Below are 103,527 nucleotides of genomic sequence, written 5' to 3' on the forward strand. Positions count from 1 at the left end.
GGGAACTCCCCGGCAGTCCAGTGGTTAGGACTCCGCTCTCTCACTGCCGAGGGCGCAGGTTCAGTCCCCGGTTGGGGAACTAAAATCCCACAAGCTGCATGGCGAAGTAGGAAGGGAGGCTGAAAAGGTAGTCTGGCGCCATGTTGGGAGGACCTTGAGCACCCAATCCAAAGGCTTTCCTATTAGATCTAGGGCTGCCAGATTTAGCAAATGAAAATACAGAATGACCAATTAAATTTGAATTTTGAATAAATAAGGAATAATTTTTAGTGTATGTCCCATGAAATACTGGGGACTTGTTATACTAAAAAAATTTTTTTTGTTTACCTGAAATTCAGATTCGACCTATTTTTTTTTTTTTAATAAATTTATTTATTTTTACTTATTTATTATTTTTGGCTGTGTTCGGTCTTTGTTGCCGTGCGCAGGCTTTCTCTAGTTGCAGCGAGCGGGGGCTACTCTTCATTGCGGTGCACGTGCTTCTCATTGCGGTGGCTTCTCTTGTTGCGGAGCACGGGCTCTGGAACGCGCAGGCTTCAGTAGATGTGGCGCGTGGGCTCAGTACTTGTGGCTCGTGGGCTCTAGAGCGCAGGCTCAGTAGCTGTGGCTCACGGGCCCAGCTGCTCCGCGGCATGTGGGATCTTCCCGGACCAGGGCTCGAACCCCTGTCCCCTGCACGGGCAGGCGGACTCTCAACCACTGCGCCGCCAGGGAAGGCCTCGACCTATGTTTTATCTGGCACCTTTAGTTAGCACCATCCTTTGGGAGGGTGCTCCTGGAGCCTCATGACTGAACCAGGCCTGGAGTGGGCCTCACCCTCCCCGCAACCCGTATTCCCAGTTAGATCCCATTGGTATGTGGCCCCTAAGGGCACAGGGATGGGGTCACTCTGGCCAACCTGCACCCTTTGCTATGGGTGCTTTGGCCCGAGCACTCAGGCCCCTCTGGGTCTATATGTTCAGTGGTGAAGGAATCCGGCCCATACTCAGCTTCTCTGAGGGGTAGTCAAGATGTTTAGATAAGATATGTGCAGGAAATGGAGCTGTGGAAATCTAGGGTAGTGGTCTTACATACAAGGAAGCTGGAACACAATATTCCCGCTCACGGTTTAAAACAAAAGAGCAGAACCCAAGGGCCTCAATATCCAGAATAGTTTGCCCATGAAAAGATGCCAAACAGATATCAACTATTTGGGTGAACTAAGGAAAGGAGGGAAAGTCAGAATTGGGATTCCTACCCTAACTAGGTTCTTACTTTATCTGTGGAAATCCAAAACATGGGATGAATATGACAGTAAGGAAAGTGGAGAAGAAATAACATTTATTGCGTGACCACTGAGCCACAGGTTCTGTGCCAGGCACTTTACACAGGTTATCTGATGTAATGCTCTGAGCGACCTTGCAAGGTCTATACTATTATTCCCGTTTTACAGCTGGGAAACTGAGACCCTGTCCTAATTTAATCATAATTTTTACAGCTTGGGCCGTACTGTGGATGCAGTTTAGTTTTTTTCTTCATGAAGCTCTACTCTGCTTCTTCTATGGCCCTCCACCATAGTAATTGGAATTCTAGTAAATGAGCAGGAACTCAAGCCCAGGAAACTCTTGCCCAAGACACATTTTCTTTCCACCACACCACGATGCCTTACAGTCCACACTGAGAGTCACATAACAACTGCACTTTGGACTTCCCTGGTGGTCCAGTGGTTAAGACTCCGTGCTGCCAATGCAGGGGGCACAGGTTTGATCCTTGGTCAGGGAAGTTCTGCACACGGCCAGGAAAAAAAAAAAAAAAAAAGGCAACTGCACTTTAAATCAAGTTTTTTTCCCCAGTGACATCTAAGATGGTCTAAAGCACCGTGCCCCCTTCCCTTGATTTACCTGCATTTGCTCCCCTTTCTCACCCATATTTCATTCCCTCGTTACTTGGGTTTCGAGGGTAGAGATTGGAGAGGGTCTCGGGCTAAACAGACCAAAGCAGGTGCTCTAATTTCCACCCCATTCCTAGACCATCAGTGGTGGCCCCCCTGTGGCATCACCTGCCTTCAGAGCCCGGGGGCCTCCTGGGGCTAGTTGGGTCAGGTGGAGGAACGATGCCTTAGAAAAGGTTATTATTCTTTGACCAAACTTGCCCTGGTTACCACAGTCACTCTGAACAATGTCCTTTGTTGCGACAGCTCAAAGGATCCCCTCTGCCATGAGCAAGCACCACAATTCCCACAGTTTCCTTTTGAACTAGAGGCTGAATTGCCCTGAGTTACAGAGAAAGGCAGCTTAGAAGAAAGAGGCAATCTACAGTCATCACATAAAACCCAGGACCCTCACTTGCATCCGAGGTTCCACACCTCCAGGCCTGTCCTTTAGTCCAGGAGTCTGGCTTCCTGACGCTCCAGCCTCCCATGGCCCCCAGGGGATTGACCTTGTCTGCTCAAAAGCCTCTAATCTCCCCATCAGCCACTCAACTGCAGCAGCTCTTACTCTGGGTACCAGCCTTGAGCGGCCAACAGCTTTAAAGGGCCTTTTCCAGAGGGAGGGAAGAGGGAAGAAAGTGATGGCCCTGAGGAATACAGCTTCAGGGGAAAAAATCACGAGACCCAGTGAAGGGCTGAGGGAGCCGAGGGGAGAATGGGCCCCTGAGATTGTCAGGTAGCTGATTAGCTGTGAAGCCTGAAACAGAACTCGGGATTCCTGACTCCAGGCCTGGTGACTTGAACTCCTGGCACTTCTCCCTTAAAGTCGGTACCTTGACCTACTTCTCAGAAGCCGCAGGGAAAGAACAGCCTCTAAAAACGATACCCAAGTATAGGAGCAGGTGGGTATCCAAGGGCTGAAGAAGGCATCTCCACAACACAGAAAACAACTCAGGAGCCAGGTCAGGAGGACGTGCTCTTGGCCAAGTCCCCGAGAGCTGCCTCAGGCTGCCAGGAGGGTCTCAGGGGCACCAAGCTGCCTGCTGCTGTGAGAGCAGGGCCTGAGTGCCTGGGGTGGAGAAGGCTGCTGCAGACAGATTTTACCTCCTCTAAACCAGATTTCACCTGTGAGTGAGTGGAGTTTGAGATACTGATTATTGACAAGTCGAGGTTTAAATGTACTAAGGCAGGTCTCCAGCCACCGTCCTTTTCACTGCCCTTTGTTTACCCTGTGTTCACTCTCCAGAGAAGGGTCAGGCTCCCTTCATTTGCTGCTGCTCCCTAAGGTCCCTGGAAAAGAGGCTCCTCTTCCACTTGAAGCTCAAATCCATGTCCATATGGTTTCCAGTAAAAAACTCAGGCATTATCGTGCCCTTAGCCCTGACTCCTCTGTCCTTTCACTCTCTCCTTGCTCCAGGCTGTCAAGAGGCACCTGCTCCCCACTGATTACCTCCCATCTCCCAGTGTGATACTTGCCCCCACGGGGAGACCCAAGCCCACCCACACTCTGAAGGACTTGAAAGCCCATGTGTCATTTTTATTTGTTGATAGACGTGACTTAGAAAACACAGGAAGTGGAGAGCTGGTCAGGTAGATGATCTCAGAAGGTCAAATCTGGCTTCCCAAACCAAAGCTAAGGAGACCTGCATCAAACAAGGTTTGATGGAACCTTAAAGGAACAGGCTTGCCCAGAGGCTGGCCAACCTGGTTAAAGAATGGTTTAAATGAAATTGGAGGAGAGGAAGAAAAACAGCTCCAGAAAGTTGCAAACCTGCCTACTGGGGAAAAAAACAGAAGGACATATGAGATGCTGAGCTCTAAGAGCTGAAAGTGGAGCCGGTGGAGGAGGAAGAGCCCGAGGACCTCACTGGGGCCAGATGCCAGCTCTCCGACGAAGTTACCCTGGCCTGCCTGAGCCAAACCCAGTCTCCCTGGCCTTGTCTATTCACTGCCTCAGGTTGACTTTGAACCCTGAAATCACCCCTCCTTCTCCCCCAAATGATGCTGACATACACTCACCTGCTCAGCTTTTGGCAGCCCTGCAGTTAGGAATCCCTGGCCCATTTCCCCCTCCCTGGACTCTGCTTGGCTGCAGGACTCCTCTTTGATAATCAGTCCCAATTATCAGCTTCTAAATCTCTAGCCCAGTTTTCTCTTTTCTGGCTCAGGGATGACAGATCACTTCAGTCTCATGAGAGGATGCTCAGCAATTCCCAGGTGAAAATAATGGAGAAGCTCAGACATCTATATGCCAATATGCATATAACCAAGAAGTCAATTTGATCTTGAACCTGTTAATATCTGATGTCTGTTAGGTTAGGACTCATTTGTGTTCTAATTTACAGAACGTGCATTTATTGAGAGCCTGCTACATGCAAGAGACTCTGTTAGACACAGTGAGGAAAGACAACTAAGAATGTCCTTGCCATTCAGAAAACTGACATTCTAGGAGAGAAGGTAAGTCAAGACAGAAATATGACACGTCAGAAAAGAGATAAAAATAGTTCTAAGACTTAGACTCTGAAAGCTGCAAAATGCTGCTTTAAAAAATTAAAGAAAACACAAATAAATAGAAAGACATTCATGTTCATGGATTGGAAGATTTAATATTGTTAAGATGTCCATAGTATTCAAAATGATCTTCAGATTTAATGCAATCCCTACTGAAATTCCAACGGCGTTTTTCTCATAAATAGAAAAAAACAACACTAAAATTCATATTGAACCACAAAAGACTCTGAATAGTCAAAGCAATTTTGAGAAAGAAGAACAAACTGAAAACATCACACTTCCTGATTTCAAGTTATATTACAAAGTGAGAGCAATCAAAACAGTGTGGTACTGGCATAAAGAAAGACATATAGACAAATGGAATAAAATGGAGGGACCAGAAATGAACCCTCGCATGTATGGTCAAATGATTTTCAACAAGCGTGCCGAGACCATTCAATGAAGAAAGAAAAGTCACTTCAACAAATGGTGCTGGGAAAACTACATATCCTCATGCAAAAGAATGAAGTTAGACACTTATTTTACATCATACACAAAAATTAATTCAAAATGGATTAAAGATTTAAACATAAGGCTTGAAACTGTAAAACTCCTAGAAGAAAATATAGCGAAAAAATCTCCTTGACATTGGTCTTGGAGATAATTTTTTGGATATGACACCAAACGTATAGGTAGCAAAAGCAAAAATAAACAAATAGGACTACATCAACCTAAAAAGCTTCTGTATAGCAGGAAACAAACAACAAAATGAAAAGGAAACCTATGGAATGGGAGAAAATATTTGCAAACCATATATCTGATAAGGGGTTAATATCTAAAATATATGAGAAACTCATACAACTTAATAGCAAATAATAATAATGATAATAATAATAATAAATAACCTGATTTTAAAATGGGCAAAGGAATTCCCTGGCAATCCAGCGGTTAGGACTCCACACTGCCACTGCAGGGGGCTCGGGTTCGGTCCCTGGTCGGAGAACTAAGCTCCCGCAAGGTGCGACCAAAAAAAAAAAAAAAAGGGCAAAGGGTCTGAATATACGTTTTTCCAAAGAAGACATACAAATGGTCAACAGGTATCTAAAAATGTACTCAACATCACTAATCATCAGGGAAATGCAAACCAAAACCACAATGAGATATCACTTCATGTCTGTTAGGATGGCTATTATCAAAAAGGCAAGTCGGGCTTCCTTGGTGGCGCAGTGGTTGAGAATCTGCCTGCCAATGCAGGGGACACGGGTTCGAGCCCTGGTCTGGGAAGATCCCACATGCCACGGAGCAACTGGGCCCGTGAGCCACAATTACTGAGCCTGCGCGTCTGGAGCCTGTGCTCCGCAACAAGAGAGGCTGCAATGGTGAGAGGCCCACGCACCGCGATGAAGAGTGGTCCCCACTTGCCGCAACTAGAGAAAGCCCTCGCACAGAAACGAAGACTCAACACAGTCATAAATAAATAAATAAATAAATAAAAAGAACATGAATTTCTTAAAAAAAAAAAAAAAGCAAAACTGGGCTATTCATTTCAGTAACAGTCAAGTGGTCTTAGTTTGCATTCAATTTCCAGTTTCTCAATCTATTTAAAACAAAAAAAAAAGGCAAGTGATAACAGAAGTTGGTCAGAGTGTGGAGAAAAAAAGAACTATTGTACACTGTTGGTGGGAATGTAAATTGGTAGAGCCAATATGGAAAACAGCATGGAAGTTATGTAAAAAATTAAAAAATAGAATTACCATATAACCCAGCAATTCCACTTCTGAGTATATAGCTGAAGGAAATGAAATCAGTATTTTGAAGAGATATCTCCACTCCCATGTTTGTTGCAGCATTATTCACAATAGCCAAGATATGGAAACAACCTAAGTGTTCATCAACGGATGAATGGATAAAGAAAATGTGATATACATATATATATATATATATATATATATATATATAAACTTTGTGGCCCAATATATGATCTATCCTGGAGAATGTTTCATGTACGCTTGAGAGGATTGGATTCTGGGTAGCCAAACATCCACATATATCTTCCTTCCCAAATTTCCAGCATAAAAACATTCCTACTTAATATAATGCAACAATTCCTCCTCCAATTAAAAATATACTCATATCCTTCCCAAGAGGAGAAAGCCCTAGCCTGTCAGTTACTGAATTCAGCTCCAAGTCTAGAATCTCAGAGTGATATCCATTATTCCTCTGTTGCATCATCACTTGTCTCAATATTTGTGTCCTATAAATTAAATGATTATTTTAAATAATACCAACATACCCTATATAAAATAGTAGACAAGACAGGAAGAGGAAATTAGAGAGAATTTACCTGAAGTAGATAAATTAAAGTATTTAGTATACCAAGGAAGGAAGCACAAGTGAAAACGGACTTGGGAGGGGAAATTTCCCTGTAGTCGGGTTAATGCACAGCCTCCATCCCTACCACCTTGGCCACTTTGTTTGATCCCACTGAGCAGGCATTGGGGTAGCTTGGGAAGGAACCTGAATGATATTCTCAGAGTGAGTAATCTGTTCACCTGATTAATTGGGTCCATTCCATTAGGTTATTCCACATTCTTCTTTCCCAAATGACTTCAGTGCTATTTCTGACCAAGATGTCACTCCAAATACTTCTTCCTCAAAATTCTCCTTCAGTCTCGTTCCAAGTTCCTAACCATACAGCCCAAACACCAGACACTGCCCAGGACTCATTGTAAATTCTTACTTCAGGTTATCTCTTCTTTTGGATAGAGATATGCTGTGTGAAGTTCTGCCTACTGGGAGTATATTTCATCTCCACTGTCCTTTGGGACTAATCTGAGTGGGGTTGCTACTAGATTTGGCTGGTAGGGAACTAACTCCATATGAGATCATGGAGTTGAGGAAGGGGCAGCAAGGCAGCAGAAATTAGCATACTGGAAGTGTGAGCAAACTTCTCAAATAATTTATTGTGCCTTCAGGACCTGCTTGGACATTTTCTCATTTACATTGCTTTCTAGTGTGCTGCTATTCACACCCAAACTTATGGCATTGTGGCTCAGATGATACCAAGTTCATGATGGATAGCTCAAGACAGCATTGTCACCAGGTGCTCCACAGTTGACATTCACTGCTTTTTCAGAAGCAGAATGAGAAGTGTCTCTTACAAAGACAACAGTTGCTTGCTGAAGAGGTCATAGATTGATGGAAAACCATAGGGGTCTCCACAGTGATTCTCTTAATTAGGTTTGCCACAAGCTCCATTTAGCAACTCAATCTGCCATTGATAACTCAAGCACCATTTGAATCCACTGGGTCATTAAGGCCACATATGCTGCAGCCTAGAGAAAATTTTCTTTCTTTGGGCCTTACTCAAAACTTGGAAGTCTTTTTTTTTTTTTTTTTTTTAAATTTATTTATTTATTTTTGGCTGTGTTGGGTCTGTTGCTGCACGCAGGCTTTCTCTAGTTGCGGCGAGTGGGGTCTACTCTTCGTTGCAGTGCACGGACTTCTCATTGCGGTGGCTTCTCTTGTTGCGGAGCACGGGCTCTAGGTGCGCGGGCTTCAGTGGTTGTGGCACGCAGGCTCAGTAGTTGTGGCTCGCGGGCTCTAGAGTGCAGGCTCAGTAGTTGTGGCGCACGGGCTTAGTTGCTCCGTGGCATGTGGGATCTTCCCGGACCAGGGCTCGAACCCGTGTCCCCTGCATTGGCAGGCGGATTCTTAACTACTGTGCCACCAGGGAAGTCCTGGAAGTCTTTTAAGTCACTTGGTAAACAGTTTGGAGAAGCACACCAAAATGTGAAATATATTACCTGGAAAGTCCAAGAAGGCCCAGTAAGCACTGGGCCTCTTTCTTTGTGATGAGAGTACTAGGAGTTACAAAGTGTTCTTCATTTTGTATGAACTCTCCTGACATGACTTAGACCACTGAACCTCTAGAAATCCCTGAGGCAACAGACCCCTGTATTTTCTTAGAATTTTCCTCCCTCCCTCTTTCTTGCATGTTTTTTGTTGTTGTTGTTGTTGTTTGTTTGTTTTTACCAAGGTACCTAGGGTACCTGATACTTCTGGGTCTCCATATCTGATCATCATGATGTCATCCATATTTTCCTGGAGCATGATGTCCAATGGGATAGAAAGACAATCAGTGTCTTATGCATTTAAATTGTAGTACAGAAACAGAGAGATGACACAGTGCTGAGGAAAATGGTGTATTTCTCTACCAGGTGAAAGCAACCTTTTTCTCTGGTGTTTTCTAATTACTGGGATAAAAAAACTTTAGAACATTAGAGATAAGCTGCAGTCTTCTGGGTACCAAAGTCCATATTGTTTTGATCTAGTAGGAGACCCCAACTGGAACAGCAGATACAATTGGAGGCATCACCTAGTTAAGTTTATAATAAACCAAGGGTACTGAGGACCCATGTTATTCTCAGGATCCAGCCAGATTCTTCACCAGCTCAACTAAAGAGTTAATGGAAATATGATAGAACTCTGTACCTTGCATCTAACAAGACTATTCTGGTGGCAACTGCATTAATGACTTCCTTGGGGAGGTAGTATTGCTTTTGACTGTTTTTTGGTTTGTTTGTTTAGTAGGAGGGATTGCAGGTACTTCGACATGGCCCTGTTTACCTAATAAGCCTTATTCCACAGGTGAGGAATCCATTTCTATGATTATGCCAATCTCTGAGACTGTTTAGTCCACCTCTAAACTCAAGAACTGAGGAAATAACTGTGGGATTTCTCTGGGATTCTAGGGCCCACTGTGAAGTAGATTCTGGTCAAAATTCCACTTATGAGCTGGCTCCCATAAGCCCCACTCCAACCGGTGGGCAGTAGCAGTATGAAGTGTTCTGAAGAATTAGTGTTAGCTCAAAGTCAATGTCCAGTAACCCATAAATGATCCTTTTACTTCCCCTCAAGTTACCTCGGTAAATGGCCACAATTCCCTTTGGGAAAGGGTAGAGGAAATATAAACAGTTTGTACTTGTGGTTGCTGCAGTGTTGTTCCTCCAAAGTACCCAGGCTTTCCCTCTACTCATGGAATCTTGGATCTAGTAATTGGATGTGGGGCTGTCACTCTATTGTATTGACTTGAATCAAATGTTTTTGATTGGAGTTTGGTTTTGAAATTTTTGAATTATTTATTCAAAATCATAATTTTTGAATTATTTATTTTTAAAAATGTACTTTAAATCAAATGGGATCCCAGTGGCTAATCATTTATTTTGGTACTGAGGACCCATGATAAAAAAAAAAAAAAAGTGAGGGTCTGAAACTTCATGCTGACCTTGCTGCCCCAGATGGAAATCATGTCCCCCATATCACTGGCAATTAAGTGCCAGCATATAGCCTCTGCTGAGCCAGGATCTGTCCACTGTGATTGAAATAAGAGGGGGAGGAGCTTTTCATCTGTAGCATATCACAGGCATTCCTGGCCTACTTAGAATAGCCACTAAAACACTCACAGAGATTTCTTTCATGAGCTTTTTCTGGGCCTCCTTAGAGGCATAGAAAGAAGACATGATAAACGCCCTCCAATATTTCTATCTTCCAATGTCTTTGAATTTCTTCCTCAACATTATACCACATTGTACCTCAGCTTTGTTTAGCATTCTCTATCGTGACTAGGTTTTAGGCAACCCACTAAGAAAATATTTAGAAACACTTCCAACTACTCAAGCCAAGATGTTAAATTCAAATTTCTAGCAAATACACCCTTGTCGATAAGTTCAGCCTGAATCTAAGTTTTGGTTTTTCCTCCTTAGAAAATCCATCCTCATGTGTGTTTCCCCCATTCTCATGTAAATTAGCAAATCTTGGTGTGCGGATCTGTATATGTGTGTGTGCCTTATCCACAGTATGTGCTGATCCCTAATCCCAGTTTATACCTTATAATTGGCCCCTTGGGTGTGCTGGTACCTAATTTTAGTCAAATGTTTGGAGATAATGAGGAGTGAAGGGAGTAGAGCACAGGATAATTGGCTTCCTTCAGTAAGGTAACTCCCTTCGGTGGATCTTCATGTAAAGCAATAATAACCTCATTAGATATGGCAGATTCTGTTTGGGATGGAGGCTCAGTGAGGTTTAGGGGTACAGGGTTCCCCGAGTTCTTCAGATATTCACATATATCCCCACTGTAGTTCTTGAGGTGCAGCACTTTCCTGATCAATGCCCTAACTTTCACATAAGAGACATGGTGAGGCTGTAAATTCAGTGGACTTTGTAATTTGACAACTCGTGGAGTCTGGCTTTCAGTCATCTCGGTCATGCAGCTGTAAGAAATGAGTTTCTTTTTTGCACAGTCTTAGAAAACATTACAATTTGTATTATGATCTGAAAACTTAAGGATTTGAGCTTGTCACTTATTTTTGTTTAAGCAAACTAGATGCAACAAAAGAAGTGACACCATCCTGTAGTCCTTTAATTCTTTTTGACTCTCCTGGTTTGGCAGGAGCCAATAGTTGCTTCTAATGAGCAGCAATCAGAGACTTTATTTATCTTTTAATTTTTCCTACCATTTTATGTCATGGACGTATCATCCCTATAGACTAACAGAATATTTGCTGCTCTTGGTCTTAAGTAACCAGCTAGCAGATTTCCTGTCCCATCCATTTCCCCAAGGTTCTGTTGCCTGCAACCATCTCCCAGCACCAATTTCTCTGTACTACTCAAAGTTCTTGGTCCAGATAACGTAAACTAACTCTGGCTAACTTAGAAAAGAAATTCCTTGGAATGGTATAGGATCACAGAGTCAACGGGAAGGCCAAGATCAAAACCCAGCCAGGAACCAAGAGAGATTGGGCATATAAATACAATCAAGATCATGCCATAAGGCCACCATCATTGGCACCACCACTGCTGGCTGCTGTCACTCTTGGTGTCACAGACAAAGGATGCCCCCTTCCCACATCTGTACCCTAAACTCTTCTACTATCGAAATGACAACAAAAAAAACCTCTCACGGTCTGTGTCTTCACATTCCTCCTTCAATATTAAAAATCCTGTGCAATAGCATCTGGCTCACTGAGCCTAGATCACATGCTAATACCTTTGGTGGAGAACAAGGAGAGCTGTCCCCTTTGGTTTCCACAGTGGGAGGTGGAGCTCTGTCTCCCACATCTTTTGGATTCCCTCAGATGAGAAGGGTGTTTAGATGCTAGGTGGTCCCACTCCATTCCCCCCAGGAAAAGTCTACTGTAGTCCTTAAATGGAAGGGATTTAGAACAAACATTGCAAAGAGAGAATTAAAGCCTAAGGTAGGCAAAGTAATTTAATAAAGTTAATTATTTTAATACGTTTAAAATTTTTTAATTTATTTAAAATTAATTACCAAAACCCCCCATGTCTAGACAAATTTCTTCCTAAGGTGCTAAGAAGACTTGGAAAACGGATTGCAAAGTAGCTATCAATAAACTTTAAAAATTCATGAGAAACTAGAGAGGACTTGAAACTGGGTTGACCTTGTATGAAAGGAAAGAGTAGGTTCTGCTAATTACCAGCTTGGTGGTGAATATTGACAATTAATAGAATCCCCTGATTAAACAGAGTTGCTTGCTGTGAACACCTAAAAAGTAATTAAGTGAACAGCTGGAGCCAGTATGAATTTGTTAAGGACAAATCATAGTACCCATCTTTTTTTCCTTTTTGAATCAATTGGTAGACTTGCAGGCCATTGGTGGACAACATGAGATTGTTATAAAAATTGTTAACTTTAGAGTTAAAAATATCTTTATTTGCTTTTAGTGTAAAAATAAAACATGGTAATTATAGAAAAGTTAGATAGAGTTTTCTAGTTTAATAACCCCCAACTATTATCTCTGCTTCCTTTCCACTGAAAAACACTAAAATTACACTAAGGGAACAAGAAAGATAAAAATTCATAAGGATAAAGAGATTAGGAGAGGAGACAAAAGGATCAGTAATGACAACAAATGTTTGGAAGATGAAAAATAAATTGACTAGTGGTAACTGATTTGGCAGAGAAAAATGAGCTGAAAGCTGGTGCCTACAGAAGAAGATGCCAATGAAAGACAATTTGGGCAGCAGAAGCCCAGAAAGGCTCAGGAATCAAAGGCACTAAGAACCTCAGATGTAAAGAGTAGAGTTAAAAACAGGTACAAACTCTGACCATCTACATTTCTGATAATCATTTTAGTGAGTTGCTTTTAAATATAAACTATCAGCCAATCAAACCTTTAAGAAAAGCATCTGACATGAAAGAGAACAAAACACAAAACAAATAAACAGTGAGAAGGACTTGTAGGATATAGAGACAGAAAAACACTTTACATTTTATATCAACAAAGAGAGAAGATTTTATATCCATGAAAGATGACATTTTACACTTAGAACCTTATCAGTTTGTTGTACAGGCAAGAGGTGGCCAACTGGGTGAACCTCCCATACACAAGAGCGCTCTTGTTTTATTTCGTTTTACGTATTGGGATTTTTAAAATGTCTTTAAATTTTTTTAAGGGTTCTAGAGTTAGAGTTTTGTTTTTTTTTTTCACACACACACACTGTATTTTATTTTTACAAGAGATAAATAGACTGACACCAAGCATTATACATGGATGACCACAACAAAAGCAACAATGATTGCAATTACCAAACATGAAACACACTCATACTATGTCATAATATTGACATTCAGTCCAGTAATCCTCCACTGTAACAGCTCCTTTACTTTGCAGTGAAAATTGATTTGTATATTCTTTGCTTCTGGGTCCTTGTGGGATTTTTTTTTTTTTTTAATTCAGACAGAAAGTCACAAAAATTATACTCATCCTCATCAGTTCACTCAGTCCCATGTAATTAATTTTTTTTTTCATCTTGATCTTTTGTTAGCACTTTTATGAGTTCATCAGTTTTTTATTAGAGTTCTGAAAATGCTTATTCATTCAGTTCAGCAGTACAGTCAGTTACCAGAAACTAGAGTTAGAGTTTTTGATTGTAAGCAACAGCAACTAAAACTGGATAACTTAAGCAAAAATGCAATTCATTAGAAAGTTATGGGTAGTTCACCAAATAAAAAGCATAGGTGAAAAATCAGAATCAGAAAGGGCAGGAGCCAGGGGAGCTCTGGGCTCCTGGCAGCAGGAATTAATAGCCGTTTGAATCAGGGCATGACTGCTGTGATGCATCAGTTCCAACTTTTCTTTGGTCCTTTATGTGCTAGAAGACAGAGCCAGCCCAACTGTCCTAGGTTGGGCCAGGTATACACCCTCTGGCTAGGGAAGCAAAAGATACTTTATTAGATAGTTTCACTAGAAGTACCCAGTGAGAAAGGGAAATTTTCCCCGAAGGAAGTCAGAGTGATATTATTAGAAGAGTGAATAAAAACTAGAGAGAAAAACCCACCAAATTTCTATGGCTAAAAATAAGTTTGGAAACCATGAATCTGCAGAATTCTGTTTTTTTATTTTGCAATGACAAAGAATAGTCCATCGAAAGTTTGTACAAAAATGTATTAGTTAATTAATGACTCATTGGACATTAAGGGTTTTTTTTTTCTATTTTTTGCTTTTACAAACAGTACCTCAGCAAACATCCTTAGAGCCCAATTTTCGTAGACATCTTTTTTTTTTTTTCCTATTTTTTTGGCCATACCGAGTGGCATGCAGGATCTTAGTTCCCCAGCCAGGGGAACCTGCGGCCCCTGCAGTGGAAGCCCGGAGTCTTAACCACTGGACCGCCAGGGAAGTCCTGCAGATATCTTTATTAAGAAGTGATAATTTTTGTCTTCTTTATAGAATGATTATAGACAAGGTGGAAACTTGTAGCCTGAATGGATTACATATGAAGAATCCTGCTGGTCCATTGATGCTGATTTACAGAGATTTTACTAAAGTTATATTGATTTTGCCCTTGGACTTTTTCTGGTCAACAATTTTATGGATGATTCAAATATAACATTAAGGGCTTCCCTGGTGCTGCAGTGGCTGAGAGTCCACCTGCCAACGCAGGGGACACGGGTTCGAGCCCTGGTCCGGGAGGATCCTGCATGCCGCGGAGCAACTGGGCCCGTGCACCACAGCTGCTGAGCCTGCACTCTGAAGCCCAAGGGCCACGACTGCTGAGCCCGCGTGCCACAACTGCTGAAGCCCACGCATCTAGAGCCCCTGCTCCGCAACAAGAGAAGCCACCACAATGAGAAGCTCGTGCACCGCAACGAAGGGTAGCCTCCGCTCTCCGCAACTAGAGAAAAGCCTGCGCGCAGCAACGAAGACCCAACGCAGCCAAAAATTACATAAATAAATGAATAAAAGACTTATTTAACAAACTTACAGATGACGTAGATCTAAGAATGATGACAAATATGATAATAGAATGTCATCAAACTCCAAAATGATCTGTATGAGCTAAAACACTGGGTCCAAACCAACAAAATTAAAACTAATAGGAGGGGTTTCCCTGGTAGCGCAGTGGTTAAGAATCCGCCTGCTAATGCAGGGGAGACGGGTTCGAGCCCTGGTCCGGGAGGATCCCACATGCCACGGAGCCATTAAGCCCGTGCGCCACAACTACTGAGCCTGCGCTCTACAGCCCCCAAGCCACAACTACTGAGCCCATGAGCCACAGCTACTGAAGCCCGTGCACCTAGAGCCAGTGCTCAGTGACGGGAAGCCACCGCAGTGAGAAGCCTGCGCACCGCAACAAAGAGTAGCCCCCGCTTGCCGCAACTAGAGAAAGCCCGCGCGCAGCAACGAAGACCCAACGCAGCCAAAAATAAATAAATAAATAAATTTATTTAAAAAAAAAAAAAAAACTAATAGGAACAATTTAAAAGTTCTGTATTTGTTTAAAAAAAAAAATCAACTGCCTAGAGGCAGGAAGGTTAAGTGCTATTTGGACAGAAATTCACACAAAAAGGTCTGAAGGTTTTATTAAATGCAAGGTCAATATAACTCAACAGTATGATATGGCTTCTAAAAAACAAAAACAGTGTAGTCTTAGAATGTATTAAAATAAGTAAAATGTCTAGATCTTTGGTGGTGTTAGCCCCTTGCACCTTTTGCCTGGTCAGACTAAATAGATTTTGGGGTTTAATTTTGACTGGTTACACTTTAGAAGAGATATTAACAAACTGGAGTGCATGTAGAGAAGGGCATCTGGAAGGTATAATGATAACTTACTGAGTGCTCACTATGTACCAGGCACCATACTGAAAACATTTAGAGAGCTATGAAGTAGGTATAACTTTATACCTATTTTACAGATGGGAAGATTGAGTCATGGGAAATAAAATAACTTGCTCAAGTTTACCCAGCTAGAAAGTAGGACTGAAACCAAGTAGTCCAAGCCCAGAGATAGCTGTCAACCACCCCACTCACTGCTTCTCTATTTTAAAGCAAAACATATGACCCCACCACATACGTGTGATTTGAGGAACTCTGAGCAGATCCTCTGCAGAGAAATATCTCACTGGTTAGCTGGACCGTACAAACAGACCAGTTATGCATTTGACTTTTATAGTTCTTTTATATCTAAATCTAAATATTTTACAAATTGAAAGTCAGCTGAGAAAAGATTTTGATAAAAGGGAGAATTGCCCATGGGTGCTAGACAATAGAATTAATTCATTCAACTATTTATTCAGTGTTACAGTGTACTTGACAATGTGGTAGGCCCTGATAACAGAATGATGAAAAAGGCTATCATGGGAATTCCCTGGCGGTCCAGTGGTTAGGACTTGGTGTTTTCACTGCTGGGGCCTGGGTTCAATCCCTGGTCAGGGAACTAAGATCCTGCAAGCCATGGCGTGGCAAAGAAAAAAAAAAGAAAGAAAAAGAAAAAGAAAGAAAGAAAAAGGCTATTGTTTCTTTGCCCTGGCAGAATTTACCTCCAATGAAGGGTTGAATAATAGAATAAGTGATAGTAGCAAGTATAGTTGCTGAATAAAAAAAGAGGGGGAACTATGGAATCATATGATAGGGAAATCTTCCCCAGTCTAGTGGGGTAGCAGTTGGGGGTGGGGGTGAATTTCCTCGGGAAGTGAAGACCAAGTTGAAACTTGAAGAGTTGGTCAAGACTTTCCCCAGAGAAAGGGATGTAGAAAGAAAGAGTTTACCAGGAAAGGGGAGCTGTTCAAATAATCCCAGTAAGAGATGATGATGGTTAAGTCATGGGCTGTGGGGTGAAGAGAGAATGGATTTTCCAAAGAATGGTGTGCATACCTTCAATCAATACTTATTACTTCAGGTGCTTCACAGATATATACATCTGTTTACTAATTGATTAGTGTTGATTTTAATATGTATTAGAAAAATATATAACTAGCATATCAAACCTGTGATTTCCCAGATAGGATTGTTTAAGATGAAACTAGATGCTTGAGTTTTAAAAAGAAAGTCAATTAAAAATATTAAACAAATAATGATACTGGTGGCACTGTATTTAGAGAGCTCTTGGTGGGGAGCTAGGCTGCAGAATGGCTGGGTGCACCACTTTGTCTAGGGTCAGCCCCGCCAGTAACAGCCATGGCCTGCCCCCCCCCTTTACCCACCCTCCTGAACTCTTTCTCTAGACAGTGTTTGACCCAAGTCTTGTCCTTCTGTGTCTTGTTCTTGAAATTTCTCGCTCTGCTTAAGTGTGAACAGCTTTCTCTCACCATCTCCTCAATACTGGTTTTTGCAGCCCTCTAATTCAGACTGGTAATATGAGTTTCAGAACTCTTAGCATTTTCCATTTTAGTTTTTTAAAAAACACTTATTCTTTTATCTTAAAGCTTTAGAGTATGCCTTTTTTGAAACGCAGTAATTCCCACACTCTTCCTCCCTTCCCTCCCATTCTCGAGCCCACCTGTACCTCCCAGCCTTTTCAGCATCATAATGAGTTCTCATCCCAGGTCGTGTTATTGCCACCTCAGCAGAATTAGAGCTCAGTTCCACTAGCGATAACCTACTTTGTTCAGACTGAGCAGAGCTGAGCAGGATGACTGAGTCTGTGAATGAGGTTCAGCGTTTGAACACCCTCCCTCCCCACTGCTGCTGGGACAAAGCATTTATCCAAACACCATTACTCCATATTCCAACAAGGACTGTGTACAAGGGGCTGCTACACAAGGCACAACACACAACAGAGAATACAGAGAGACAGGCAACACACACACACACACACACAAATGACCATAAAGATAACCTTCTGTTTGGAGCCAGGATCTGTCTCACACCTCTACGCTGAAGCCAGGGAAATGCGTGACGCCTGGTTCAGGCTCAGGATATGGGAAAGGAGACAAATGTGTCATCGCTGTGGCCAGGAGCAAGCACGCCTGAGTCACGGAAACACGTTGTCCTTGCCCCTTTCTCCATGTGACCCACCGGCAGCTCTGGGAATAACCAGTGCTGGTCCCTAACCACATGGTTTAAGGGACAGCCAGAGATTTCGTTCTGAGATATCACGATGACTATTTTGGAACAAAGAGGGAAGTGGGAAAGCAGAGTGCTAGTAGCAATAACACTGGAGACTGACAGTCCAGCTCTCAGCCACGTTCGCCATGGAGGAGGCCATGTTCCTGGGATGTCCCAGGCCCCACTTCAACCTTGACCCAATGCTTTCTTCCTGATATCAGAGGATTCAGTTGTTAGGACTTGCCAGGGTGATATGGAGGTTTCCAAGGGCAATAGAAATCATTGGGAAAGAGTCCATGAGTAAATTCTTCTACAATCCCTTCTTAACATCTAAAAATACATCATATGAAATAATGTAACTGAACAAAGTTTAAAAAAGGAAGACCACGGAATGTGAAAATGATTCATGACAAATATAAATCGTAGAAGTTTACATTCCTAAAAAATCTAGATCTAATAAAAATTTATATGGCTAATCATTAGCTTCTACTTGGCAATTGATCATAGTAGAAAAGGATAAGAATAGACTTTTTTTTTTTTAATTTTTAAAAATTTATCTGTTTATTTATTTATTTAATTTATTTATTTTTTGGCTGTGTCGGGTCTTCGTTTCTGTGCGAGGGCTTTCTCTAGTTGTGGCAAGTGCGGGCCACTCTTCATCACGGTGCGCGGGCCTCTCACTGTCGCGGCCTCCCGTTGCAGAGCACAGGCTCCAGACGCGCAGGCTCAGTAGTTGTGGCTCACGGGCCCAGTTGCTCCGCGGCATGTGGGATCTTCCCAGACCAGGGCTCGAACCCGTGTCTCCTGCATTGGCAGGCAGATTCTCAACCACTGTGCCACCAGGGAAGCCCAAGAATAGACTTTTATACACAGGAAAATAGATAGAAACCATTGATAGAAATTAAACTATCTAATTCTAAATTATTGATAGAAATTAGGTAAATATCAATCAAACAACTTAGAGATTCTATTATGTTTATAGTATAGCAAAAGTGAAATAATAAAAGCCAGCATCAGATTCAAGTAAAGAATCCCAAAGGAAAAAATATTTGCACAATGATGCATTCACAGTATTACTTATGATGCTTAAAATAATTTAGAAACAAATCCTAAAGCTCTCACAATAAAGATACGGTTGAATAAACGATGGCATGTCAATAAGTGGAATATTATATAGTCATTAAAAATAGTGTGATGGTCATCAAAATGTGTATATTTGGAAAAAATGCATGAAGACAAGGAGTATGTAGGCAACAATTTCAAGTGAATGTGCACATTCTAATGAGGGTTAAAAGTGATTTCAGAGAGATGTACTTGGTTTATGGGGTTTCCTTTTCTATAAAGATAAGTGCATAATGGAAAGTGTATATAGACATATATAAAAGAGGGGGTGGAGAGTAATTTCTTTTTTCTCCTTGCTTCCCAGGGGGACCATAAGGATGAATTAAGTTTGAACTTCTTGGATGAAAATATTAGATGCTTGAATTGGTGAATGGTTCCGGTGCTTCCTTGGAGACATTAAAGAATATCCATCTGTCAACTGTTAGGATGTTTTAATTTAATTAACTTATGACATTAGGAAATGCTTGTGATTAATTCTGTTGGTTTTTTCTTTTTTAAGATTCTAGAATGCATCCCTCCTCACATGTCTCCCCCACCCCCGCTGTCATATACACACATACACACATGTACACAGTACATTAAAATTAGACCTTATTATTTGGCATTAGTAAGAAAGGAAGAGATGGAATCTCCATAGTTACCGTGTGTGCCTCCACACCTATCATATTTAATTCATTGCCTTACTCCTCCCACTTGGCTCTCTCCTGCTACCCACTCACCACACACACACACAGACACCCTACAAATTCCACCAACACCACCCAGAACTGGTTCTATGGATCTGTTACTGACCAGGGTTCTTGGAGTCCTTAATCAATAGAAGTTGATAAGAGGCCAGATGAGAAATTCAGGCAAGACTTTACTGGGACTTGTGCTACAGCACAAGGGAATGAAAACAAGTAACAGGTGCCCTTGCTCGCTCTCTGGGCAGGGGGATGGGGGGTGAGCTGGTCCCTTAAATTGACTAAGGGTAGGGGCAGATCCATGGGTCGGGCCAGAGGGGTGACTTAGGTGGCCTGCCTACCCCCTTGGTAATTCTGTGTGCAGGGGTCATGCAGGTTACCCTGCTTTTACTCCCGATACCTCAGAAGTGGCAGTTGGGTTTTTGGTCGTTTTGTATCTTGGTGTCCATAATTTGCCCCAACTGTGTATGTACACAGTTATTTTTAGCCCCTTATAGTTTCTTTGTATTCTGTTGCTTGAGGAGATGTTTGTCCAGGTGCAAGCACTGCAGCAAAGGGTCCCAGGTTCCAGGTCCCAGCCTGTCTCAGATCTGCCATTAATGATATGGTACCATAAACTGAGAAATTCTAAATCTATTTCTTTCTCTTGTCCTTTCCCTATCTTGGTGTTTCCCCAGTACCAGTGATGATGTAACAGGCCAGGCTTACATCAGAACCAGAAGAAATGGGCAGAGTTGCCAAATCATTTGGAAAACACTTTTTATGAAAACAGTGAATCTTTTAATTATATACGGAGATAATTATATCATTATCATATAATGATAAAGAAATATATTTAAACATTGAATTTTAACATTACATTTCTCCAAACATACTGTTTCATTATACTGAGAGCTATGAAAAATGAGGTTCCTAAATGACATCTGACGCTTGTAAAACTGCAAAAAAATTACAGAATGGCGATCTGTTCCATTTCTCCATGAGAGTGCTCAAGATATGTTATTAAGAAATCAGAATACAAAATTATGTATATGATAAGAGATCAGCTATGCAACACACATACACACCCATATGCATTTGGAAAAAATTTTAATAGTGGCTATCTGGGAAATGGTGGAATTGTGAGTAATTTAAATTTTCTTCTATATAATTTCCCAAAGTTTCCACTTTTCTATCATAAGTGTGTGCTAGCTTTAGCACAGAGAGAAAATCAGAAGAGTTGTTAAAAGAAAGCAATATCCAAGAGTCTGGGAAGAAGTCCTGCCATGAGGTCAAGGGGCAGCCGGGTCAGGGGCCGGCAGCTATTAGAGCTCCACTTACCGAGCAGAGTTCAATGAGGACCGTGTCTGGTCAGGGACAGGCTGTCAAAAGAGGATGGCCAAAAAGGGCTGGAGAAATAAATCAGGACTGAATGACATGGCACATGTGACAAAACCTTTAATGCTTAGGTCAGATGGCTCCGAGGAGTGTCAGTAAGGAAGCATAACTGTGACTATGCATTTGGAGAAGGTTAAACAGGACCTCGGAGGACATCTGCTCCAATCTCCTCGTTGTCAGGAAAGAGCCTCAGAAGAGCTAAACTCATTCCCTCAAAGCGACTCCTAAACTCATTCCCTCAAAGCCACTCCCTGGCTCTCTGCTTCCTGGGATGGTGAGTTTAAGTGCTGTTGTTGTGATTGTTGCCGCTGTTCGCATGATGAAAGGACATCACATAATCTTTGACCAGGAGTGGAAATCCTGACGGGCCAGCTTCCCTAACGTCACTCCAGGTGACTGGGACAGATTCCCAATATTTCTGTAATTCTCATGGCTCCAACCTTCCTCCCCAAACCTACTGCTTGGGTCTTGGGTCAAGCTCTCATTAGTTTGTCTCCTTTTCCTGTTTCTCCTCCTTCTTTTCATTCTCATAGTGTTTAAGTCTACAAATAAATGTGAAAGAATAGTGCAAGAACTCTCATGTATCCTTCTCCTAAACAGGAAATTGGTAACGTTTTGGCACATCCCTCTCTTTCCTTTCTCTCTCTTTCTCTCTTACAACACACACACACACACACACACACACACACACACACACACACACACTATACACAGCAAATACCCTCAAAGGTCTTATTTTCTCCCTGAATCATCTCATTTACTTTCATTGGCTCAAAAACTATCAATAGGCATTCATGCCACCAGCTGATGCATATCTGATGCTGTATATCTTAATTATATCTCACTACCTGCTGGACAATTCTATCTGGATGTCCCACAGGTACTTTGTTGTCAAAACCAAACTCATCTTCTTCCCCCAACTCCGATTCTTTACTGTAGTTGGTGGCACCATGATTCTGCCCTGTCACCAAGATACAAACCTGGGAGTCAAACTGACCTTCCACCTGACCACGCATCCCATCAATCCCCAACTCCTGCCAAAGTTCCCTCAGAAACAAGTCTTAACTCAGTTTTGTGACTTTTTCTCCACCTTGGCTTCATATCAGAATCACCTGAGGAGTTCTTAAAAATCCCCACACCCAGGCCCCACCACAGGCCATTTAAATCGGGATGCAGGCATCAATAGCTTGTTAAAGGTCCCCAGGTGATTCCAATGAGCAGCCAAGCTAGGAATCTCTGGTTTAGCCCTTGGTCTGCTCTCATTCAGTGTTGCTGGCTTTCCACTTCCACTCCAGCAATAATGAACTTCTTATAAACGCACCTCTCCTCCTCCGCCTGGCTGCTCCTTGTCTCCATCACACTCTCCACCATCCCACCCTCCAATCTGGCTTACTCCTACTTATGACTCTGGCAGTTGCCTCCTCCAGGAAGTCCTCTCTAATTCACCAATCTACGGTTGAGTTAGGTATTCCTCCTCTGTACTCTCTTGGTACCCAGTAATATCTAATATCAGTGTGCTTAGCAGGCTGTTCTATACTTATCTGCGTACGTGCCTGATCCCCTCACAGAGTTAGGCACTACCTGAGGCCAGGACCACCTGGCACTCATTTTCATATTCTCAGCACCTAGTACTCTGCATTTGCTTATGCAAATACTCAACATATGTTAGTTGAATGACTTTCCAGAGATGAGGAAAGATTTTGGAAAGAGGTTGTTCATGCCAGACATTGATGGATGGGTTGGATTTTTTTTTTTAACATCTTTATTGGAGTATAATTGCTTTACAATGGTGTGTTAGTTTCTGCTTTATAACAAAGTGAATCAGTTATACATATACATATGTTCCCATATCTCTTCCCTCTTGCGTCTCCCTCCCTCCCACCCTCCCTATCCCACCCCTCTAGGTGGTCACAAAGCACCGAGCTGATCTCCCTGTGCTATGTGGCTGCTTCCCACTAGCTACCTATTTTATGTTTGGTAGTGTATATATGTCCGTGCCACTCTCTCACTTTGTCACAGCTTACCCTTCCCCCTCCCCATATCCTCAAGTGATGGGTTGGATTTTGATCAATATTTTTTCACTCCATACATGCCATATATGTATATCATATATATGTAAAAGCATCCATGTATATCATATATGTACACATATATATATTACATATTTTCTGGAACCATTTGAAAGTAGGTTGAAGACAGCAAAACACTTCACTCCTCAATTTTCCAGCATCACTTAAGAATAAGACATTCTCTGACATAGCTATGATATCATTATCACACCTAAAAAACCTAATATCTAATATTTAGTTCATATGCAAATTTCCCCAGTTGTCCCCCAAATATCTTTTAGAGCTGTTTCAAAATTTTGGTCAATGATCTCATCAAGTGTTACATATACATGAGGCTGTTGAGTCTCCTTAATCTCTTTTGATTTAGACCAGTCCCCTCACATTTTATTTTTATTTATGTTTTTCATGACACTGAATTTTTGAAGAGTTCCAGCCAGTTTTCTTAGCTAAGTTCCCACATTCTGGATTTACATGATTGTTTCCTTATTATTAGATTCAGATTAAACATCTTTTTTTTTTTTGGCTGCACCACGCAGCTTGTGAAATCTTAGTTCCCTGACCAGGGATCAAACCTGGGCCCTCGGCAGTGAAAGTGCAGAGTCCGAACCACTGGACCACCAGGGAATTCCCTAAACATCTTTAAAAAGAATACTATATAGGAGATGTTACGTGTTTCTTACTGCATCACATCAGAAGGCACATAACATCGGATTGTCCCACTGTGTTACATTTGACCTCTAGGTTAAGGCGACGGCCACCAGGTCTTTCTATTGCAATGGTACAGTTTCCTCTTTGCAATTAATAATCAGTGGAGAGATTCTCTGAGACCATATGAATATCTTAGCATCTGCTGATAATCATAATCCTTGCCTGAATTGGGGTTGCAAAATGGTGCTTTTGCTAATTGTCCTTTTTTATTAGCTGGCATTCTCTGTCAAGCAGAAGTCTTCACTGCGTCTCATGTGCTCTCCCACAGCCGTCTTCTGACTACTTTTCCTGCCTCCAGTCTGGCTCACAACACTCCGTCTGCTGCCAGAAGCAGCATACTTAATTGCAAATCTGGACACATCCATGCCCTGTTTAAAATCCTTCAGGACTAAGCTCAAATCTGTGATCCGGCTCCTGCCTACCTCTTTGGGTTCACCTGCCTCTGCACTCCCTCATGTACTCCACTCACTTCTCCAACCATAGCACCCTACTTCACACCCCTGGACCTCTGCATCCCCTAGTCCCTCAGCCTGCGAGACCCTTCCCCACCCTCCAACCTCATCGGACCCCCCCCACCCCGCACTTGTTTTTCCGGCTCTGGCTCACGCCTCAGCCCCTCTGAGCCTAAAGTTGAACAGGTGCCCTTGGCGGGGGGGCTCTCGTGACACTTGTGCACACGTCTATCATCACACGTGTGGCCCCGCATTGAAAATGTTTGCTTGTTTGCTTGTCTTTCCCACCTGATTGAAGCTCTTTGAGGGAAGAGGTTTGCCTTTCATCTCTGGATGACAAGAATCTATCATGATGTCTGGCATTAAGTAAGCACTCAGAAACTATTTTCCAATGAAGTAACTCATGTTGCCTCAGATTCTTAAAGAATGTGACCAGCTTCCAGAACAACTAGATCATATGCTCTTTTAAGGACAAAAAGCATGTCTTATAAACCTTTGTTTTGCTCACATCTTTCACCCTATTGCTTGTTAATCTGAATTAGCTTTCAAGCAAGCAGGTTGTTAATTTGAATTAGCTCTCCAGCAGGTATGGCTGTATTACTTTTTATCTGCCCATTTTATGTTTTCCTTTGGAGAATTGCTCCTTCTCTATGTAACAGGAGGGCCAATTCCTTGCCTGGTCTTCCCACACATAGTGGGCTCATAAGGTGAGCTAGACATTAGAGGACTTACTTCATCCTCCTGGCTGCAATGGTTGGTTCAAGTAAGGATGCTTGGCCCAAGACAGGCCTATTAGAGTCATCCTGGGACTTTTGAAGGAGCTAGTGGGAAAGACAAGCAAGGAAAACCATATGGTAGCCATTGCTGTCAAGGTCCACCTTTGTCACAAGGTGAAGAGGCTACATGAGAATGAAGCTGCCACAAGGGCAAACAAGCCAACAATAGGGAGTTAGAACTAGTGACATTATTTAAACTCCTAAACCCAGTCACATCTGAAGTCATGTTTTATGTATTTTTTAATCCATATTTTTGCACATAGTGATTTTTCATTTTCATTGCTGTATAGTATTCCATTGGACACTATTTCTATCGCTATTTTTACCCAACATACCTTTTTAAATTTATTTATTTATTTTTGGCTGCGTTGGGTCTTCATTGCTGTGCACGGGCTTTCTCTAGTTGTGGCGAGCAGGGGCTACTCTTGGTTGCAGTGTGTGGGCTTCTCATTGTGGTGGCTTCTCTTGCTGCGGAGCATGGGCTCTAGGCATGTGGGCTTCGGTAGTTGTGGCACATGGGCTCAGTAGTTGTGGCTCGTGGGCTCCAGAGCACAGGCTCAGTAGTTGTGGTACACGGGCTTAGTTGCTCCGCAGCAGGTGGGATCTTCCCGGACCAGGGATCGAACCCGTGTCCCCTGCATTGGCAGGCGGGTTCTTAACCACTGTGCCACCAGGGAAGCCCCATACCTTTTTTAAAATTCAAATTCGGCAATTTTCAACTCTGCCCTAGCTGTTACTTTTTTAAAATTTATTTTTATTGAAGTATATTTGATTTACAATGTTGTGTTAGTTTCAGGTGTATAGCAAAGTGATTCAGTTATACATAGATATATATCTATTTTTTTTCAGATTCTTTTCCCCTATAGGTTATTACAAAATATTGAGTAAATAGTTCCTGTACTATACAGTAGGTCCTTGTTGGTTATCTATTTTATATATAGTAGTGTGTATATGTTAATTCCAAACTCCTAATTTATCCCTTTCCCTCCCTTTCCCCTTTGGTAACCATAAGTTTGTTTTCTATGTTTGTGGGTCTGTTTCTGTTTTGTATATAAGTTCATTTGTATCATTTTTTTAGATGCCACATATAAGTGATATCATATGATATTTGTCTTTCTCTGTTTGGCTTACTTCACTTAGTATGCTAATCTCTAGGTCCATCCATGTAGCTGCAAATGGCATTATTTCATTCTTTTTTATGGCTGAGTAATATTCCATTGTATAAATATACCACATCTTCTTTATCCATTCATCTGTCAATGGACATTTAAGTGGCTTCCATGTCTTGGCTATTGTAAATAGTGCTGCAGTGAACATTGGGGTGCATGTATCTTTTCGAAGTATGGTTCTCTCCAGATATATTACCAGGAGTGGGATTGCTGGATCATATGACAGTGAAGAGTCATGTTTTAGACTTCCTGGTACATGAGTAAACACTTCCCTTCCCTCTTGCCCTTTAGGTTGACAAAATTCTGACAAATATGCAAGATCTGATACCATGACATTCCATATTTGGTTAGCAGGTAAACTGAGATGGAGAATATGAATTTCACCTCCATTTAGTTCTTTTTATTTTTCTTAATTAATTAATTAATTTGTTTGTTTATGGCTGTGTTGGGTCTTCGTTTCTGTGCGAGGGCTTTCTCCAGTTGCGGCGAACGGGGGCCACTCTTCATCGCGGTGTGCAGGCCTCTCACTGTCGCGGCCTCTCCCGTTGCGGAGCACAGGCTCCAGAAGCGCAGGCTCAGTAGTTGTGGCTCACGGGCCCAGCCGCTCCGCGGCATGTGGGATCTTCCTGGACCGGGGCATGAACCCGTGTCCCCTGCATTGGCAGGCAGACTCCCAACCACTGCGCCACCAGGGAAGCCCCCCATTTAGTTCTTTACTGATGTTTGAGAAATTATGTAGAGATGGAACCTTAAGTAGGTTGGAAACGTGGACTTGCATTTTTCTGACCCTTGATACCAAATTCCCTCCCTAAGGAAGAGGCAGAAACCTGGCTCAGAACAATGAAGAGATATGGGGAAGAGCAGAATTTCTCTCTTCCAACCTGTTTCTATAGTTCCCCCGGTGCCCCAGGAGGTACATCTCTGTCAGGCAGGAAGCCACACCCTTCCAGGCATTCTCAGCGTTTGTGTGCCCCTTCATGCAACCAAAGCAGGGGTCCCAGTTCTGCCCTGAACTCTAAGTTGAAGAAGACACGCATGGGTGCTAACCATAAATTTCAAAAGAGCAGCTTGGTGAGCTTAGGGAAAGGAAGGAAAAAAGACTAAGCTTCCTTGTTGCCTACAGGACTGGATACTGAGAGCACGTTTACTTCCTCTGAGTCCCCTGATTTATGTAATTCAGGTACCTGGGGATTCCAGAGTGTTACCTCATAGCAACTATTAACAAGTACCAGGAGCACTGATCCCCAGAGGGCGTGGGAGGAGGGGTGAGAACTGAGGCATTGAGCGGAGAGAGGGAAGGTTAAAGGCCCAGGCACAGCTGGGGGTGGCCTTTCCCTCCTCCTGGCGCTTGGCGTGGGGCCTGGTGATATCACACGCTTAATAATTAGCTTAATATCTGGGCTGTGGGTCACATTCAGAGGTTTCTCCGGGCTGGCAGGGTGGAGTCTCCAGGCAGCCCAGCCCCGCCTGCGTCCCCTGCACAGCCGCTGTCCACTTCCACCACCAGTTCTCCTGTTGCCACAACTCCCGGGAGGAACTGGGCTGTGCAGAGCCGGCCCTGCAGTCTCCCCAGATGCCCGCAGAGAGCCAGCGCTGCCTGCACACAGCTCTCCGCCGCCAGGGAAAACCAAGGAAGGCTGGGCCTGCATCCCTGACTAATAATCACGCCTTCAAGATGGGGTGCAGCCTGTGACTCAAACGGTGGAGGGACAGCACATGGAAGAAAGAGTGGGAGGGAGGAGAGGGACACGGAGGAAAACACAGACGGGGGAGGTGGGGGAGGAGAAAAAAAGCAAAGGAACAAAGACCTCTGAACTTTGAAGCTATAAAGGTGCTCTCCCCCATGGCCTCTGCAGTTGTTGAAGTACAACATGATGACATGAAATACCTTCACCCAAAGGCCTAGTAGTCCAGTTTGATGTCACTTTGGAGGGAAGAGGAAAGTAAAGTTATTAAAGGATGTTACTGTATTTGCAAGGGCAAGAATCATGCTTCTTTTTAAGTTAGAAAAGTAATAATATATATCAAAACGGTTTTAGTTTGGTCCCATTCCAAGAATACAAGTCTGGCCAGGAAGGATATTTAGAGACAAGTTAGGTTCAGTTTTTCCACAAGAAGTTGTTATGTCCTGGGTTATATCATTTGACGTATATCTGATTGCTTATAACAACAAGCTATAAGAGGGGATTTTCTTTGTATGTGCAGTATATATGGACATATTGATGTCTGTGTGTGTGTGTGTAGACCATAGTTCTACAGCTATATTTAAAAGTTCATTTAATATTCTAAGACAGTTGTTTCAATCCTGTAAGACCTAACATTAGCGTTTTATTAAAAATATTTGAAACATACCGAAATGAAATTCATAAACAACATAACCTACATAATCACATAATTTCCTAAAATTGATGTATACCTGTGATTTTAAAAAGCAATAAAGAAAAGTAATGTATAATAAAACAGACTGTATTTTAATACATAAATACTCAGGCACAGCTAAACTAGAAGATATAGTAAACAGGGAGATGCTTGTGCCTACTTGTAATGAATAAGTTTGCATTTAAGAAAAGTAAGATGATATTCATCTGAATACTGTTGACCTTTCATCTTTGTAGTTAATATTTAGAAAGAAAGATTAAACAAATATATTTCTATGTATCCATAAAATTACCACAAATCAGGCAGACACAAACACAGGCTGATGCAGGTGTATTGACTCAAATACCACAAGCAACGTTGCCATCAATGATATGATTTTCTGAAACTCTGAGCAACTCTTGATAAAGTTCCCAACAAAACAAAATGCAATCTTCTCTCAATCTAACTAGCAGTTGCATTTGTGGAAAATTTGGTATATGGTAAAACCACATAAATGTTTTGTGAGTGTTTATATGTAAAATGGAGTTCACAGCTGGGCTTAGATAAGTATAGAAGGGTTTTTTTCCTGTGTGAATTTCTGGCAGGCATTGGAGAATTGTGTGGGAGACGGGACAGCCCTCTATGCGCGGGCTGTCCACACACTGCGGGGCGTCCAGCATCTCTGGCCATCCAAGCCACTGGGGCTCCTCAATCATCGTGGCAACCAAAATGCACCCACAGGTTTCCAAACACCTCCCAGGGAGACTGTTCTTTTTCAAGGTTGTTTTGGCTGTTCAGGGTTCCTCATGAATTTTAGGATAGATTTTTCTACTCCTGTAAAAAATGTCATATGGATTGCATTGAATCTGTAGCTTGCTTTGGGTAGTATTGACATCTTAACAACATTAAGTCTGCCAATCCATGAGCACGGACGTCCTTCCACTTATTTTCCCTGAGCCCTTTTTGAATTTTTAACTATTGGATCAGATTTTCTTTTCTTTGTATCTTTTCTTTGGATCTGGTTTTCTAAAATCTAGGATAGTGGTCTATTCCCCAGATCCCCACCATTTCCCTCTATTTTCTCACCACTTCTATATTAGAAATCAGTTCTCTCTCAGTGTTTCCTGATAAACTGTTGGCAAGGCAAGTCAAGAGTCAATCAGATGTCCTTTCAGCTGACTAAAACTTCCAGCAGGGATGCTAATAAAGAGATTCCAGAATTAAATGAGATATTAACTTGCTGACATAAACTCCAACTCTAAGACTCTAAGATGTCTTTTATTTTTCCCTTAGACCATGAGTCACAAACTTTTTTGATAGTATTTAATAAACATTAGTAAATATTTTAGACCTTGCTGGCCATATAGACTCTGTTGCAACTATGTAACTCAGCCAATATAGCATAAAAGCTGCCTTAGAGCTATGTAAAGAAGTACAAATATACACTAAGTGAAGAAAAAGCCAGGCACAAAAGCCTGTACAATGTATGATTTCATTTGAAATGTGCAGAATGGGCAAATCAAATAGAGGCAGAAAGTAGATTAGTGGTTTCTAGGCTCTGGGTGAGAGGGGAGAATGGGGAGTGATAATAAGTATGGGGTTTCTTTTGAGTGTAATGAAAATGTTTTAAAATTAGATAATGGTGCTGCTTGCACAACTCTGAATATAAACACCACTGAATTATAAACTTTAAAATGGTGAATCTTATATTATATGAATTATATCTCAATAAAACTATTTTTAAAAAAAAGCCATAGACAATATGTAGACAAATGGGTGTGGCTGTGCTCCAAGGAAACTTCGTTTACAAAAACAGACCGGCTTTGGCCCTTGGGCTATAGTTTGCTGAACCCTGCACTAGAATGTAAGATTCATAGAGTCAGGGCTCTGCCTTGTTTATAATTAATGTCCAGGACCTAGGACAATACCTGTCAAATAAGTATCTAATAAATGTTTGCTGACTGAACGAATTAAAGGCTCTGTTTGTCCAACGTGGAACTATGCCTTCAGCAAGAATCTTGGTAATATTCTCTCTGGCCTCTGAATAAAGCCATGTCCAGTTCCTTACTTCTGGACTTAGCTTTTCTAAGCCACACAACTGCTTCTATTTTCTATTTCAATCCTCTTCTAGTTTCTCATACTCCAAGAATAATGACCCCATTTGCCCATTTACTGCTCTATTGCCATGTAATAACCTCACCTCTCCTTCAGTTCACTGCCTGTTCCTCTTAGATTGCATCTCTCCTCTTTGCTATCTGCAATTTTTCATTAATTCATCTTTGCTATCTGCAATTTTTCATTAATTCATTCATTTATTCATTCCACAACAAATATTTGTAAAGTATAAAATACTGTCTGTTACCTATACTCCCCACTGCTTCTAAGAAGGGTGGAGCCTGGTGTCACCCAAAGGTAAGCCTGAGCTCATGCTCCTCCATCTCTGCAGGTGTCACAGTCAAATCAAGAGTCCAGCAACAAGAAGTATTTAAAAGAAATTGCAATCTCTTTTTGCGTCCTTCAAAGACTATTAATAAAGACCTATTCATAACATATCATATGTCATATAAATCTCCTTCTCCTTCATTCCTCTTGATCTTCATGTCTCTCTCTCCCCACTCTCAACTCTTTTTCTCTCTCCCTAATTAAACATTTGTGACTCTCCAAAAAGAGTGATACATATCAACTTAGACCATCCTTCCTTCTTTTATATTTACACTCCTACCCACTGTTGGGGGAGTGTAATTCTTAATGAAGGCCTCTAAAGCTGCTGCCAGATTCTTAATTATTCACAGCTTCTGCTTGAAATCCTTAGGCTTGAGGAATGGGGAATTTCTCTAGGAGAAGTTGCACTGTAATATGCAAGAGGATATATTCACTGGGTAAAAATTGCAAGACTGCAGGTTCCCACTAGCTGTTCCTCTTTGCCAAAACTCAAACAAATATGGGACCATCCTCCATCTGCCCAAGTCCCAAACATGGTCAATAAATTAGCGTCTAAAAATGCCAAGGGATGGGTGACCAAGTATTCACAGTGATACAGCTTGTGACACATTGTACCACACTGCAAGCAAATCAGGCTGTGAAGTCTTCAATCTGAGCCCAGACGGCTAGCAGAGCTCCTTGACTGGGGCTGGAGGACCACTGACCTCCATGCAGTGAGACTCACTGGCCAGAGATCTGGCTCAAGGGGCAGAGGCCCAGCTATCCCACTTCCTTTGCTGCTCCAGACCTTAATTCCTCCATCTGTTCTCATTTTCTAAGAGCCATCCTGGTTTCTTTTTCTCTTCTCCAGCCCTGAATAATTCACCAATTATGAGAATTCAATACAATCCTTGCGGTTGTGATGTGTTTTTACTACATATTTTTAGTTCACAATCATTCTTACATCATCTTGATTCAAGTGCCCCTGATCCTCCAGAACTTGTTCAGTTGAGCCCTGTGAATAGCCCACTTTAGCATGAACACATCAGTAGATCTATTTCCTTCTCTTGCTGGTTTTGAATTTGACATTTTTAAAAAACAGTTGTCTTCCATGCATTCTTCTTTTTTTTTGATTTATTTTATTTATTTATTTCCCTGCACCGTGCGGCATGTGGGATCTTAGTTCCCCAACAAGGGATCAAACCGATGCCCCCAGCTTGGAAGCAGGGAGTCTTAACCACGGGACCGCCAGGGAAGTCCCCATGCATTCTTTTATTTCATATTTCTCAGTTAAAGTTTGCAAATTTGGATTTTAAGTTTTTCCAACACTTTATAATAAAAAGTTTCAAGTATACAAAAAAAGTTGAAAGAACTTTATAATGAGCACTTGTATAGACTCTACCATTAACACTTTTCTTGCCTTATCACATACCTGTTCATCTACCCATCCATCAGTCCACCTAGATTGTCCTGATGCACTTCAAGTTAAATTGCCTACATCAGTACACATCCCCTTAAGTATTTCAGAATTCATATCATTAACTAAAGTTCAATATTTGTTCACAGGTTTTCTTTTCTTATGAGGTAAAATTTACATAAAGTGAAAGGCACAGATCTTAACTGTACCTTTGCTCAGTTTTGACAAACACAGACATCTATGTACTAAAACTTCTTTCAAGGTATTAACATTACATCATCCCAGAAAATTCCCTCATGCCCCTTCCCTGTCAATGCCCATCCCCTCCCCACAGAGTCAATCACTATTCTAATTTTTTTCCACCATAAATTAGTTTTGTCCTTTTTAGTATGACACACAAATGAAATCATACAGTATTTAGTCATGTGTATGGCTTCTTTCACAGGACAAAATATTTTGATTCATCCACACTGTTGCATGTATGAGTAATTTGTCCCTTTTTATTGTTGAGTAGTATTCAGTTAACTGAATATATCATAATTTGTTCATCTATTCTCCTACTGATGGAACCTGGGCTGTTTCCAATTTTTGACTATTTTTAATGATGTTGCTAGGGACGTTCTTGTACAAACTCTTTGTGGACACATAATCTCAGTTTCCTTGGACAATTTCCTGGGAGTAGAATTGCTGGGTCCCAGGGTATATATGTATTTAGATTTATGAAAAACTGTAAGATTTTCCCAAACTCCCACCAACAATGTATGAGAATTCCAGTTGCTCCACGGTGAATTTGACATTTTAATCCCCCGAATTATCCATCCCTTCTGCTGTACTTTCTTTAGAGAGTAAAGAAGCTTCACACCAAAGTAACAGTGTTTTTCTTTTTTATAAATTTATTTATTTATTTTTGGCTGCCTTGGGTCTTTGTTGCTGTGCGTGGGGCTTTCTCTAGTTGCGGTGAGCGGGGGCTACTCTTCCTTGTGGTGCGCGGGCTTCGCATTGCGGTGGCTTCTCTTGTTGTGGAGCACGGGCTCTAGGCGCGCGGGCTACAGTTGTTGTGGCGCACGGCCTTAGTTGCTCCGTGGCATGTGGGATCATCCTGGACCAGGGCTCGAACCCGTGTCCCCTGCATTGGCAGGTGGATTCTTAACCACTGAGCCACCAGGGAAGTCCCCAACAGTGTTTCTTTTTTGATCTCATGAACACCTTCTCAGGAGGGGACTCTGGAAATTGTCACTTGGTTGGTGGCATTTCTCTGCCTCCAAGGCTTTTCACTCCTATACCAGTGAGTTGGCATGTGTTGACCATGACTCAAGTACTTTTCTCAGATCCTTGACCTTGCCCTTTCTATAAATTTCTTGGATTTCTGGCAGCCATTCGCCTGAAGCAGCATTTCCAAAGCCTGCTTGATAGCAAGTGCCACAGCGGGTGTGGATCCCAGGATCTGGTCTCCACATTGGAGCTGGGCAGAAGCTTTCAACTGTCACAGACCTCCTCTCCCCTTCCAGCAGAAAGCAGTTTAAAAATTAGTGCCTGGTTTGCAATTACACAGAGGGGGGAGGGGGTGTTTGGCTTCCTCAGTTTAGTGTGATTATTAATTTTGTTCTCTTTCTGGAACCAAATAGCCAGTGCTAAGCAATCCATTCTCTTCCTTTTGTAATTCTGATGCCAGTATTTTTTCAGAGGTATTTAATTTTGCAGCTGTATAGCTTGGCTCTGTGCTTCCTCTGCTTCACATTTAGCTGAGAATCTTTTGGGTTGGGTTAGAAGGTCTGCCGTGAAACACATTCATTTTCATCTTAATGAGAAGTGTGCTGTCCCTTGCTAGCATTCCTTTTGGCCTCATAAGATGCAGCCAAAAAAAAAAAAAAATCCAAATTCTGCTCTTTGGCACTCTTTAATTTGCTGTTTGTTTCTAATATTGATGCTCCTTATTATTTTCTCTTAAACACTTACTTTTTGAATAGTTAATAGCTATGCATGGTACAAAATGTATTCAGTGAAAGGTATTCAGTGGAAAGTCCCCCACTCTTATCTCCCAGCCCTCATCCCTCTCCTCAGGGACCGACAATTACCAGTCTCTCTGCATGTTCAAAACCACGAGAATGCACATTCTTTTTTTTTGTTTGTTTAACATCTTTATTGGAGTATAATTGCTTTACAATGGTGTGTTAGTTTCTGCTTTATAACAAAGTGAATCAGCTATACATATACATATATCCCCATATCTCTTAAAGCAAACAAATAAGAAACCCACTCATTATGGGTGGTGACATTGGTCTGCACCTTGCTTTTTCCTTATCTATCTCTTTTCCTTATCTATCACTGATACAGAGCTGCCTCATTCTTTTCACTAGCTGCCTGTGGTCGTACCATAATAGAACCCAAACCCTTCCCGATGGACAAATAGCTTGTTACTGATCTTTTAGTCTTTGTTTTCATGATCAAACCTGTAACCAGATGAAGAGAGGTGAAAACAGCTCTGGTGTACCAGCAACAGTGTCAGGGTTGCCAGTTCATCCTGTAAGGTTTTATCAGGCTGTATGACATTTCCCACACAAATCAGCTGGTGAGAGTTTAATGACGCTTGGCAGGCTTTCTGTCAGATCTTGGATACGTGCTCAAGGAGACCGGCTACCTCCTGATGAGGTATTGCAGGCTGACATATGGCCAATTCTGAATACGCATTTCTAGCTTCCCTTCTCCCTTCTCTCCTCTCTTTTTCAATGCTATGTATGATAAAATAGAGAAGTAAATGACAGAAACAATAAGGACCATGAGCGTTTGGAAGAAAGAAATTTATATGAGCTGGATAAGAACAAAAAAGAAGATTTTGGAGGCACTATTTGAGGACGACTGGCCAGGGTTGGTAGAAAGGTGGAATTTGAGAATTAAAAGCAAGAAAAGCAGAAAGAGCAAAGAGAGGGGAGGCAATAGCCCAAATTTAGAAGATGAGGAGAAGATCAAACAGACTGGAACAAACATTTCATGCTGAGGAGCAGGGGCCAATGAAGTAGGACAGACAAAGTGGAGCATGATTACGGATGATCTGAATATGTAGATGATAAGTTCATATTTCATCTTTTTTTAAAATTTTTATTTATTTTTTTGGCTGCGTTTGGGTCTTCATTGCTTCATGCAGGCTTTCTCTAGTTGTGGCGAGCGGGGGCTACTCTTCATTGCGGTGCATGGGCTTCTCATTGTGTTGGTTTCTCTTGTTGCAGAGCATGGGCTCTAGATTCACGGGCTTCAGTAGTTGTGGTGCGTGGGCTCAGTAGTTGCGGTGCGTAGGTTCAGAAGTTGTGGCTCACGGGCTCTAGAGCTCAGTAGCTGTGGCGCACGGGCCTAGTTGCTCCACGGCATATGGGATCTTCCCGGACCAGGGATCGAACCTGTGTCCCCTACAGTGGCAGGCGTATTCTTAACCACTGTGCCAACAGGGAAGTCCCCCATATTTCATCTTGGAGGGTCTAATATAAGTCTTGCCATTTGATAGGGCAAGTTTCCCCAACTTATTCTTTTTTTTCAGGAATGTCTTAGCAATTATTGGTCCTTTGTTCAGCCACATAAAATTTAGAATCACCTTGTCAGGTTCCTTTTGGGATTGTATTTGTAATGGCATTGATTCTATAGATTAATCTAAGGAGAACTGACATCTTTAAACTTTAATTTTTAAAAAATACTCAGGAGATTTCATTTTAATGAAATCCTACAAATAATTTTTCAACCCAAAGTCAAAGATACCAAGCATGGGAGGAAATAAGACATGAGCAAGGTTCAGCAGAAACAACAGGCAGTAGAAACAGACCAGCAAAGACTTCAGATATAGAACTCTTAGATACAGATTATAATTAAGCTTAGTATATTTAAATAAGTAAGAGAATAGCTTAAAATATCTGCAGGCAGAATTATCAAAGTTGGTAGAAACTTGGTTTTACTCACTGCTCTATGCCCAGCGCCTGGACCATTGACTGGCACATAGTAAGTACTGAGCGAATATTTGTTGAGGGACTGACTGAATAGCTACCCCCTGGGCCTCCTGCCTGGACTCTTGTCACATATTTAACTGCCTGTTGGTCTTTTCTAGGATGTTCTTTTGTCACCCTCAATTTATATCCAACAAATCCAAAATCTTCAGCATGTTCAAAACAGAGCTCACAAATGTTTACACTGTTTACCCTTAGGCGTCCTTATTTCTATCAGTGACTCAGGCTCTAAAACTTGAGGTCACCCATTCCTGCTCTTTCTCTGTTTCCCTGACACCTAGCAATAGCCAAGAGTCTTCTTCTGTACTTCTTTCATCTCTCCTTTACTATCCATTCCCATTGACACTATAGTTTAGGTTTTTTTATTACTACATACCTGGGTAACTACTGGGCTTCTGATTGCTCATCACAGATACTCCTGTCTATTTTTTATACTATTCCTAAATTAATATTTCTAAAATGGTATTCTGTGCATGTTAATCCCTTCTCCAAAATGTCTCTCAGTTGCACAGAACAAAAGTTACATGTGCACAGCTTTATCAGAGTATCTATCTTGCTTTTAGTCATCCAATTCTTCAACAAATACTAATTGAATTTCTATTCTGTACCAAGCTTTAGAGCTAGGAAATAAGTGAACTACAGAGGCGCAGTTCTTGCCTTCAGCAAACTTGCTGTCTAGTGGGGAAGATAGCCACTTAAAACAACAATTACAGTTCAGCGTGACAAACGTTATCATAGAGGAAGTCCACAAGTAGTGTAGAAACCTATGGCAGAGGAAAACTTGGGGTGGGTGGGTAAAAAACAGGTGGTGGAGGAGGCTTCCCAGAGTAAAGGACTTTGTCTCATTTCTCATTATTCCCCTATTGCAACTTTCTGTTGCGTTAGGCATCATTCCTTCTATATCTTATCTTTCCTTCAAGATCTGTGTTAAATTTCTTCCCATTTCTCACACCCATGATGTCATTTCCTTCTTGGCTCTGATAATAATACTAATGTGGTACAGAGGGTATGCTAGGTTGAATTTATGTATGTATACATACACATGTACATGCATACACACATTAGGTTCAATCATACAAAAATCACTGAATATTTAACAATTTTTAATCCACAAAAATGGCAATTCCATATGGTCCAACCATATGACTTGAAAACTTTGCCTGGGACTATCCCTGCATAAATCCATTATACAAATTTACAGTTTAGATCAAAGATAAAAACTTTTATGCAGCCCCACAAATGTTCTCTTATACAGATTCCCATAGGTGTAAATTCTCATTTACATATTTTAAATCTGATCACATGTACGCATATAAACACACGAAATGACAAACTCATGCATGAATGTCCTCACATATCATACACCCGAAACACACACGCCAAACTGACAGATGCACAAGATGCAAATCTACATACACCCTCTCACGCACATTCACAGAACCAACACGTTGGTATACACATAGATTTCCACACATGCACTTGCATGCACACATTTGTATCTAGATGTATCCATAATTAGTCTCAAACTTAGCAAAGCCAGACATATGTGCACCCTTGGGGCAAATTACACCCATCCACTTTTTCACCCATCCCGCAGCATGCAGGATCTTAGTTCCCTGACCAGGGATCTAACCTGTGCCCCCTGCGGTGGAAGTGCAGAGTCTTGACCACTAGACCAACAGGGAAGACCCGCCCAACCACTTTTAATCTGTCTTTTTGTAGACCTAGAAAATCAGATAATGAGGTGATATGATGACGCTTAAAACAAGAATTAATAAGTTCTGAGCAAGAATCTGAAGAACTCTGCTCTAGGTAAAGTGCTTTTGCATTAATGCACAGACTCGGCAACATTCACTCTCACTACTCGAAGGCCTTTTTAGGCTGTGCCCTCAGTAAGGCTCCACTTTAGAGCTGAGGTTACCACATAAAGCTTAAAGCTAGTGAGGTGTTATGTGCCCATCCAGAGAAGGCCTTTTCTAATTCAAGTCCCTGCTAGCCCAACTTTCCTTCTGGGTTGACTAAAACAAACTAGTCATGGGGAAGGTGAGCTGGACCTAGTTATGCGATGGATTCCCAGGAAGTTATGACAAGCAGTGGTCACAGTTGTCAGAAGCGGACAGTGGCCTTAGCAGGGAACGGCTGTGGCTTGAGTGGGATCTGAAAATACAGGGGGGAGAAGACGCCTGCCAAGTGTCTGTTCCTTTGTCTCATGTGCTGTTTCCCCACCACACAGTCTCTGTCTGGTTTCCATAGACACCAAGATCCATCACAGGAACAGCACGAGAAACTCTGAGCAGAGAAAAACATCAGGCCATGTCTGCTTTTTTAGCTCTTAAGCCCTTGTGAAAATTAGGTAGGAATCGTTTTTGTAAACTTTTTGTACTGAAGTATAACATACTACAGAAAAGTGCACAAATCATTAGTGTGCTGCTCAGTGAATTTTCACAACATGAACACACTTTTGTAACCATACCCAGATCAAGATATAGAACGTGACCAGCACCCAGATACCCTCTTTACACCCCTTTTCATTCACTAAGCCCAAAGATAACCAGAATCCTGACTCTTAACACCACTGATTAATTTTATCTGTTTTTGAACTTTGTGTAATTGGAATCATCCAGTGCATACTCTTCTGCATCTCGCTTCTTTAATTCAACATTATATTTATGAAAGTCATGGCAGTTGTGTAGTATTGTATAGCAAAATATAGTATTCCATCGTAAGAATATACCACAACTTATTTATCCATTCTGCCACTGCGGGACAAAAGCGTTGTTTCCAGTTTTTGACTAATAGTACTGCTATATATTCCTATGCAAAGAATATATTCCTGATAAAAGATATATATCTAGAACATATAAAGAATTCTTACAAATCAATAAAAAAAATAAACAACTCAATAAAACATTGTATGAGATAACTGAACAAGTACTTCATGTAAGAGGAAATAAACATATGAACATATGAAACATATAAACATATGAAAAGGCACCGAATCTCATTAGTCATCAGGCATAGGCAAATTAAAACGACCATTAGATACTACGACAAGCCTATAAAGGCAGGCTAGAATGAAAAAGATCGACAAAGTTGAGGGCCAATGAGAATTTGGAACAACTGGAATGCTCATTCCCTGTTGATGGGAGTGTAAATTGATAAAGCCACTTTGGAAAACTGTTTGGTAGCACCTACCAAAGCTGAACACATACGTACCCTTTGACAAAGTGATTCAACCCCATAGAAATGTGAATATAAGTAATTTTGATAGACTTTAATTGCAAAATGTTAAAGTTGCATTAAGCTGCTAATAGGCATGACTAGTAAGTAGCAGACTGATCACTTCAAACCTTCTCTCTGTTGCCCATCTTAATCAGCATAGTTCCTACATTTTAACGGTTATCCACAACTTTTTTCAACATCCCTGTATCTTTACCTGAACTGTTAAAGAGAGCTGGGTAAAAAGCAGAATCCTATGGCATAGCACTAGAGATTGCCTTCTTTCTTTCATTCTCTTTCTTGTCATTCCCTTCCTTTTTCCTTCTTCCCTTCCCTTTTTTCTTTCTTAAACTTGTTATCAGGCTATTGCATGCCATTCACTGCAACTGGCTATGCAAATGGAAACACTTGTTTGTGCCAAAATATCTACTCCCTGGTAACCAGACCAGTATGGCTGGAGCACCTGGAGATCTGGGGAAGAGCATGCTAGGCAGAGGGAAACTAAGTACAAAGTCCATGAGGTTCAGATGAACCTGGCATTCAAAGAATGGGAGGATGATGGCATTTGAGCTCTTTCACTCTAGTAATTCACCTGGTACCCCAGGATGTCTTCCAAGGAATCTGCACTTTGCTCTGAGTTCAAATTCCTTGGTAGGGTAAATGGCAGTTTTCTAGCTGTATCTATATCACTGATTATCACTTGCCACAAACTCCTTATTGCCACATTCCACTTCTTGTTGGCATCCCTGTTTCGTTGGTTTGGCACTTTCAGGATGGCTCAATCCCATGGCTGGCAAATTGGTGCCAGCTGTCATATGGGAGCTCAGCTGTGGCTGTAGATGGGGGTCGGGGGCCTCAGTTCCTCTCTGTGTGGGCCTCTCCACGAACTGCTGGGACTTCTGCATAGTTAGAATTTCAAAAGTGAGCATTCCAAGAGAACTAGAAGGAAATCACACTTTTTATTATCTAGTTTTGAAAGTGTCATAACATCACTTACACACAGTCATAAGGCCACCCAGATTCAAGTGAGAGAAGACATAGACCTCGCCCCGACAACACCTCTCAAGGGGAGGAATGGCGGTCCCATTATAAGAATATCGTATGGCAACCTTGAAGACACTATGCTAAGTGAAATAAGCCACAAAAGGACAAATACTGTGTGATTCCATTCATATTAGGTGCTGAGAGTAATCAAATTCATAGAGACAGAAGTAGAATAGTGGTTGCCAGGAGCTAGGGGGAGGGAAGAGGGGAAATCAATGTTTAATGGGTACAGAATTTCAGTTTGGGAAGATGAAAAGATCTGGAGATGGATGGCAGTAATGGCTGCACAACAATGTGAATGTACTGAATACTACACTTAGAAATGATTAAAATGGTAAATTTAAAAAAAAAAAAACCCATATGAGATGGAAGATATTGTTTCAGCCACACAGTCCTCGGGATGATAGTAGGATGAGTGGGTAGATGGCTATATGGCAGCGTAATATTCACGTCCTTTGACAGGCTGCAGTGCTTGGTCAGAACTAAAATCCTGTACACTAATATGTAAGACAGAAAGGGCTAATCAGAGTCAGTATCTTCCAAGGTCCTTGTATTGCTCAGGAGAAACTCATCCTATGCCAGTTGCTTCTCCAAGTTTTTTACTCCCCTCCATCATCTGCCTGATTATTATTACTCTTCAGAATCCCCAGGTAGTTGTTCTGCATTTTTTTTTCAGTTTATACTTAGCAGTGGAAGACTTCATCTGCAGGGACTTTCACTGCCAAACTGGAAAGAGAGCTTCTCAAGAAACTGAATCTGTAGATAAAAACTATTCAGTGTGTATATTAGTTTTCTGTTGCAGTATAACAACAGCTTCAAACAACAGACACTTAATATCTCACAGTTCTGTAGGTCAGAAGTCCCGGCACAGGGTAGCTTGTTCTCTGGATCAGAAATCTCACAAGGCTGAAATCAAGGTATCAGATAGCTGTGTTCTCATCTGCAGCTCAGGAATTCCTGCCAGTCTTACGCAGGCTTTTGGCAGAATTCATCATTTTCTTGAGGTTGTAGGATTGAGGTGCCCATTGTCTTGCTAGCTGTTGGCTGGGAGTTGCTCTCAGCTCTGAGAGCCCACCAAGGTCCTTGCTATGTGGCCCCTTCCATCTTCAAAGCCAGCAATACAGAACCTCCCTCACGTTGAATCTCTCTCACACTCTGAATAGCTCTTGCCAGAAAAAGTCCTGTCCCATTTAAGAACTTACCTTAGGAATCCTAGGTCTGGCCCAGGGAGGATAATCTTCCTATCTTAAAAACAACTGATTTGGGACCTGGATTATATCTGCAAAATCCCTTTATGGCAACACTCAGATTAGTGTTTAATTAATGAACTGGGAGAAGACGTATGGATACTAGTAGCCATGAATCTTGGAGGCCATCCTGGAATTCTGCTTTTCATGGTGTGCCCTGGTATGGTGGGCATGTTTGTAATTAAGAGCTTTGCTGTCTAAAGATACATACAAAGATAAGTATTGCTATACATGTTTGCCTCAAAATACTCTGGGGAAGGAGGTGGGTATAGATGAAACAAGATTGGCCACATGTTGCTGTTGCTGAAGCTGGGAAATGAGTACAGAGCACTGATTGCATCATTCTCTCTACTACTGCAAAGGCATACATTTTGTCACAAATTATTCCAGAGAATAGAAAATGAAACAAAACTTCCAAATTTTTTTATGAAGAAAGTATAACATTAATATTTAAACCAGGTAAGTTCTCACAAAACTTCTTAATTTATTGTTGTATTAACAAATATTACTTAATTCCAATATTACTTAAGAACACTGATGCAAAAATTCTCAAAATTCTACCTTACAGAATTTGGCAATGTATAACAAAAGTAAACATGCATTTACCTTTGACCCAGTAATTCCACTTTTTAAGAAATTTACCCTGAAGACACACTGACAATATGAAAATACATAAATGCTCATAAATATATTTGATTGAAAAAACCATGGCATATCCACACAATGGAGTACTGTACTATGTAGCTGTAAAAAACAAATGAGTATGACTTTTGTGAGCTAATCTGGGGTGCTTTCCAGGATATATTGTTAAGTGAAAAAAGCAAAGTTCAAAAGAACACACACATACGCACACAGTTACCTTTTGTGCAATAAATAAGGAGAAATAAGAAAATATATATGTAACTGCTTATTTTTTACAAAAAGAAACATAAGAAGGAATAAACTAGAGTCTAATATGATTGGTTGCCCACAGGAGGTAGGTGAGAAGAGGTGAAGAGAATTGGGGTAAAGGGTGAAAGTGACACTTATCCAAGTATAACAATTTGTATCATTCTACTTTTGAAACTATGTTAATGTTTTACATATTCAAAAAACTTAATAAAGTCAAAAGTAATGAAGGGGAAACAACTAAAATAAAGTACAAACATTAACAAATGAACTTAATTGTATTTTTTTTTTTTTTGGGCCATACTGTACAGCATGCAGGATCTTAGTTCCCCCACCAGGGATCAAAACCGTGCCCCCTGCGGTGAAAGCCGGGGAGTCTTAACCACCAGACCACCAGGGAAGTCCCTTAATTGTATTTCAAATGAAAATCATAATGACACCAAAGAGGAGAAAAAAGGATTAACCCAATTAACTTTTGAACATAATACTTATACTATATGAAAGTATATGACAAACTATATTTGTCAGTTTAAGACAAAAGTAGCTATAAGCAAATATTGAACTGTTTCTCAAAGTGTTTTTTTTATTTTATTTTATTTTATTTATTTATTTATTTATGGCTGTGTTGGGTCTTCTTTTCTGTGCGAGGGCTTTCTCTAGTTGTGGCAAGCGGGGGCCACTCTTCATCGTGGCGAGCGGGCCTCTCACTATCAAAGCCTCTCTTGTTGCGGAGCACAGGCTCCAGACGCGCAGGCTCAGTAATTGTGGCTCACGGGCCTAGTTGCTCTGCAGCATGTGGGATCTTCCCAGATCAGGGCTCAGAACCTGTGTGCCCTGCATTGGCAGGCAGATTCTCAACCACTGCGCCACCAGGGAAGCCCAGTGTTTCTGTTTTTTGACATGGTATGGGTTAGCAATTCTGAAACTACTTCCTCTGCATTGTAGGATTGAGTAAATGAGTAAATATATTGAAGATGAGAGCCAGGTTTCCTATTGTTGAAGAAGGGAATAATAAATATTGAAAGGGGGAAGACTAGAACAAATCCTGCTGTGCTAAAATGGATTGGGGATATCAGTATGAACTATATTTTAGTATATGGATTTATTATCCACATATTATGCATAGATTCATGTATGTATGTATATGTTTTTTTTTTTTTTTGGTTCAGTCAACCGAAAGGGCCCAAAGCAAAGACACCCTAGTATCAATGAGCACCTGTAGCACCCAGGTCTTGGTTTCTAAATACCATTCTCCACTAAAAGGACCTAGGAAACCAGAGCTCATTATTGTGCCAGAAAGCAAGGAAGTGCTAAAAATATGGTGGAAACATATCAAAAAAATATGAGCCAACTTGAGCATTAAAATAAATAATAATAATAGCAGAATATTCACGGAGTAAAATAAGAATAAATGAGTCCATCCTGATATACATTAATAAATGAATGAATGAGAAAGGAAAGCTCTCGCTTATGGTAGACTACCAAGTAATAAATATAGGACAAAAGGTGGAGTTAGAAAATGATCATTTTGCACCCATCATAGTAATATCTCTTCAGCCATGAATCATCATAAAAATTTGTGGGTGAAAGTTCAATGAAGAAAGGATAGTTATATAATCTCAAAGTATCCCCTTACAAATTACTTACTGCAAAGGAAAAAAGTCACTTTACTGTGAATTACCTAGTGAACACTACCTTACACCTTAACCAACTAACTAAAGTTTACATCATTAATAAATGGAATATCTTGACATTACCGATCTTCTGATATGATGTCCTTAAAAGGACACAATGTCGTTCTTGTGGTATTTCCACTAAACATAACTGAATCTAATCAGTTATGTTAGATTACATACAAATTGAGGGGTATCCTAAAAATAACTTCAGATAAAAAAAGACAAAAGATGTTTATGACAACTAAATGATGCTGGACTAGGCTCCAGACCAGGGGTAAAGAACATAGCTATAGAGAATACTATTAGAATAAATGGTGAAATTTGAATAAGGATTGTGAGTTAGATCAAAGTTTCCCAAATGTTCTTGGTTCAAGGTGCCCTTAGTGTCTCAATAATTTTTTCATGGGGTTCCTCAGCCAAAAAAAAATCTAGTTCCAAACAACTTATTAAATATTTATGCCCTACCAATTTAGCTGCCATTTGCAAAACTAATACACATAAATTTAAAGAAAAATATTTTTATTTCATTCTTAAATAACCACAATTACTTACTAATGGGATTTATGCAGCTACTGTGCACTGCACAACTTCTCAAACCTTGGAATCAGATTGGACACGACCACACTTATTTCCTGCACTACATTGATTTTTGCGCTGTACTTTTTATCACAAACACCGGAAAACCCAGCTTCCCAAATATATGACATATCCAAGGAATATGGCGCCATCTATTGTTAAAATTGTACATAACCTCGAGTGAGTAGTTTTGCATAGTTTTTCTTGCCTTGAGAATTTAGAATTAAAATATCGCAGATATCCCCTATGAATTCACTGTGGTGCTGTGGGGCACCCAGTGCACAGTTTGAAAACCACAGGATTAGATAATAGTGTTGTATCAATGTTACATTTCCTTACTTTAATAAATACACTGTTGTTATGTAAGAGAATGTCACTGTTCTTAGGAAATGAACATTGGAGTATTTATGAATAAAGAAAGGTGTCTGCAAATTACTCTCAAATGACTTAGAAAAAAATGTGTGTATATTTGTGTATACATAGATAGTGAGCACAATTGATATAGTAAATGAGCAAAATATTAACAATGAATCTGGATAAGTGGTATACAAGGTTTTATTTCCCCCTGCTATTCTTGAAATTTTTGAAATTATTTCAAAATAAAGATTTCTAAAAGATGCAGTACAATACTATATTTCAAAGTGTATATACATATGTAGTAAAACAACTTTTAAATGGGTGGAAATTAAAAGCACCAACTCAAATAGTTGCAATGCTTTGTAGAGTGGGAAGAGGGATGTACATTTGGGGAAAAATACATACAATATTGCTGATGTTTTATTTGTTAAGGTTAAGTGGTGGATACACAGATATTCATCACATTATTCTTAATATCTTTAAGTATGTCCAACATATTTCATAATTTATTTTAAATAATAAATAGGTAGAATCTTTCTTAATACATAAAAATAAAAAAACATGAGTAGATGAAAGCACATGGCTGTTGTTTATTGGGGATTACCATGTATTTCATGTACATTATCTCCTGTAACCCTTTCCACCACTCCATGCCCATGTCATGCCAACTTAATGTATAATAGGGCTGACTCCAGAGCTCACATTCCTAACCCCCATACCATATCTTCCAGCTCCATACATAGCTAATTCATGCTTCTCTTTCTTCTTTTTATCTTAGACTGGGAGAGAAAGCTAACTAACTTTCTAGCTTTTTCAATTTCAAACTAATTTAACACACCTAGTAAACAATATGGCTGTACATATTCAAACCTTGAAAACATCAGTATAAAAAATGGTAATAAATTTTAATCTTCAGCACATTTTACTGCTCTTATGCTCAATAGTATTATACCTAACCGGTCTTTAATAGTTGAAGATTTGACATTTTGCAATTACTCTTCTACAATACCAGTTCTATTACAGGGTCAGAGGTGAACTATCAAAGAAACAGACGTTTATTGATTTATTAAATCATACTGAGAGATTAACGTCTGGAAAATCAGTATAAATCCAGTTCTTTTAAGCTTTAAACTATCAAAATGCTAACCAGGACTTATATTTCATCTTCGTAAAGAATTTTAGAAGCTTCATTGAACTAAGTTATATTACTTGTTGATTATGAAAACAATCCAAAATAAGCTTTTTTCTTAAAAAGCATTTACTGTTTTAAAATTAAAATGCTTGAAAATCTAATTTAAAATAACTGTTACAAAATTTTGAACCTCTAGTCACTATCTTCCTGCAATGTATTAATGATGTTTAAAGCTATGTGAGAACAGAAACAATGCTGCCTTTGCCCTCGTAATTTACTGGGAAATTGGCAGCCATTCTTTTTCAGGGTACTAAATAATCATTTGCCAAGTTCTATTTATCTTCTGTAACTACAGATATTGACTCAAAAAACTACAGTTCCTCTCAGACTGATTTCTACTCTAGAAAATGCTTTTCTTCTCATCGCTTGGAATCAGAATAGAAAAGTGGTTATCTTAGAATTCATTATTATTCTACTGTTATATTATCAACTAAAGGAAAGGTGAGAACAGAAGATGGGGTTAAATTTGCAAGAATAGCAGGGAAAGGAGGTAAACGGAGCACACAGCTACAATCACACACACCTTGATAGAACTAAAAGAGTGTAAGAAACGTCTAGTCTGAGCTTTCCGCCTGCAGATGAGAACTACGTAATATAAAATCAAGGACTAAACTGAAACCTGTCCTGACTCCAAATGGACAACCTTTTTTTTTAAATGATAGGTACAAGATTCAGATCTTGCCTAATGGCCCTCTTCCAGAACCAAAGCCCGACTTCCCCACTTCCCTGGTTCCAGATCTCAGGAGAAAGTCCTCTCAGGAAGCCCGAAGGGAAACATAATATTGGAAGAGGGGTCAGTTGATGGGCCCATGGGTACTGAAACATACACAAAAAGTACCCCAAAACGGACCGTGGTCTACTTCGAATATTTAGCGCCACTGGCCCTTGAACTAACCCATAATTCCAGTTACTTCCAGTCCGAGGATCTGCCCTGAATAGCCAATAAATTTCTACCACTCGGCTGCGAACCTAACAAATGTCTATGTCCTGTCGCCCCCTGAACACAAGGTAGTGCCCTCCCAGCAGAGTAAACTCAGCAACCCGCCGACGCCACCCTCCTGCCGAGGGACGCAGCCCGGACTAAATCCCGCGACCCCAGGGAACAGCCTAGCCTCCGGAGCCCGGCGATGACGTCACGTTGCCCCTTTCTAGCATCGCGAGACTCTCTCCTCCCTCACCCTGTTCCCTACGCTCCCAGTCGCCCGCGCCCGCTGCCAGACAGAGGCAGGGATGGCGAGCCGCGGAGCCGGGGTGGTGACGAGAGCAGCAGTTCCGCCATTGGACGAGGAAGCCTGAGGGACAGGCCAGCGTAGTGAACAAGGAGAGACCAAGGCGGGTGGCCCCGAGAGAGCCAGAGCAATGGAGGCCAACATACCGAAGCGGAAGGAGCCTGGCAAGTCCCTGCGTATCAAAGTCATCTCCATGGGCAACGCCGAAGTGGGAAAAGTGAGTGCCGCGCTGGGAGGGGCGGGACCACAGCGCGGCGGAGCGACGTGGCGATTGGCTGGGAAGGCGGCCACTCAACAGCTTGGGACCCAGCCTCCTCCCCGCCCCTGAGCGGGCCTGGGTCTCCTGGGGGATGCGGCTCCGCGGGGAAAACTCTCCTGACCTTTTTGACCTTTGGGTTGCCCCCTTCCGACACCTAAGAAGGTGTCTCGAGTGGCCTCTAACCCTTGAATGTATCCCAAAGAGAGTAAGGAGGCCTGGGTCCTTATGTCAGATCGTTTGCCTGGATACCATATTTGCGTTATAGTGACCCGTCCAGGACTCAGAGGTGGAGAAAAAAAGTTTAGTTACCCCCAGCAGAGCTGGGGAGCCGAAGGGAACTTACTGGGCCGTGTGTAAGGATGGGGATTTGTAAAATTTACTCCGCAGACGCGGAGACCAGACTCTACATTTCATTTGTAAGAGAGCATAACTGATGCTGAAGGTGTTTCACAGGGTACGTGCAATGGATGTCAAGGAACCTGCATTATTTTGTTTTGTTCGTTTGTTTTGTTTTTACTTCCGGTAGTGTCACCACATCCATTATCTCAAAGAAGTCTTAGTTCCACTGCCTTTTTCTGTGCTGCTTCTACTGGCTGTCAGCTCTAAGCTCTCCCATAGTATGGGGGGAGGGAGGGCGAGAGGTGAATGGAGTTCTTTCCCCACATGAATTCTAAGACTGCCTCTTCTTCACCCAAATTGTCTCTCCTTCAGGGTAAGTGGAAGCTGTTGGTTAAGAACCTTCCATGGTCATCAAATAAGTGACTGAGACAGGATTAGAACCTGGGTGTTCACATTCATTGCAGTGCTCTCTTTCCATCATTATTTGCTGTCAAAATCAACTCCCAGTAGGATCTACATGCCAAAAAAGCTGTTAATGGGAGTGTTTATGCCAGTGTCCTGCACATAGGTGATGCTCAGTAAATGTTTATTAGTGTCTTTTCTTTCCATTTAGTATTATCTTGTACTGTTTATGTATCTATGTGTATGTGGGTATTAACACAGCTGAAAGTCTACAATTATTGAATGTCAGTTATGTGCCAGGCATTGAAAAGAAAAGAATAAAACCTCTAGAAGGTTATGTACTAAACTGGCTAAGTGAGCATGCTCACTTTAAAAATTTTACTATGCTTAATGGTGCAATGTTAGAAATAGCTTAAAATGCCCAGTGTGTCACCACATTTATGTAATATGGTTCTAGATTTATTAGCCCATGCAATTAGGCAAGGGAAAGAAATAACATACAAAATGCTGGAAAGGAGAAAGCAAAATTATCATTATTTGTTAATGATATGATTGTTTATCTGGAAACCCAAAGAGAATTAACTGAAATGCTATTAGAAAAGACAAAATTAATATACAAAACTTTATCGCTTTACTATATCAAATTATAATTGTTTGGACTATATAATTGAAAAACTATTTTAATTTACAATAACAACCAAAATAAAGGGCCTAGGTTAAAACTTACGAAGAAATAGGTAGCACCTAGGACCTATATGAAAAACATTTCTACAAAGGGACACAAAATTACTTAGACAGATGGAAAGATATACTTTCTTCTTAATTAGAATCACTCAATATTTTAGAGATGTCAGTTCTTTAAAATAATCTACAAATGTGATTCAGTTCCAGTTAAAACAGCAATACTTTTTTTTTCTTCAGAACATAGTAAAAGGTACTAAAGTCCTTATGAAAAATTAAATGTGAGAATCAGCAAGAAAATTATGGAAAAGAAATGAGAGGAGACCAACGCTACCAGATATTAAAACATATTTTAAAGTTACAATCTTTTCCTATTGATACTGGAGAGGAAATACAGGGACATCAGTGGAACAGAATGGAGTCCAGAAATTAACCCAAACATATAAGGAAATTCAGTTTACAACAAATATAGTTAAACTGGGAAAGTAGGGACCATTTAATAAGCACTTTTACAACAACTTTCTACTATTTGGGGGTGGAGTGGATTCCTATTGAATGCCTTTCTCAAAGATAAATTTTTCACAGATAAAAGATTTAAATGTAATTTAAAAATTTTGCCTTAGTTATAAAAGTAATACATACTCATTTTAAAGAATTTGGAAAATATAGGAAGATATACAGATAAATAATTTCAAGTTAAAAATTAAGGCATGCCCTAGTAAATAATCCTTGCATCAAAGGGCAAAGCAAAGCAAATGACAGAATAACTAGAAAGCCATGAAAGGAGAGAATGCATGCCAAAATCTTCAGGGCAAATTTAAAGCTGTAGTGAAAGGAAAATGCATTATCTTACTCATTTCTTTAAAAGAGAGATTAAAAACCAAAGGAACATAATAGTTGTACAAGTTTGTGAATATGCCTAGAACAGCCGAATTGTACGCCTTAAAAGTATGAATATTATGGTATATTATGGTATGGAATTTTAAAAAGTAAAGGAACTTAATACTTAAGACAGAAGATAAATGACACAAAATTCACCAAGAGAAAGAGAGAACTCCCTGGAAAGATTAATGAAAAAGAAAAATGCCTAAAATTTTATTTAAGAAAAATAGAGAAAGCAAAAAATTACAAGATTAATACTGAAAAGGAGACATAATCACATACTGGAAGAAATTGAAAGAAAGAGTAGAGACTACTACATTCAGTTCTGTGGGAACACATTTCACAATGTAGAGGAAATGGAGGATTTCTTAGCTAAATATAAATTACCAAAATTGACTTAAAAAGTAGAAAACCCAAATGACCAGTCACTTAAGGAGAAGTTGGAAAAGCAATTAAAAAACTTACTATCCAAAAAGGTATCAGGATCAGATGGCTTCATGAACAAGCTTTATTTAAGCTTTAAATAACACATAATTTCAGTTAAATTATTCCAAGGCAGAAAAAGATGAACAGCACTCCAATTTATTTATGTAAAGTCACGATAACTTAAATAGCAAAACTTGATATAGTATCAAAAAAGAAAAGTGTATACCATTTTCACATATACATACAGATGCATAATTCCTAAATATCCACAAATAGAATTCAACAACATATCAAAACAATTTCACTATTAGCAAGTAGGGTTTATCCCACGGAGTGCAAACTTGGTTCAACATCAAGAAGTTAATCAACATAATTTGTTACATGAACTGATTACTAGAGAAAATATTTTCTGTACTGTAAAAAAAAAAATGATATAATCAACCTAATAAACACTTTAAGCAAAATCAGAATAAAATGAAACTACTTAAATATGAAAACCAATATTTTTTATTATTATTTTGAAAACAATAGTTATTATTAACCAACAGCAAACATACCAAATGGTAAAATGCTAAGGCCATTTCCTTTAAAATTAGATACAGAAAAGGATACATACTATTTTCTTTTATTATTCAGCACTGTTTTAGAGGTTCTGGAGATGCAGTAAGAAAAAGGAGATTCCCAAGGGCTTAACTCCCTCTATGGGGGAATTTCTCTGTGGTCTTTGTTTATATCCAATTCAGCTTTCTGCATTGGCATCAATTTACCCCAGAATCCCAGCCCAGTTCTCAGTGTCCTCTAGGATCTGATCCTGATGTTCTTACCATTGACTCTTCATATCAACCAACTCTGAAGACTGCCCTAATTCTAGATTTCCAGTTATAATAAATATTTTCCTGTTAAGTCAGTTGAATTGGTTTCCCTTACTTGCAGTCAAAAGTACCCACATCGTACAGTATTATATATACTTCTCTGGAGTCTGCTTTTTCTCTCTCTCTCTCTTTTTTTTTTTTAATGACATCCAGGATTTATTTATTTATTTTATTTATTTATTTTTGGCTGTGTTGGGTCTTCGTTGCTGCACACAGGCTTTCTCTAGTTGCTGAGATCGGGGGCTACTCTTCGTTGCAGTGCGCGGGCTTCTCATTGCAGTGGCTTCTCTTGTTGTGGAGCGCGGGCTCTAGGCACGCGGGCTTCAGTAGTTGTGGCACGTGGGCTCAGTAGTTGTGGCTCACGGGCTCTAGAGCACAGGCTCAGTAGTTGTGGTGCACAGTCTTAGTTGCTCCACAGCATGTGGGATCTTCCCGGATCAGGGATCGAACCTGTGTCCCCTGCATTGGCAGGGGGATTCTCAACCACTGCACCACCAAGGAAGCCCTGCTTTTTCTCTCTTAACAGTAGATTGTGGTGTTTCCTCCAATTATCTGACATAGCTCCCATCACTCTTTTTCATGGTTGCATAATAGTCCATGACATGCGAGTATCTCCTCTATTGATGAGAATTCACTTGTTTCCCTTTTTCCCTACTACAAACAATCTTGCTATAATACATTTCTATAGGTATATATATCCTTAAATACCTGGACTAGATTCCCAGGGGTAGAACTGCTGGGTTGAATAGCACATTTTAAAATTTTAGTAGCAATTGCCAATTGCTCTTCAAAAAGGTGTGTTTCTACCAGTAATATGCTGGTACGTTTCCCCCTAACTCCCTGCCAACGCAGTATTGTCATTCTTTTTTTTTTTTTTTTAAACATCTTTATTGAAGTATAATTGCCTTACAATGGTGTGTTTGAGAAGTAATTTCATTGTTACTTTAATTTGCATTTCACTGACCACAGATGAAGCTGAACATCTTTTCAAATACTTATTGAACATTTGGATTTGCTTTTCTGTGGATTGCTCAATTTATAGTCCCTGCCTATTTTTCTCTTGGATAATGTGTCTTTCTTACCAGTTTTTCTGGTTGGGGGACGTTAAAGTTATTAACTTTTTGCCAGTCATATAAGTTACAAATATTTGCCCCAGTATGTTGTCTTTTAATACTTTTATATTTTACCATACAATTGCTTTTATTATTATTTGTATATACTCAATTATGCCTATCTTTTTAAAATTGAAATATAGTTGACGTATAATATTATGTTAGCTCCAGGTGTACTACATAGTGATTTGACATTTGCATACATTATGAAATGATCACCACAAGTCTAGTAACCAGCTGTCCCCATACAAAGTTCTTAGAATATTATTGACTATATTCCTTACGCTGTATAACACATCCTAGTAGCTTACGTTTTGTAAGTGGAGGTTTGTACCTCTTAATCCCATTCATCTATTTCACTTCCCCATCCCCCATACCCTCTGGCAACCACCCATTTGTTCTCTGTATCTATGAGTCTATTTTTGTTTTGTTTGTTTGTTTTTTAGATTCTACAAATAAGTGAGATCATATGCTAGTTGTCTTTCTTTGACTTATTTCACTTAGCATAATTCCCTCTAGAAATCATTCATGTTTTCACAAATGGTAAGATTTCATTTTTTTAAAATAGCTGAGTAATATTCCATTTTTATATGTCACATCTTCTTTATCCATTCATCTACAGATGGACACTTAGGTTGCTTCCATATCTTGGCTATTGTAAATAATGCTGCAGTGAACATTGGGGCACATACATTTCGAATTGGTGTTTTTGTTTTCTTCAGGTATATACCCACAAGTGAAATTGCTGGATCATATGGTAGTTCTATTTTATTTTTTTTAGGAACCACCATACTGTTTTCCATGTGGCTGCACATGCACCAATTTACAATCCCACCAACATTGCACGAGGGTTCCTTTTTTTTCACATCCTCTCTAACACTTGTTATTTATTGTCATTTTGATGATAGACATTCTGACAGGTGTAAAAGGTGATATCTCATTGTGGTTTTGATTTGCATTTCCCTAATGATTAGTGGTGTTGAGCATCTTTTTCACGTGCCTGTTGACCATCTGTATGTCTTCTTTGGAAAAATGTTTATTCAGATCCTCTGCCCATTTTTTAATTGGGCTATTTGTGTTTTTTGATGTTGAGTTGTCTGAGTTCTTTCTCTATTTTGAATATTAACCCCTTATCAGATATATCGTTTGCAAGTATATTCTCTCAGTCAGTAGGCTACCTTTTCATTTTGTTGATAGTTTCCTTTGCTGTGCAAAAGCTTTTTAGTTTGATGTAGTCCCATTTGTTTATTTTTACTTTTGTCTCTCTTGCCTGAGGAGACAGATCCAAAAAAATTTTGCTAAGACTGATGTCAAAGAGTGTACTGCCTATGTTTTCTCCTAGGAGTTTTATGGTTTCAGGACTTAGATTTAAGTCTTTAATCCATTTTGACTTTATTTTTGTATATGGTGTGAGAAAGTAGTCCAGTTGATTCTTTTACATATAGCTGTCCAGTTTTCCCAACACCATTTATTGAAGGGGGTGTCTTTTACCATTATATATTCTTCCCTCTTTGTCATTGATTAATTGACCATATAAGTGTGGGTTTGTTTCTGGGCTCTCTATTCTGTTCCATTGATCTATGTGTCTGTTTTTGTGTCAATATCCTACTGTTTTGATTACTGTCATTTTGTAGTATAGTTTGAAATCAGGGGGTATGATACCTCCAGCTTTGTTCTTTTTTCAAGATTGCTTTGGGTATGCCTGTCTTTTTTTTTTTTTTTCTTTATTGGAGTCTGGTTGCTTTACAATGTTGTGTTAGCCTCCACTGCACAACAAAATGAATCAGCCATACGCATACAGATTATGCCTGTCGTTTGTGGTTTCTGGGTTTTCTTTCTTGGTTGGAAAGGTTTCCCTAAGGTTGTACATATGTTGCACATTTTCTTCTGAAATTTTTATTGTTTTATTTTTAAATACTTAAATCATAAATTTATCTGTAATTTATTTTTGTATATAGGGAAGTTCAGGGCCCAACTTAATTTTTTTCCTGATGGATATGCAATTGTGCCAGTAATATTTTACTAAATAAATTAATTTTTTCCCATTGACTTTAAATATCACCTTTGTCACTTTTTAAATTTTTATATATAATGGGATCTATTTCAGAGCTCTCTGTTCTGTTCTACTGACCTACTTGTCTTTTCTTATGCCAGTATAATACTCTCTCAGTTTCAGACTATATTTTAGTATCTGTCAATACAAATTCCCACCTCTTTCTACTGCCCTGCCCCTTTCCTGTTTTTCATACTTGAATTAGTTCTTCTCAGATAACTGTTCTTTCATATGAATTTTAGGGTAATTCTATTAGGAAAAAAAAGATTCAAACCTTAAGATTTTTTTTTTCAAACCTTATGATTTTAATTGGAACTGCATTTAAAAAGTGCCTAAAAAAATCTATTTAAGAAAAATAGAGAAAGCAAAAGTCTCTCTATATTTATGTTATTTAACTTAGTTTATAAGATCCTAAGGCCCAGGAACCCTGTCTCTTTGGTTATAGGGAGTGGTTATTCACACCATTAATTAAATGTGTATCTCTTTAAATACTTAGGGCTAGTGTTTAAATAGTGTACTGGAGTTAAAGGACTTCCTGGTCCCTTAATCTCATGAATAATTTAGAAAAAGGCTATATTTATTTTTCTAGGATATTGTGAGAGAAAACATTTGAGAAGTGCTTTCAACCTGTAAAGTGTTTTTTAAAAGTATAGCCTCTTAGCAGTACTCACTCCAAAGAAGTTTTTCCTTCAGTTCACAATGAGCTTATTAAGTACTTTCTAGAGCAACTGTCCTATTTAATATAGATTGAGGTTCATCAGGAAAGTGTTTGAGCAGAATAAGCTTCATGACCAGCACTTCAAGTAAATTATGTTTCATGAGTGCTAAGGATTGCTATTAATGTACAAGTCATTTTAATTCAGTTTTTCATTGGCACTGAGCTAATTGCTCAGATATAAAGTTATAAGATATAAGGAAGTAAAATACCGGTGCTTGCCCTCAAGTAGTTTACTGTCTAGCTGAAGAAGTAAGATAAATATGCACATGTGAAAAGATAACAAGGCAGTGAATAACTGATAACAAATATATTATATATGTATATATACATTTATATACATATATAGTATATGTACTATATACACATATAGTATATAAAAAGTGTTAGAGAAGTTCAGATGTAGGCAAGATCTCTTATAACCTGGAAGCTCAGAGTTTGCACTGGACCTTAAAGGATAAGTAAGATTTGGAAAGAAGGGAGAAAGCTCTTTCCAAGTAGAGAGAAAAGTAATGACAAAAGCCAGGCCTGAGAGTTTTGCAGAAATGGAGGGTTTATATTAGAAGGGTTTAGACAGAAAAGACAGATTAGGGCCAGATTATGGAGGATCTTGAATAACGGACAAAGGAATTTGGATGCTGAACTCTTGGCAGTGAGAAGCCACTGAAAATTTTTGAGTTAGGGAAGTGAAATAACGTTAGTGGTATGCAGTGTTGATTGAAGTTGGGAGGGAAAGGGGACATAAAGACCAATAAAGAATTTCCTGTAGTTGTAGTTGTACAGAAGTAGATGATGAAGACTTAAACCAAAATGGTATCAATGGGAATTGGAGTGAGGAGAAAGATGGAAGAAACATTCAAAAGAAGATTTAGACTCAGAATCAAACATGACTTTAGTAATATAATACCCTGTAATTGGGAAAATGGTGGCATTATTAACAGAACTAGGATGTGAGCAGGATTTGCTGTTTTTATGTATAAGATTAGTTCATTTTTGGGCATTTTGAGTTTGTGGAACAGTGGGACATCTAAGTAGAAATTAGTCTAGTAGATATTTGGAAATGTGGATCTGGTCTGGGGAGGGAGGTCAAGGTAGACAGATATTTTGGTGTTATTATTAAAAATATAAGAGTAGAAGAGGTCTTCAAAAGAAAAGAGAAGGACTTCCCTGGTGGCTCAGTGGTTAAGAATCCGCCTGCCAATGCAGGGGACACGGATTCTATCCCTGGTCCGGGAAGATCCCACGTGCCGTGGAGCAACTAAGCCCGTGCGCCACAACTGCTGAGCCTGCGCTCTAGAGCCGGGGAGCCACAACTACTGAGCCCATGTGCCACAACTACTGAAGCCCATGTGCCTAGAGCCCGTGCTCCACAACAAGAGAAGCCACCGCAAGGAGAAGCCCACGCACCACAACGAAGAGTAGCTCCCACTCGCTGCAACTAGAGAAAGCCCACGCACAGCAACAAAGACCCAATGCAGCCAAAAATAAGTAAATAAATAAATAATAATAATTTATAAAAAAAAAAGAAAAGAAAAGAGAACAAGGATTGAACGCTAAACTGAAAACATACCCATATTTGTTTTTTGTTGTTTTTTTTTTTTTTTTTTTAAAGGTCCTAGCTGGAGGGTCAGTGGTCCTGCCCAGTATTTTTTTTTTTTTAATTAATTATTTATTTATTTATGTTTGGCTGTGTTGGGTCTTCGTTTCTGTGCGAGGGCTTTCTCTAGTTGCGGCAAGCAGGGGTCACTCTTCATCGCAGTGCGCGGGCCTCTCACTGTCGCGGCCTCTCTTGTTGTGGAGAACAGGCTCCAGACGCGCAGGCTCAGTAATTGTGGCTCACGGGCTTAGTTGCTCCGTGGCATGTGGGATCTTCCCGGACCAGGACCTGAACCCGTGTCCCCTGCATTGGCAGGCAGATTCTCAACCACTGCGCCACCAGGGAAGCCCCCCATATTTGGTATTAAGGGAAGAATTTTAAAATAATTTTTCTTTAAAATCTTCACCTTTAGTATTTGTTTCAGTTATTTTATAGTTTTGGCTTTTGAAAAAGCTTTGTGTCTCATGGTGAATGAAGAAACCATAATGAAGAAATGTACTTATTTTGTATACATTCCCAGAGTGTCTTTACTAAAAGCATGTATTTTTACCTTTTTAGAGCTGTATTATAAAGCGATACTGTGAGAAAAGATTTGTGTCTAAATACCTTGCAACAATTGGAATTGACTATGGAGTCACAAAGTGAGTACATATATTCTTTCCTTGGGCTTGCAAATTACATAGAAATTCAGAACCCTTCTAAACTGATCTGTCTTGAAATGGAGAGTCTGAAGATAAACTGGGACACATAGGAATGAGACCTTTACAGATAGTAGTAATCACATCATTTGTTCATCATGGAGTACCTTCTGTTTGCCAGGCTTTGTGTGGGGTGTAGGGTCTGGTGATGAGCAAGTCAGCACAAAGCCTGCCTGGCAGATGTAGCTTTTCAGGAAGCATGTTTCTATATAAGCAGGTCTCATTAGCAGTTATGTTTTTAGAGAATTTTGAAATATTCTCTCCCAAAAGCCTAAATATTATGTGGAAAATTTTCTATCAGAGAACTTCCTTTTATGATCTTTACATCCTATTAGAATCCAGCAAAAATGATCTGGGAAGAGTATAATTAGGTATAAATGGGGATTTATTTGGAGATGAATCAAGGGTGGGTTGAGCTTGGGGAGATAGGGTCACATTAACAGGAAATTACACTGGGGGAAAGTAGAATTGGGGTAGACAGCACATCCCCAAAGGTGGAATTTCAGGTGCTCACTATTCTGACCTCAACCTGCCCCTTCCCTTCTCTGTTATCTCATTCTTTTACACACTTTACTCTCCATCCATGCTGAATTTGTGCCATCATACTTTCCTATCTCAGTGCCATCATTCATTCTGTCTACCTGAAATGTCCTTTCCCCTCATCTCTCCGCCTGTCAATCTCCTCAAGGTATAAAGTGTAACTGTTCCCATATGGCCTTCTGAACAGCTCCTTTATCAGTCAGGACTCATTTTAGTTGAAAATGACAGAAATATTAAAATTCTCTGCTATTCATGGGTCTCAGCATAAATTGTCTTGTGTTATCATTTGTATATGTTTAATGTCTCCTGCTAGATTTAAAGCTCCATTAAGCAGGGACTATCAGTATAAATTATCTCCAGGTGCCTGGTACAGTGCTTATACATAGTCAATACTCAAGAAATAATTATTGTTAGGTAAGATAGATACATCTGAAGAGGAAGTTTGCAACATTAGAATATGAAGGCAACATTCAAGAAGGTAGACTAAAGTGGTAGGGTGTATCTATACTTCAGGGCACAGGATTTCATCAGTTATATGGTAGGATATCCTATTCAAGGCAGTTTTGTTTTGAATCCATGTTAAGTAGCTAATTTATTCATTTAAGAAATAAGAGTTACCATGTTATGCCCTAGAACTGTGGTTTATGCAACAGACTACAGTCATCTCTCAATATCCAAGGGATGTTGGTTCCAGGATCCCCTGTGGATACCAAAATCTGCAGATGTTCAAGTCCCTTATATAAAATAGTGTAGTATTTGCATGTAACCTATGCATATCCTCTCAATACTTTAAATCATCTCTATAATACCTAATACAATATATCAATAAATAGTTTTAAATACAATGTTAATGCTATGTAAATATATAGTTGCCACCTTACGGCAATTTCAAGTTTTGCTTTTTAGAACTTTCTGGAATTTTTTTTCTGAATATTTTTGATCCAAGTTTAGTTGAATCCATGGATACAGAGCCTTCCGTAAGGCTGACTGTATTGTTTCTGGTTGATTTTTTTTTTTTTTTTGTCTTATGGTGAGGAGGAGGATATGATTGACAGAAACCCAACTCAAGCCAAAAAAAATCAATTCACATAATCCAATTATAAGGATGTAGCTGGGCCTCAGAGATCGCTGGAACCAGGGAGAGAATATAACCTGGTCCTTTCATGACATGTCTCTCTCTACCTTTTGGCTCCTTCTCCACAGCTGCTGGTAGCTCTCAAGTTTACCAAAACTAATCACAAATTTAAAAAATACCAGGGAAGGTTTTGATTGTCCAGGTGGAGATAGGTGCCTTTCCCCAGCTCAGCTAGCTGTGGCCAGCAGAGTGGCATCAAAAAAGAAGATGGAAGAACCCATTTAAATCACAGTTGGGAGAAGGAGGGTACTCTTTTGGGCAGTCAAAACAATAGATTTGTATATGTATAGCTGATTCACTTTGTTATAAAGCAGAAACTAACACACCATTGTAAAGCAATTATACTCCAATAAAGATGTTAAAAAACAAAACAAAACAAAAATAGATTCCCACTCCATCCTTCAGATTTCAGTATGCTTAAGAATTAGTTGTAGAGTTTGTGAAAATGAATATTCCTAAGACCCACCCACTAAGATTCGGATTCACTGGATCTGAGGTGGGGCACAGGACTACATTTTAAACACCCTCCCCATCTTTCCATATAATGATGCAGGTGGTCTTCAGGCCACAATTTAGGATAGCACTGGCTTGAGGTAATGAATTACCATTTTTCTTAAGGTAATTTCCTCTGTCAGACTTCTGAATTAAATTGACCTCTTTTGAGTTTCAATTTGTGAACACATTTGTGTTATTTCCTGATTTTATAAACTTCAGTTCCATCCCTTCTCAGCTACTATCTGGCAAAACTTTCTAATATAAATTGTTACACGAGATCTAATGCAGATGCTCTCAAACTCTGTTATTATTTTGTTTTGTTTTGCTGTTCTCACACTCTCTTTTGTAAGATGGATCCTGATTTCACAGATGTTAAAATGAAAACAAATGTGCATCTTAGAATTGATGAAATATGGCAGAGAATTCAGGAATGAAGAAATCATGATAAGATGATTAGTGGTTAGTTTGATTGAAATATACAAGTAATATAAAACAACTGTAGGAATTATGGTCTCAGAAAAGAAAGTGGAAAAAAAGTGAAAAAAAAGTAATAGAGAGTGGATGTTATAAACTTGGACAGGGAACAATAATCATAAATAAACCAGGAGGTAGTATAGAAACAATGGGAGCAGGTGCTGCTGTCCTTGTGGTCCATGGGAGGGACTCTTATCAATGTTGTCTAAGCTGAAACATGTTACTTAAAACAACATAACTTGAATCTGTTAATTTATTGCTTATAATCTCCATTTTTAACCTTACAGGAATCTTTTTTAGGAAATACTGTTTCTGTGGTAAAGAGCATTTATATTTAAAGCTCAATAATTCCTCCCAGTTTACATCAGTTTCTTTTTTTTTCTTTTGTTAAATTCAGTGAAATGTAAACTTTATGCTTTTAAATTAATATAATCCCAGTTTTATAAAAATATTTATGTCTATCAGTCTTATCTATGTACAGAAAGAAGTCTACAGTAATGTTCATCTGTATTAATGAAGGTTTTTCTTCTGGGTGGTAGGATTTGGGATAACTTTTAAACTTTCATCATTCTACTTTTCTTTAGTGTTTGAATTATTTATGATGTTTCATTCATTCATTTTCCAATAGTGATTTTTCTTTCTTTTTTTTTTTGTATGTGAACATTCATAGAAGCTATATTTCTAGTAGCGCCAAGTTAGAAACAACTCAAATGTCCATCAACAGATTAACATAAACTGTGGCATATTCATATGATGGAATACTACTCAGCAACAAAAAGGAACAAACTATTCATATATGCAACAACATAGATAAACCCTAAAATAATAATGTTGAGTAAAAGAAGGTAGACAAAAAAGTGAACACATGGCATGATTCCACATATATCCAATTCTAGAAAAAGTAAAGTGATCTAATAGTGACTGATAGCAGATCAGTGGTTGGCTAAGTAGGGCAGGAAGGGCAGGAAGGAGGAGTTTCAAAGGGACCCAAGGAAATGAGTGATGAATATGTTCATTGTCTTGACTGTGGTGATGGCTTCACAGGCGTAGACATATGTCAAACTCATCAAATTGTATACTTTAAACATGTGCAGCTTACTGTACATCAATTATACTTCAGTAAAGCTGTTCAAAAGAAGGAGGAGGGACTGTGGCAGCCCTTGGCCCCACGGTGGAGACCAGTCTCTCCTCTGCTCTCCTGGTTGGGTGCAGATGTGAGTGTGGTGTTTATCTACAGAACCATGTCTCCTCTGCCATCCAGGTATTCTTTACCTACACAGCTGCATCTCCCCCAGTTGTTCCAGGTTTCTCAAAGGCAGGGCAGTGCCTTCTGTGTCCAGCCTCTCCTGGGGTTGACCGTTCTAGTCTGGTCACATATTTGCAGAGATGGGCAGCCAAGATAGGGAGGTTCTGTAACATCTGGTGCGTGGGCCCTGCTGCTTCAGAGGGCAGAAATGGGACCACACAGGAGCCACAGGGACCGCATGCCAGGTCAACACCTTTGCCGGACACCTTGCCCTCGGTTTGCCCTAACACCACTGAGTGTGGGTGGGGAGACGACTCCACACCCTTCTTTCCAGATAAGAAAACAGAGGCCCAGAGTCCCGGGCTGGGGACCGAGGTGAAAAAAGAATGGAAACGGCCTCCCAAAGGAGGCTGCCTGCAGTCACGCACAGTCCTTCAAGGGTCCCGCGGCCTGCCGCATTACTCCGTCAGCCGTCCCCAGCCCACCGCCTTTGCTATAGAAACAGTAATAGTGATTTTTCTTTAAAAAAATAAACGGACTGGAAGCAAGTATACTGTGATGTTAACAGTAGTTAATTCTAACATGAATGGTTGTCACTTCCCTTTTTGTTCTCTTCTGTATTTCCAAATTTCTGAAAACAAATTGACTATTGTTCTTGCTCAAATGAAGGGCATAGGAAAATTAAACAATCGACATTAATAATATACATCTTTATACTATTTATTTTGTACTATTTATTGTACCGCATGGTAACCAAGCATAACCAATAGTAATTACAGTGTCTTACTAAGTGAAGTAAAACATTTTGTTTTCCTTCATCTTGCTCCTACTGTCCCAAATCCCTTTTTTTTTTTAGCACCACAGTAATAGCTACTATTTGTTTGTTATGGGGTGTGGACTGAAGTGTCGAGGTAAGGTGAGGCTAAATGAGTTCAGGGTTCTTAAAACAGGAGCCACCTGCCAGGTTGCTGGCTCCTGTTGTAAAGATTATCTGGAATCAAGAAGAGGCACTAAGAAAGTACCTCTTTTAAGTTTCATACACATAACCTTTTGAAATTCATAAGTGACATAAATGATACTAATATGAATACAGAAGCCATGACCTTCTTTGGGATTGTTTGCATTTGAACATTTCAGGGTACAAGTCAGAGACAGAGAAATCAAAGTTAACATCTTCGATATGGCTGGACATCCCTTCTTCTACGAGGTAAGAAAGACTTTTTGAGAAAACCTATATCCAGTATTGTCAGTGGGTTGAAGGAAAGATCCCGAATTACCGAGCAACCAATATTCAAGTCATGTGTAAAAATAGGTAAATTTAGCTGGTGTTTGTGACTTCCCTTCGGAGCTTTAACTTAATGGATATCTGTTGGTCTTTTGTGCTATCCCCTTAAATAGTGGTAGGAAATTTTATTGCTAATGTTTCAAACACTTAGATAAGACATTTTAACCTTCAAAGGACTGTTGCTTTTTACTTTGTGCCTTAGCCCAGAATGTGAAAAGATAATTACATACGTACAGGGACTTAGGAATTCAGAAATGAACCCTTTGTAGCAGGGTTCTAGAGTGATTTTCCAGTGCACTCCTCAGTCATGTGTGCTCTCTCCCCAGAAGAAGCTAAAGCAGCCTCACTTGGTTTACTTTCATCTGCTTATCAGTCCTGAGTAGTCTCAAAATCAATCTTATGGCCTTTATCTTTTGTTTTTCCTTCCTTGGGTTTTTCATTTATTTCCTCCCTTCTGCTTCCTTTGGGTTTATTCTACTCTTCTTGTTCTAGGTTCTTGAGGTGGGAGCTTAGATTATTGATTTGAGACTTTCTTTTCTAATGTATGCATTTAGTATTATAAATTCCCCTCTCAGTACTGCGTAGCTGTATCCCACAAATTTTGATATGTTGTATTTTCATTTTCATCTCATTCATTCAGCCTTTTTTTTAAATTTCCCTTGAGATTTTCTGTTTGACCTGTGGATTATTTAGAAGTGTGTTGTTTAGTTTCCAAGTGTTAGAAATTTTCCTGTTATCTTTCTGTTATTGATTTCTAGTTTGATTTCATTGTGATCAGAGAACACACTATATGATTTCAATTTTTAAAAATTTGTTGAGGTTTCTTTTTCATGGCCCAGGACGTGGTCTATCTTGGTATATGTTACATGGGTGCTTGAAAAGAATGTATATTCTGCTACTGTTGGATAAAGTGTTCTATAAATATTTATTAGAGCCTGTTGGTCAGTGGTGTTGTTGAGTTCTTTTATATCCTTGCTGATTTTCTGTTTAGTTCTGTCACTTGCTAAAAGAGGGGTTTTGAAGTTTCCAACATTAATTGTGGATTTGACTGTTTCTCCTTTCAGTTCTATTGATTTTTGCTTCACATATTTTGCAGCTCTCTTGTTTGGTGCATATACATGTAGGATTGCTATGCCTTCATTATATAATTTTATTATTATATCCTGTCCCCCCTGTGTCTCTGGTAATTTTCTTTCTAATGTCTATTTTATCTGATATTAATATAGACATTTCTGCTTTCCTTTGATTAATATTTGCATGATACATCTTTTTCTATCCTTGCACTTTCAACCTGCTTATATCATTATATTTGAAGTGATAAGACAATACATAGTTCAGTCATGTTTTTTAATGTATTATGCCAATTTCTGTCCTTAGACCACCTATTCTTACGTAGTTATTGATATGTTAGCGTTTAAGTTTATTATTTTTGTTTGTTTTCCTTTTTTTTTTTAATTAATTAATTAATTTATTTTTGGCTGCTTTGGGTTTTCGTTGCTGCCCGTGGGCTTTCTCTAGTTGTGGTGAGCGGGGGCTACTCTTCGTTGTGGTGCACGGGCTTCTCATTGTGGTGGCTTCTCTTGTTGTGGAGCATGGGCTCTAGACACGCGGGCTTCAGTTGTTGTGGCACGTGGGCTCAGTAGTTGTGGCTTGTGGGCCCTAGAGCACAGGCTCAGTAGTTGTGGCGCACGGGCTTAGTTGCTCTGTGGCATGTGGGATCTTCCCGGACCAGGCCTCGGACCCGTCCCCTGCATTGGCAGGTGGATTCTTAACCACTGTGCCACCAGGGAAGCCCTTGTTTTCCATTTTTCACTTCTGTTTTCTTTTTCCTGCCTTCCTGTGGGTTACTTGAACACTTTTTGAATTCCATTTTGATTTGTCAATAGTATTTTTTTAATAAATTTATTTATTTTATTTATTTTATTTTTGGCTGCGTTGGGTCTTCGTTGCTGTGCGCGGGCTTTCTCTAGTTGTGGTGAGTGGGGGCTACTCTTCATTGCGGTGTGTGGGCTTCTCATTGCGGTGGCTTCTCTTGTTGCAGAGCACGGGCTCTAGGCACGCGGGCTTCAGTAGTTGCGGCTCGTGGGCTTAGTTGCTCTGCGGCATGTGGGATCTTCCTGGACGAGGGATTGAACCCGTGTCCCCTGCATTGGCAGGTGGATTCTTAACCACTGTGCTACCAGGGAAGCCCCTCTATAGTGTTTTTGAGTAAATCGTTCTGCATAGCTTTATTAGTGGATACTCTAGTTGTTATACTATATAAGTTATCACAGGCTACTGGTGTTGTTACTTTAACAATTTGAGTGGAGTGTAGAAACTTTTCCTTCTTTTACGCCCCTTTATCCTCTCCCATTTATAATATAATTGTCTTTAATATTTTCTCTAAGTATATTAGAACCACAACAGTGTTTAATTTTTGCTTAACTGTAAAACATAATTTAGAAAACTTAAGAGAGAAGGAAAGCATATTGTATTCACCTGTATTTTTACTTATTCTGTTCTTTCATCCTTTTTTATATTCCAGGGTTCCTTCTTTTATCATTTCCTTTCTGTGTGGAGGACTCCTTTAGCCATTCTTTTAGTGTAGGTCTGCTGGCAACAGGTTCTCTTAGTTTTCCTTGATTAAGAATGTTCTGGTTTCTCCTTTGGTCCTGGAGAATTTTTTTTTTGCAGGTTATGGGATTCTGGTTTGATATTGTTACCAAACCAAACTTGGGTCCACTCGCCTGTGCGCAGTAAATCCAATTCTACTGACAATAGGTTGTGGTGAAGGAAAGTGCAGCAGTTATTGCAGGGCGCCAAGCAAGTAGTCCCGGACAGCTAATGCTGGAAAAAAAAAACCCCGAACTCCCCGAAGGGTTTCAGCAAAGCATTTTTAAAAGCAAGGGCGCCCCCCTCCAACCCCCCACACAGGGTATGTGATCAGCTTGTGCACAAATCTCTGATTGGTTGATGGTGGGATAACAGGGCAGAATAATAGGAATTAACATTATCAATCCTTAGGCGCCAGTAGGTCTGGGGGGCTTCGTGCTCATGATCACCAAGTAATTAATTTCTTCCATTGGTGGTTTTAGCATCTGTAAAACAACTCAGGAAGTATGCATCAGATACTATTATCTAGGTACTTCAGAGAGGAGGTATAGCAGAGGATATGGGGGAGGGGTCTGTCCTGAAAAGTCCTCATAGGGTCCAGCTCGGTTACAATTTTTCTTTTTTTTCAACACTTGAAAAATAGTGTGCTTCTTTCCTCTGGCCTCATGGTTTCTGATGAAAAATCTGCTGTCATTTGAAATGTTTTTTTCCCCCATTTTTTTTTTTTAACATTGTCAATAATTTTTTATATGAGATCAGGTCCATTTCATCTTAAACTTAGAAATTTCTGCCGTAAAATTGTTTCAACTCTGCATTTAAGAAAGAGCAGTTTTTTAAACATTGTATTTCATGGGAAAATAGTACATATCACAGAAAACTTCCTACTTTGCTGTTTTCTCTAATTTCTCTTGAGCACCGTGCAAAATTATTTCATGTTATATGAGAATCATTTCTCCTCTTATGATAATATTCCTCTTCTCTACTTAGATTTCCTTATCATTTGTGGTTTTGAGGCCAGCTCTTGTACTCACTGAGCCTATTAATCCCCTATAATTTCACCACTCTCAGGGAAGAAGTGGGGTTTCTGAGGAATGGGATATTTATTGGGAAGGTTAACTTATTTAGGTTCAGAGAGGCATCATTTTTTCTCTGACTGCTTTCATGATATTTTCCCTTTGTCTTTAATTTTTACAGGTTTAATTATGATGTCTTTTGGCATGAATTTCTTTGAGTTTTTCCTGTTTGGGGTTTTCTCAGCTTCTTGAATCTGTAGGTTTATGTCTCCTGCCAAATTTGGGAAGTTTTCGTACATTGTTTCTTTAAGTACTTTTTCAGCCCCACCATGTTTCTCCTCTCCTTCCAGGACTCTGATCTTATTATAGTCTCACAGGTCCCTGAGGCTCTCTTTTTTTTCTTTTTCTTTCTTTCTTTTTTCCTTTTCTTTTCTTTCCTTTTTTTAGTTTATTTTCTCTCTATTGTTCAGATTAGGTCATTATTGTTTTGCCTTCCATTTCACTGTTTCTTTCCACTGTCTCCTCCATTCTGCTCTTGAGCCCAACTATCATACTAGGCTTTTCATGTCGTTCATTCTATTTTTCAGTAATTTATTTTTCTAAAATTTCCACTCAGCCTTTGCTTGAGTGGGTGGGAGTGGTGAGACAGAGTTTTTCTGAGGTGTCAGGCTGAAGTAGAGTGGCTATCATCTTTCCTGGTCCTTCACTAAAGAGAGCAGGCTTTTGTTAGGCTTTTATTGGTCTGGACCCATTGGCATTTCCAGGTTATACTTCTGCAGCTCTAAGTTTTGGATACATGAGGCAAAAGAAAACCCAGGGAACTCACTGCTGTGTCATTCCTCAGGTCCCGAGGTACCCAGCTTGTCTGCCTTCTTCTTCCCACCTTCCAGAATCTTCTTTTTGTTTGTTTGTTTTGTTTTTTGGTTTTTTTCTTTGGTTTCTTTTGGCCGTGCCATGTGGCATGCGGGATCTTAGTTCCCCGACCAGGGATTGAACCCGTGCCCCCTGCAGTGGAAGCGTGGAGTCTTAACCACTGGACTGCCAGGGAAGTCTCTGTATGTTTTATATATAGCGTCCAGGATTTTTACTTGTACTCAGTGGAAAGCATAGGGAAAAGCACATGTACTCCATCTTCCCACAGGAAACGTAACTTTTAATGGCTATATAATCTTCCATCTTGTGAATATACCCAAATATTTAGGTTAAATGAATTCCTTTCAAACGTGAAGCCTTACAGTGGATTAAATCAATTTTACAAGTATAGAATATTGTCAGTGAAAAAGGAATGGAGGCTCTAGGTGACCAAAGTTTGACATAGATTCTAACTACCAGAAATGCTAACATAAATCTTAGATTACACCAAAGTCATGTAAGTGGAAAGTTAGAAGACGCCTGAGAATTATGTGGTCCAGACTTCTGTCATTGTAGGATTTCTTTCTGTAGCATTCCTGATTTGATGGCCATCATTCATTCACCAGATAACAGTATGCCAGTTTCTATGCTGCACACTGAAAATACACAGCCCCAGTTTTCATGACACATAATTATGTCAGAGAAGACACATGGTAAACAAAGGACAGAATGCTTGGGAGCATTTAATACCCACACCTAGCTTATCTGGAAGGTCAGGAAATCCTGTTGAAGGAAGCAACATTTAAACTGAGTCTTGATGGAGAAGTAAGAGTTATGTAGGTTGGTGGGAATCCAGGGACAATATAATACACGGGACAGTTTTGAGTGGTGCAGACTGTTAAGAGTTTGGAATGAGTATCTCTAATGATAGGGTCTCACTACTTCATGAGTTAATCCTTTACAGAGTTAAAAACTCTACATTAACAACTTCTCTGTTATGAAGGCTGCCTTCCTTTGAATTTGCTACTGATTCTGGCCTTGTTTTTGAAGCAACATAGCCTGAGTCTGTGCTTCTACAAGAGAACCTTCCTAATATTTGTTAATCTGCACCTTTCCAAGTAAAACATTTTTTATTCCTGCCACAGCTAGACCAATCAGCATCCTTTGTGGCTAACCTCTAGGTAGCTGATAGGGAGCTGAGAACTGAACACAACATTCCAGATATTGTCTAACTAGTGAAAAAGACTGAGTGTTCTGTTACTTCTATCATTAGAAGACTAGACTCTTATTAATGCAACCCAAAATTGCAATAGCTATTTTTTAGCAGCTCACAAAAACAGAAGTATAATTAATAGAAGCACCTTGAAATCACCACTTCTGAAGTACCTTTTCTCCAGAATAGCCTTGATCTCTCCTTTTTGGTCAAGTATTTGCTGTCTGTAGCTCAAACCCTCCTATTTGACGAGACCAAAGCCATCATCTTCTTTCTAAGCCCTAAACTGACCAAAGTACACCTTTGACCAGCACACACCTAGTGAAGCATCCACAGTCATTCTCAAGGTCCCTGGCTTCCTCAGATCCTTAGTGTCTGTCCTCCATTGAAGCTTCCATTGTCACCAGTCCATTTGACAGTTTTGCCCAAAGGATCTGCTGAGAAAAGACAGTCTGCTTAGTGTGTCAGATAGCAATCTCGGAGGAAAGTGTCAGAGAGGGGACTCCCAAGAGAATGGTGGCCTGTATTTTACCACGAGTCTTGCTTCCACTGGTGCACACAGCTGAATTCTGGTGTTTATTGGGATGAGTTAGTGGGTCTATTAAAACTTTCTGAGGCCTGAGGGATATTAAACTAACAGCTTTCTCTAACCTACAAGCTAGAAAGTTTGCCATCTCTGCTTTAAAGTTAAATAATTCCAGTTCCCTTAGCATCCTATTTAATTAAACTTTGGATGCAGCAGGTCTGCCAGGACTACAGTAGAAAGCTGTTTGGGGAGGTAAGAATAATGGAACTCTAGGGACCACTGAGGCATCAACTTTGACCTTTCCATTTTACAGAAACTAAGGCTTGAGGTAATAAAGTCACTTACTCAAGATGACAGCTAGTTGCTGAACCCAGACTTGAACTTGAGTCCCTTGAAAGAGAAATCCATTGAGCTCATTTAATTCTCTTTTTACACACAAATCTCTCTCTGAACAGCATGATCTGATTTTGGAATTCTTTCTTTTCCCTTTTGGCCTCTACTTTTGTTCTCTACTATAGCACATTCAGCCATTTGATTATACAAATACTTATACCTGCTAGGCCCAGGGGGTGACACAAAGATGATATGTTCCTACATGTCGCTTACAGTCTAGTGGGGAAGACAGCTGGATATGCTACTAACTATGAAACTAGACAGGAAGTGACATGAGTGCTATTAGAAGTACAGAATGCTGTGGTATTCCAGGGGACATAGAGATTGCATTCTGTTTTGCAGGTGGAGGGGATTAGGTGGTGAGAAAGGGAGAAGAAGAAGCTACATGAAAGATACAGCATTATAGCTAGATCTTAGAAAATGAAAGATGAAGAGGTATCCATTTCCAGGTGGAGTTAAGAAGGCATAGGACAGGTTTGGGGAATGAGAGATTATCCAGTTTGAAGTACAGGGAACAGGAGGGGGATAAAGCTGGGAAGTTGGTGGAGGACTGATCAGACACTGTTAATATCAGTTAAAAGAGTTTGAACTTTGGAAGGTGGGCAGTAGGGAAACACTAAAGAATTTTTGAGCCAGGGCTTTAAAAAGATACATATGCACAATATATAACGTTGCTAGGGAGATTGCTTAGAAGACTCTTGCAGTCATGCAGTCAAGAGATAATGTTGGCAATGAAAATGGAAAGGAAGTGACAGTGCAAGAAACATGGCAGAGGTGGCTTCTATAGAACTGTTTGAATCTGCTGGGCAAAGGGACAGAAGAGCAGCAGAGGCTAACACCAGGCTTTCAACCTGAGTGGCTCAGCGAGGGCTGTGCTGCCTCATCACTAGAAGTTCAAGAGAAGGAAAAGTTTAGGAAGGAATGAATTGGAGGGTTTCCTGTTGTGCAGATTGAATCTGAGTTTCCAACAGGACATTCAGCTGGAAGTCTAACACTCATTGGAAATGTGGGTCTAGAAGCGCCGATGAAAGAACTCAGCTTGGAGGTTCTCACAGTTGAAACCGCGCAAGTGGTTGATTTTGCTGAGTTGGGAGGAAGGATAACAAAGAAAGGACGAGGGCCCAGGACAGGGTTTGGAATTGTGGCGGCTGACTGGAGTGGGAGCGATGGAGAGAAGAGAGTCAGTGGAAGAGAGATCAGTTAAGAACCTGGAGAATGTGGTGTGTGGGAGCCCAGGCAGCAGGAGTTTCTAGACAGAAGGGAAAACTCTATTGTAACTCCTGCAGGAGGGCTAAGGGCCATGAGTACTGAGGGTAGAAGACACCTTCCTGGTCTTCATCACATTAAATTCGTTCCAATTTTGTTGGTTTTGATTTTAGGGGATAGCTTTCTATGTTCATATAAATTAAGAGGCACTTACATTCTTGGTCCGGGTGCCTCTTTATGCTCAGAAACCTATAGACACTTCATGCCAGATGTGTGAGAGATGTCTTCATTCTTACTACATATCCAGCGTGAGTCTGAGTACTTACTGGAATTTTCTGAAAAGAACGTATAATACATGGCCTCTGTCAAGATTCTTACTGGAATTTTGGCCTGAAACCCCCAATCTGTCAGTGTTGTTCCTTATCCGCCTAACCTGTCCCGTTAGCGCCTCTACCACTTTATTGCGCCCTGTACTCCATGCTGCCTCTTCCCAGAATTGAAGATATGCCCCAGAGGTCAGTTGCCATTTTTTTTTTTTAAAGGAACATTTATTTGTTTGTTTGTTTATTTATTTATTTATTTTTGGCTGCGTTGGGTCTTCGTTGCTGCACGTGGGCTTTCTCTAGTTGCGGTGAGCGGGGGCTACTCTTTGTTGCTGTGCGCGGGCTTCTCACTGCGGTGACTTCTCTTGTTGCGGAGTACAGGCTCTAGGCATGCGCACTTCAGTTGTGGCATGCGGGCTCTAGAAACACAGGCTCAGTAGTTGTGGCACACGGGCTTAGTTGCTCCGCGGCATGTGGGATCTTCCCGGACCAGGGCTCGAACCCATGTCCCCTGCATTGGCAGGCGGATTCTTAACCACTGCACCACCAGGGAAGTCCTCAGTTGCCATTTTTAATAAGAACATCAAAGGAGGACAGTCAGAATGAAGGGAGAAGGTGCTGATACACATTGTTTTCCAGGCACTATTTAGGTGCTCTGCCTTCATTATCTCATTTAATCCTCATAATAACCCTGTGAAGTAAGTAGTGTTATCCCCATTTTACAGATGAGGAAACTGAGATGCAGAGAGGTTATGTGACTTGCCCAAGATCACACAACTAGTAAGTAAGTGTGAACTCAGATCTGACTCCAGAGCCTATGCTCTTTTCCACTGCATCACACAGACACTCAGAGTTTGGAGTTCTAGAGTTGGTATAGAGACCCAAGAGTCATAGGGAGGTTCTGCCTAGCATTCTGGGGGAAGCCAGCTTTGGGATGTGATATATAAATGGCTGTACCTACTGCTGATACTTGTGTCATTTTTTTGCCTTAAGTTCTTTTTAATTATTCACTCACCTTCCTAGTTCTCCCTAAGAAGAATGCTATATAATTTGTGTTCTTTTAAAGACTTACTAACAACAATTAAAGATTGATCGCCTCTGGGCCGTGGAACTGGAGGTGAGGAGGGGTGGGGCAGGAGGCTATTAGTTCCATCACAAGTCCTTCTATACTAAGTGACTTTTTTTATTATTATTATGTTACTTTGACTTTATAAAAAGCCCTCCAAAGGCCAGTAGTATAATTAGAAAACACTATGAATACACAAAAGAACACACTTTGCTAAGTCAATGACTGCAAGATATACTTTTATAAAATCATAATACGTACGTTTTGTGCACCTGTTCTTTTATGTAAAGGTTCGTAATGAGTTTTACAAGGACACACAGGGTGTGATACTGGTCTATGATGTTGGGCAGAAAGATTCCTTTGATGCCCTTGATGCATGGCTGGCAGAAATGAAGCAAGATCTTGGACCTCACGGAAACATGGAAAATATTGTATTTGCAGTGTGTGCCAACAAGGTAACTGCTTTGGAAATGGTATGCTCAACTTTCTAGGTTCATTATGGGAAGAGTGTGGCTGAGTTTTGGGGAATAAATAAAAAGACAAAAATTCTGCAATCTGAAATACGGGAATCAACAGCTTTTCAAAACAAAGGTCCCTAAAACAAAAACAATTAAAAAATAAAACCTGGCATATCAGGATTTTTATCCATTTTTTTTTTCACTGGTGCCATACTTGGGGAGGATATTGGTGACTGAGCAGGAGAGGTGGAGCCTAATAATAACACTCTGACCTGATTGGAGGAGGGGAAGCAACTAGGTGAAATGTGGACTGTGGAAAGGTGTGAAGGGCAGACCATGGCCCTCAGGTGTGGCAGGTGTGATGAAGCCAGCTTTCACAGAGGTGAGCAGCAGCAGTGTTCTCAAGGGAGAATGCTGGTATCAGGCACTTGTGGTTTTGCCACAGAAAATCAGTCCACATTCAGTGTAAGTAATTTTTTAATCTTTTTTGTTCCTGATAATTTTATATGCTAGTGCTGGGGTTCACTTAAGAGTTTTTGCCTCAGCAAAGGATTGACAGAGACCTACTGGGCCTATTGTAGTGGGACAAGTTTGGAATCTTCTCTCCCCCTGCCCCCAACTTTTAATTTCAGATCGACTGTGCTAAGCACCGCTGTGTTGATGAAAGTGAAGGACGTCTTTGGGCTGAAAGCAAAGGGTTCCTGTACTTCGAAACTTCGGCTCAAACTGGAGAAGGAATCAGTGAGATGTTCCAGGTAACCTAGCATTTTATTGTTTTAGAGTTTGTGTCAAGGCTGACCATACCAAATTTTAGTATAAATTATGAGAAGCAAAAGAGTAATAGGGATTTCTCATTAGAATAAGCTCTTTCTTTTCAGAAGCTAGTAAGAAAGGAAGAATGGGAGAGAGAGGGAGAGAATGAGTGTGTGTGTATGTGTGATATTTGTCTGCTGTCTGTTTTAGACCAGATCTGGCTGCTCATCAGAATTACCTGAGGAAATTCTTCAAAATACAAATTGCTGGGCTCCAGACCTACCGGAAGCTTAATGTTTTGATGCAGCTGAGGAATCTGTATTTTGAAAAATCTCTCTAGGTGATCCTGATGATCATCAAGTTTAACAACACTTATTATATACTTACTTAAATGGGACAAAGATTTTCTTTAAAACCACCTTTGGTTACATTTGTATGCATAATCAAATGAAGGCATTACTTTGGCAAAATTGCCTTGCCATAGCTAATATAGTCCTATATCGTAGCCCATGGGGGTACAGTTAGAGACCAGGAGACCCATTGCAGAATCCAGCCAATCATACGTAAAAGTTCGGTCTCACCGATCACGTAGGCAATAGAAGGATGGACTAACATGGTAACCTGAATAGATGGTCATTTTTTAGAATTTACTAATCTAGAATAATTTTAAGGGGGGAGACTACCTAAACAACAAATTATAGTCAACTCTTTTTTTTTTTTAATTTTTTTCTTTTTTAAAAATAATTAATTAATTAATTTTTGGCTGCGTTGGGTCTTTGTTGCTACGTGTGGGCTTTCTCTAGTTGTGGTGAGCAGGGACTACTCCTTGAGGTGCTTGGGCTTCTTATTGCGGTAGCTTCTCTTGTTGCGGAGCACGGTCTCTAGGCATGTGGGTTTCCGTAGTTGTGGCGCACGGGCTCTAGAGCACAGGCTCAGTAGTGGCACAGGGGCTTAGTTGCTCCATAGCATGTGGGATCTTCCCGGATCAGGGCTCGAACCCATGTCCCCTACATTGGCAGGCAGATTCTTTTTTTTTTAGGTAAGAAGTGGATTTAATTAATTAATTTATTTATTTTTGGGCTGCGTTGGGTCTTCATCACTGTGCGCAGGCTTTCTCTAGTTGTGGCGAGTGGCGGCTACTGTTCGTTGCAGTGAGTGGGCTTCTCATTGTGGTGGCTTCTCTTGTTGCAGAGCATGGGCTCTAGGTGTGCAGGCTTCAGTAGTTGCAGCACGCGGGTTCAGTAGTTGTGGCACGCGGGCACTAGAGCGCATGGGCTTCAGTAGTTGCTGCACGTGGACTCAGTAGTTGCAGCTCGCGGGCACTAGGGCGTGCGGGCTTCAGTAGTTGTGGCTCGCAGGCTCTAGAGTGCAGGCTCAGTAGTTGTGGCGCACAGGCTTAGTTGCTCCGCAACATGTGGGATATTCCCAGACCAGGGATCGAACCCATGTCCCCTGCATTGGCAGGCATATTCTTAACCACCGCACCACCAGGGAAGTCCTAAAGTAGATTTATTTAGAGAGAAACACTCTCCACAGACAGAGCGTGGGCCATCTCAGAAGGTGAGAGCGGCCTTGGGAGAAACACTTCACAGACAGAGTGTGGGCCATCTCAGAAGGTGAGAAAGGCTGGCAGGCAGATTCTTAACCACTACGCCACCAGGGAAGTCCAGTCAACTCTTAATTATAGATACATTTGAAAGTAAGTGGTGGCATGAATAATGCATTTTTTCTTATGAATATATCTGATATTTTGGGAATTTTTAGCATTTCAGATAATGTAGCTATACTATAACGAGTTGTTCTTAATTATCGAGTGGGATTTTATTTAATCTTTTGTACTGAATTTCCTTCTAACAAGATGTCACCCCTCCTACTAGAAGACAGGTTTTATCCTTGGCTGACAGGCTGAATTGGGCATCAGTAGCATCTATTTCAAGACCAAATAAGGTTGATATTGGTTTGCCACTTTTCTATTCTTTTGAATACATAGACTATATAGGTACATAGTTTGTACCTATATGTATGCAATCATGATACTTAACCATTTAAATTAAATTAACCAATTAAACTTCTGGAGAAGTTTACATGCTTCATCTCATATGAGACTCTTAACAACGTGTGGCAGGTATCGTTCTCATTTCAGATATGAGGACATCTAAGAGTAGTAGTGATTTGTGCAAGAGGTATAAATAACTGTTAGAGATTAAATTTCTTTCAGCACTTTGAAGATACTGGTTCATTCTCTTCTGGCCTCTATTGTGTCCCATGAGATGTTAGCACCTGTTCTTACTCTTATTCCTTTATATATAATGTGTCCTTTTTTTCCTCCAGCTACTTTCAAGAGTTTATCTTTGATTTTCAGCAGTTGTGCTATGTGCCTAGGTGTGGTTCTCTTTATATTTATCTTACTTGGGGTTTGTTGATTTTCTTGGATTGGTAAGCAGGTGTTTTTCATCAAATTTGGGAATTTTTTTTTTAAACCATTATTTCTTTCAATTTTTTTTTTAAATGGCTTAATAAATTATAAGGCCAACATTTTACTTTATGATGTGGATAGCCTAGTAAGTTACATTATAAGCAAACTCTGTCATAAAATACACCACCCAGGAAATAAAACTTTGCCAGCAATTCCCAGAATCTGTTCCATGTGCTTTGTTTTTTTATTTATTTATTTATTTATTTATTTATTTATTTATTTATTTATTTATGGCTGTGTTGGGTCTTCGTTTCTGTGCGAGGGCTTTCTCTAGTTGTGGCAAGCGGGGGCCACTCCTCATCGCGGTGCGCGGGCCTCTCACTATCGCGGCCTCTCTTGTTGCGGAGCACAGGCTCCAGACGCGCAGGCTCAGTAATTGTGGCTCACGGGCCCAGCTGTTCTGCGGCATGTGGGATCTTCCCAGACCAGGGCTCGAACCCGTGTCCCCTGCATTGGCAGGCAGATTCTCAACCACTACGCCACCAGGGAAGCCCCATGTGCTTTGTTTTAATATCAATGTCCAACCACCCCACCCCCTGTAACCACCACCCTAAATTTTATAGTTATCACTTCTTTATATTTCTCTATTGTTTAATCACCAGAATGTGCATCCCTAAATAACCTAGTTTAGTTCTGTCCTTTTTTTAATATGGAAATTTCCTCTCCATCCCCTTCCTTACAATTTATCTGTTGAGAATCCAAGGGCATTTAACCTGCAGTTTCTTGCAGACTGGATTTTGCTAATTGCACACTCATGTTGCAGTCCCACATGTTCCTCTGTCCTCTGTATTTCCTGCAATTTGGCAGCTGGATCCAGAGGAATGATCAGACTCATCTCCAATCCCTTGGCAAGACTACAGAGGATGCTGAGTTCTTTCATTATGAGACACAAACTGTCTGGTTATGATGTTAATAGCAGCTGATGCTCAAAGCCTAAATCCATTAATCCACTGGGGGTTGCAAAACGGTGATATTATCTCTTTTTCATTATTAGAACAGTAAAAAGAGATTTATCTTGTTTTATTACCCATTGGTACAATACAGACACGGAAAATGCCTGATATTTCTCCTTTTATTTTCCCATATTCAAGATAATGAATTGATATTCCATCATCCTCTGAAGGTGACCAATTTTTTAAAAATATGTTTATGATGGGTTCCAGTAAACAATTATTATCTTTTCAAGATCAAATTCTCCCATGTTTGGACAGTGGGGGCCTCTTCAAGTGTCTCCTTAATCATTTTGAAATTACATTAGTAGTCAGTAAAGGCTTCTGTTTCAACAAGATATCCCAGGCTTGTCTTTTACACTTCCTTTCCAGATTATTTTTCCAAGAAGCTCTCATTTCTTTCAGTGAAAAATGGTATTTTAAGACTACAAGCTGAGTGATAGGGATGCTCATTGGTACTGGATTGGTTAATTTTTTTCTCTGGGTCTCTACAGTGTGTATATACATGTATATATATAGTATGTGTGTATATACATTCATAAGTCTCTATCAGTACTCCCAACCCAAGTTTATAACTACATTTAAAAAAAATTAACCTGTTCTGTATTTTATCTGTATCTCCTTTCTCTAGACATTAAGAATCCTGGTTCTCAAGAAAATTGGGGATGAATTAAAATATCCCATAAATATTCATTTATTCTATCCCACATTATATACACAATGGTCCTAAAATAACAATATCAGACTACTGCTATGAGCTAAACCAAATGTTTTGCATATGGTCTCTCCTCTGTAGTTGTACTACCTGTGTCATCTGGGCATACAGCCATTGCATATCATACTCTCCCTTTTAGCTCTCAAATTTTTTTTTTTTTTTAAAGCAGAATCTGAATCAGTTGGTTTGGGACTGGGCCTAAGATTCTGCATTTTTTTTTTAAACCTTTATTTATTTATTTATTTATGGCCGTGTTGGGTCTTCATTTCTTTTAACTTTTTTTTTTAATTGTATAACTATATATACATTTTTTAAAAAAATTTATTGATTGATTTATGGTTGTGTTGGGTCTTCGTTTCTGTGCGAGGGCTTTCTCTAGTTGTGGCAAGCGGGGGCCACTCTTCATTGCGGTGCGCGAGCCTCTCATTATTGCGGCCTCTGTTGTTGCGGAGCACAGGCTCCAGACGCGCAGGCTCAGTAGGTGTGGCTCACGGGCCTAGTTGCTCCGTGGCATGTGGGATCCTCCCAGACCAGGGCTCAAACCCGTGACCACTGCATTGACAGGCAGATTCTCAACCACTGCGCCACCAGGGAAGCCCTAGCTCTCAAATTTTTAATTGTACAAGTCACTATGTTTGATGGTCACCACCAACCTTTATGGTGCTGTTTCTCTTATTTTAGTTATTTTCTGATTCCTCAGGAAGAGCTTAGCGAGCAGTATTTTCCAAATTCTTGTTTGATGGATAAGTTTGTGCCCTTTATAATTGAAAGTCGATTTTGTTGAACATAAAAGCCTTTGCTTACATTTTCCCTTGAGTATCTTTAACACGTTACTCCATTTTCTTCAGGTATAAAGAATAATTGTGGAAAAGTCTGATGATCATTTTTTTTCTTTCATGTCACTTGCTGTTCTTGCCTACCCAGAGGATTTTTCCTTTCTTTAAAGTAACTTGTTGTCATTTATGACTTGGTGTTGGCAGTTTTGGATCAATAATCTTGGGTATAATAGTGCATTTAAAAAATATTGTTTCAAATCTTTTAAAAATTAACAAAGTTTTCTGAAAATAGGAGTTTTTTTCTTCAGAGACTCCTATTATCTGTATATTGGACCTTCTGCCTCATCTTCAACATCTGTCACTTCCTAATCTTTTAAAGTTTTTTTTCCTTTTTTTTTTTGATTTTTACCTATTTCTTTTAAGGCATCATCTGTCTGTATGTTTATTTGCTTGTGTTCCTTCTAGTTTAGGCTTAATTTCCAAAATTTTTTTCTAATCTTTTCCTGAGCTTATCTTTTTTTTTTCTTCTGAGTTTTTCCAATTCTAAATTTCCTTCGTATCCTACACTATTTTCTTAATAACATCTAGCACATTTTGAAATAGACTGGTTTTGATCTGCTCTGGGGACCTTTCTGGTAGATTTTCATTATTTGTAAAAAATGTTATTCTGCTCTTGACTCTTTTAAATCGATTTTGTAAGGGATTGATCTAAAAACTTTTCTGTGGTTTCTTTTTAAGTAAAAATAATTTTCTTTAACTTTGAGGAGGCATGGGTCATGGGAGCTTCTCAAACCTCAGCTGTTTTGTTGTTGTTGGTTTTTTTGTTTTTATTTTTGTTTTCAGTGTTCAAAATCAAAAACAGTATTCTGCTGAGATTTCTTGGTCAACAATTCCTCCCTTCACTGTATTTAACCTTATCTTCCTTTGTGTCTGTTGTCACTCTCCTGCTCAGTTTTGGTTTTACAGCCAGCAGTGTCTCTTCTGTGGAGCCTTGACAAATATGGCAAATCATTTCAAAAGTTCATATGGACTACGTTGCTTCATTCCTTCAGACATTACTGCAGGTCTCCTGCACTCACTCACCACTGGAATGCTCAAAGCCTCTCCCAGTTTCAAATGGCTGTTTGCAACTTGGCCTGCTATGTGTTTCAATAATCATTCTATATAAGTTCTGTTCTCAGGTCCATTAGATGCCCTATTGCCATCCTCTACTTCTCCCAAATAGATGCCAGTATCACTTTGTAGTCTTGTGGCTTTTGGTAGCTTGTCTTCACCCACTTATATTTCAGGATTTAAGTATATGATGCCATCTAAATTTGTTGTAATGTTGTTCATTAGTATTTTGACTTTGCTATCCAGTTGCTGCTATGCGGCGGTTCGGAGATTGACAAATTACAGCACTGCTGCCATCTTCCCTTTCTTAATTTGTTCTATAACAGGAAACATTCACAGAAAGTTCAAATTTGCTTTTGTTCTTTGTATTTGGTCTTTTCCAGATTTTTTTTTAAATTTTTGTCTCCTTTTAACATTTTTATGCTGTTTCTTACAATGTTATGTTTTTTTGTTCCACTCTGACCTCCTCAACTAAGTCTCATTTAAAAATTAAAATGCTCTGGATCCCTTTCCTTTATCCTCTATATCTCAGCCACTTTTACAATTCCTTTACTTCCTGTCAGATTGTCACTTACTTCACTTCCTTACTTCAGATCTTCACTTGCATAGCTGGTTTTCTTTCCAAGAATCTATTCCTTTGCAGAGTATGTACACATCATAGACCCTGCAGATTTAGTATTTTACATTGCACCTAGGACACTAGTTTTAAATATACATTAAGGAATTTTTAGCCCACACTTCAAAAAAGACATATAGGAGAAACAGGCTATTTTGAAGTTTAAGAATATTAATGATATAAGAAGTAGTTCCTTTCATATGATGCTGAAACCAATTTTCTTTTACTGTCAATCTGTAACCCAGCCAAACTCTTCAGGGAAAACAGAGCACTGCCCCATTTATGCAATGATCTTTAACCCTTCCAACTACCCCTCCCATCCCAGCAACTGTATTTCCAATTCAACCCTGAAAGACAGACAGGAAAGGCAGGTGAAAAAACCATAGCTCGAAGAAACACAGTAATTTCCTCTAGTATAAAATGACCACAGAATTGTGGTTTTCCATTTACCATCCTTGTACTTGACAACATTACAGAAATCTTTAGAGTAGATTTTTGTAAGTTCCAAGGGACTTGCTCAATTAACATTAAAACTTCGAAAACGTGTCAAAACCAAATTTCTCTAGTTAGCTTCTTATGAAAATATAAAAAGCTGAACAAAAACAGTTACATAGTTAATATACAAAATGTACTCTATTTAAAAATAAATAGCATAGATCTAAGAACAAATCTTTCATACTGATAACTGCTTCATTCTCAAACAGGACATGAAATTGATAGAGATTTTCTTGCAGGCAATAGCCTCCCAGCTGCCTGTGTTTATTGGAATATTGCTCTCTGAACACGCATACAGTCAGAATTGTTAAATATATCCTCTTCTTCTGGAGTTAGTTGGATGTTATCTTTGACTGGAGACAGGGGATCTGGCTTCTTACAAGAAGGAAGCTTCTCAGAATCTTTTTTAAACACAAAATTTTTCCAGAGTTCATTGATTTTTATCTGCAATCCTGGCTTGTTCTCGGCATTATGATGATTTCTCTTACGGATGCTTGATGGCTTCTTGCTCAGCCCACTGACTCTGGCAGGTACTGAAGGTTTGATCTTGGTTGTAGAAAGATTGTCCACAGAACTAGATTTATACAGCCCAGGAACCTCTGAATCTAAATCCTCACTAGAAGGCTGAGAAAGTTTTGATGCATTTAAATTGTGTGGTGATAAGTCCATGCTTTCCTGAGACTGTGGAGACCAATCCACTTCATGTAAGGGATGAGATTCATCACTTGACTCATCACTCTTTAACTGAGATACATCAGACGGCTCATTATTCTCAGGCAGAGAGATGGGAGAATCACTCTTTCTAAGGAACTGCTGCAGTGCTGTGCTTGGAGAGGGGCTTGGTGTTCTTGAAAAATCTCCAAGACTTCCAGACCAACTGAAACAACTTCTTAGTGTACCCAAGGTGGGTGGTGAGATGGTCCTCGTGAATCTGCTGGTCTTAAAAGACTGAGACTCTTCAGCAATCACAGTCACATCATCTGGAATATGCTCACTTGAATTATGTGCTACACTGATACCTAACAACTTCTTGCCATCTAGACAATCTGATTCATTTACATTGGTTTCTTTATCTGTGACAGCAGTTTCATCTAGAGACTGGCTGCTTGCTTTCTTTGATATACAGTCAGCAGAATCCAGAGAATTGGAAAAAAACCTGCTTCTGGTTCCTGGAACCACGACTGCACCACTTTCTTCATTTTTTCTCTGTAAAAATGTTGCAAATTTGTTTCTTGTCCTAGGTGGTGTGCTTAAGCTTTTTTTAATAGTAGTTCCATCTACCAGGTCAGGCATAAACCATTCAGAAGAGTTCAATAATTTATTACCTTCACAACTATTTTTCTTGATCTTCTTTGTAAAGGAAGTAGAATACTGACCCAATAGATCATCTTCTGATAGCTCTTCACTTCTTGGTCTTTTTGCAATGGATGACTTCCTTGGAAGATTTAACCCTTTAGTACTAATCACTAGTTCAATGCCCACAGTACTTGGATTTTCCTTCACCTTTGTAACATCTGAAACAATGTCCAGCTCAAGTCTAGGGCAATAGTTCTTATGCCAAATGCTATTAATATTAGATGACTTTTGACATGTTTTGTCAGTCCAACTATGACTTCTTGATTGCGCAGGCACGGCAGTGTCTGCATTGTAGTCATCAATCTGTTCGAAAGTATTTATATCTTTATTTCCAAGTGCTATTTGAAGAGCTATAGAATCATCAACATATCGCCCAGCATAGCTTAGTGTTTCAGGATCAATGTCATCTTCATAGGCATTCAAGGGGATGAGTTTCCTTTTGATAGGATCAAAAACTAGCTGATAGAGGAAGGTATTATTGGCCCGAATAAATCCTTTGATGTAATCTTCTGTTACTGTTATATTCATCTTGAGATAATGTCCAATTTTCTTGATAACCTTTAAAGTACATTTTTTTTAAATTAATTAATTTATTTATATTTATTTTTGACTGTGTTGGGTCTTCACTGCTGTGTGAGGGCTTTCTCTAGTTGTGGCAAGTGGGGGCCACTCTTCATCGCAGTGCGCGGGCCTCTCACTATCGCGGCCTCTCTTGTTGCGGAGCACAGGCTCCAGATGCGCAGGCTCAGTAGTTGTGGCTCACGGGCCTAGTTGCTCCACGGCATGTGGGATCTTCCCAGACCAGGGCTCGAACCCGTGTCCCCTGCATTGGCAGGCGGATTCTCAACCACTGCGCCACCAGGGAAGCCCCTTGATAACCTTTAAAATATCTGGATTGTTGGCTAGTCTTAGTACTTTGCAGGCCTTGGCTAATCCAATCCCACGCAGCGATGAGAGATAGTCACAGCCTGAAAGAATGCACATATAACGGAACTTCTCTTCTGTGAACACATCCCCAAGCTGTTTGCACATTCCTAGCCGAGCCTGATCAACTTCTAGTCCATTTCCAAACTGGTCCATTTTTAAAATAACCTTTTTACAGCCAAAAGCGAGGAGGTCAGAGTCTTCCGTAATTACAGCTTGTACAATACCAGCCTTGTTAAGATAGGCCAACTGTGCATCTGCTTCATATGGAGCCACAAGACAATCTACTCCCTGAGACCGAGCAGCCTTAATTACGTTGTGGGCCATAGCGTGTGTGATATTGATAGAACGGGTGAAACATTCTCTGGCTTGTGAAACCTTCCCCTCACGAAGAAGCTGCTTTCCCTTAAGAAGATTGGCTTGTTTTCTTTCTCTTCTAGACTTCTCCACTTCCTTTTTAGAAGGTAAAGTACATCCATCAAATACCAGGATAGGCTTGATCCCATGAGATAGTAACATATTTACAAATTTCATACAAAATCCTACATACTTATCGGTAGGTTCACCTTTGGCTAGTTTTTCAGCACAAGCAACAGCTCCTTTGTGAAGCCAGCAGTATGTATCCACAGCTACTACCTGCCCTTTATACTTCCTCATGTGGACAGGTTCAGAAGCTTCTTTGATAAATTGCAGTAATCCTTGTATCCCCATAGTGCCAAGTTAAATTTTTTTCTAAGTTAGGTAAATATTCTTGAATAAATGTTTCCTCTTCAGCACAATGAGAACGATGGGGGGCCTTAGGCACAAAGCATCCTCAGGAGACCGCCCGCAGCACCAAGCAGTAGTGACAGCACAATGTCACCGCTCCATCCCGTCTCACAGGGATTGGCACGGCGGCCCACAAGCCCTTTCCAGGAGACACGTTCCTTTGGCCTCGTGCTCTGCACAGCCTGCTCCGCTCGCTTCCCGGGGAGGTCCCCCGCCGTCCGTCCGAGGGCAGCCCGGTGAGGGCTCAGAAGCCTATCCCCACGGCCCCCACTCTCCTGGGCCGGAGCACGCTAGGCGGCTGTGGGGAACTCAAGGGGCAGGGGTGCAGGGACACAGCTGTGCACCGGCGGCCAGACCTTTCAATTTCTTCCAATTTTTTTTTGGCCCTATTCTCACTCTCTTTTCCTTCTGGGACTCCAATTACGTATATATTAGACGATTTTATTTTTTCCCATAGTCCTTGAGACTGTTCATTTTTCTTCCATTTTCCTCTGTTTTTCAGATTGCATAGTCTCTATTGATCTGATTTCAATCTGCTGTTAAATCTACCAAGTGAAGTTTTCAATTCACTACTTTTCAGTTGTAGAATTTGCATTTGGTTCTTTTGTGTAGTTCCAGTTCTTTGCTGAGATTCTCTGTTTACTCATTTTGAACATATTTTTCTTTATCTCTTTGAAATAGTTATAATAGCAGCTTTACAGTCTTTGTCCAATATCTGAACCGTCTTGGGTTCATTTTCTATGGACTGCTTTTTTCTTGACTATGGATCACATTTTTGTTTCTTTGTATGAGTAGTGATTTTTGATTTAACACCAGACATTGTAGACAATACATTATAGAGACTCTAGATTTGTTTATTTTCCTCAGAAGAATGTTGGTTCTTGTTTCAGCAGGCAGTTCAGTTATTGGCAGATTACACTGAACTTGTGTAGGCTTGACTTTTTGCTTTAATAGCAAGAATCTGAAGGAAGCCCAAAGTGTTTCCCGAGCCCTTCTAATTTGGCAGGACTCAGCCTGCAAATTCTGTCCCCCTTGCAGATCTTGTCAGTTCTTGGTTTTAGGTTTTGTTAGGATGAATCTTAACTCCTAAGGCAAAGCCTTTCTGTGGTGTCTCAGCTAGATGCTAGGGGTATTAATGAGATGTTAAGGCAGTCTCTCTCCTCTGGCTAGGCCAAATTCTGCTGTCCCCAGTATGGCTCTTTCCCTCGCACCACTAGTCAGTTCTGTTCTCAACCCCTTAGTAGCTATTATCTGATAAGCCTCAGGTGATCTCATCCTATGTATTTATAGCCTAGCCCTCAGCTACAAACTAGTAGGGAATCCTCACATGGACTTCTGGGGCCCAACTCTGCACAACTCCCTCCTATCCAAGGCCGTACTCCACAGATTCTAGCCACTACAGCATCCTCAAAAAAAAAAAAAAAGGGTAACAGAGTGTAATAAACTATTCTGTAAGTACTTAGAAGTAGTGCTTTCCTGCTGGTTCAATTTAATCAATACTTTCTTTGTTTCCTGTATATTTAATAGACACTTTATGTCAGGAAGGAACTTGGTTTTATCTTAACACTGTTAACACAGAGCAGTATTAAGATAGACTAAAACTAAGTTAACACTTCTCTTGTCTTGGTATCTAACGGCTTTTCCTTTGACACCCCTTTTCACATGTCAAGGCTTCTTGTTTAGGTTGCCAAATTGATTAGCTAATACGGGAGATAAAAAAGAGGAGTCAAAGCGAAGGATAAAATTTTTAGATGATAATAGGCACTATAGAAATATCTGGAAAAAAAAGAGGAAGAGATTAAAAAAGAAATGGAGGGATGAGGAGATAAGTCAATTTAAAAGCAGCCATAGTGTATTAAATTAGTCTTTTGAGTGAAGTTATTCAACAACAATAATAGTGCATAGAGCATGAAATATGAGCAGGATCAAAAAATAGTTTTCACTTTGAAAAACATTATAAAAATAGGAAAAGAATATGAACAGTTTACAGAACAAGAAAAGACAGATAAGCAGATGAAAAGATAGTCAATTTCACTTACAATTAAAGAAATGAAATAAAAACTGTGAGATACACATCAGCTTGGCAAAAGTGAAGATGTATGATAATGCCCAGTGTTGACAAGGGTGTGGGGAAATAAACACTCCCATACACAGTGATGGGAGTATAAACTGGTATAGCCTTTTTGTATGAAAGTTGTCAAAATTGAAAAGTAAAATGCACGTACACTTTTATTCAGTAGTTATTCTTTTAGGAATTTATCCAAAAGCAGTATTCCCACAAGTGTGCAGAGATATATACACATAAAAAAATACTCACTAAAGCACTGTTTGTGAAAAAACCTAGAAACAATTGACCTGTCCAAGAATAGGGAGTTGGTTAAATAAATTATGGTATAGTCACACAGTAGAATACTGAACAGTCATTTAAAAGGAGGAATTGGGGAGGGGAGGGTAAGCTGGGACGAGGTGAGAGAGTGGCATTGACATAAATACACTACCAAATGTAAAATAGATAGCTAGTGGGAAGCAGCCACATAGCACAGGGAGATCAGCTCGGTGCTTTGTGACCACCTAGAGGGGCGGGACAGGGAGAGTGGGAAGGAGACGCAAGAGGGAGGGGATATGTGGATATATGTATACATAGAGCTGATTCACTTTGTTATACAGCAGAGACTAACACAACATTGTACAGCAATTATACTCTAATAAAGATGTAAAAAAAAAAACTAAGCAAAAGAAGGAAGGAAGTGTCTATATGCAGCTAGAGAAAGGTTCCAAGATTTATTATTATGTGAAAAAAAATGCAAGGTGCTAAGCAGTGTGTTTAATCTGCTCTCTTTTATGTAAATGCTTAGGGTTTGGATGTGTATATGGACTGGGTACTGATAGAAAATTATTCTGGAAGGATACTGAAATAATATATTAACAATGGTTGCCTCAAGGAGAGGAGCTTGAGGGGTAGGGAGACAGTTTTCATTTTACACTTTTTCCTACTATTTGAATTTTTCTAACAATATTCATGTACTAGTTTTTAATTTCAAGTGTGGTTATCTGAGAGTAGGATTATAAGCCATTGTAATTTTATTCCTTATCCTTATTGTGTGCTTAAATATATATATATATATACACACATATATATATGTATAGTATGTATAGTATGAAAAAAAAAATCTTCCAAAGTACATTTGCTTTATTGTGAATTTTAAGTTATTGGAATATATTAAAATTCTTTAAGTTGATGGTTAGAAGGAATTCCTATTTTCTCAAAATCAGTTCTCCTCTGGGATGTGTTTTCTTTTTGCAGACCTTTTATGTATCCATAGTTGATTTATGTGAAAACGGCGGGAAACGTCCTATCACAAATAGCAGTGCTAGTTTCACCAAAGAACAAGCAGACACCATTCGCAGAATTCGAAATAGTAAAGATAGTTGGGACATGTTGGGAGTCAAACCTGGGGCCTCAAGGTAAGCAGTGCTCTCAGATATTAGTGCTGCCTTCTGTTATAGAAAAAGACCCAATCATCAGAATTATAGTGCGATATCTTCTTGTAATTGGCTAGAAATATGAAGATGTGTGGAAATATCTTGGATTACTTAATAATGCTCCTTCACTGAATTAAGTGAACACCAAAGGGAGAAAACAGAGGGCACAATTACCTAATGTGGGAACTATGTAGTTTGTGTATTACATAAGTACCTTCTGAAATTATATGCTCTGCTTTTATTGACTAAGAGCCTTGAAGCTAATGTAACCTCAAAAAAAAAAAATTCTTAAATCATAGAATTTTAGAGAAGGAAAGAGTGTTAGCCATCAACCTGTCCAAACATTTCATTTCATAGGTGAGAAAACTGGGACTCAATGAGACTAAAAACACAGTCAAGGACCCCAGGAGTTAGTGGTAGAATTGGTTCTTGACCCTGAGCACTGTGTGTCTGCCTGTCTCTGTCTCTTTCTATCTCTGTCAGAAATCCTGCTAGTTACTCGTCTGTGTGTGTTTATATTAAATTATTTTATTTTATCCAAAATAATTATTTGGGAGAAAAGGAAATACAATCACTACTCTTTGTGAAAGAATAAATCATTATCCAGCATGATTATATAACTTTCCCCCCAGTTTTATTGAAATATAATTGATATACAATACTGTATTAGTTTAAGGTGTACAGCATAATGATTTGACTTACATATATTGTGAAATGATGACCACAGTAAGTTTAATTAACATCTGCCATCTCATATAGATATCAAAAAAAATGTTTTTTCCTTGTGATTAGAACTCTTGGAATCTACTCTCTTAACAACTTTCAATTGTTATATAACTTGTAATGCTATAATAATACTGTTACTATACGTATTATTAGAGTTCTCAGACCTTTTTATTTTGCACCATAGCTTTCCTCCCCTTTCTACTTTTTCACCTTGATTCCCGCAAAAGAAAAAGTGGCTCTTGAAATCGCCTTGTCAGCGTCAACAGCATTAAGCATCTCCTCCATTTTGGTCTCATAGCATATCTTTGAGTCCAGAAAGAAAGAGGGGAGGGGAAAAGGGAGACAGTTATTGGTCTCCCTGGACTTGCCAGGCATTACTGAGGAGCTGTTAAACACCTGAAGGAATTCAGATGACCTCATAGCACAAAATTAATTGGTGGCTTTTAAATGTCCCTTTAGACTTCCATAGTCACATCCTAAATTCTTCCATTTCATCTCCAAGGGATATTGACTCTATAACTAAGAAACTATTACTTACTAATTAACTTAGAACAATAATCATTAGGGAAAAAGAAACTTTTGGTTTCTTACTTATTATTGTGGTTAACTGGAACCTCCCAAAATTTACAGGACCTCCATAATTTCCATATCCTTAACCAATATAACATGTTCTTATCTTACCTTTGTTCCTCTGGGTCTATCAAACTAATTTGTATGGCATGAGCACGTTTGGGCAAAACCTAAAAACATTTATTTTATTTTATCTTTTAAATACACCTTTATTTTATTTTTTGGCCGTGCCGTGCGGCATGCGGGATCTTAGTTCCCCGACCAGGGATCGAACCCGTGCCCCCTGCAATGGAAGCATGGAGTCTTAACCACTAGACCGCCAGGGAATTCCATAAAAACATTTTTTTTAAGTTATAGAGAGTTTTAATGTTTGTTCAGTGCTATGTTTACTATTCTTGAACTTTAAGAAAAATCTTCAGTAGAATTAATATATTTTTTACACACCTGACTCAGTCTTGTTTCTCTAAAATTTTCCTTGAAAGTTTCTCCTGCTATCCAGAATTCTTGAAAGGTACCAGGCCTAACCACTGACGCCATATGGGCATGTTTCCTCGGGAAGCAGAGTGGCTAGAGGGGCCCAACCCAAGACTCACTCATGGGAAAGAGAGAGGATGCTGTTTCTGCCTCAAGGACAGAGAGTCTTTTAGGGAGAATGTGATTCTTATTAGCTAATATCGAAATTATCTATGTAGAAAAGCTACATGCAAGGTAAAACAAGAAAATTCAGAAGGACTCCTCTAAGATCAGAAAGCAGAAAAAGCCTTAGAACGTATGCCTGCGACATGGACAGCTGTTAACATAGCCCTATGACCTCAGTCTCCCCAAGCTGACACGTAAGATATCACATATGCACAAATAATATGTAATATTCAAGTAGAAAAATATACACTTCAAAGTGAGTATACAAACAAACATGATCAGATATCACATCCAAGATATCAAAGACCATCTCCCTGATTTGGAGAGCCAGACTAGAAGTCCTTCTGATAAAGAATAAAGGAGATTTGGGGAAGCACCAAATCCAGGCTTATAAGTTAACAAGAACGTTGAATTACAAAAGGAATTCAAAAGGGAAGTGGGAAATAAAACCATCTGGTAGAGACAGAGCCGGACTCTGACCAGGGGAGCGGCTGGGTACTTGAAAGCCTCTCAGAGGCCTGACACCTGAGGATGTGAAGAGCGGGGAGAATTGCAGGGCCAGGTGGTCTCCAGCCCCCACCCCAGCAGTCCCTGCTCCTTAGAAGTCTCTCCTGGGGCTCCCTGGTCTTTGGTGAAACACTCATCGTACTACTCCTTTCCTCTGTAGATAATGTTAAATTCTCTCTTGTTTCTTCTTTGGTCTCAGGGAGCTCACTATAACTCTCAGGTACCCCTTTGCAGTGGCTCTTTCTTGGTCACTGGTGCCACCATCTTCCCTGAGGCCTTAGATTCCCCATGACCCTGGAACTCATTTCAGCCCTTTTTCTCATGTCTTCTCCACCCCTATACCCAGCTCATCATCTGCATCTGCCAGGGCTTTGTTTCTATTATCTCTTTTGCCTTCCCTTGTTGGCTTCCACAAACACCTTAATCTAAACCCTTGTATTCATGCTTGGGTTATTGTAACAACCTCCTTCCTGTCTCCTAACTTCCAAAAACAGCTTTCCCAGCACCATTTTGTCATGAAACACCTACTGTTAAAAATCCAACTTTTTTGTTGTTTTGCCTTCAAGGCCCTTCACTTACTGACCCGTGCTCCCTGGCCAACTTTGTTTCGTGTTACTTCCCAGTGCAGTTTCCTCCTGGAACTGCATGCGGGCTCCGGCTCCCTTCCTGGCCTCTGCCGGTTCTCTCCCTGCTGCTCTGTATTCCCCACCACTGTGTCAATCCCTGAACCCAACCTTCTTCCAGAACCCTCCTCCAGGGGGCCTGCCCTGATGGCCCCTGTCCTCATTGCTTCCGTCGGCAAATGCCCAGTGCCTATGAAGTGCCGAGTACTGTTTTCATCTGATCATGTTTGTTTGTATACTCACTTTGCATTGTATATTTTTCTACTCGAATGTTACATGTTATTTGTGCATTGTTTGTTTCCTAGTCCTTTAGTCCCATCTTTGAGAAAGGGTAACATTTATTTGGGGTGTGCTTACTGTAAGAGATATTATGATATCCAAACAGCTAAAATGCAGTGCGTGGAGGGTGGGCGCTGACCTCGATACTGACATAGAGCTTTGCTTTTTCTCGTAGAGATGAAGTCAATAAAGCATATCGGAAACTTGCTGTGCTGCTTCACCCTGACAAGTGTGTAGCACCTGGTAGTGAAGATGCCTTCAAAGCCGTTGTGAATGCCCGAACAGCCCTTCTGAAAAACATCAAATAGAAATTAGAAAAAAAGACAAGTGTGGGCCTCAAGTCCAAACAGACTTTCCCTAGAGGTAAAATAGCCAACATGGGTTTTTCCTCCACAAAATCTTACAGCTCTTTTCACTCATGTGCTGTCATTTGTAAATCAGTAATTCGGGTGCCTGTTACCATGCCATAGACATTTTGCAGAGAGATGAAGTGAAGAGAACCAAGCGCCACTTATACACGACCGTTCATTTCCTACTTCTGAATGACGTAAGATTTTTTTCTCATGAGTTTGTTAGCTCTGTCAGTGTAGCATCCCTTAGGCACTTTGCTCAGGAAAGTCCATGAGGTTTCTGGAAGGAGGATAGGAGGATCCTTTCACTTTTTCTTTTTAAAAAAATTCATCATCAGAGAAGAAAACACAGATGGAAGCAGACATAGCAGAATCCCTGAAAGTGTGATGACCTCACAAGCAAGTTGCCCCTTTTACAGTGAGTTTCTTAGGTAGTATTTTAAGCATCAATCTATAGTTAATGAACTCTTGGCAGCCCTTTGGAAGTGAAACGAGGTGATACAATTCTGAACTGAGCAGCCCTTTTGTGACGTTCACTCTGTTCCCCTTCTCCAGCCACAGGGGGAGAGACCAGCCAGTCCTAAGAGAGCAAAGACAGTGATGGCGGCCGCAAGTTCTGGTACACTGGCTGCTGCTAGTCCTGCCCCTGAATCTGAGGCCTCTCCCTGGCCGTGGAAGTGGGTGCTGGTAGCTACAGGGAGCATCTTCGCCTAGGAATCAGGAGTCAGACTCCAAGACAGTAGTGCCTGCAGGTCACACTAGATTGAGCACACGTGCCCAGAGGGCACGGCCGGCCTGGCTCGGGCATGTTTGATGCCCTAGGAGAGCCTCCATATGAGGCTTATGCCGTCTTTGTTTCTGCATCACTTTCTGCATCACAGCAGGTGGGAAAGGCCGGGGTGCCGGGCCTCCTCTTCACTTCCTCATCAGTGTTAGTTCCCTCTTTCTTCCCTCTTCTCTTCCTGTGCACATCTGCCACCATTTCTCTCCTCTTGAATCCCTGCCTTCCGGCTCTTGACTCCTCCATCCTCCTGTGCGGCCTTCACCTGGGCCTGGTTGTCCAGAGACAAGTTTTGGATCCTTTGGGTGGTGGACAGAGAGATCTTAAGGCCTGTGTGGGAAGAATCTCTGTTACTTTTGCTTGGGTTACAAATTTCTGATTAGGAATATTTTTAAGCTACAGATTATGAAAATCAATTTCACATAGAGAAATACATTCTCTTGCCATAGTATCTTCCTCAGTATCCAAGGGATGGATGAAGATCAAGTGTGAGGACCAGCCTTTCTTCCAGAGCTTACAGAACCAGTGTCACTGCGTGGCTCGTTACACCGTCACTCTCATGTTACTCAGATTTTTAGCTGTGACCAGGCTGCACTAATTGGGGCTTTAAAGTATGTAAAACATTACTGTCTGTGAATTTTAAACAGCTATCCCATATTGATCGCCAAGGAGCATTCACCTTACCACCGGAGAAGAAAAACCACTTTCGTTTAATTCAAGCCCACTGCAGTCTTCTGGACTCTTCCCTTCTCCAGAGCAGCTTTGCTTTGTGTGGCTGCCCTTGAGCTGCATTGAGCTGGTTGTCAGGAAACCAGAGCATTGTTTTCTAGTATGAATTTTCATCTCGGTGATATTGAAAATGCTTTTTTTTTTTTCTATAAATTGAGATATGAGTATGATTTCTTGTGGGATTTTCCTCTGGCCTTTTAATTCTAACTAGCTCTGGGCCTGTAGAACTCCAGCCCAAAGTTCTTCGAGGCCTAAATTTTGCTTAAGGCCTTCATCATGCCTAAAGTAATTAAACATAGATCTGTTCTTACAGCAGGACTTAGGAGGGTCATATTTATGAGGGACTGTGCATGGTGGTATCAGCCCAAATTGACATGACAGGTCAGTGAGTATGTGGCCCTGGGTAAAAACTGGTGCCAGTTTTCATTGTTGTTATTAAACACTAGACTGGTCACCTTATTCAACTACATGGTGCAGATGAGCAGTTATAGCAGAGAGAGATCTTTAGTGCTTCCATTCATATCCTTATATAGTAAGTGACTTGTTGAAATTTAGCCTGATCTTGATTCGTAGGTCTTGAGGCTCAGTTCCCAGCACCTTGATTATTAATGTTAAAGATGGCCATGTACTACTTCATTTATGTAAAAGAAAGTTAAGCTTCAGGGTCCTAGAAGTTTTCTGATTTCCATAATCCTTGAGTAGAATATCAAGAAGTAATGAAGCCTGATCGGCAATGAAAGTAACTTCATACAAAATTTTACAGACCTCTGTGCATTAATTTAAATTCTTGGTGCAAATATGTACTTTGTAGTTCAACCTTATTAAAATTCTTCAGCCAGTTAGGATTGCACAATACGTCAGTGAGAGTAATAACTAGCAGAATAATTTCAATGGCTAAAAAAATTTTTATAGAAAGTCATGTTTTTCAAAAAAAGAATAAAAAGTTCGAACAGCTATTATTCAAGAAAAGCCATTTCTTCTGCATTTGAGTCACCAAGAATTAACACTTTTAAAACTTGTTAGAAATACCTGGAGGCTTTTGAAATTAATTGTCCAACCTACCTAAGAACTTTAAAATATACCCTCCTTTTGTTCCTCTGTTCCTCTTTCCTGCCTCCTTTTGAATTGATATTCTCAACTGTCAACATTTCTTTTACTTCAGCATTATCATTTTATTTCTTCACATAAATTTGTGCTCGGTAAAGTCCAGACTTGGGGGTATTGTGGTGCTACCCAAGATAAATTGCTGTAACTCTGTAGATTGCACTCTCTTCTTTAAGGCTCACATTTACCTCAGGAAACTCACTCTAGTATGTTTTTTTTTCGCATTGAATTCTCAACTGGTAAATATTTCTTTATACTGACAAATTAGTACCTAATTCACTGTTCGCTAAATGAGCCATAGATAAGGCAGCTAAATTTCTGAAAGAAAGCCACAGTAAGTGGGCAGCCCCTGTAAGCTCTGAATCAGTAATGAGGTAGCTGTTCCTCATAGAACAATGACAGAATCTCGAGGGGGAGGGAGGTATTTCGGTCTCAAGTTCGAAAGGGTAGGGCCGTGCGCACATTGCCTTTGACAGGAACAGTGCCTGTCCTATAAGCAATTTCAGTGGGCCCTGGGATGTCACTCCCTCTCCACCACACTCCATATAGCTCACTCTGAGTCTGCCAACGTTTTTGTAAAACTTTTGCAGAGGAATTTAGCTGCGAAATACAGCTAACCACCTTCCATTGCAAGTTTTGCAAAGTGAAGAGGGGTTCATATTTCTCATGATTGGTACTTAGCACAATTGTAAGAGACAGTTAATACTGTTTATACGTTGGTTTTTCCATTAAGCATTTCTAGAGAAGACGAAAGCTTAAACTTGTGGTGTGGGTAAGTTAGATTATGTCTGACAAGCAGTGCAATAGGAAGCCGTGCAATAAAGGCCATGTTGGTGAAATGACTCGCTGGAAAGTTGGACAGTTTGGGTGAGCTTCCTGCATCGATGGCCTGCGGGGTGGTCTGCCCTTGGGCCGGGAATGCACAGTCTCTAAAGAAACCCTTTGCTCTTACGAAGTAATTTACATACTTGCTTTCTGTTGAACTAACGGGAAATGTTAAATCTAACAGCTGTTTATGTCTTGTATAGAGAGTGTCATATGTATTTAAGTTGTGTATTTTTATAAAGTAAAGGCAAATGCCAAACACTGGTCTGTGGGCTGCACTTATTTGTTGAGATACTGGTCTTTAATGTAGAACATGCTAGTCTAGAAGCCAATCCAGTTCCTTACCAACTGAGATCGTAGATAAGACATCTTGCTTTAAGTTGCCAGTGCGTAAAGTGGAGGAAATTTTATTCACTGGTCCCTCAGGCTAACCTTAATTAAATTGTGATGAAAGTGTTTTGATCTCTTAAAGAAAGATACTAATATTATGTGTGCCTTTTTAATTCAAATGAAACTATTGTTATCTCATTTTAATAATGCAGATCTTGGCTGAATAACTTAATAATTCAGCTAACTAGTCCCTGGACAACAAGAAACCTTAAGTAACAGACTATTGTGAACCCAGATTTGAAAGTGAAAGCCTTGTAGGGCCAACGCACAGAAGGCGGTCTATCTCTGAAGACTTCAAACAAGAGCTTTAATTTTCATTATGAATGACATTCGTCATCACCTGAGAATGCCCACCACTCTTTTGGGGAACTGCTCTACCCTCTCCATACTGCTAACGTGTTCTAAAGGGGAGCTGCCAAATCCTCCTATGACCCACCCTTCCTCCCTGGTCACAGGGATTGGCCCAAGAGATGGGAATGTCACCCAAGCTGAACTAATTGGCATCCCTCCCTGGGATCTTTCTAATTGGATCTAGGAAAACAAACTTCTTCTCAGGAGAGGAAGATAGGAGGAGTCCTGCTGATGCTGGCAACCTTGATTCCAACCTCATAGAAAAAATTTGAGAGAATGAAACACATTCAGAAAGAGTCAGAGTCCTGATCGCTAAGACTTTCCTTCTAGTCCCCTGAGATCCCCTGAACTGGTTGTTCTTCAAGCCCATCAGCCACCCCAGAATCCTTCTAATAAATCTCCACTCGTCTCTTTTCTGCTTAAGTTTCCTGGAGTTTGTTTTCTGTTACTTGCAACTAAAAGAACATTAGAAAATAATAGACATTAAGGATCATGAGCAGGGATGAGAAAGCTATGGTCTGTAGACTGGTACAGTACTTGATAAGTATATTATGACATTTTATATATTAAAATATATCCAAATATTTGGTGTTTTCAACTGAAGTCTTGGGCTATGTTTTTCCTTTTTTAAATTTATTTATTTTTGGCTGTGTTGGGTCTTCGTTGCTGCACGTGGGCTTTCTCTAGTTGCGGCGAGCGGGGGCTACTCTTCGTTGTGGTGCGCAGGCCTCGCATTGAGGTGGCTTCTCGTTGTGGAGCACGGGCTTCAGTAGTTGCGGCACATGGGCTCAGTAGTTGTGGCTCACGGGCTCTAGAGTACAGGCTCAGTAGTTGTGGTGCACGGGCTTAGTTGCTCCGCGGCATGTGGGATCTCACCGGACCAGGGATTGAACCCATGTCCCCTGCGTTGGCAGGCGGATTCTCAACCACTGTGCCACCAGGGAAGCCCTTGGGCTATGTTTTAAACCAATAATAACCAATTGTAAACTGAGAAGAAAAATTAGGTTTATTCATTTTGTTTCAGGATCAATTTAAGATGCACAATATTATCTAGCTTTTTTGTTTCCATTTGACCCATTGTCTATCAGGGGCAATTCTAATATCTTAAATTTCTTTTTTTAAAAAAATTAGTTAATTAATTTATTTATTTTTGACTGCATTGGGTCTTCATTGCTGCACGTGGGCTTTCTCTAGTCGCGGCGAGCGGGGGCTACTCTTCATTGCGGTGGCTTCTCTTGTTGCGGAGAACGTGCTCTAGGCACGCGGGCTTCAGTAGTTGTGGCATGTGGGCTCGGTAATTGTGGCATGCGGGCTCAGTAGTTGTGGCTCGCGGGCTGTAGAGCGCAGGCTCAGTAGTTGTGGTGCACGGGCTTAGCTGCTCCGTGGCATGTGGGATCTTCCTGGACCAGGGCTCGAACCCGTGTCCCCTGCATTGGCAGGTGGATTCCTAACCCCTGCACCAGCAGGTAAGTCCCATAATATCTTAAATTTCTAATCAAACTTCATTGTTAAAATATTCTTTCACCATGCATTTATTGAGCACCTACTATGTGCCAGGCTCTGTTCTAGGCACGGGGGATGTAACAGAGCACAGAACCAACAAAAATCCCTGCCCTGTGGAGCTTACATTCTTGTCATTGTTCTTTTTCATTTGTGAAGTTTTGAAGGAAGTTTATTTTTTCCTGTAGGTTTATTTCTGAAGAGGCAAATTTGCATTTTTTGACTGCTCTTCAAGATATGCAGTTTTGCAATTAATACTCTGATTGCTACTACATACTAAAGATCATGTAGGTTGTTATAATGCTATATTAATTTTTTTCTTGAGAACTTAACCATTATCATTATACAAAGTTGTTTTTCCTGTTGACCTGGAGGAAATAGTACTAGACTTAAGGAGTTTCTTTTTATACGTTTTATATTAATAATTAAAATAGTAATATATCCTTCCACAGCAGTTGATAAGGTTCTGTTCATCTGGAGGGGAAACTATCTAGAATCTCAGTTGTTGTTTTAGTTAAGTAAATAGTGTATACCTCTGATATCACCCAGTTAAAATTATGATCAGTTGACTTTAGGAAAATTATTTCTCCGTGCATCCAAAACAGTTAGTTGTTAGTGATAATTATAAAATCAGCAGATGCAGTCCATGAAAGCATTTGTTCCAGGGAAGAGAAATTAAGAGTCTGCTATGACTGAGAGAAACTGAGGTGCCACATGCCTCAGATATCAGGATGTGAACATTCTGCTGGTTTCAGAATATGAGAGAAAACAAAAAGGTTAATAAAATAAATACTAAAGAGAGAGAAGACATCAAGTTGTTCAAAAGGAAAGTTAAAGAAAACAAAAGAAACTATCTCAGATCTGACTAGCAGGGAGAAAATAGAAAAGCCCCAAGTTAGTGGTTGTCAGTGCTTTTTATCGACAGAACCCTATATTTCTAGTGAACTCCAATATGAGACTTTTATATAAGAGCAACATTTTATTAGGATAAATTTATAAAAGTTCAAGCTTTTAACATCACTCCATATAAAAGCAACCTACCAGGCAGTTCTGTCTCCTAGGGGAGACGTCAGCATTTATATCAGAAGATGATAAATCCCCACACTATTCCCTCCTGCTCGCAGATGCTGGTGAGGAGAGCGCCTTGCCCAAGAAAGTGATCAGGTTCAAGGAAAGTTAAGAGCTTCTGCCAGGCACTCTGTACTGCTGGCAGTGCTGGACAGGAACCCTGTTTAATGAAGCGTCCTAGTGAAATCTTAGGTATAAGGGAAAGTACTGTGGCTGTGTAGTGAGGCACGGAGCCGAGCTGCTCTTCGTAAGAAATGAACAAGACTTCTACGGGTTGGGGCTGCCTAAAACAAAAGGAAGAAAGGGGCTTCCCTGGTGGCGCAGTGGTTGAGAATCTGCCTGCCAATGCAGGGAACATGGGTTCAAGCCCTGGTCTGGGAAGATCCCACATGCCGCGGAGCAACTGGGCCCGTGAGCCACAATTACTGAGCCTGCGCGTCTGGAGCCTGTGCTCCGCAACAAGAGAGGCCCGCGCACCGCGATGAAGAGTGGCCCTCCACTTGCCACAACTAGAGAAAGCCCTCGCACAGAAACGAAGACCCAGCACAGCCATAAATAAATAAATAAATAAAAATAAAATGACTAATACTCTTTAAAAAAAAAAAAGTATATGATAAAAAAGAAAAGAAAAGAAAGACTTGATGAGATGGGACAGGAGGCTGGGGTCCAAAAAAGGATTATTAGAAAGATATTAGATACTAAAAATTATTAGATAATTTTAGAAAGATAGCCAAAGAGAAGTTCCCAGTGACAGAAACAATCAAAGGACTTTTAAGAACATGAATGTCTTTAATAACATCATCCCCATTTTACAGATGAGAAAACTGAGGCTCAGAGAGGTTAAGTGACCTGCTGAAGGCCAAATAGAAAGCTATTCAAACCCAAGCTTGCCCAACTTCAGAACCCAGGCTCTCAGTGTACACTATCAGCCTAAAGTTCCAAATTTTTAAATACTCTGCTTCACACTCATAAATAATATTGTTCCTGCTTGTACCATGTTACTTACATGGATATAAATAGGGCTGCTTTTTTTGGGGGGGGTGGGGGTTGCCTTTTTTTTTTTGGCTTTACAAAAGTGAAATCATATTATGTACACTTTTCTGCATCTTTCTCTTCTCATTCAACAGTACCTCATAAAAATCTTAAGTCAATTGGTTTAGATTTAATTCAGTCTTTTTAGTGGCTGAATAATAATAATGGTGTTGTTATGCCATAAATTATTCAGCCACAGGCTTTGTTTCCAGCTTTTTTCACTACAGAAAATGCTACAATATTATCCATGTATGTGTGTTTTTATGAACTAGCAGGGTTTTTTTATTAACCTTTTTTTTTAATATTGAAGTGTAGTTAATTTACAACGTGTTAGTTTCAGGTATACAGCAAAGTGATTCAGTTATATATGTGTGTATATATATATGTTCTTTTTCAGATTCTTTTCCATTATAGGTTATTACAAGATATTGAATATAGTTCCCTGTGAATAGGCCTGCATTTTTTTGGGGGGTGGGGGGAGATTGCCTACATTCAAACAGTTAGTGAGCAGTGGAGCTTGGATTTCTTTTTCTTTTTTTCTTTAACATCTTTATTGGAGTATAATTGCTTTACAATGGTGTGTTAGTTTCTGCTTTATAACAAAGTGAATTAGTTATACATATACATATACATATGTCCCCATATCTCTTCCCTCTTGCGTCTCCCTCCCTCCCACCCTCCCTGTCCCACCCCTCTAGGTGGTCACAAAGCACTGAGCTGATCTCCCTGTGCTATGCGGCTGCTTCCCACTAGCTATCTATTTTACGTTTGGTAGTGTATATATGTCCATGCCACTCTCTCACTTTGTCCCAGCTTACCCTTCCCCCTCCCCATATCCTAAAGTCCATCCTCTAGTAGGTCTGTGTCTTTATTCCCGTCTTGCCCCTAGGTTCTTCAGAACTTTTTTTTTTTTTTAATTCCATATATGTGTGTTAGCATACAGTATTTGTTTTTCTCTTTCTGACTTACTTCACTCTGTATGACAGACTCTAGGTCCATCCACCTCACTACAAATAACTCAATTTCGTTTCTTTTTATGGCTGAGTATTATCCCATTGTAAATATGTGCCACATCTTCTTTATCCATTCATCTGTTGATGGACACTTAGGTTGTTTCCATGTCCTGGCTATTGTAAATAGAGCTGCAATGAACATTGTGGTACATGACTCTTTTTGAATTATGGTTTTCTCAGGGTATATGCCCAGTAGTGGGATTGCTGGGTCGTATGGTAGTTCTATTTTTAGTTTTTTAAGGAACCTCCATACTGTTCTCCGTAGTGGCTGTATCAATTTACATTCCCACCAACAGTGCAAGAGGGTTCCCTTTTCTCCACACCCTCTCCAGCATTTATTGTTTGTAGATTTTCTGATGATAGGCCTGCATTTTTAAAAAGACCACAAAGGTACAATTTTCCTCATTAATGGCCCAAGTTCAAATCCTATATATGTGCTTAGGAATGAAAGAAACTTCTTTCTGAGGTGTGCCCAAGCCAAGAGGGAGTTAACATGACAACTTAAGTTAACAGTGAATTAAAATATGGAATATAATACATCTGGATATTTTTATTAACAGGGTTTTTTAGGTGAAATTTTGCACTAACTCTTGCAGAACCCGATGATGCCTCCAGAACCACTTGGAAATCGTGTCTTAAGGGACATCCACCCTGAGAGTCTAAGATATAACTGGTGGGCAGGGACAGAAGGATCCCTTTACAGCATATGTCAGCCTAAGGATTTTGTTTCTGGGTGATTTTCACATCCCTAACTTATTCTTTTGTCATAGTTAGAACTGAAGAAGCTATTAGAGGGCTGTCTCCCTCCCTCCCTCCACCCCAAAGCTTAGTGTGGCATTTTGTATTAGAATCGCTAGCACTGCAGGAAGAAAAGTTGCTTTATATTTACCAAACTGTAAAGAGTGATTGTCTGGGGAGTGGGTTTCAGGGGATGGGGTCAGGATGGTTTGACTTTCTGCCTTATGCTTGTCTGTATTATTTGAGTTTTCCTAGTGAATGTCAACTACTTTAATCATTTAAAATGTTATGTGAAACCAAAAACTAAATATAGCACCAGATTAAAAAAGACAGGGAGACTCACTCTGAAGCTTGTGTGGGGACTCTATAGTAGGGGCGCTCTGGGCTATAATTAAATCTTACTTCTTTACATTAGTAGAAACTTCAGACTGAAATGGAAAAAAACTTTTAGTCACTCAAAAGTTTTTTGAAAAGGTAACATAGCAATCAGTGCTCTCTGGCTGGAATTTCAGATTCACTTAATGTAGGTACATATGCGCAAACACACTCTCTCAGATAACACAGAAGCAGTAGAATTGAAATGAGAAGTCCTGAGACAGAGGCTTATCTGTTAATTAATAGAGTAGCCCTGGGCCAGGGGCCCCTTCTGAGGTTTGGTTCCTCCATTATTAGATGAGGCTGTTGGTTAGATAACACCTATGGTCCTTTCTAAAGGTCATTATTTTATGGAATTTTACAAAGGCAATAAATACTAGACCCCCAGACCTCTCATATATAATTCTAGTGCAACACTCATACCCCCAAAAAAAGAAGAGAAAGAAAAAGAAAAATTAATTTAGAAAAGTTAGTGAATTAAGTTCTTCCTAAAGTTAGCAATAATAGGCATTGTTGAACCCTCTCATTTCTTTTAATAAAGAAAACCTTAAATTCTTACTGCTTGAAATTGTGATATGGCATCTCATTTTACAAAGGCAAATGGTGTCACAGGTCTGAAACTTTTAGTAATAAGTCAACAAGACTCAGATGTTCAAAGATAATCTTTATTCTTGTAAAACGGAAGCTATCTTGGCTCCCAAGCTCACTTTTTTCACCAAGGACAGGAAAACTTAAAATTTGCCTCTTAAGGTAGGTTAGTCACTTCTGGTTTTAAACATGATCAGTTCAAGATTAAAACGCAGTAAATGCAAGGTCCCCACCTCCCCTTCATACTTCCACTACCCTCCTTTTCCTAGGGGAGATCTAGAGTTGGGGCGAGGGTGCCTTACCTCTCATATTTTTGGTACTCTTGCCGTCTTTCACCCCAGTGGCCTCACTGGCTCCAGTTGGTCTGCCATCTGCTGCTGTTGTCATGGTCTCGCCATGGCTTCCAGACACAAGGTCCAAGCACTCATCCTCCTAGTTGTCCAGGCCCTCAGCCTCTTCTGCTCCCTGGTCCTCTTAGCACCTCTGCGCCCTGCCCACCTGGGCAGTCTGTAACACAGGCCACTTTCCCTCAGCCCAGCAGTGAGGCCCAAGAGCCCCTCTTTCAGCCATCGCCGCTCTATGCCAAACTTCCCTGGTAAATTGCAGCCTCCCAGACTACACCTTGGAAGCCACCTTGAACTTCTTTATCAGGCCCTAGGAGTTCCTGGTGTGCTGGTAAACTGACCCTCCAAGAGGGGGGCGAGGAAGCCCTGATTTGTGGCTTTTGCCCAATTTTCATGGTGTAAATACTCTTCATGGTTGATTCCAAGTTGGGAAGAGATGCACCAATAGCTCTCATGAGCCGTGATACAGCGAACTCCAGCTTGGCTCTGGGTTTACCCCAGGAAAGCATGGGAGTGGGCAGGGCTTTTATGCATCCTCCAATATATAAGCTCTCCTCACGCCCCTCAAGATCCTTTCCTTTTATCTCATCCCCTCAACCAGACGGTTAACCCTTTGGGGCAGGGCTTAGGTCTCAGCCTCATCTCTCATAGCACTTGTCACAGTGACCTGCAGGAGGCACTCATTAATTCTGTTGACTGATTACAATCTTTAACAATATCACCATTAAAGACTTTTTTTTAATCCTGTTTCATTTTTATTTACTTTTTTTTTATACAGTAGGTTCTTATTAGTTATTTATTTTATCCATATTAGTGTATATATGTCAAGCCCAATTTCCCAATTCATCCCACCACCATCACCCCCACCCCCTGCTTTCCCCTGTTGGTGTCCATATATTTGTTCTCTACATCTGTGTCTCTATTTCTGCCTTGCAAACCAGTTCATCTGTACCATTTTTCTAGATTCCACATATATGCATTAATATACGATATTTGTTTTTCTCTTTCTGACTTACTTCACTCTGTATGACAGTCTCCAGATCCATCCATGTCTCTACAAATGACCCAATTTCGTTCCTTTTTATGGCTGAGTAATAGTCCATTGTATATATGTACCACTTCTTCTTTATCCATTCATCTGTCAATGGGCATTTAGGTTGCTTCCATGACCTGACTATTGTAAATAGTGCTGCAATGAATATTGGGGTGCATGTGTCTTTTTGAATTATGGTTTTCTCTAGGTATATGCCCAGTAGTGGGATTGCTGAGTCATATGGTAAATCTATTTTTAGTTTTTTAAGGAATCTCCATACTGTTCTCCATAGTGGCTATATCAATTTACATTCCCACCAACAGTGAAAGAGGGTTCTCTTTTCTCCACACCCTCTCCAGCATTTGTTGTTTGTAGATTTTCTGATGATGCCCATTCTAACTGGTGTGAGGTGATACCTCATTGTAGTTTTGATTTGCATTTCTCTAATAATTAATGATGTTGAGCAGCTTTTCATGTGCCTCTTGGCCATCTGTACATCTTCTTTGGAGAAATGTCTATTTAGGTCTTCTGCCCATGTTTTGATTGGGTTATTTGTTTTTTTAATATTGAGCTGCATGAGCTGTTTATATATTTTGGAGATTAGTCCTTTGTTGATTCATTTGCAAATATTTTCTCTCATTCTGAGGGTTGTCTTTTCATCTTGTTTATAGTTTCCTTTGCTGTGCAAAAGCTTTTAGGTTTCATTAAGTCCCATTTGTTTATTTTTTTAATTTCCATTACTCTAGGAGGTGGGTCAAAAAAGATCTTGCTGTGATTTATGTCAAAGAGTATTCTTCCTGTGTTATCCTCTTAAGAGTTTTATAGTGTCTGGTCTTACATTTAGGTCTTTAATCCATTTTGATTTTATTTTTGTGTATGGTGTTAGGGAATGTTCTAATTTCATTCTTTTACATGTAGCTGTCCAGTTTTCCCAGCAGCGCTTATTGAAGAGACTGTCTTTTCTCCATTG

At 40.1% G+C, this 103,527-nt stretch overlaps 2 protein-coding genes across 7 annotated transcripts; one reads left to right on the plus strand and one right to left on the minus strand.

The window, feature by feature from the left end:
* The first annotated feature begins 33,350 nt into the window (after nucleotides 1-33,350).
* Nucleotides 33,351-98,069, plus strand: DNAJC27 (DnaJ heat shock protein family (Hsp40) member C27). 6 transcript variants are annotated; one of them, XR_014254223.1, is made up of 8 exons: nucleotides 33,355-47,931; nucleotides 57,611-57,693; nucleotides 62,778-62,847; nucleotides 72,400-72,564; nucleotides 73,200-73,322; nucleotides 86,814-86,974; nucleotides 90,512-90,699; nucleotides 91,242-94,386. XR_014254223.1 is itself a non-coding variant. In XM_082427501.1 (7 exons), the coding sequence occupies exons 1-7, from the start codon at nucleotides 47,845-47,847 to the stop codon at nucleotides 90,642-90,644; spliced, it is 822 nt and encodes a 273-aa protein (XP_082283627.1). In that variant the 5' UTR covers nucleotides 33,356-47,844; the 3' UTR covers nucleotides 90,645-94,386. The 6 variants fall into 6 exon arrangements, 4 of the variants coding, with proteins under 4 accessions (XP_082283629.1, XP_082283630.1, XP_082283628.1 ...); XR_014254224.1 differs by lacking the exon at nucleotides 91,242-94,386 and adding an exon at nucleotides 94,668-98,069 and having other exon boundaries at nucleotides 33,356-47,931; XM_082427501.1 differs by having other exon boundaries at nucleotides 33,356-47,931; nucleotides 90,512-94,386.
* Nucleotides 77,804-84,914, minus strand: LOC309644071 (exonuclease 1-like). The gene is made up of 2 exons (XM_082427468.1): nucleotides 82,697-84,914; nucleotides 77,804-82,375 (listed from the first exon to the last, which is right to left on the minus strand). The coding sequence occupies exons 1-2, from the start codon at nucleotides 83,450-83,452 to the stop codon at nucleotides 80,726-80,728; spliced, it is 2,406 nt and encodes an 801-aa protein (XP_082283594.1). The 5' UTR covers nucleotides 83,453-84,914; the 3' UTR covers nucleotides 77,804-80,725.
* Nucleotides 98,070-103,527: the final 5,458 nt, after the last annotated feature.

Source organism: Balaenoptera physalus (assembly GCF_965194825.1).
Source record: "Balaenoptera physalus genome assembly, chromosome: 15".
Lineage (NCBI taxonomy): Eukaryota > Metazoa > Chordata > Mammalia > Artiodactyla > Balaenopteridae > Balaenoptera > Balaenoptera physalus.

Bases quoted from the DNA above. Each gene is read 5' to 3' on its own strand.
- DNAJC27 (XM_082427501.1), top strand. From the start codon at position 47,845: ATGGAGGCCAACATACCGAAGCGGAAGGAGCCTGGCAAGTCCCTGCGT. The intron at 57,694-62,777 runs GTGAGTACATAT...TGAACATTTCAG, and splicing joins ATTGACTATGGAGTCACAAA to GGTACAAGTCAGAGACAGAG. The intron at 73,323-86,813 runs GTAACCTAGCAT...TTCTTTTTGCAG, and splicing joins GAATCAGTGAGATGTTCCAG to ACCTTTTATGTATCCATAGT.
- LOC309644071 (XM_082427468.1), bottom strand. From the start codon at position 83,452: ATGGGGATACAAGGATTACTGCAATTTATCAAAGAAGCTTCTGAACCT. The intron at 82,376-82,696 runs GTTATCAAGGGG...TGTACTTTAAAG, and splicing joins ACAATCCAGATATTTTAAAG to GTTATCAAGAAAATTGGACA.